The following is a 101,096-nucleotide window of genomic DNA, read 5'->3' as shown; positions in this document are numbered from 1 at the left end:
TTTGTATAGACTTTCTTATGACTTTCTAAATAAAAATTTAAAAAGGTTTAAGTAAACAACAGTGAGCATCAGTCTACTATAATTACTGTGAGTCACACACGTCCATGTTCTGTCACCTTATATGTGTTGTTTGCTGGAGCTGCGAATCTACACCAAGCATGGCTTTTACCGAGGGAGTTCACCGCACAAACTGCAGATGCACCTGTGCCCTTTACCTGCAGATACATGTAGCCACTTGCAGAGCACCTTGCAGAGCACCTTGCTAAATATCCACCTCTCATTTTCTGGGAGCGGGAACAAGTCAGACCAGTTTTCATAATGGTGACTACTGTCGGTTGTTGTTTCTTCACACTGAGAGTCCTAACCAGAGAAAAGCCAACTCTCTCTGACCAGTTATGTCTACATTTAATTCAACCTTTCTTTCTTTTCTTTTTTAGATTTTGTCATGAATGAAGGAAGTCCAGTGATGAATAACAGCACAATTTAGGAAGTAAGGCATTACATGAAAAGGAAGCTAAAGTGGCTCACACATTTTGTTGAGGATAAGACAAAAAAAGAAACAAATGAGGCTGAAATTGCCCACAAAAAAAAAAAAAAAATAACCAAACAAACCTCAGTCATTCTCTATTTTGCAACAAAAATGGCTGATGTCCTGTGGCTCAAGTTAGCCCATAGAATAATCTGAGTGATCGAGTTCTGTGAAAACAAAAAAACATATTGATCAACAAATTAGAAAATATTGTTTGAGATGTGGCTATATTTTCTGTTATATTTCTCCACAAGATCTCTAAAATCCTTTTTCATTACTTTTGCAGACACTGGTTCAAGTTGTTATGTCATGTGACAATGTGCCATGCCCAAACGTGACTCACTGAGGATCCAGTAGATACTCCCTGTGCCTAAATTTCCCACTGAAACTGTGACTGTGCCGGTACAATGACCGCGGGGCTCACAGTGATGACATCACACACATGCACATACTTCCTTGATACATGAAACTGCTGTTTGTTTTTCTGACCTTCTGGAAAAAAACAAACAACGAAACAAAGGACAATTTTCATCACATGATGACTATTATCACTGTGATGTGGAGGCGCATCATTTCCCTCCTTGACCATTCCAAAGAATGTATGCATCTGCATGAATGTACAGTAGACAAAAACATATTTCATTTATATATTGATTAACTTCATATTAAGCTTTTATTTGATAGGACAGTGAAGAGAGACTGGGTAGCAGGGAGAACTGACATGCAGCAAAGATCATCTCAGTTGCACCCCAACTTCATTACATTCAACCCCAAGGAACTTCATATATTTTTAATCCAAAAACATGGTTAATGTGCCGGAGACACCAGATCTCTTTGATTGCCCAGCAGGTTTATTATGTCATATTAATACAACCCCAACTAATTTTCTTTTTACTTGGATAGACATAGTGATCCAGCTTGTTGTACAGCAGGGTTGGACACCTGAGAGAAAGACAGCCGTTACTGTGGAGTCGAGGCTTGCCTCAGACCTGCTGACACTTGTCACCTCTCCTCCCTCTGGCGTTTTCTCACGGCAGTTGGAGTCAAGATGTTTTCCTGTTGCTGTGAAATTTCTACTGTTACCTTTTTTTTTAAAGTTGCACTGGTGCAGTGATGAATGCATGCAGAATCAAGTGAACGCTTAGACACTACAATTGACTTTTAAACCAATAAACATCCTCATTTTCAGTGAGCGTGACTATATTCCTTAAGAGAGAAGATTATTTAGTGTCTGATATATTGCAGGGTAAGACTACAGGAGAGGCTGTATGTGCATAAGCTATAAGCAGCTTTGTGTTTTTGTATGTGTTTTTTCAAAGCATGTGTCTGTCTGAGGCTGACCAGGACCTTCACATCAGGACTAATCTCCACCTGAAACCATCTCTCCTCAGAGTCTTAATTGTGAAAATTCCTCCCTGCTTCCTTGTGTGTGGAACCCAATCTCCATAGCCAGGCTGAAGTAGCTTTAATGATCTTACCTAGGATAAAATAGAGGCATTATAGTCCTAACAGCAGTTTTGGCCCTTAAACACTGCCTCCATTCATTTCTGAAACAATCTGATTCTCTCTCTACCTCTCTTTGCCCCCTCTCACTGTTCCCTCTTTTTTTTTGCAACTGTTTGTCAAATGGAATCACTTGGCATGGTGCTTGCCTTTTCTCCTACATCTCCCTGCTCATGTCTTCTCTGTGCTGTGGAAAACTACTCATAATTCAAGTGGGACCTGGCTGCAGAGCGCACATTGAAGCCTGCAAAAGCTTCAGACGTAAAGGACTGACATCACTATAAGGTCAGTTTAGTTTTCTCTTTTTTTTTTACTCTGCATCTGTTTACGTTGACCTCTTTTAATTAATATCGGCAGATAAACACAGGGTTTATAATGTTGTTTTCCTTTCTAATAGTGTCATTGTTAAGGAATCTTGCAATAATTGTTGTCTACTTACGTAATAAAAACATTTTCATGGGCACGTCCTTTGGCAGTGTCACTGTTATTCTGTCATGATAGGCCTGTTCAAATCAATACAATCAGAGCAGGATTTAAAGAGTCCTTCATTATAAATCCCTGAAGCTTTGGGCACTTACTACCAGAATGATTTGAGCAGATACCCAGCATGCTGCACTTTTTAAAGTTACTTAACTATTAAGGACACGCAAAAAATTAAATGACATGCTTTGTGCAGGCTGACATGATTGTGATTACAGTATTTAAAGTGATTGTAGTTGAAGCCGAGAATTGAGGTTTACCTACTCTCTTAGCAGTGAGTCTGATAAAATTCATTGTAGAAAGCAATTAATTCTAAAACCAAGAGACCAATAGGGTGAGACTGGTATCGTTATGCACATAGATGCACATTTGAAAGAACACTCTACATTTTTCACTCATGCACATATTTTCACTTGCACAATATTCATTGTGTAAACTGGGTGAAGTGTGTGTTCTGTTTCAACATAAAAGTATCTCAGCAGTAAAGATCAGAGACCAAGGGTCAAATGTCAAAGTCAAATGTTCATCAGGAAAACTGTCAGATAACTTATTTGTCTCTTATCAAGTCTAAACTTGAAACTTCTGTGTGTTTTATGAACAGCTTTTTTATGACAGGATTAGAAATAAGAGATAGTGTAAAACAACTTGACCTTGTTGGTCACTCATTTTAGTTGGAAGTAAAATCTGTACATTGAGGGAAACATTTTGAAGGAACTAAAACATGCATGAGTAGTTATCTCAAACCAAAATGTTCTACATGGTTCCCCAAAAGCTAACGTTCAACACACGCACGATTTTCTGCTGACATTGCCAACAATGTCATGTTTTCAGTCACTGTGCTGCAAGCAAACATGTAGGAAATCAGACACAATAAGCTCCAATGGCCGCTAACATCATTTTCGAGGTGTGGCTGATGGTATTTTTGAAAATCTACCTGTTAGTCACAGTGTGACTGATCCACCTGCAGCAATTACCTGCCTGAGACAAAAACCGGCACAATGACATGATGAAACATGCTCAGACCCGAGAGTGGGGGTGGTGAGGGTAGTCATCATGTCAAAGCTGTGTGTGACATAGTGTGTGTGCGTCCCAAGCCCCTCCCGAGTTAAGTGTATAAAAGACCTGCTCCAACCTTGCCTAAACATTTACTCCTGAGGATCAATCAAGACAGATTTGACTGACATCCAGACAGAGACACAACTTTTGGACATTTTTTTGGACATCTGAGCAAGAAGCTTTCTGAGGAGACATGGTGTCGGCCGCGTGTCAGATGCTGGGCAGTGCCCTGGCCATTATTGGCTGGATTGGAGTAATTGTTACCTGCGCTCTGCCCCAGTGGAAAGTGACAGCCTTCATCGGCCAAAGTATTGTCACCGCTCAAACCACTTGGGAAGGCATCTGGATGAACTGTGTGAGTCAGAGCACAGGCCAGATGCAATGCAAGATTTATGACTCCATGCTGGCCCTTTCCCGAGACCTCCAGGCTGCTCGTGCCCTCGTCGTCATTGCTGCCCTGATTGGCCTCATCGGCATCCTCCTCTCCTTGGCAGGGGGCAAGTGCACCAACTGTGTGGAGGATGAGAGCACCAAAACCAAAATTGGCATAGCCGCCGGTGTGGCCTTTATTGTTGCTGGTCTTCTGTGCCTCATCCCAGTGTGCTGGACAGCACACGCCATCATACAAGACTTCAAAAACCCACTGGTGCCCCAGTCTCAGAAGAGGGAGCTGGGACCTGCACTGTTCATCGGCTGGGGAGCCTCTGCCCTCCTGATCCTGGGTGGTGCATTCCTCTGTGCCAACTGCCCTCCCAAGGATAACTACTCTGCCAAGTATTCAGCTGCCCGTTCTACTGGACCCAAGGACTACGTCTGAGGAGAGAGAAGCCAGAGAGACTAAAAAACGGACTTGAGTTAAAGGCGTTGTGGGCCATGATATTGATCCATATTGCCACATCTAGTATGATTTGAATTTCACGCTTATGTTTAAGCACTCACAGTTTGAGTGTCATGTTGAGTAACAGCACTTCTGGATTTGTTTCATCAGTGCCAAGAAAAAGAGATGTGTGCCACACCCAGACAAGTGCTCTTGTGGACTGAGTTAGGAGAGAACAACATCATAATTACTTTGACAAATTGTATTTTCCTTTGTTGTAAGCCTTTGTGGCATCATTTCATTTTAAAATGTGTTTTATACTTGATTGTCTGAAACTGTAAATAAAGTTGTTTTTTTAATCAACAGCGAATCATCATGTTTGTGTGATTTGTTCATCTTAATCTTGAGTTCTCTGTTATGGTATGCACAACCCATAAAATATATATTTGTGAGTGAGTGTGTGTGTGTGTGTGTGTGTGTGTGTGTGTGTGTGTGTGTGTGTGTGTGTGTGTGTGTGTGTGTGTGTGTGTGTGTGTGTGTGTGTGTGTGTGTGTGTGTGTGTGACTGAGTTTGGAAAGACCATCATTTAACACCATAATCATACACGGTTGCCCATAAAGTTGGAACAATTTTGTTTTCAGACACATTCCTCTTTTTATTCCTATTATAAAGGTTAATTTTGGTTTAATCTCACAGTGATATGTTATATGAAAGAGATTGATCAATTAAGTCTTGAAAATATTTACACTCTATCAAGAATAAATCACATTGTCACACTCATTTCATGAGATGAGGTAAAACAAATATTTTACTCCAACTTCATGGGCAACCGAGTATATCAAATATCTTATTAGATCTTATTCACTCCAGAATGGCAACTTCAGTGGTCTGAGCAATTTTGTATTGTAAAGTACTGCCTGTCTTAGAAATGTCCTGCCCAACACTGCCACCTGATGGTAAAAAGAAATGCACACACACACACACACACACACACACACACACACACACACACACACACACACACACACACACACACACACACACACACACACACACACACACACACACACACACACACACACACACACACACACTATACTTAGTGCTCTTCTGCGCTATGTACTCAACAGTAATTGTTTGATTAAGTTTCTGATAATAAAGGTTATTCAAATATGGTACTCTTAATACTATGCTCTCATTAATACTATTGTGAATCCAGTAGTTATTTTATTCTTTGATAAATATTCACCACATTTATTGTTCAGGACCAAGCTATTACAGTAAAAGTTGTTTGTCTGTTTCTTGGTACTCCCCTTTTTCTGTTTAGTAAACTATTGTTTGTTTATTTGCTTTGGAAAAAGTGGGTCAGTTCAGTCCGATGGAACCACTGTTTGTGTTGAATCTGACCTTGAAACTTCTGATTTCTGGATGGTCAGCACAAATAAAGGTCACTGTGTCTCTGTTTGTGTGTAAACTCCTTGCAGCCAACTGGAGCTGAGGGCTGTGTTATCACATACCCTCAAGTCTCTGTCCCTTCTTCTCACACAACAGCCTATAAATACGAGCTCACACCGCTCTGTCTCTTCTTCTCTTCTCTCTCGATTCAAGCGTGTGAGGACAAAACCGCTGAGATGGTTTCTCAGGGGATTCAGATGGTTGGCATAGCCATGGCTGTGATTGGTTGGTTCATGGTCGTTGTGGTGTGTGCCATGCCCACGTGGAGGGTCACTGCTTTTGTTGGTGCCAACATCATCACAGCTCAGACCATCTGGCAGGGCATGTGGATGAACTGTGTGGTGCAGAGCACAGGCCAGATGCAGTGCAAGGTGTATGACTCTATGCTGGCTCTGTCTCAGGACCTGCAGGCCGCTCGTGCCATGATCATCATCTCTATCCTGACTGGAATCTTTGGAGTGGTCCTGTCAATCGCCGGTGGGAAATGTACTAACTGCATCGAGGATGAGCGATCCAAGTCGAAGGCTTGCATCCTGGCGGGAATTTTGTTTATCGTCTCTGGGTTGCTCTGTCTCATTCCAGTCTCCTGGACAGCCAACAGCATCATCACCAATTTCTACAACCCAACGCTGATCGCAGCCCAGAGGTATGAGTTAGGATCGGCGCTGTATATCGGCTGGGCGGCTGCTGCACTGCTGCTGATGGGAGGGGGGCTGCTGTGTTGGAACTGCCCACCCAAACACGATCATCCCCGCTATGTACCCACATTCGCACCTGTGAAGACGGTCTCCACGTCAAGAGAATACGTATAAGATGGTTTGCCCTTCAAATGGACTATGGAGGTCACAGGAATAACAAACATATTCACAAGTGATGTAAATATGAGATGATTGCTAAACACATGAGGTTCTTTTGCAGTTCATGTAGCCTGTTTATTTTTCACATTTTGTGTTTTTAATCAACATTAACTAAGAGCACGGACAACGTGCCCAGAGCGCCACTGGACTGTGAGCACCCTAACCTTTAATGGAACAACATCATCATTGATATTTATGCTTTCTACTTCAACACCAAAACAGGAACGTGACTCATGATTGTGTTTTATTTAAATATTTGAAATGAAAATGAATTAACCTTTTGAAACTTTGCAATAATGTTGTATTTGTGGCAGCCTGGATATGTACGTACTTTGGTTACTTAATTTGCACCCGTAGGTAAATTGGGTTTGCAGTAACAGAATCATCAGTCTTACACATTTAACACACAGCACAGACAACGCCACGTGTGCAGGGTGTAAAAAGATGAATGCATGAATCAATGTCATTATAGTAAATCTATCTTGATTTTCACTTCACATCTTCACAAATTGTGTCAGAGTATAGCGTTGCAAATTCAATATTTAGGTCTATGAACCTCTGAATCCTTGATATTTCTGTTTGTGATGGTTGTTATTTTCTATCACTGTAAATAAAGCATATTTGTAATGGATGGTTATTGTTTGCTTCATATCATTCTATTCACCTCCGCACAAGTTAGCAGTAGTTTTAAAAGCCGTCATTTCACAGGGCTTCAAATGTAATGTAACTGCTGTTCACTGCTCATGGGCAGTTCTGAGTTTTAAAAGGAAAAACATTAAAATTAATGAATTAAATTTAACTTTAAACTTTAAATCTGCTCCCTGTCATTCGCAAAAAAACTTACTGGACCTGTTTGTGGAAATGATTGTTGGTACAGTATCAGGTTACTTTTACTTACTGACTAAGGCATGTGAAAGTGTCAACAGGTTGTTTCCACAACAGAGGTGGTTATCATAGGAGGCAGGGAGTGTTTATGGATGAACAGCGACAACAAATCACTGACTGACTGACTGACGGACGGACATACTGTCAACATCGGTCAGTGCTAGGCCACTGTGTACCAAGCTGCACTGGTTTCCTGGCTGCGTGGGAACTAAAGACAAGAGAAGGAGTTTTTCCAGTACTCTAAGCAAATAATCAACTTTAATTACATCTGTCATTAAAAGGACACAGAGGGGTAATTACAAATGAGCCAGTGATTTTCTGTGCAGCGCTGACCACCCTCTGGAGAGGCTGAGCAGTTTCCATACTAGGCTGTGATGCAGTAGGTCAAGATGCTCTCCACCGAACAGTGGTAGAAAGACTCCAGGAGTTTTGCAGAGAGATTGGTCCTCCTCGGCGTTCTGAGGAAATACAAACTTTGCTTGGTCTTTTTCATTTGAGCGTTGGAGTTTACAGTCCACTTGAGGTCCTCACTAATGTGGATTCCCAAGAATTTGAAACTGGAGACTTTCTCCACCTCCTCCTCACCTATCTTGAATGCCATCTGAAGTCAATGAGGAGCTCCTTTGTCTTTTGGATGTTTAACGACAGGTTGTGAGCAGTCAATACATCAACCAGAGGAAAACCCACCTCTAATAAGCCAAGATACTTTTTCTTAAGGAGACTCCTTTGGGGTTCACCTGGTATATGCCAGTTGATCTATTCATCCTTGACCCACAGACCCAGTGGTAGAGGTCTGCTTGTGGTCACATATGCTACAGTACATAAAAATCCTCCTTGTCTTCCCGCCCTGCACTTTTCTTTTCTCTCACTAGCTGTCTCTCTGTGTGTGTCTGTGTGCTAATCGCATAGCTCTTGAACAGTTCACCAGGTGTCTTGCTAATGGCACGACTGAGTGCAGTACTGATTTTGGTGTTGTTTGGATAAGAAATGCAAGAGATATTATCCTCAAAAGAAGCTAACTTTGGCTTTTACCATTGTAGCTACTCCCCCTCTCACAGCACTGATCATCATCACAGCATCTACAGTATCAAACAGTATCTAGCAGGGGGTGTTAAAGGGATAGTTCAGCTTTTTTGAAGTGGATTTTAATGAGGTACAAATGGCCATTCAGTATAATATCTGCAGTAGAAAGGTGGAGGCGGAGTGATCATAGACTGTAAAAAGAATGGACGTAGCGTCCGTGATGTCACCCATTGGTTTTGGGGAGTCGTTTTTGTGACTCAAATATGGCGGCCTGAACAGCGCCATGTTGGATTGGCCGGCCGAGAACCCGCCCACTGGCCTCGAAGCAGCTGTCCACGGAGCTGCTCGGACCTGTCACTCAACATTTCTGCGCCCTAATTGGCCAGAGTTTTAACCTAATAACAGTAAAACGGTAGAGTTTAAAAAAAATTCACCCCCCTCAGAGTATGTGTGGGGGTAGAAACTATCGATTGAGACGAAAAAACGTTCTGACACCAGGCTTTTAACATGTTTATTGAGGATGTAAAGTCTGCGATTTTAACATGGGGGTCTATGGAGAATGCTCCCTTCTGACACCAGCCCCCAGAGGAATCCGAGGGGATTGCAGTTTTTTGAACGCGGAAGTGGGCTTCACTTCTCAGACCGACAACTGCCCCCTTGGGAGTGATACAGCATACCGCCTCTTCCACACACCGCTGATTCCAACAGCTGATTGATAGCTGCTGAGTGATACGGCATGTCGCGGAGCCTGCCTATGTGGAGGAATACTAGTTGGTTAGTTTCAGATAGAAACTTTAGAGTGAGTAAGCACATTATGGAAACAGTTTATAAGAACCTGATAGAGGGCATTCTAACTTTCAACATGGCAATGTGGTACGGTAATCTAAATATTAAAGGAAGAAGCAAGCTGCAGAGAATAGTAAACCTTGCCTCAAAAATCATAGGGACAAGACAGAAACAATTAAGTTGTATGTACGAGGAAGTGCTTAGGAGAAAAGCTGTCAAAATAGCAAATGATCCCTCTCATCCACTCAATAGGGAGTTTGAACTTCTTCCCTCTGGTAGACGTTATAAAGTACCAAGGGCAAATCGTAATATTTTTAAAAATTCCTTTATTCCTAATGCAATTGGGGCACTGAACACCATGCCTCGTTGATGCGTTGATGCGATGATGTGTTGTAATGTAACTGCCACTGCTGTCCTGCTTTTTGCCATGAAGATGTCTGTGTGTGTTGTTGTTGTTTTTGTTGTTGTCCTGCTTGTTGTTGTTGTTATTGTCCTGCCTGTTGTTTTTTATGAGACCAAAAACAAATTTCCACATCGTGGACAAATAAAACTAACTAACTAACTAACTAACTAACTAACTAACTAACTAACTAACTAACTAAACAAACTTTCTTCCGACCATCTGATGCATTTAAAATTTTTACTTTACATCGTATACTCTTGAACTGGTGTATTATTTTGAGACAGGACTTCTTGTAGGTGGGGAAAATACGCTGATGAAATTGTCCCTCATTCACAACAGTGTACTGCCTGTGTCTCTGTGGCCATTTGTACCTCATACAACCCCACTTCAAAAAAGCTGAACTGTCACTTTAAGGCTTGCAGTGTTGCCAACTCAGCATATCGTCCATAGATTTAAAGGCTTCTTTTTTTTATTCTTAAAATTTCCAAGTGCAAAAAAAGAAGGAACAACTTGTCATCTCTCTCCCGTCCTTAAAGGTCAGAGAGAGGAGTTGAGTTTCATAACATGTTTTCATCCATGTTTTTACATTTTAATCGTCAAATAATCTATCACGTTCTGAAATGTAGTGTCTGATTGACAAGGAAAAGTGGTGGAACAAATTTACATGGACCTAGTGTTTCAAAAGCCTCTGATCTGATTGTGTTATAGATGCTGTGATTCACAATAATAGTTCAACTGAATAATCAGAAGCACATGAACTAAAGAGAAGTAAAGAAAAGGGAAGTTTACAATTTCCTGTCCTGTCACTTTCAGATTAATAGCATGAACTTCACTGTTAAATAATCTCATTATCCTCTTGTGGTTATCAGTTGTGTGCTGTGTTGAGTTTCACTGTAATCTTGAAGTGTTCCACCAATACTCCCATTTCAAAGAAGCACAGCAACGAGTGTAATTTGATCATTTTGACCACTCTCGGGTTGTTTCAGCGGCTTTGATGTCACTGATTTGTCGTTGTTGCATCCAATCACATCATCTTCCTTGGTGCATACGACCAGAGGGAAGACTTTGTGTTTAAATGCATGCCACTCCTCCAGCTCCACGGGAATCTTGTTTGACCAGAAGAACTCACCTGACGATGTGCCAGCCCACGTCCTGTATGTTCTTTGACAAACAACTCTGAGAGCTGTGTCACTCTGAACGGAAAAACAGACCTCTGCGTTGAAATCCTCTCTTCTGCCGAAGACATGGGGAGGATTGGCAAGGAAATAGCGGGTCAGGTCATCAGTTTCATAGGCCTGGTTGGGGTGTCAGTGACCTGTGGGATCCCAATGTGGAGAGTGACCTCTTTCATTGGAGCCAACATCGTAACTGGCCAGATAGTTTGGGATGGCCTGTGGATGAACTGTGTGATGCAGAGTACTGGACAGATGCAATGTAGGCTGAACGAGTCTGTGATGAGGCTGTCTCGGGATCTACAAGCCGCCCGAGCTCTGGTCATCATCTCCCTCGTCTTTGGTTTAATCGGCTTCCTCATCACCTTCATCGGAGCCAAATGCACCAGCTGCCTGAACAAGGACTCATCAAAGGCAAATGTGGTGATCATAGGTGGCTGTCTCATCATTTTTGGCGCTGTCCTGGTCTTGATCCCCGTTTCCTGGTCAGCAGCCATCACCATCACAGACTTCCAGAACCCCCTGACTGTCGAGACGCAGAGGAGGGAAATCGGAGCATCCATCTACATTGGCTGGGCCTCTGCTCTAATTCTTCTGATCGGTGGGATCATCTTAACCACGTCATGCCCTCCTCAAAAACCCATGTATGGATACCCAGGCTACCCTCCACCGCCAATGTACCCGGGGGCAAACCCAGCAACATATGCCCCTGTGTATGCTCCCCCATCCAGCCAACCATACACAGGGACAGGGACATATATCCCCAACAAGCCATATGCAGCACCGGTTGCATATTCCCCTGCACAGTACCTATAGAGACTGAAGGTACACACAGGGGATAAAGACTGAGATTTCCACCATGATGTCTTCGGGACCTTGTTATGTCAGTAGAAAACAAAATTGCACCAAAATACACATTATATCCATAGAGGATGGTATGTATTCCAAAAAAAATACTACAATGTAAAATTAATTCACTCAAACAATCACTGTGGTCATTGATTATTGTGAGTCTTTCTTAAAATGTTTCCTCTTATGGTTGTTTTATTGATTTGAGTCTTGAGGAATATTGTGTCATCATCACTGCGCAGTGAAGGTTGCATTACTTCTCATGAGGAAGTCTCTGTGAATATATTTATTTCCTTGTCACACAGAGCACGTTTTGTAAATAGTGATGATTTCTGATGTGTCTGTTTTCTGTAAATGCACCTTTATTTTTTAAATCATTCAAAATACTTTCAATAAAATGTTTATAGTGTATTTGCTTGTCTGTCTGTGGTATATCTCTACACAACACACATTATGCAATATTGTGAAATATAACCTGTGAAGATGAGCACAGGCAAGGCAGAGCCCATTTGTATGCCAGTGTGTGAGAAGGAGAGAAACGGCAATACAATGTTTATTTAATAAATTCATAACTGTAATGCAGGATTATCTAAAATAATCTCACATTCAATCTTAAGTATGGTTACAATGTAACATTTGTAACAATAAACAGTGAGGAGGTTGCTAAAATCACTCTATAATGATCCAATCACCTGCAAAATAATCACTATGACCACTTTCTGACTGAAAAAAGGGTTTTCCTGGAATAGCTTTGTCGAACAGTATATGGTGATGATCAAACAGAAGTGATTAGAAAAGCTGTGATGGCCTTCTCTGCCAACACTTCCGGTTATACTCCACTGCCCATATTGGTGTTGTTTTTTCTTAAATCTGAAACCAGTGACCGGACTTGATCTTCCAGTAGCCCGCTCAATGGAGGGCCAGCCGTTGGTAATGCATTGTTTGAATGAGGAATGTGCAGCCTCATTTAGAGTCATTCAAGACTGATGTTCATCTCATCGATACTAGTTCCTGTCACACACAGATACAGTGAAGAATCTGGTTGGACGAGAAAGTCGTTAAATGCAATGGTTTCAGGTCAGAGGGAAGGAACTTTTGGCTCCACCTTCCAGTACGACGTCCTTATAACTGAAGAAAGTGTGCCATGGTCTTTATTCAACTTTACGACTTGAGCTAAACTGACCTTCTTCTGAAACCTCAAGTGACTGGAACAAGATCTCATCATGGTGTCACTGGGACGACAGATGCTGGGCTTTGCCCTGGCCATTATCGGCTTCTTGGGAACCATCATTGTGTGTGCCCTGCCTATGTGGAAGGTCACAGCCTTTATTGGAGCCAACATCGTGACAGCGCAGGTCATCTGGGAAGGCTTATGGATGAACTGTGTAATGCAGAGCACGGGCCAGATGCAGTGCAAGATCTATGATTCCCTCCTGGCTCTCAATCAGGACCTTCAAGCTGCCAGGGCTCTCACTGTCATCGCCATCATCCTTGCAGCCTTTGGGGTCCTCCTGGGCATCGCTGGAGGAAAGTGCACCAACTTTGTGGAGGACAAAAGCTCCAAAGCCAAGGTGGCAATTGCTGCTGGAATTGTCTTCATCTGTGCCGGCGTCCTCGTCCTCATCCCCGTCTGCTGGTCTGCCAACACCATCGTCAGGGATTTCTACAACCCTGTAATCATCAACGCCCAGAGGAGAGAGCTAGGAGCTGCACTCTACATCGGCTGGGGCACAGCTGCGATTCTAATCCTGGGTGGTGCCCTTCTCTGCAGCTCATGTCCACCCAAGGAAAGCCCAGAGTATCCAGTCAAATACGGCCCTGCCAGGTCCGTGGCCACCAGCCGAGCCTACGTCTGAAAGCTTCACTCTTCTTGAGAAAAACTGCAAACTATTTTACTTTCTATAGTAATCCTCCATTGTTGTGAGTTTGTGAAAGCACCAAAAGTTATGTCCCAATTTCTGAGAAAGTCGAAATTCTCAAGTGAAGGCGACCGTTTCTCAATGAGAAACCCTTCACAAAGAGGGGAGAAGGTGAAACGACTGTACTGGCGAGAAATTCTCCCAGCAGCACTATAACTGGACTGAATGAGAGCTATTTTGTATTAAGCTTGTAACAAACCTGATTTTCTTTTGAATGTGTGGCAAATCTCAGCTGTCCTAGAAGGTTAATGGTGAGCAAGAGCTGAGAGAATATGTACAGCACCACTAATATATTGTGAATTTGTTGTATAAGATGTATCATATTACAAATACCTTTGTTTGATTGCAATATCAACTGAATACTTTTGTTCATTGAAATCATAGATTTTTAATAAAAAAAGAAAAAATAATTGATATCGATGTGTCTTTTTGGTTCATCCAGTTATGTTCAAAAGGGTGTTGGTCTGTTCTTTTCTGCTGTTTATATTCACAAGATCAACTTCAAATGAATGCAGCAGTATAAAGAGTAGATATAAAGTAATTCATTGAAATGCATAAGAGAAACGAAAAACTGACTGTTTGCGCTCATTTCAGACCTTTTTATCATTTGATTACAGTGTAACAACACAGTGCTTTTAAAATAAAGGCCATGTGAACTTATTATGCAGTCGTTAAACTGGTTTGACCAGTTGAACAGTGCGGCCAGCCTGTCCAAACTCTTCCTCGTTACTGGCAATAGTTTGTTTAGTTTCAATGAACCTGGGAGGAGCTACACGCACCACCAGCATTTGAACTGAAAACAGCATTTGCTTGGATTTGCACTGAGAAAAGAAAAGATCAGCAGACAGTCGTTGTAGTTGCTGACCAGTGGTAACAAATTAATCTAATACACTATTTACCTCTCCCATAGAGATTCAGTCTCCCAATGTCTCTCAGTATCAGTAATGTGATTCTGATCAACAAGGCTCCAAACAGCAAAATATTTTGTACCAAATTTAATTACTGACTGAATTATGCTCACAGGAAACATATTTGTATTATTGCCAGGAGGCAGCAACAGACACACTGCACAGCTTCATTATGCAGTCAAAGTAAAGATACTCCCTCCTTGTCAAATATTACTCAGAAATTTTATTTGAGTTGAAGTCCCACAGTACGTCCTTTCCAGATAATACATTGCTGCATCATTGCTGCATATAGTGTGTGAATAGAGCTGACACCACTGGCTGAGAAAACTTGTAGAATATTATTAAATAGAACAATGTTTTCACATTTCAAAGTTTGGTCCATGAGTGGTGTGATTGTAAAGCAGGCCTGGGTTCTATATTAATATTGTCAAAGTGTCATAGCCCAAGGCCACGGAGAAATTCACACAGCTTGTAACCAGAAATAGAGCCTTAAAACAAGCCGTAAGCGCTTTTGTAACTTAATGAGGTCACTGCGAAGCAGCCCCGCCCACCCAGACCTACAATGCAGCTTTGCACTATTTGGTCTTTGAGTGTTTACCCAGAATCTGCTATGTTTTTTTTCTGCCTTTATGCAGAACCATGAAAATGTTAAATAATGCTGTGATTGGCTGTAGTCATTTTCAAATTTACTCAAACATAAATAAAGTTCTTTGGATTATTTTCAGTTTTCTTCAGTTATTCTTTTGTTGGTTGCTGGTCAGTGTATGTGGGATTATTTTAAAAATAATAGATAGTATAGTATATAATATATAGATATAGTATATATAGTATATAATAGATAGATAGTAAAGGAAGATGTCACCCATGGCACTCCTCGCTGTTTCATGCCAATCCAATCCACTGTGCCAAAAAAACAAGTTAGACAGAAAATGGTGGATGACAGAATGACATATTTATAAATTCAACCAACACCTTGAAGGAACTAGGAAATTGTCTTAATCCACATGGCCATTATTATTCTCATCGTGAGTAAGGTCCTCTAAACTTAACCAACCAGAGTATTTTAACATGATTAAATCAAACAGTGAGTGAGGGGCTTCAGAGAAAATCTTCTGTTGTTTGAACTTCAAGCAGAGGCAGTGTGAAACCTGATGCATGTCTGTGTTTGTATCTCCTGCTTTGGAGAAGCTGTTTACCAACACTTCACATCTGGGAAATGACCTATACATTTTCCCCATGGTGTGAATCACACCATGATGTCAGCACAGTATCACAGGTTGTTTATCTTGTTGAACACACCCTGATGTGTTTCTACTTTTGACCTGGTATCACATTCCTGAGCTGCCAGTGCAGTTACACAGAGAATTTACTCACTGTTGTCAGACTCTGCAGTGGAAAAACTCCACACCACCAAGCCAAGCAAAGATGGAAAAACTGGTTTCAGTGAATCATATCAAACTATTTTCTGCTTTCAGTGTTTATAAAATCATTTTCTGTTGGATCAGTAAATTTTTGTTTATTTATTTAAGGGATTTTACACACATGTATCCAAAATTATATTTACTTACAAGAAAACCTATAAAATATGAATGTAGCAGTAGCTCCCAGTGGCTCTGTTGATGTTTGTGTGCATGTGCAAGATTTTATTTTATAAACCATTATATTATAAACCATTGGATGTATGATGAGTTGTGCCAAATCACAATATGTAAACACGGAAAAACATCTCGCAGCAATCTCGCGCAGCCACTGGGAGCTACTGCTTCAACAAGGCTAAAAACAGAGTTCAAATTTTTTTTTTACGAACAACTTTTTCATGTGGCGGCTTCAGGACACTTGGGTCAGTACGGACGAGCAGTATGGAGGTATTTGAATGTTTCGTAGTGTGTGTTTTGGACGATTCAAAAGTGAGCACAGTCACCCGCCATTACATGAAAATCCGTTGCCAGCCAGACCCCCCCTGGAACTCCGAAAGCGTTTTGATAACTCAAAAAGTTCTACCAGCCCTTCCTTGGCATGGAAGTGAGTAGAAAATTGTTTATTATTGAATTATTGATTTTGGGTGAAGTATCCTTTTAAAATGCACTTTGACATGATTCATGTAAATATACATACTGTATATGCATGTACTGTAAAGCTTCAACATGCTCTGCGTTTGTGTCCTTGGCAATACAGTAAGTTTGTAGCTAGTAGATTTTTCTTGGAATATCAACAATATGATTCACAACCAGCACTGATTGATCCCCAGTTTGAGGACTTGTTGCTGTGTCTCTTGTGTAATCACTCCCTAAGCTCCCCCTCATTCATGCTGCTTTCTTTTGCAATTTTGTGTCTTTTCAGTCACATACATAATTTTCTTCATTGAGAGTACCAGTAAAACCCTGAAATCCAATCTTCATATCCACGCAGAAAAATAATTGAAACCCCAACCTTCCATTGTCCAAACACACAAAGAATCCTGTGTGGCTGGTCTTCTTTGGCAGGGCCTTTTAATAGTTTGGTTTTCACGCCTCATGTTCTTCATTCTTATTCTGATTCAGCTGCACATTAACACCTGATCAGCTCTTAAACTTCTTTTGGAGACGCTCAGAGAGAGAGACAACGATGGCTTCCATGGGGATGCAGATGGCGGGCTGCGTTATGGCCCTGTTAGGCTGGATTGGAGTGATCATTGTCTGTGCCTCACCCATGTGGCGGGTCTCTGCCTTCATCGGAAGCAACATAGTGACATCGCAGATCATATGGGAAGGCATCTGGATGAACTGTGTTTCCCAGAGCACAGGCCAGCTCCAATGTAAGGTGTATGACTCCTTACTGGCTCTGGCCACAGACCTCCAGGCGGCCCGTGCGCTGACAGTGACTTCCATCATCACAGGCATCGTGGGACTCCTCGTAGCTTTCGCTGGGGGAAAGTGCACCAACTTCATATCAGGGGACAGGGCCAAGGCGAGGGCCTCAGTGGCTGCAGGCGTGATGCTGATCATCTGTGGGTTCCTCTGCCTCATCCCAGTTTCCTGGACGGCCAGCATCATTGTAAGGAACTTCTACAACCCTGTTCTTGTGGACGCCCAGAAAAGAGAGCTTGGGACCTCTCTTTATATCGGCTGGGGGGCCAGTGCACTGTTGATCGTGGGAGGAGCGCTACTCTGTGCCAACTGTCCCCACAAGGAAGACAGAAGCCCCCCTGTAGATTATCTGGAACACCACCCTGGACACAGCAGAGACAACTCATTCTGGGCTTCAACACCAACAAAGACATATATTTGAGTCCTGTGAGGAAGTGAATGTGAGTCTGGTTAATGACTGTCTGATTTGCCTTTATAAAGTAAGTGGGGGGAAACACACTGACAACTCACAATGAAGGAAATGGTACTCATGAAGGAATCAAACTTTGGATGTATTAAAATATTGTTTTAAATGTAAGCCTCAGTTGTGGACAATCAGGATGGTTTTAACAATAGAAACTTTGAGGGAAATAATGTATCAGCTAAAGAAAATGATATTTGCGTTTACATTTTTTTTTTTTTTACGATAAATGCCCTAACCCTTTCCCCTCTCTTCTGCTTCTTGTTCATGTACATTTAAAAAATGCAGCAGTGGTTATTCACCCCAGACAGTGACAGAACTCGTTTGGCAGGTCCTCAGCACAGATTCAGGTAGCAAACACGGTGACTCAGGGACTTAGACTGCTGCTGGCTGGGATGTTTATTCAAGCATGACATCCTCTTTTGTTCATGAGACTGCTGCACAAATATTCTGCTATAGAGGAAGGAAATAGATTAATTAGAAAGGGGGGTTCCCATAGAGGGTGTGAAAGTTTAAAATAATCTCAAATGAAAGAGTTGGCTTTCCTTTTTACATTTGTTTTTGAGAGATATGAACAAGACCTACTTCATGATTGGAGTGTCATTTTCTCATCTTATCAGGCTGTGGATCAGAGCTGAGGATGGGTTGAGGGCGGTGTGCGTGCGGCTCAGATGTCACGGGAATAGTCTTTACAGGAAGAGCTTTAAACATTCCTGCTTGTTTGTTCATTTTCTCCAGTTACTTTCAGTATCACAAGCACAACAATGGAATAACAACACATTTTGATAAGGATAATCAAACTCTACTTTGATTCCTTCAACCAGTAACCCCCTGTCACAAGACCTCCAGGTTTAATAATGTCACATTATTTGCAGAATGTAACCTCTGTCTGACTTGGATATCATCAGTCTCACCTTTTCATGGTGGTCTTTTAAATTTTCCATTCAAATTCCCTGTGTAGCCTGGAAAACACCTTTAAAAGGATGATGATGTATCATTTGAAAATAAACAGTATAAACATTCAGATATTTTTGGACACCAATTAAACACTGACAACTCAAACACGAAATCATTATTGTGGATGTAGGTCTTAACTTAAATGGTTCCAGATGATGGATTTTGTTCATCTCCTATTACCAGATTCTTCACCTTAACATCAGCCATTTATGACTTGGACTTTTTTATGCACTGTAATTGTGGTGAATTACGCCTTGTCATTGTTTTGATCTTTGGTGTTACAGTGCTACCTAGTGGCCCATGGCTTTGCCTTCATAGAAAACCCTTTGATTTGTATCCTTATCAACTTTTCTTTGTTTTCCTCTCATAATCCTTTGCTTTAGATAAAATGAAAAGACAAATATTAACATTATGTTGATGTAATGCAGAGGAACAGATTTCAATTTTGTACAGTCAACAAAAATGAAAATGCAACACTTTTGTTTTTAGTTGAAATGAACAATCTAATATACTAATCAGTGTTAGAGAGCAATTTTCTTTTGTCGAGAGAATCTGTCCACCTGACAGACACATCAGGCATGAATATCACCCAGGTGTGCTTGGGCTGGTCTTTAGAAAAGCTGCTTTTAATGGGCTGTGTTACTCCTGAAAGTAGATTCACTGCTTTGTGGTTGTTTGCCGTCAACTGGCCAAGTTACAGGAACCATGATCACAGTCTGGCCTTTTCTGCTGACACAGAACTGAATAAAAATGTTTTTGTAGAAAATTGTGATATCACAAAGAATTTGACCTCTGACACTTTGGATAAAAAATGTCAAAACTTCATTGTTACCTTAGCGATAATGTCTTCATTTATGCCATAATTAATGTATGAATCCATTATTGGCAGCCAGAAAAAAGTGTTTTGTGAGGTCAAAGTGACCTTTGACCTGTGAAAGTGAATATTTGTATCAGATGTGATGAAATTCATTTGGTATTGGGTTGTGGGACCTGGGCAATGTTCCACCAGCACCGTCTTTGGTGGTGGTGGTGGGGCTATGGATCAGAGATCAGCAGTCAGTCAGTAGCTGACAGTAGCAGTCATCTGGCTGACTGCTGAAGTGCATGATGAGCTCTTTCCTCATGCAGTGCAACACGTGGTTGTTGATTATAGGCTGTGATATTCAAACCTTTCCCCTTCAATGTCTCTGTGAAGTTGTTTGATATTTGCAGAGAGTGGATCACACAGAAAAGTATCAGGATGTGATAAAAGGTGAGATCACATTCAGATCATATCCCTTCTGAATAAAAAGTCAGTCTGTTTTTGTTCCAGGTTGTGCAAGACTCTCCCCACTCTCCCATGGCTCTGCAGGAGCTGGGCATCAGCGTCTCCATGATAGGTGTTGCTGGGACCATCCTGATCTGTGCCCTGCCCATGTGGAAGGTGACAGCTTTCATTGGCACTCACCTGGTGGTCATGCAGGTGTTCTGGGAAGGCCTGTGGATGACCTGTGTCAGTGAATACACAGGTCAGCTGCAGTGTAAGCTTTACGACGCCCTGCTGGACCTGTCACCAGACCTCCAGGCATCCAGAGGCCTCATCTGCATCAGTCTGGTTCTGGGATGTTTGGGATTCCTCATCTTCCTCCTGGGAGCTCGCTGCACCAACTGCCTGAGCCACCCCGGTATAAAGGCTCGGGTGGTAATGAGCTCTGGGGCCATCTTCTGCCTAGCGTCCCTCACAACCGTAGTTGCTGTTTCCTGGACAGCCAACGCCATCATCAGTGACTTCCACAACCCACGTGTCCCTGAGGTTCTGAAGAGGGAGCTAGGAGCAGCTATATATATAGGCTTTGTGACTTCTGGACTGCTGTTCTGTGGGGGAGCTATTCTGTGCACAAGCTGCCCCCCGCAGAGGGCCAGGTACCCCTCCAGTGGGTACACAGGGGCCAGGATCCCCACACACAGCAGCTACGCCATCAAGAACTATGTGTGAAGTATGGACTGAAGGGGAAACGTACACACCGTAAACTATGTGATGTAATGCAAATGGTTATAAAGACATACTGGAGTGCATAAAGTGACATATTAGAGGTCCCACTTTGTACAAAGGTTCAGGTTTTTAAATCATAAAGAAGCTCTCGGTTCTTTATTAACACTATGGAAGTATCAAAGCCTCAGTCGACAGAGAAATGCACACAGCCTGATGTCACAACAAAGCAGCTGCCCTCTGGCCTCCTACCAATCATTATATGTTTTTTAAAGGGATAGTTCAACATTTTGACAAATTGGCCCATTGCCATAATAGATTTAGGAGTAGGTTTGTTACCTTTAATTGTCGGTGCAATCTCGAGCTGCTCAGAGCTACGCTACGAAGGCTCATGGGATTTCTTGGTTTCCCTCATCAAACTCATCAAATACACAATCCAACAACTCCAAAACACTCTTGTGGACAAGTTGTGACCTGCACGTTCACCACCCTATGAGATAATAATGGAACATTACGAGACAGAGTTGTTTTAGAGGTACATTCATGCAAAACCGTGGGTGGCAGTTTTTTGGCAAGCAGTCTCTGCATTTGCCTCGAAAACAACTCTGTCTCGTAACGTTCTGTTATTATCTCCAAGCGCGGTGAATATGCAGGCTCTGCTCCGCCATTCTAAAAACAGCTTGCACCGACAATTAAAGGTAACAAACCTACTCCTAAAACTATAGGGATTATGGCAATGGGCAAATGTGCCAAAATATTGAACTATCCCTTTAACGCCATGACTTTGAAATTATAGGTGATTACCCCTAACCCAACAACAATGGAGAGTGTGATTATGGAGTTCTAGATGAAGTTAAACAATAGGGAGGTATACATGGTATTTGTGTATGACATTAGACTTTTTGTCCCTTTATGGAAATTCTTTTTCACAGTAGGCTACTCTTCATTTCAAAGTTCATAACGAGGACAGAGCAAGAAGATGACATTGGGGGCAACACACATTACACAACATATAGAAAGAAGTGTACACAGTTGAAAAACAGAAAAGTCCACAATGATGGCCCTGTTGTTTAGAAATGTTAGGTTCGGTGTGGGGAGACCAGTTATTTTGGAAGTTGCATGGAAAATAGAGCAACGATGAGAGAGAGAGAAAGTGAGAAAGACAGCATATGAGATAATCCTCAGTTAAAATTTTTATTGAACATGTGTGTACAAGTCCAGCAGCCGTATGACACAATATTTAATGACAATGGGTGATCTTGTTCTGATTGACTCACTGATCTGTTGTTGTTTTAAAATGTTTTTTGTTTCTTAGGTTCTTATTATGAACACTTTATGGGACCTTTAATATATATTTCCACATAAAAAAGGCTGTAAATTTCACAAAACATTCCAATATGTTTTCATTTTCCTTCAGGGTGGGGCATGTGGTTTCAAAGACTATTATCAGTACAGTTACTTGTAGTTGTACTTACTGTCCATACCAGCCATGTGAATGTGTTTGTCATGCCAAACATGTACAGTTGTACATGAGATCTCCACATGTAGGGCAAATATGTTTCCCTACAGCTATAAAACTGGCAGCTTCTGAAATAGCTTCAGCCTGTCCAGTGACTCATCGGGTCAATCTTCCATGGTCTCATTAAGTATGCATTTTTTCCTTTCACAAAGAAAACTACTGAGCGTTGTAAATCTGTGGATGAATATGCCTGTATTTCAGTTCAGTTAATCATGTCTTAGTCATCTCTTATGTGAAATCATTAACAGTCAACAATTTGCCAGTGTAAAAGCTAGCGTGCTTGTGATTTGCATCCTAGGTTTCAAAATAAATACTGTGTAGAGGAAATGATGTGTTTTAAAAAATATTACACCACACTCCTGTGAGAACATACGTCTTCATAACAGTGAGATCCCTGGGATCTTTAAATCAAATTTTCTTAAAGAAGCACAACCCAGTGGCTGCAAAAATGCAGCACAGTGGAATCTTTGTTTTTCTCTGGGAGAAAGGGATTGTTTTGAAACCATGGCAAACAGAGGGACTTCCCTTCTCCGCCCACCTACAGCCATGCCGTGCCTTCTTTTCAAGAATTCCAAAGAACTGGTTTGTCCGACTGGACAGTCATGCAAAATAGACAGGCACAGGCACAGGCACACACACCCACATAGGCAAATTGTCTGAGCCTCAGCGATGCACACACACGTTAAAATAACACCCCACCCCAGTGCGCTCTGCTGCCAGCTGTTTCTGGTTAGGCAGTCGGGCCTGCAGTGAGGAGGAGTCATGGAGCGGCAGCTGGAGCTCGCTGCCCTCGGTCTGGCCTTCACAGGGTGGCTTTGTGCCATTCTAACACGCTGCCTGGCCCTGTGGAAGGTGAGCGGCACCTTGGACAACGCCACGGCCACTCTGCCTGCCTACTGGGACGGGGTGTGGCTGGAATGGGATCACTGGGACCTGGCCCAAGATGGCAGCCTGCACTGCTCCTTTTACCAGTCTCTCATGACTCTGTCAGGAAGCTTTCGGACGTGGAGAGCCCTCATCATGGCCGCTATTGGAGCTGGGGCTTTTGCTGTGGTCATTGCGTCGGTGGGGGCACTGTGGTTCCCTCTGCGTGGCCAGATCAAAGTGTTTTCTGGTGCTCTCTTTGTTTTGTCTGGGATCCTGCTGCTGGTTCCCACAGCCTGGACATGCCATCACACCAGTCAGCCACTGGAGGGTGCTGTGCTGCTTAGAAGAGACTGGGGACCTGCTCTGTACCTCGGATGGATCTCCTTTGCTTTGATGCTGGTCGGAGGGGTGTATCTCACCACCAGGTGCCCCACCAGCGAAAGGCAGGCACAGCAGCCTGAGGGGAGCACGCACCCAGAGGAGGAAGCCAACCACCCACTGAGCAGGATCAACAGGACTACGTTCACACACAGCCAGTATGAACGCAGGTCACAGCCCATTTGAGGGGACCGAGTGTTGAGAATCCTGACTGGACATATAGAGTGACGATGCACTGGTTTAAGCTGGACAAATATAACGTTAGAAAACACAGAAACGTGTCATTTAACTGGTTGTACTGACAGAGGTGTGGGGGTCGGACTAGCAACAATCTGAGGTGTGCTTTTGTTGAAACTAACAGGCTGTTTACACTGCATAACATTGTTTTACATTCAGCTCTCATTTTGTCAGGTCTATATGTAACATGACTCTTCTCGATGCAATAATTGATACTGGTCTGGTTCCCATAATACTATCTGAGACTTAAGAGCTTACTGCCCCTGATTCTTCTACTTCTTCTTATGTCTTTAGTTTAATGTGAAAGAGCCCTGATCCTACAACTAAATACTGTACCCATGTTGCACTTTATCAGAGTGATGCAGTTTCACATTTGTTTGATTTGTTACTGTAAGCAGCAGAAATGTTTACATCTGAGATGAGGCTGAGTCTGTGGAATAAAGCTTTGAGAATGATTCAGGAATATTTAGGAATTTAGTCATTCATTGTGGTGTTTTAACCAAATAGCCACGGAGCACTTGCCAGGGTAATAAAGTATATCATGGCCCTGAGAGTTCAGTGCATGACCCGGAGTCCAACCTGCGGCTCTTCTCACCATGACTTTCCTCTGTGTCTCTCTTTTGAAAAAAGCGATGAACCTGTTAGAACACACTTGCTATTCAATGTTTTTTAACTTTATAAGTCAAAATTGGGCTTTAAACAACAAGTCCTAGGTGGGTAAATCACTTTATAGTGTAATTTCCCTTTGTCCTGCCCAGTTTTACATTTTAAGTCAAAGTTAAAATTTGAGTGGAAAACATCAGTTTTCCTGTCCACCTTTTGGCAATTAAATGACTTGGAGATGCTTCATATGTCCCTGGTTTGACCATTATGCTTTTCTGTTTTTAAAGCAACTGTGTGCATGTGGAAGAAAATCACTGAGCACGTACAAAAATCACATGTTAAATTAATATATAATATGCATATATATTGTTTGATATTTATTTGCAACAGAACAAACTCATTAATGATGAGAAAATATGAATTATTAAATTGAAAAAAATATCATAAAGTTGTGATAAAGAGCATGGCTGCATGGCACACAAAATCTGATGGCAGAAACAAGAATGGTCTGGGAGTACTAGCATAAAAACCTTAAATAAATAAATCAGTGCAGGCCTTCAGATCTATTTACTGACCTACAAGTTTAAGTGTAAATGTTTGAAGATATTTTTAAAACACATTCCCCCCAGATAGAACAAATGTTCTGATAGTCAAATAAATCCTTTAAACTGGTAATAAGGAACACTTGAAATTAGGAAGAATCTAATTCTAAAATAACATCCCTTGAATTAATTTTGTGCCACAGGAAAAGCATATTAGTGTGGATAAGGTGCAGTGTCCTCACTGGTTGGACTGGGGTTACTATAGTTTCTCGTCTCCCTCCTCCACATCTTTCAGACTGAGCACCTCCAGACATCCTCGGCCTTTAGTCTCACAGCGGATCAGCTCATCGATCTCTCTGAAGCAGCCGGGATCCACAAGACACACCTGAGAGTGAGGTGAAGGAAGGAGGTGGAGAAGAGATACAAAGGCCTCAATTAACAAAGTGAAAGTCTTACAAAACAAAAAGCAGGGAAAGTAAAGGTGTACGCACAAGACTTTACAATGAAACAAAACACAAATTTAAAATCCTGACTGGACACAAAAATCATCATAAATGTAGGAGTATTTCATTGATGTCTAATTGCGAGTCCCTAAGCAAATATCTGAGAGCCAATTCATAAATTTGAAATATATTTGTATTATGCAGTGCAAATAAAGATTACACAAACACAAATGCCGCCTTGTTTCTCACCATTTCAAGATTCTCATCAAAGTCCTCACTCTCCACAACCTGCAGGAGTGGCTTCAGCTTCTCCTTCAGCCTCTTGGCCTCTTTGGCTGGCAGCACCAAGCGCAGCCTCATGTGGGCTCTCTGGATCTCCATGGACTCCTTCAGCTGCCGGATCACTTCCAGAGCCTGGGAGCAGGACAAAAGGATAAATCATCATAAGAAGGACTAATCAAAGTGAAGGAAGAAACACAAACCCTCACATTTTGAACTGTGCCACAGAGCCAAAACCTGACTATATGTCAACAATAATAAAACCACTGTAATTAAGTATCATTGCCAACTGTAATAATAACAGGAGACACCTTATCATTTCTTTTTTCCAGGTTCAGACACCAGCATGTACCCAATCACATTTAATGAAGTAAACTAGCATATTTGGGAAATAATGATTTTTAATTTGAAGTAAATGCATTTTTTCTTTGCTCAAAGACTCTTGAATCAAACAACACTCTGCTGGGATGAGCCAAAAAGTCTCTCTTCAAAGCAGGAAACAAAAAATCACACTCAGGACTCCGTGTATCTATTTTGTTTTTGTGCTATCTCCAGCTCTTGTTAACCAAGTCCATGTTTTCCCATATTCCATGCTGTAAACTGTTTTCTTGTCTTGTATACAACATCTATTGCACGTCTCTCCGTCCTGGGTGAGGGATCCCTCCTCTGTTGCTCACCCTGAGGTTTCTACACTTTTTTTCCTGGGAGTTTTTCTTCAGTGGATGTGAGGGTCTAAGGGCAGAGGATTTATGATGCCATGTAAAGCCCTTTGAGACAAACTGTTTGTAAAAATGGGCTATACAAATACAATCCCCTTGCCCTGACAGATTGAAAATGTGTCTGAGGTGGTCAGATCAGTGGAAAATATTATTACATTCATAAGCAACACCATTGCCTGCTGACCTGCTGTTTCGTGTTCTTGTTGGTCTTGACAGAGTAGTGGATGTCCTTCATCGCCCGCTCAATGAGACTGACTGTGTACGGCCTCTTGGTCTCAGGGTTGACACACTTCTCCGCCACAGTAGTCGCAATGTCCCTGAACATGGTCTCTATCTGACTCTGCCTCTCCTTGTCGGACACTTGGAGCTCTCCTTTGGCCAGGATCTGTCCAGATAAAAGGTCAGGTAGTGTCAGTGGTTATCATACATAACTTTGATGGCAATACAACGTCACCAGGGAAACATTTAGGTACGGTCATGACCTGTTTACAGATTTCTGTCAGATCGTCTGTCTCAAAAGCCTTGGTCAAATCGTCCGTCTTTGCCACCTGACCCTTGGACACATTGACGAAAACAGAGTGTGTCTGCAAAACCTCATCCAGGTCTTTCTCTCTGGAGGAGAAAAAACAAAACAAAAAACCACGTTTGGCCAGTCAGACATTTCCGCTTATTTAACTTAACGGAACATCGATAAGCATTAAATGACAGATGATTTTGGTTATTTATCAAACAAAGGGTTTAATCCAATAAATAACAGCGTGCTTTTTGGTAACTGTACGGCAAAATCATTGCGGTTGGTGACATTTAACGTTAATGATACTCACGCTCCCGATCTCCAGTTCATAACCTTATTCTTGTAGCAGGCGATTTCAAACCGCTTCCCTCCTTTCTTCATCCTCACCACGGCCACATTTGTGAGCCGTATTTGATTTGTTGGCGTGAATATAGACATACTTCTGAGTTTTAAGACAGGTAACTCTGTCCGAGCTGCTCCTGTCGAGAAATATCCGAGTGTGCTCCCAATGAGTGTTCCCCGCGAAACAACAACGTCAAACGACGGTTCCGGTTCCGCATGTAACAGGTGGTCATTGGAAAATGCAAAACGTTATTGTTTGAAAAAAAAAAAAAATGTCGTTCACACAAAAGGAAACATGTGTCAATTTTTCAGAAGCAGGAAAAAACATTTATTCTTCTTCTTTCTTTCTTAAACTGTATTTGTTGCACATCATTTACACAAATAGCATAAGCGCTGAGATTACATTATTAATGTGCTGGGATAAGAATATAAAGGGAAATAACACACAATATAAATAGATAAATAATAATAATAATAATAATAATAATAATAATAATATAAAAATAAATAATAATAATAATAATAATAATAATAATAATAATAATAATAATAATAATAATAATAATAATAATAATAATAATAATAATAAAAAGGCAACTATACAACGCCAGGGATTATTGTAGACCCTTACCAAAATGAAATGAGAAAGGTGCAAAACAAATTTAAAGTATTTTATTACCATATATCTATGGTTTGTCACCGGTGTGTTTTGATGTGGCGTAGTCTGCTTTTAGTACAGTACAGAGGACTACACTTCCCAGCATGCTCAGTGGCCAAACAATATGGTTGCGCACAACACCAACTGCAGAGGACTGTGTATATAATTTTGCAGCGATGCTAAATTTCCTCCCACTTGTTCTGCTTTTCGTAAGACATGTATCTACCTCAGATACTAAAGGTGAGTCCGGGTGTTTTTAACGGAAGTTCACGTTTACATTACGTTTAAAAATAATGTTATTACCACTGCTAGCTAGCTTGTATTGCTAGTCAGTCACCCGCCTCTCGCCTGCTGCAGGTGACCTAAGTTTGGGGTCAACCCCTCTTGTCTTGTCGCTTGATGCTGCTTCAGGATCAGCCGCTGTCCGGCACAGCTGTGGCTGCATTGCATTTGTACTCGAAGCGACGTTAACCCGTCTTACTTACAGATGAAGAGGTTGTCTTTCCTCCCAGTTTGATGACTTCCCTTTCTCTCCCTCCAGTCTCTCAGAATGAAAACAGTCCTACTGAGAGCTATTTCATGTCGATATGGCACAACAGGCTGTACCTGTATTCAGCTGCTGCTCTGGTCTTCGGGGTCTGGTTCTCCCTGAAGATGGCACTGAAGAAGGTGAACTGTCTCCTGCTGATATCCAACCTTCAGTCATGTGTGCTGTCTTACATCTATTGTCTTGTTGGTCTTTTTAAAATCGTAGATTTTTGCACAGTACCAGAGCTCCTGGTGTTCAGTTTGAAGTGTATAGACACTGTGCTCATGTTTCCAAAATATAAGGTGCATGTTCTCCTCTGTATTCTTACAGAAAAGCTTCTCCAAGGATATCGGCCCTTGGGTCTACAAAGCTGTGAAGAACAATGACCGCTCTGACAGAGATGCTGTGGTTCATGTGTCAGGAGTTAAAATCTTCTACGGCTCACAAACTGGAACAGCAAAGGTGTGAATTACTGAATACTGGCTCATGATATAAAGTTATAGTTATAGTTTTTCAATTTCAGGTATAATGACTGTGTTCATGATATTCTACACATGTTGGTAGACAAGTGAAAAGAAAAGAAATAAAGTATTATAGTTTAGTGTAACACCACCAATACATGTGCTATATACGTATAATCATCATAAGTTGCACAAAGGTGTGGTGTAATTCAAATCTGTGCAGGTGAAACTAGTAAACCTTTGTAACCCAAAAATAAAAATCCCTGTCATGATCGATCAGTTCAAAACTACCATCTCATACATTGTTGTTGTTTTGGTAAGCATTAACTGAGACTCCCCACTTACCCAGGGCTTTGCAATGGAGCTGTCAGAGGAAGTGAATAATTTGGGGGTAGCAGCTGAAGTGACTGACATGACAGACTATGATCCAGATGATCAACTTGCTGATGAGGTAAGCCATGTCTAAAGAGAAGATGGTTTTGTGTGTAGTGTTTCTCGATTTGAGAATGTCAGACTAAAATAATACATTCTTGAGCAGGACCCTAAGACATTGCAAAATGTACAGCTGCTTCTGAAGCCGGTATTGGCATTGGATAAATTATGTGACTAATTTATGCAGCTGTTATTTCTTGCAGCAAGTTTACTGTATACATACTCAGAGGTTTCTTAATGTACCTTTAAGCCCATATGACTTGCACAACGCATGCAAGACAAGGCCTCAAAGTATAATACAACACAACTGTTATTTATTGAAAGCTTGACAACAAACAGTACAGTAATCCTGCAGTCCTGTTGCAGCTCAGCCTTTCATTTTGATTTGATTCTTCAGACGGCTGGCACAGACGACAAATATGTCATACTAATCCTGCTCAGCTGTAGAAAGATGGATTATTTTCATTAGTGTTCCGTATTTATTTTGTGGGCATGGGCTCTGTGTAGTGCATTGAGATATGAAGAGGGGAATGGTTGGCTGGCACATGACAGAAGAGAAAATAGCTGTTTGCACTACAGGACAGTGATGGAAAATCTCCACAAGAGAAGTGACCAGGGCACCAGTTGCTCCCGACATACAGCTGTTCCTCAGTGCACTAACTCTGAGTGACTAGTAGCCATCAGTCAATAAAGGGGCGACAGTGGCTCAGGAGGTGGAGTGGGTCGTCTGATAACACTCCTTTGATAACACAGTGTCTGTAGGTCTGCCCCAAGGCAGCTGTGGCTACAGACATAGTTTTCTGTAAAAGTGCTTTGGTTGCCATGAAAAGCACTATATAAATTCAAGCTGTTGTTGTTGTTGTTGTTGTTGTTGTTGTTGTTGTTGTTGTTGTTGTTGTTGTTGTAGTTATTATTATTATTATTGAGAAGACACTATTTGTTTTGCATCTTACACTTGGTTAGACAGGAGACAAGGCAGGAGACAACTGTCTCACTCTGAATATTTCTGTTAATTTCTCACGGGCCCATAATACGGTAATAATACAGTGTATACCTACTTTCAATTTCAGCAAGAGTTTTTACTTTACTTTGCATTAAATGTTAGTTTTGGGAACCAGTCGGCAGATGTTTTATTTTTTTTTTCATTTTGTTATTATTAGTGCTCTTGTGCATTGCAAGATTTTTCCTTGGCTAAACATTGGCATGGACATTTACCCAGGTTTTTTTTTTTGGTGTTTCTGTTCTTTCGGTCTGGTTCTGTCAGATATTTAGTCAAATAACAAATTGACACATATCACACAAATTAATATTGGGCTTTTATCTTTTCCAAGATAAAAAGTCTGATATCAAGGAACTCTACATTTACAAATGTGTGCTTCACTGAGATGCTCTCACTTCACAGTTTGACCATTTTCCATTGTTTTCTCTCTTTTTTTCACTCAGTGCACCAGTAAATCAGTCTGTGTATTCCTCATGGCCACATACACTGATGGACAACCCACGGAGAACGCAGAGTGGTTCTGTAAGTGGCTGGAGGAGGCATCCACTGACTTCAGATATGGGAAGACCTACCTCAAAGGCCTCAGATATGCAGTGTTTGGTCTCGGAAACTCTGTCTATGTTGGCCACTATAACACGGTGAGAAATTGTTTCCATACCAAGTCCTGTCAGAATAATAATACTGCTTTGTTATGTTCTTCAGTTGAATAATGTGCCCAGCCACAACTTTGACAGCTGGAGCTTGGCAGTGTGAAACATGATCTGTATTGAAACTTGATTTCGGATGCAGCTCACGCAGCATTCAGTAACCCTTACTAAGCCCAAGCATGACCATACTTCATTTATTTTAAACCCATTTTTCTTTTTTCCTCTGCAGGTGGGTAAAAATGTGGACAAGTGGCTTTGGATGCTGAGTGGCACGCGAGTCATGACCAGGGGAGAGGGCGACTGTAATGTGGTGAAGAGCCGTAATGGCAGCATTCAGGCAGATTTCCAGGCCTGGAAGGTCAAGTTCCTGAAGCGCCTTCAGGCCCTGGCCAAGGGTGAGAAGAAGCGCTGCAGTGGGAACTGTAAAAACGGAGGCTCCTGTAAGAATAAGAGGAAAGACGTACGTGTGGAGGCGGAGGAGGAGGAGAAGGGAGCTACGCAGGATGCCAACTCGGAGGTAAACACAGAGAAAAAAAAATTCAGATCACTATTCTGTTTGCATAGTGCACTGTAGACGTTTTCTAGGGGGCAGTGGGTATATTCAGCCACCTTTGTTGGCAAGTAGATGTCCTGCTGAAGTGTCCCTGAACAAAAAGAGCTGATGTGTCATTGAATGATAGGAAAAAGGATGATAGAGGTTCAGAAGTCAGCAAAGGTCTGTCCACTGGTGGTTCTACATGTACACAGCACAGCATCTTTTGTTTCTGTTTCCTAACTCGTCTCACAAACAGACAGAAAACCTGTGTGACTGATCTCTGCCCTAAGTTGTTAAGATTTAAAGTACACACTAATTCTTAAAAACAGTGCCTTCAGCATGTACAAGACACACTGAAAGCGCTGTAGCATTAAATTCTAATATCTTGTATACTAAATACATTAAAATCAGTTTTAATAGAAGGGATATATTAGCCTCTCAGCAGCAATAAGCTACAATGAAACAAAAGCATGTTCATCAGGATTTGAACAAAATAAATGGTTTAATTCTTTCCCCACTCACTATAACAAAAATCCATTGCCTTGTTCTTGAAGGATATAACACAGCACAGCCTCACAGTGCACTGCTAGTTACAGACTCCAGACTCGTCTCCCTTGTGAATACAAGAAGAAGAAGAAGAAGAAGAAAGTCTGAGAAGTGTGTAGCTGATATCTAATTAGGAGAGTGTCCTCTGGCTTATGATGATGCCTCTTAAAATCAGAGGGGCACTTCAGATATCCAAGCAGCTCTTATCATAGAACATGCACTGGGTGAGCTAATGGCCTTGTGTTACACCCTCAGCAATGTGATTAAAATCAGATAAGGACTCTTGATGCTGCAGGCATTATGCTGAGCAGTTTGAAAGTCTCAGGAAAATGTTCGACACGGCTTACATGTAATTTGTCATCTGTCAACGCTGTCAGTCACGTCAAAATATGAAAATAGACTTGTTATTCTTAACTCATCCCTGAAATTAGAGATTTCACAAGAAGGCAAGTACAAACACAGATGTATAATATATACACTCTCGCACAGTAACAGCTTTCGTACGCATCACAGCACACACAGATGACCAGTTGTCATGGCAGCGGGCACCTCAGAGCCAACTCTAGCCGAGACTCCGTCCCCTCTTGTCTGCAGCACTCGGTTCACTCAGCAGAGGTGACATTCAACCGGAACCGAGAGCAGCTGAGGACTGTGGCGAGGGGACCATCATCGGTGATTTATCTACCCAGAGAACAGCTTGTGCATTTTTATCCTGCTGCCGCACACGTGGGCAGAAGCACCGGCACCGCGCACGCAATTGTGATAAATCCTCTGAAACACCATAAACGTGCATATGGCTTTCTTATTCAATCAGGCGCCCCAAAAGGCGATAATGATGTGCAATAATGATGTGAAATAAACGCTGTCCATATGCGCTCCACTGCTCAAACACGGACAACTTTGTAATTGGTTATTGACTGGAACATATGTGGATCTCTGTACTTGAGGGAATCATTTTCGTTTTCCACTCAACTGTCTCACTATATACTTGATCTCTTTTTTTTCTAACCATGTTGTTTGTTGTCTTTTTTTTCTTGTATCAGGATGCCCTGATAGAATCCAGCAGTGATGAGGATGAGTCCGGTCTGCAAGACGAAAATAAACCAGGTTTAGTGGTGGACATGGAGGATCTGGGCAACATCATGAACAGCGTCAAGAAAGCCAAGGTCAGACTTCATCCACACTGCTACTAATGCATTTGCTTATTTCTCATACACAATACCCAAGTCACCTTGTTACTTTACAGGCTTAGCTATTAATCTTCCAAATGGGACTTACAGACTTCTTGCCACCTCTCCTTAGCCTCAGAAAATCACTACTCCAAAAGGGGTGACAGAAACCTTTATGCACCTGACCATTCAAAGGCATACTGTGTCTTTCTGCTTGTAATCATGAAGTGGATGTACAGTACTTACCTGCCCACTTCAACGTTACAGTTCTGGGGTTCCAGTGTTGTCGTTCAGCAGGTTTATTTTCAGTGTTTCTGCTTCAAGGTCTGCAAACAGGCGCCATGGCAGGCATTTAGCTTCTTCCACCGTCGACCAGTCTGAGTGTGTTGAGTAAAGAGAAAAAAGGTGTGTCACTGAAAGAGAAATGGCAGATGGGTTGGTAGACACCAGACCCTGGCAGGCGAGAAGCGGAGGCTTGCGAAATAGCGAGGACGCCCACATCACAGACTTGTGAGGAATGAGTGACTCAAGAAAAAGCATAAAAAAAGAAAAGAAAGAGACATTGAGAGATTGAGACTGTTGTAGAAGGACCCGGGTAGAGAAGTGAGCACTGAGATCAAGGGAAATGGAAGATGATGTGTATCCAACCTTGTCTAGTACCTGTTGTTGTTGTTGTTGTTGTGAGTAGAAGATCACTGGGAAAAGTCTCTTTATATTTTTATTCAGAGTGAAATTAAAATCACTGGTTTCATGTTGCATCAAACAAATAGCACTCAAACAGGAACAAATCAAAGGAAACATCCACAGGTGAGAGAAGGACTGACGTCTTAAGATAAGTTAATTTATTAATCCCTTATAGGGAAATTAGAGTTTTCCAAAAGCTTGCATTTAAGATAAAATATATAAAAAATAATAATATAGATACATTGTGAAAGTATTTACAAGCAGAAGGTGCATACTTTGGTGTATATATTGGCCTGCTTGATTGTGTCATAAAAGCAAAGCCTCACCTACCCACACCTCTGCGTCCCTGATGGATGCAAAGAGTGTCACATTACTTTACACCATTCGCCACATTAAATAATCCCTGTCTTCATCATGTCCAGGTCCAAACTCTCCTTTCTGCTGTAAATATTAGACCTAGTAAGATAGAAAGAAAGTCCAACTTACTAACTAATAAAGATCACATCACTAACTCAGGTTTTTATTGTGGCTCCAACAAAGAACAGGAGAAGCTTTTGTCCAATCAAATCAAATTTTGAGCAGGTGTTGCTCCAGAGAAACAAATGAGGGGATATTCTCTCTCCTGTTTTTGTTTGACTGGTAAAAAAGTATTATGATCTGTTATTCAGCAAGTGAAGGGAACACCAAAGACAAAACCTTTTATTTGACTGTAGCTCAGTGGCACACATCTTGTTCCTTAATTTTATTTTAAGTTATTGTTGTGCCAACAGTGCTGGAGAGCAGTAGGAGTGTGCAGGTCCCAAGCAACAGACTCTCCCAGGCTTGTCCCTTCTTTTGTCACATTAATGTTAGTGTACAGAGTGTAAGCTGTGAGAGGTCTGGACAGACCCCACCATGAATGTGTTTCTACACGATGGCTGGTGACAGTTCAAGAGACATCATTCAGTGACTGGAAGCTCAGCATTTTTCATGACTGTCATGTCCGGGAACAGTCAGTGTCTCTTTAAGTTTTCATGAGGAAGCCATCAGTTCTTGTTGTCATTCCCATTGGCCCACTCACTGCATATATTTTTTTTTAATATTGTTTAGTCGACCTTATCTTGTAACATTCTGTAATTATAATTATTTGCCGCTGTGACTTGGATCATCACACTTAGATCACTTGCTGTGTGTCTGTGGTGTCAAATTAGTGTTGTGTTTGCATAATGTGGTCACACAGAGCAAGCAGTGTGAGATGTAATTAGTATTTTTACATTTGCTATTACCATGAGAGTATTTAGCCGAGTTACAAATTAAGTGTGAACAAGGAGACTACATTGCACGTCTGTCCGTCCTGGGTGTGGGATCCCTCCTCTGTTGCTCACCCTGAGGTTTCTCCAATTTTTCCCTGTTAAAAGGGTTTTCCTGGGAGTTTTTCCTCAGTCGATAGTGAGGGTCTAAGGCAGAGGATGTTGTTATGATGCAATGTAAAGCCCTTTGAGACAAACTGTTGATGGGCTATACAAATAAAATTGCCTTGCCTTACCCCCCCACACACCTCAATATGCTACACTGCTGTTTACATTTCCTTCTAAATTTAGGTCTGAGGTTATAAAAGCTGAATTAAAATGTATTCAGTGTTGCCGTGTTTACCATTTGACTAACCTGCAGATGGAAGCTCAGTGGTTTGACCACTAGGTGATGACAGAGACTCTCCTTTTGCAGTCAGCTCAAGCTTAATGCCTGAGTGAACCACTGGCGTTTGGCAGAGCTGCAACGCCTGATATTTAACACCATACTGTTAATTCAAATCAGCTTTATTTATATGGCACTTTTCATACATTGCAGTAACACAAATAGCCTCACAGAGGATACAAACTAAACAAAACAATACAAAACACCATGAAAACCCCAAACCTCCCACCCCCACAAATATACACACAGATACACAATTACATACACACTCACGCACATACAGTACATAGACATACGGACAGACATACTAGCTGTCGCTGAGGAGACATGGCTGGGCACCGAGATCTGAGGTGAGGAAGAAGCTACCTTTGGGGGCCGTGCACACCGAGAGGAATCATGGTCCATGACTGCAGGGGGCGCCGCCAGAGGGACTGCCCCAGCCCAGGTAGACAGGAGGCTCCACACCAAGGTGTAGAGCTCTCTAGCCACCCGGGCCAGGGCCGTCCACGGGACAGCACCCCCATCGGTGGACCAGAAACAACTCCCGGTGTGGTAGGCCCCCAGGAGGAAACACTGGAAAACCGAGGGGCTAAAACAGTAAAATAAGATAAAAGGTAAAGAAGCTACAACTGAGGGAATAAAACAGTAAAATGTATAAAATAGACCATAAATAACGTGAAATAGAATAATTTTGTGCATCGACTAAAACATTGAAAAAAAAAAAAAAAATAAAATAAAATTAATATAACATAGAATAATGATAAAAATGTAAGAACAGGGGTGAGCATAAAAATAATTAGAAAGAGTTAAACGAGTCAGTTAAAAGCCTGATTAAAAAGATGGGTCTTGAGCCTCTTTTTAAAAACATCAACATTCTCTGCTCTGAATTCACTTCTAAAGCCAATTGTGTGGATTCTTATGGCTCATCAGCAAGGCAGACCCTTACCAGATTTTTTTCATTCTTACTCTTTTTGCAAATAAACCACTTTTATTATCTGAGGCTGAACTTAAGCTCTTTGAGTGATCAACTCGCATCGGTCAAAAAGTTGTCCCCATGGTATAGACTGATAGACTGGTTTTTATTTCACTGTTGGTGAGTATTAAGTATTTTGTTCTTTATGCTGTGGCTGCCTTCAAGGCAAAATGGTCGTTTTCACACTCTCTATTTTACAGTAGCTACCAGATTGTCTTATTGATCATGGCAATGTTTAACTATGCAAGCCCCAAGGAATGCACAAGACATGACCCTGAAGTAAACTTAATCACATTTTCCTTCCACCACTGATGTCGTCATGAATATATTTTTCATTGGAGCCAGACTGATAAATCGACCAGGTCAGTATATCAGCTGTTCTTGGCTCATTGCAGATATAATGGTGTTGCTGTTTGTCAACCAGTGTCGCCCATTAAATGACAAGAAATTGAACTACAGAAATGCCCACAGTGTCGCCATTGGATGGTTTGTCCACCAGTGGAGACAGCTGCCCACCCTGAGTTTGCTTCTGTTGGAAGTTTCCTCCTTTTTCTCTCCACACTTTCACCGAGTGCTGCCCTTTACCTGGGAACTGTTTGGTTTCTCTCTGTAATGCTGTATGGTTTGACCTTACAGATAAAATATCACTTATGTTTTATATTTCAAGTGTAACATTTCCTGCTCAGTACATTTCTTGGCTGCATCTCTCGAAAACAAACCTAAAGGAACCCTGTCAGAAATGTATATTCTAGATTTGTGACAGAAATATCAGCCAATACAGTATGTCATCATTTTAAACTCAAACTTTGAGATTGGCCATATGAAAACTGCACCATTCTGGCTTTGTTCAATAACTCTAAATGGCCGATCTCAATCCTCTCTTTATGGATTGTGTCTGAGCTTGATTCTCTTTGAAGACCAGTCCATCATATTGCATGATGGCAGAAAGAAATGTCATTAAATTATTTGACAGAGGAATGATTTGGAGCTTCTTATATCCCAGACTCACAGTTTTCCTTTACTGAAGAAGAAATCTTCAACACAGCATTGAACTGTCTATATGCGAGTGCTGTTTTCTCACACTACTGAGATGCAGTGGTTATGGCATTACACGCTCTCACGCCCATCACACCCAAATAAATGTCTTCGATTACGTTTACTGAGTTAAACCATCTGTGTTCTTCACGAATCATCTCTCAGTTGAATAAGCAAGTTACCAAAACCATGCCATGTACAGCCGAATGCTGTCGAGCTAAATATGGCACAGATGGGTTTGTCTGTGTCGATGTCAGTGGTGCTTGTGGCTGGGCAGGGTTAAGGATGATTGGATCACTGCTGAACTTGATGATAAGTATGTTTCCCACAATAGTTTTTCTTCATATGTGCTGCTTGATGATGGACTGGCAGGCAGGCAGGATGTGATTGGCTGCCAGATTGCAGAGCTCATATTGCCCAATTTTATTCCATATCAGTCTTTGGCTGTAGTTCTGTTACGTTTCCACTGTTACCCTGATTGATTTTGCACCTTCTCAACTTTGTCCTAAGAGGCTTCTGTTTCCGCCACAGCAGCCGATTTCATACTGTGGGACTGTTGCCAGTGTGGAATAGATCATTAACCTGAGTGGCTGCATGGCTTTCTGGGCTGAGTCTCCAGATGAAAGACGCAGAGGAGAAGATGCTCAAATGATGAAGTATGAACTTACAAACTTAGTGTTGGTGCCGTTTAAAATATCAGGAGTGATCAACCTATCTTTTACACAACAATGTAATACAACCACTCCTCTGCAAATGTAGTCAAACGTTAAATGTTCCTCTTGAGACATTACTTCAGCTGAGTCAGTTTTATGGCGATTTTTGAGACTATTTCATAGTAATGTGTTAGATTGTTTTATCAACTAATTTGTTATCATTTGTGTACAGTAAAACATAATAAACGTGCGGAATTAGTCTTTTGCGTTACCTTATAATGATAACAATGATTATTATGCTGTACTGGAGCATGAATAACATAGTTCCACTTTACGCTATTAGACTAATTCATGTTTATCATCTTGAATGTTGATATTTACTTATTTAGTTCCCAAGTCTTCTCCCTCTTTTTCCACTCAGCCCCTCTCTTTTCTTTGTGCCTCTGCTCACTCATGTACCTTTTTGTTTTCCTGCTTGCTCTGCGTGTTATTGCTGCACTGTCCGTCGGCATCAGTCCCATGTTGTTTCATGGTTCCAGAGCACAACACGATGCTGTGAGATGTCCCAGTTCTGTTAGTCCAGACAGGCTCGGGCATGACTGGATGTCTGTGAGCTCTCGAGCTGGGGTGAAAGCCAAGCAGTGGGAACCAGAGATCGGGGCCAGATGAATCACTAGGGCTGCACGCAAACACCACAGGGACAGATTGTAGCGCTGTCGGTTACATGTTGCGTGTGCCTTCAGAATTTTGCATGTCAAGGATGCCGTATGTGAAGGTGGACGTTTGTGCTGCCTGAGTGTGGTGAACCAGTCTTCTCCCATTATTGGGTTTAAAGTGCAGGTTACATAATTTTCTTCTGGTTGAGAGATCTGGTGAACCTTAACAGCTGAGAGGGAGGCTGAGGCCGTCCATGACTGACTGTTTGTGTGGGTTAGTTGTACTTGCTTGCACTGGTAACTGGAATAAAGCATCACCTATTGTATCATTTACACCACTCAAAGGACAGCAGAACACAATTTAAAAAGAGATAAATAAAATGTCATATCAAGCACAATACCTCCAGCATGGTGGCCTGCTCAGCTCATTCACACACGTTGACCAAGGATCTAAGGGTGTGGTGTGGTCTCTACCAGGCCTCAGCTGCAGATAGAGCAAATGGTTAGCGACACGGATTAGGTTATTTTCCAGGTGAAACCGTGGAAGATGAAGGTACAATATACAGGCTCTAAACAGCTGAGGTCATGCACAGAAAGCCTGGTCAGTTAGAGGGGATGTTCAGTCTTTTTTATTACAATTTAGCAGATAAAATGTCCGTGAAGTCATCCAGGTCATTGTAGTCATTAAGTGCTGAAGTTGAAAGCAACTGGACTTCTTTTGATATAAATCTTTGTATGTATCATGTTAGATATTTTGATAAGATTAGGGCTTCAAGTAATACATAGGTCATTATCAATTTCTCTGACAGTCTCAATCAATCACTTTAACATTTTACCCATGAATTATAAGAAAATAATGTGAATCACCCACTGGGACAGTCAGAAGTTTTCATAATAATTTCCATGTTAAGCTCCCCAAGAAACGTCATTAGTCGTATAAAACAGTGCAAATCCTCCCACTTGACTGTGACTTCAATTTGACTATGACTTCAGAACACTAATAGCCTATAATGAACTGAAAATTCTTGGTATGCTTTAATTATTGCGAGAGCAGTGTCTTGCATGACAATGGGAAAACCACGTGGATGCTGCAACTCTACTTTTTTTTTTAGTTCATTCTTACTGCTTTCAGTAAATCAGACTGGTGTTTTCAGCAAAACCTACCTGCTCAGCACCAAACAGCAAACATTGTTGGTGATTCAAGAGATGCTCAGAACTTGTATGAAAACAAAGGTGAATTATCCAACATATGACCATAAACAAGACTCACACATAAATGTTTGAGGTAACCATTAACAAGGTCCCTGTTTATTTATTTTTTAAAGTAACTTTCATAATACCAGCAGCTCAGTATGCTCCGGAGACAACTGACTGTAAACACACCAATCGATAGGGAGCTGTTTGGAAATTATGAAAGTTATGACTACAAGACAGAGCAGTTGAGTAAATATGTTTGCACTATTTTAAATCGAACAGAGATCAGACCAGCTTACATAGTGTCCATAGAGCTTATTTGCCCACTGCTCTCGGAGGCATTACTAAGACTCAGTGGCATATTTAACATTTAGAGCCTTGCGATCAATGAACAAGATGTTAGTTCCCCACAGTGGTCTGCACAGCAGGAACCAGTGAAATGCCCCGTTTTTTTCACGAATCCACACATATTAACATTTGTCAGTGTCACTGACGGTGTATTGGCCTCTTGTGAGTGCCGCTCCAATGAGAAGGCAACATATAGATCCCTGTAGACAATCTAAAAGTGGCAGCAGCACAGTAATTGGGTGGAGCTGGTACTTAACTTGGTTAATTTCAAAGGCAGCTCGTCCATCACGCCTTTCTGAAAAGTAATACCAGTTCTCTCGTGCCCTGGGCAACTTTCCTAGCAGGACTTAATCAATCTCTGATGTAAACAACATATCTCTGTGATATTTAAATTTACATACAAATGCTGTACACTGTGATAATGTAATCCTAGCCTGAGGGAAGTCTTTCATCTTTAAGACAAATAGACAGCTGCTCTAGCATCAAAAACGCTGGTGTGCTAATAAATCCAGCAATTGTCTTTTTAAGCTGTATACCTGTTTCTGTTGTATTTCACTGACACCTAAGGGGCCTCAAACCTGAACTTACTTACAAAGCAACAGTGAATGCAGAATCACAAGCCTTGATCTTTAGTCCTGCCAAACATCAAACATTTTCGAGGAGTTTGTTGGAATTTCTTGCTTTTGACTTAAAGTTGTTCCCCATCAAATCTTATGGCACCCAGCTACCACGGATTTGAGATGGTTTTATAAGCTCTGGCTCGGAGTCAGAGTCTGGTAAAAAAAAAAAGAAAAAAAAGAAACCTAAAATAAAACCACCGTTGTACAGTGCAGTTTCTGTTGGACTCTTTGTACAATTGACCTTTTCTGTCGGTGCTGCTCTAACATTTCAGCACCTGGATCCTGGATACTGCAGTTGTTATATCTGCATCAGAAACACAGGTCTCCATGTTTATTGCAGTGAATCAGTGATGTGTGATTAATGAGTATGTTGCAGAGCAATGTCCTAACACATCCCATCATTTGTCAGTGTTCTTCTGCAGGGAACCTGAAATCCCTTGAGTCAGTGACTCATTACTATAAACATGGTTCTGAACCATGATAGCACAGGAACAGTGAATTGCTCTGCCAGCAGGTCTGCCCTTATCTAACTGTATGGGCTGGATACAGAGTGGAGATAGACAATGACAGTGGTTTACTCTGTAATAACTAAACGCTGTGGGAAGTTGTTCGAGCACATTGGTGAACAATTGGATCTAAACTGTATATTTGGCACCAAGGTTGGAGAGGACCGTCAGGTAAATCAATGAATTGGTCTAATCTATCTCACACACTGAAAGCAGGTTTCAAATAATATGCCTACAAGTATTGCCCCCAAGTGTCCCTTTTGAAGTCATGTGAGTTTAATTTCAAATGAATGGCTTCAGGTGGACCTATTTTGACCGATTTTGTGTTTATTGTTGTCTTGAAGATTTGGGAGTGTTAGTGTTTATTCTTTCCACCAGGATTTTTTCCCCTCATGAAACATGAAATTCTCAACATTATATTCTGCTGATTTGTGACAAATGTCAGTCACAGTCCAGCAGCACAGCCCACTGGTTAAAGATACTGCACATCGTGGTTATAAACAACAACTGACTCTGAGTGTCTGCTGCAGAGCAAAGAGGAGGGTCGAGGAGACGGCCAGATGGTGAAGGTGTCCAAGATGAATGGTGTGAAGAAAATAGAGGATGATGAGGAAAGACGGGAAATGATCACACCTGCCCTCAGAGAAGCACTGACAAAGCAAGGTAAGGAACAAGAGGATTCGGACAAGTTACACATTCGAGAACATCGGTTTGGTTTCAAAACGGACACTGCTTCAGATACTATTAGAGTGTTATGAATCTCTGACTTGTCTGTGTAAAATACAGAGCTAGTTCCTAAAGAACATCTGCCGTGTGTCACTGGTGATGGTGGGTAATATATTCATATTATCTAGCTGCATTACTTGGCAATAAAAAAAACACTTTACAGAACTAGCACACCAGCTGCTTGTCAGTGTATCCTTAACCTTGCTGATTCCACAAGGGCAGCAAAGTTGTAATTAAATACCTCAGAACATAAATTATGACACACGTCACTCTTTCATTTAGGCAGCAAATCTAACAAATGCACAAATTGCCGGCAGAGAAGTCAAGACAAGTTTTAGGTTTTTTTTTCGCCTGTCTCGCTTAATGTGTCTGCTCGTGATCAAAGTCACTGACGGAGGTGTTGGTGTTCTCAAAGTCACCTGGCTCCTGGTGATGTTTCCTGTGAGTCTTTAAACATCCACTGGGCTCAAATGCTAATTACTTTGGCGCACCATGCTGAACGAAGTAACATGTTGGAAGCTCAGTTTGGATTATGTTAAAGTTAATTAGCTGTTGAAATTGGATCCTGATCCAGTCTTTTTTTTTTAAACATCCTGATGGCGAAATTGGTAAGTTAAAGCTGGTCATAGGTGTAACATGAGGAGATGCATAGAGCTGAAGAGTGTGTGTCTTTTAATGGCAGTTGAATGATGCAGTGCAGTCTAATTAACCTCTCTGCCTCCTCCTGTCCTCACTGTGTCCAAAGTCCTCTCTTCTTAAAGTTCTGAACTCAGTGTCCAGACCATGTTGTTCAACTTACATACTGTCTTACACGATGTGTTTTCTGCTAATTTTACGTGGAAAAACTGTTCTTGTCTCAAATTGACATCTCTAATTAAACATTCAATTGTCCAATTGTTTGAAACTGGGTGTAGTTCAAAATGTATATTCTGATAATTGCACCCGTTGCTGGCGTTGAATAAAGCCACCGAGTCTCTTCGTTGTTGTCTCATTAGCCTGAAACATTTTACTATTCTGCTCTTCTACTATTTAGTTCATTCACTAGTGTAGCACAGGCCAGTAATTTTGAGGCAATGACCCCCCACCGTTAGCTTACACAACACTCTATAAATAGGACCCCGTGAGCAAGACTTCACTTAATTTGACCAAATGTTGACCTATTTCGTGGTGTTGATGTTGGCAACAGTCGGTCCTGGTGGACAGTTTGTTTCATTTGAAATAAAAGGATGAAGGATGAAAGTTTTGGCTTTGTTTGTAATGATGCTGAGTCTTGGTTGGCTGTGTTTCCTGTATAGCCTTTTCCTGGCATGACATGGATGCAAAAGTCATACTCTATTGAAAGTCCACGAAAGTTTTAACACACAGCTCCATATTTGAGCAAATCATTTCCCATGAACAAGGCTCGATCTCATCAACTGTAATCAGTAGTAAGAACTGTATGATAGACTGTTGCAGAGATTGAAGTGAAGTGAAATGCTCTTTCACAAGAGAGCATGGAGCTAAACTCTGGAAAAAATATTTCACACTAGAATATTCATGAGTGCAGCTGCAATATTAAAAGGCACTTTTCGATTTCATTACTACATGAAAGACTAGTACCTGCAAGATCCTGAAAAAGAAGCTGCATCCCCCTTCAAACACATTTGATGGATTTTTTTTTCAAACTCTTTGATTAAATTAGTCTCCTCCCTTATCGTTTTATGTCCTTCAGAGTGGAGTATCACAGAACAAACTATACATTGTTTGCAGAGTTGCCAGTAGCAAAGTAACCGCTTTCATTTAAAGTTACCTAAACCTTCAGTTTCTCACTAGAGAGACCATCACTGATTTTTGTGCACTAAAAGCCTTATGGGTAAGGGCTATTTACAGCAGCAGACTTTCTGAAAGCCTTCAGTTCATTAGCTGTGGTGCCAAATTTAAGACCTCTTTGAAGAGCTGATTAAGAAGCAGGTGGTCAATAACGTGATCATTCAAACAGATGTTTGAGTAACAGGCTTCAATCTGTTTAGTTTAGTTTTAATTTAGTTTTAATTTTGAAATTTCCATCCAGAATGACGCTGTCTCATCATGTTATTTATTTCCCTCTCAGGCACTGCACAGCATCACACACATTTATTATGATTTACTATTGCTGTTAAAATGCCTCCTGGTGAATCTTTGAGTCATTTTCCACTTTGTCTCGACTACTTTCACCTTAGACATCCAAGTATTGTTCATAGCACATACTTCAGCAGATTTTGTTCTCAGAGACAGGACAAAGAGTAAACTTTTGTTCTCTCCATCTCCTCTTCCTTCACTTTGACTAAGGCTTCTTCAGCATGTTTTTAAACACTGATGTTTGAGCAAAAAAACAAAACAAAAAGACTGAATTATGTATGTTTTCCGACGTGTTTCTGCATTCATAAGTGGCACGCTGTTTCATTTAGGTGGTAAATCAATTGAGTCTTAGGCAGGGAGTATTAGGCACAAATAGGCTTGATGAATAACATTAGTATGTTATTGATCTAGCATCAAACCTGAGATCTCTGAGCTCATATCCACTCACACAAAGTTCCTGCTGTGTTTTAATTAGATCTTTCATGTTTAAAGGTTTCATAGGAGCTAAAACACATACAATATTTCAAAAATAAAGAGTTCCCACCACATTGAGCTCTACAGCTGCTCTATGGCTTCTGTAAGAAAGCATCTTTAAACACTTGAGACTTTAAGAGTGAGCCATTCTTACCTCCCCTAAAGCAACCCAAATAACATCTTCTTGAGCAGATCGAGTCATACAGATAAAATTATTCTCTTTGACCGACGCCACAGAGAAAGATGTGCAAAGTCTGCAAGGACTGAACCAGTTTGTATCTAGTGGTACGGCCGCCACAGAGACGCAAAGGAAAAGTGAATTTGAAACACTTTATGCTCTTTTGTTCAGAAAAAGAATTAGAAATGCTCCCCTCTCCATCCTGCCGTTGAAGTGTCCTGAAGCAGGCAGCAATCGTCCATATGAGACATTCAGCAGGCCTTATCAGAGGCCTGTGAGTGAATATAGCATTGTGAATGCTGGGAGCATGGGCTCACTGAAGGAAAAAGGAAAAGAAATCTCTATGTTCCTCTGTATGAAGTATTTGCCTGTGTGGTTGTGAGTGGAAGAGATGTTTACCGCGAGAGAGCCTTATTCTTCTCACAGGTTCTTTATCTTTCTGTGCAGGGTACAAACTCATCGGAAGTCATTCAGGAGTGAAGCTTTGTCGATGGACCAAGGTAATCGAATTTACTCTTCTAGAGCATTAGATTGTTTGACAAAGTGAATGCATGAAACGCATTAAAGGTGTTGTTTCTGTCGGTTAGTCTATGTTGCGGGGGAGAGGAGGCTGTTACAAACACACCTTCTATGGCATTGAGTCCCACCGGTGCATGGAAACTACACCCAGCCTTGCCTGTGCTAACAAGTGTGTCTTCTGTTGGAGGTATGTACCTGACAAATAAAGCCACTGCATTGTTCAATCAATCAAATAAACTTTATTTGTCCCACCAGGGGGAATTTGTCTTGGGCAAGGGAGTTGTGACAGCTGCCATGTACATGTAAAACATCCATACACAATACATAATATACAATAAAACAGTAACAAAGGCAAACATATCCAAGAGAAGGGAAAGAAAGAAAGTGTGGGGTGCAATAAATACAGTAAAATACTTATGATACAATTCAAATAAAAACATACTAAAAACTAAAAGAAAGAGCAAGGGATGTTGGTATTAGAGCACTGGAAAAGAGAGTAGCGACACCACCATTGACTCCCGTGGTAAGGGTTTTGCGCCCCGAGTGGCAGGATATGGGTATTGCAAAAGCGCCCAGAAAACTCATTCACTCCAATGTATGTGTGTTAGCCACTTGCTTGTAAATTGATGAAAATGACCGTGTTTTTGTTTTTAGGTGTCTTGGTCATATTAAATTATACTTATAATTTGTTTATTACAAAATGTAGATTGAAACATTCATGTAGACAACTATTTTTTTTTTGTTTTTTTTTTACTCGCCTATGTGTTAATGTTTATCTGTAAAGGGTCCTCAATGATGCTATTAACGTGGGTGATCTATAAATGTCCTTAAATTATTGAAAATACCACACTTGCTCATTCACCAACAATGCAGAGTTGTCAGTTCTTGGGCGCTTTTGCAATACCCATATTCCGCCATCAGGAGGCGCTTCCATTGAACCAATGCGTGTCGTTACTCTCTTTTCCAGTGCTCTAGTTGGTATAAGCCAGCAGGTGGACAGGCAAACCGGTTGGGGTCCAATAGATGGCCAGCGCTGCCACTACATTTCACACTAGTCTCTCAGAGCAAAACAAACGCTTCATAAGCCACACCTTCCCTCAAACATTCACAGTCATACATGCATGCAGGCCAGGCACACGCCCACACTCAGTGCCACTTCACAAATACATTAGAAAACTTAATTTAATGGGTTCTGGTGCATTTTGATGATATCAGTAACAGCAGGTTAGCTAATGTTACCACAGCTTCTGTCGCATCACATTTAGCTCTCCATCACAGTAAAGGATTAATTAGACCAGTGCTGATTCCATGTTTGGACATGGGTCAAAAATCCAGCCCTGGGCTCACTGGCTGCAGCTGGCAGCATGAATGACTGTGATGGAGTAAATAGAAACTCTTAAAAACTGTGCACTGTCATGGACCAGTGGCCGACCAGGGTTTCGGCCAGTCGTCACCACTTCTGTCTTCGTTTATGTCTGTCGTTGTCTGAGATGAAATCAACCTCCACTGTTTTCTTTAGTGGAGGTCGCTTTCACCCGAACAGTGTATACTGCACCGTTTCGTCTCACATGTGAAGGGTGACTCTGTGTGGAGGAGAGTTTATATGGAGGGACTCATGAGCACCAGCTTGCCCACAAACATGCAGTAACATGAGAGAATGGAGAAACTCAGATTAGAGCATGTACAGAGGTGTGATTTTGTTCCCCTGCAGGATGCTGTTACTTAATACATCTTTATAGAAAATACAATAGCAGTACAGCTGCTGTATTATTGTTTAAACTTAGATTTAAAAATGATTTGCAGAACCTTTAACCAGCCTTTTAGAGAACACTTGTGTCTCCCACAGCTATACTGTAAAGATAATCTGTTTTTATAGTATTTTGGGGATTACTTCCTCCTTTAGTTTCTTTCAAAACCAACTTGTTTACCTCATTAGTCAAGACCACTCCTTGTCACTGAGCAATTATCTTACTGTGGCAAACAAGTTAATGATTTATGGGCAGAAGAAGACTAATGGCAAGCATAACTGTGAAGCCTAAAGGTAGACACTGATTCAAGATGACATTGGCGAGAGACCAGGCCTTCTGCTCCCCTCAAGTTCCTTTTTGAAAAGGCAACTGTGTTGAGCAGTGAAAGGTCGCTGTCAGAATGTGCTGCTGTGGTGAACTGCTCTCCTGTCACCGCATATATGCCAGTCTCTTCTTAAGGCAGCTATGTGGGATGACAGCAAGTAAGCAATTTCCGGGCACAGCTGTATTGTTGCAGCTACCCTCGCCGTCCACCTCTGTGTCATAACAGGTGGGATTAGGTTTGATGGGCAAGGCCGGTATGTGTGTTGAGAGTGCGTGTATATGCATATGCATGTAACAGACTGTCTGATGCAACAGACTGCGATGTCTCAGGATTTATTGTTGCACCTATACATCACACTTGGTGAGAAGGTGTCATTAACGCCTGCAGGAGGTACAGTTTTTTTTTTTTTTTTTTTTTACAGTAGGACGCATTCTTTCATGTAATATGTTTTAATATGATCAACATAATTCACCTTCAGTTTGAGATTAAATTTATATCAATGACCTAAATCTGTCCAGGAGCTGTACTGGATGTCAGTTGACACTTAATACTTCAGTGGCGAAGAAGTGGAATAGTAGCATTTCTGACTGAGTGGTTACAGTATGTCTGCTGGTCTTCCTTATCTGCTGCTGTCTATCTACCCCACTAACAGACATCACACCAACCCTGTGGGCACAGAGTGGCGCTGGAAGATGGACCCTGCAGAGAAAATCCTCCAGGACGCTCTAGAGAAGCACCAGAACATGATTCGACAGTTCAGAGGTTGGTGCTTCACCAGGTGACACGTGCAAACGCGCCCGTCCGCTCATGTTCTGCGTCTTTGTGTAACTCAGTTTCTCCAGCACTGAGTCTGGCTATTTGTTTATCTATCCATCAGTTACCCTCCTGAGTGCAACAACACAGACGCAGCAGCTCACACAACACAACATCTTTGTCATGCAGACTGTCTGCTTCAGCTAACTGATAACGAACTCTTGTAACCCTTTGTGTAATGAAGCAGAGTGAAGATCAAAATGCTGATGGTTTGTCTGCTAATTCATCACACTCTTACTGTAGTATCTCATCAATCACTTCTCAACACATACACACACACAAGTTAATTTCCCCATCTGGCACATCCAGGGCGTCTTGTTTGTCACAACTTCACTCTCCTTATTTGCCCAAAACTTTTCAACATTTGTGCTGTAACCTCACTGAGGATTTAGTACATTTCCAGATAGACTGGGGTGATACTATGTAATGGTTGTAATAGAGAATGAACCCTGTCTGTGCCTTTTGGGCTCCATTTCTACTACTTGTACCAACAGCACTGGCTCGTGGGATTTATATTTCTGGCTGCTTGCAGCATTGGCTGAGGACGACTATTTGGAAGCTCAGTCGAAACAGAATTTAGTGATCATCCTGTTTATATCTGCTGAGCAGATTTTCTTTGAGAAATATTGTCAAAACAAATATTTATTAAAGCAAACCATGACTGGAAAATTGCTTGTCATCCACATGGAGTCAAAGATCTAAAACAAGATTTTCACCTGATCAGAGTTTGTACTTAAACAGCAGCATTAACTACATTATTCTTTTAAATTAATCATATTTTTTTAATTAAATTAATCCAATCATAATGTTTTTAATTAAGCAATGAATTGATCTATAACATGACATCATATTAATACGACAGAGTTTCAATTGTTTGATCTATAACATGACACCATATAAAGACAGCAGAGTTTCTCAGAAACACATTGTGTGTTTTGTCTGACCAACAGTTTGAAAAGCCAAAGATGTAAATATCTGATGTAAAACGGAAAGCCAAGACGCAATTTCATTGTTTGATCCTTCGACCTAACAGTGAGATGGCTGCGTCCCTAACCTCAAAGCCACTGCTGATCCCATTATAAAACAGTAAAGCCATTGTACTCTGCAAACGATACAGACGTCAGTGTCAAATACTAAAAACTTCTGAGACGTGCCCTTTTCAAAGGACCACTTTATAGGTAATATCATTCTCAGAGCAGCCATTCATAATGTACTACAATGCAGGTCGTTATTGAAAATGTAATTTCCTGATGTGATTATACTGGAACAATGGTGCACATAAGGTTATGTTGACAGATAACTGGTTTTCAATTTCGATTAGAATGAAAAAAGCACATTTGTCACTAAAAGGATATCAGTTGTGATGTTATGCACAGAAATTAAAAAGTACATTTTCAAATGCGTTTACAAAGCAAATCTTTGCAATTCTAATTATAAGCATATTAGAGCAAAATGCAATCCTATATGGCCATTATCATCTCTAATTTTCTTTCCAGTTGCACTATAAAATTAAATTAGGCAGCCCTCAACTCCATTTACCATTGACTGATACATTTTACAAGGTCTTGCCCAATGAACTATCCAGACAATGCTGCTGAAAACTCCCTGTGTGATTAAACAGATTGATTTCTGCTCTGACCACCTGATAATCTGTGTCTGAAAGATCTCTTCAAATAGCAGTTTAAATGGCATGTGTCTGTTTATAATTAAAACTTTTAGCCACTCTTTAAATGTAAAAGAAAAAAAGTGAAGTTTATTGCCCTACCAGCTGTCACACATGTTTTGTATGTCAGGCTCTTCTCTCTGTAAATGTTGTGTGATGTGATTTTTTGATGACTAAAACTAGGAACAAATACGTGCATCTCACGACTGACTGTAGGAATCCAGCCCAGTCCAACCCACTGACTATCTCGGGTCAGTCAGTGGATCTTCTTGTACAGATTTATACCCAAACAGTATCCTCCTTTGAATGATAAGCTTAGATGTCCATGTGTAGTGTGGTAAAAGATCGGATCTAGGTTCTATATTAGCACTGTGAAAGTATCAAATCCTCAGTCCACAGAGGAACGCACATGGCCTGTATTCAGAAACTCAGCCCTAAAATGACCCGGTAGGACTTCTGTAACTTTGTGATGTCACAACAAATCAGTCACCGTCCAAGCTTGCAGGATTTAGTTTCTCTGTATGTTTTACCTGAAATCTGCTATGTTTTTATTACATGACTTCAAACGCACTTATAATAAAACTCTGGTCACTTATAGTTAACAGTCTTAGGGAACATTTCAAACAGTCAACAAACAGTTTCAAACTCCTTCAGTGGGATGCTGAGTGTGGTTTTAGAATCTAAAACCACACTCAGCATTAGATATTTGGATACCCTTTATAGAAGCCCTGTTGTGGCTTGTTGAGCTTTTGACTGTACTTTATTTTTTCATTTTATGCATACATGCATTTAGCATTCATCTATTAGCTGAAATGTTCCTGCTCTAGGCCTTTTGATAAATTTTGTGTGAACCCCCTTTATGCCACTGTGCAGAACATTTGCATATCAGGATGAGGCTTGGTGATGTTTTAAGTTTCTCAGCAAAGTCAAAGCATGAATTAAATATTTTGTCACATCATTTTCTGTTCTACAACAACGCAGCACTTTTGCAGTGCATGACTCACTCCTGACTGTTACTCTGTGCTGCTTTCGTCCAAGCACCCATCTACTTGTTTAATTTTACCAACTGAATTTATTGAGCTGTTCCACTGGGAAGAGTTGAGTGTGTTTATTAAATCACACACACACACACACAAGAAGCTATTACAAGGGAGAAGTAATCTGCAAATCAGAGGAGGATATTTGTTGACCTTCCTCTATGAGGATGTTGGTGTCAGACCAAAGAGAGGCAGGTCAATGTAATGAAAGCTATGGCCTCTGTTTCAGTAACCATTATTACATATTCTGTAATAAGGTCCTCTGTCCCTGCTGATAGACTTAATATTTATCTGAGTGATCAACTTGATCCTACTTCATCCCCAAGAGAGTGAACTATGTTAGGATTTAATGGAATTTCACATTACTAAACTGTACGATACATAACATTTTATGAGATTTCAGACACTTAAGTCACACACACGCACACGCTTCATCATCCTCGGCTTGCGTTTATGAACAGAGTGGGATCTCTCCTGGGAGATAGCTTGATTTTTGATGCCTTCGCTTCTGTTGTGAGATGTAATTTGTCCTTGAAGGCAGTGCAGTCACAGTTGCTTTTTTGTGGTTCAACCTTAGAGAATGTTGCACTTATCAATAATTCATAGACGGTTTATAAAGCATATAAAGGCAACAGTCCAAAGTTTGATTTAATTAAGATTCACTGCATGTACTCTAAATTAAATGGCATCTGCTGTATCTCCAGCAATGTAACATTAAATCCCCATCTATTAACCTCTTATGAATAATAAGTTGTTGTCTTTTTTTTTTTACATGATAATCTTAAATGTTAATAATGCCTATTAAACTTTATAGCAATCATCCCTCATACCTTTGTCCTTGTACTTACCCTTACCATTTGAACCAATGCTGAGCACACTTTTACAGCTTCCTGTGGTTTGTGAATACGAGAGGTCAAGTCCACCTAGTGAAAAGAGGGAGAGGGAGTGGAAGAGAGATGAACCAGGCTCTGGGCAGAACTCCCAAAGCTCATTCTTTATATACTGTCTCCTCTCCTCCTTCCCCTCTTTATTTTTCATGAGCAGCAAACATGTCTCATCTTTTCTGTTTGGTTGTGTGTAATGACTCAGTTTGACCTCAGTTTTAACTTCCCTGGGGTTGTTCTCTGATTTATGCCTCTGCACTTTTAATTGTTGGGAGACAAAGATTAAGTTAAAGGTGAAATTGAATTCAAAACTATCATCTACTCGACCACTGACCTCTCTCCCCCCAGGTGTTCCTGGAGTGAAGCCAGAGCGGTACGAGGAGGGCTTGGCAGTCAAACACTGTGCCCTCTCCCTGGTGGGTGAACCGATCATGTACCCCGAAATCAACACCTTCCTCCGCCTCCTCCACTCCCACCAGATCTCCAGTTTCCTGGTCACCAATGCACAGTTCCCACAGGAAATCAGGTAAGAAAAAAAATGCAAACCATGTTTCTGGGTGGTTCATGTTTCTCTCTCAGTCTCAAAATAAGCATTCATAGCAATTTAATTTGGACAATTTTTTTTTGTAGTATATTTTTATCCCCTGTCTTCACAAGCCTTTCTCTTTGAAGTTTCGGGGGATGAATTTGAAAGTGAAGAGCACGAGTGTGTCTTTGCAGTCACATTGTTGCCTGGCAGGAAGGATCAAAGGCTCTGTCGCTGCAACTGTAAGTGCTTGTAGGAGAGGACCCAGTTTGTGTGCTTTGAGCAACACAAACAAAATTCCATTAACGTCAGTATAGTTGGGTGACGTCAGAGTAGCAAAAAACTTGGCACATCAAATCAAACTGTTTACATTAGATGACACTAAGGACATATGAGATGTCTTTTCTGTAATTTGGATGAACTGGTACTTTAAACCATTGCATCTCAAAACTTTTTAAGACCAAGGTCCACATAAAGGTCCACATAACCACTAAAAGAAAACTTAACTCCACAAAACCAATAGGGCACTCTATTTTATTGGTATGAAATTGTGGTGAGCTTGCGCAGAAAGCTGTCACTAGGGCAGGAATTTAATTTAATGACCCCTCCACCTTAAACACTGTACAGTGACAGGTGGTGCTATTTAGTGCCAAAATTATTATACACATATGAGCAATGGCCATCAACCACAACTGTTATGTCACACTTTTCATTTTATTTTATTATAACTGAATAGTTATAATGAATTTATATAGTATTTAATTTGACTATAAGCTTCATCTGTGTTTCTGTGTCACACTGATTATTTCTGATGTAAATTGTCGGAGACAAAACAACCTATTCAAATAATTATGTTTGAATTTACATATGGTTCACATAATTTACATATACACTACACACTACTTGGCTACTTCTTTAGCAGATGACTCTCGTACCATGAGGGCTCACATTCTTTAAAAAATGCTTCTTCACATACAGTATGTTGCTGAATGTTGAAGCCTGTGTTAGACAGCAAAAACATTATTTCACTGTAATCACCACTTACTGCTCGCTCCTCCTCAGACACTCTGACTCTCTCTCAGCTTCTTTCAAAAGAAAAAAATGCTTTTTTCACATGATGTTCAGGTCTCAACGGGAAGCTTTTTTCCCGCTGCCTGTGAGTTTAATGGTGCCCAGTCTCACTTGTCTGAAATGCTGCATTGCAATTCGTAACACATGAAGAGGTCAGATCCATCTATGTTTCTTTTGTAGAGACAGGCAGACACAGTTCCTTGAGGAATGTGTCCTGTGCGAGTGTGCGCCTACAGTAAACTGTCTGATACTTCATGAAGGAAGATACAACCTCAGATTTATATATGCCACACGTACATAACTCACACATGCTTTGTACCTTAATGACAGGAGATTTAAGCAACAAACTAAGGTTTTGTGTGTCATTATTCCCAACACTTCAGCTTCTGCTCAACACAGAGTCAACGCAGCACTGTAGCTCTACATCTCTCTCTGACATCCCCTTGTTTAGAAAACAAAGCAATTTTTACATCCAGTGTACGATAATGATGTTTAGGATAATGCCCGTTGCTCTGTTTACTACAAAAATATCAACATTTACTACACTGACATTTTAGGATGTTTCGTTTCATTGAACCAGATGTTCAATAAAATTGGGACAATTGTTGACACAAAATTGAACCCAGGAAATTGTCCTATCTCTACATTGACAGGACCATTATGACCTTTGCTTTTTCTGAACTGATTTGTCTTTCTCTCTGGCGTAATGGTTTGGAAATCTCTCCTTAAAGAGCAGGGATTCTCTAACTCAAATTGTTAAATGGTCCAGTGTAAAACTAACAGTTACAGGATAGCTTCTCCTTCTGGGGTGAGGGTTCATAGTCCCAAAGTGCTGCTGAATAAAACAGTATTGAGAGAGCAGCACTCATATAAATAAGATAAGATAAACTTTATTTGTCCCCGGAGGGAGCAGGTAGCGCAACATAACCGCAGGGCAGAATCACAATAACACAAGCAGACAACCATCCAACGCACCGCACATCACCACCAGCATAACAGTGACATAGATAAGCAGCCTCAACAGGGCAACAGACTGTGTCGATAGGACAGCTAGTTGGTGAAAAGTGACAAAGTACATGTGTTTGTACAAACTGTAAGTAGCACTGGATAGGAGAAATGTTTAATTCATGTCATTTTTACCTACTCTATGCATTTGATGTTGCCTGCACTGTGTATAAATGCATGTACGGTGTGTGTGTGTGTGTGTGTGTGTGTAAGAGTGATGACAATTTTTTTTCAAACCAAATTTACACAATGTACAATGTAATATACCTGACCTGACCTGCTCTGACCTCAAGATAGACCTGGAAATGATCATTGACTCTTGATGTTTGGGCAGACATGACGTTTCCAGAAGTTTGTCCTGGTTTCTGCCGGTGCCCTTTCCCCCTTATGTCTTGAGATACCACTCTGTCTTGAGGCCTTGTCATGTAGACAAACAGTGACATATCATGATATATCGTCTAACTAGCCTGTCAGAGGCTGACTTATCTTACACTCGTCGAGCAGGTTGAAGGCAAGGACAGCGGGCATCAGTCTTGTCTGTTTTTTTTTGTCCCGTCTGCAGGAGCCACCTGGCTGGCGATGAGCTGCTTCAGTTGACTGAGTCTCTATATCAGCACTGCCTTGAAAACGGAAACTTCTTGAACTCAATTTCCTGACTTTCTGTCTCATTACTCATTTAGCTAATTGGTTATTTTTGCGTCTTTACATAAGTGCTTTCCTTGTACAGCAGATACTTTATCTCCATCTAAAGTGCTCTTCTCGTTTCAGTCGTGTGAATCTTTTACAGTTTTCTGGTTCCTGTTTACTACTCGGCTGCATTCTCCTCCCTCACAGATTGTGCTAGAGTGCAGCTACACACAAATAGATTAATGCTTTTACTTATTTATTGTCATGAAAGACAGATGCGCACATTAGTTTTTCGCAACTTCCTGGTGCCTTCCTTCCATCTGTCTCTATAGTGAGTCTAAACTGTGTAGCACAACGAGTGTTTGGCTTGTTGTTATTGAGTAATATGATTGAAGCTGATCCATGCTTCTGACAGAAATGCTCATGCTTTGTGATAACTATATAAATGTTTGGTAACACTTGATGAGACTTAAGAGAAATTATGAGGACAATGTAATCCTTTTTTTGTTTGTACTACATGTCTCATCAGACTCTTTCTCCCTCAAACTAGAACGTTCTTCTCCTCATCTCTTGCCCTCCATATTTTCTGTAATTTTCAGGAGCCTGGTGCCAGTCACCCAGTTGTATGTGAGTGTGGACGCGAGTACCAAAGACAGTCTGAAAAAGATTGACCGGCCACTTTTCAAGGACTTCTGGCCACGCTTCCTGGACAGCCTCAAGGCCCTGGGAGAGAAGGTAAGCTGTCCACCGAGACTCAGGAGGTTAGCAAAGTGAGCTTGTGAACCAGAGATTGAACTGTACTCTACTTTAAGGTAAGGTGCAATTCACAAAGTGAAGAGAGTGAAAAAAAGTATGCCTGCAGCACAGTAGGGTTAAAACTACATCGCTAATCTATAGATGCAAACTTCGGAGTTTGATCCTGACAGCGCCTGACTCCACTAAACTCCTTACTCATTCAAACCTTTTTGTTCATTTTTGGATTTGTGTTTAGCTGAGACATTGGTGCATGTCACTTTGTGGCAAGTATACACACAACCACCTTTCACTCCCTTAATTATGCAGAGATTTGAGAATAATATGTCAAAGCTGAGAGTTTGAAAGATCTTAGATCCTTTTTGTCAGATTAGATATCTCAATGTTAAACATTGTGATGATAATAGCCACTTTAGCTCCATATCAAAATTAACGATAATGAAGGGTGTCCCAGATTTCCAGTCTATGCAATTTAAAGTAACTTGAGCATCAATGAAAGTAAGACTATGTTGTTAACGGCCAATAAAACTCTCACTACTGTGCTCTCCCAGATTAGAATAGCTGTTGTTACTCCAAGCTTAATTAAGTCAATTTAATTGTCTCTTCTTATTAAGTCTGCGTCACAAATACACAAATTGCACTGAACTGGAATATTTCCTGAATGTGTAATTAAAAGTCGAGCTGATTCTCCCTTGGAAATGTTGGCCTGCTTCATTACTTGTATTAATTTCCTAACTGTATTTTCCCATTATCATCATCTCACTGTAAGTACTGAATTATCTTCCAAATAGGCGTACTGGAGAGAGGAAAGCTTTCTACTGTAATATGTTGTTACAGGGAATATGTCTGATTCCTTGATTGCTATCAGTGAAATATCAATTTGCGATTGATATTTTGCTGTAAGTATAAATGGGAAGCATTATCTTGTTGTTTTCTGCACTAAATGGCCTGTTTGTCTCAGTTTCATGCTCTCTCTCTGTAAAAGCTCAGGCCTTTGCCTGGGACAGGCTTGACTTGAGGTTGTTGATAAGCAGATGAGGGATGATCCTGACCACCACAGTAATTTATGAAAGAGATTGTATGAAGTGTCCTTGGTTCTGATGAAAGTACAACAAAAAATAGGCAATCACAGTTTCATTTTTTTCTCTGCATCTCTGGATTTGGGGGAATGTTACTGATAGGCTAATATTACACCTATGAATAGAAACAGAAATTTATGTTCCTACCCACTTGGCCTGTCTCACCTCGAAAGCAATCTCTTATCTCCAGCTCTGTGACAGATTGTTGGATGTGCCCAGTTCTTACCCACTGTGCAGACTCATCTTTTTTTAGTGAGTGAATCAGAGCAGCTCATGAAAGCTGCAACCCTGATTGAGTCTTCACAGATTGAGTTGCGGTGTGTGTTTACCAAACTCAATTGAGATTCCAGCAAGATACCAATAAATGAGAAAGACCACTTCACCACTTTACTCGAGCGGATTCTTGAAACTTGTAAGTTCTTGGTTTCATCGGCATTGATAATACCACTGCTTCCACTACAAGAATGAAACTGTCCAAGGGTGTACACGACTATTAGGTGTGGGATCTGTGTCCACAGATAGCACCGCACCAGTTTAAAAAAAAAGTGCATTCAATAACCCTGCAGTCCTTCTCATCATTTGTAAGTAGAGGGAAAGTCCATTATCGCAGCCTGTATCCAGCCACTACTCCACTTGTGTAAATCGATTCTTTCTGTTCCTGTGTTTCCTAATAAGCTAAAGTGAGGGAAAGAACAGTGCTTAGGTAACCCACCAGACGACCTTGAGAAGGATGTGAAGTATGAAGCCTCTGAGGGAGCATCGCTTACACCTATCTGTAATGGGACCACTTCCTCTTGTTTAATGCTTTAGCAAACAATGGACAAATTCATTACCACTCAGCTTGAGAGGTTGGTGACTGCACAGCTCGGGGCAAATCACCGGTGACGGATCATTGCTCTCTAATTGTGTCCAGATCACCATTTTCACCACACGCCAACAAGAAAATAGCAGTGTGAGGTAACTGCAGGGGTGGTGGGCAGTGGGCACAGTACCAAAATAACTTAGAGCTAAATGAATCGTACAGCTTTGCAATAAGCAGCCACTGTGAAGTGAAGCTGTTCGATTTCTGTCAAGTTATTTTTATACTCATTAAAATAAAGCAGCCTGCACTAGTGGTCAGCAGGTGACCCCTTGTGGTCTGTGAGTAATTAGTGTGAATGCTTTTCACACTATTGTTCTTCTGTTCGGCCATTTTCTTCCGCCTTTTTACGGCCTTCTTCTAGTCCTTCATACTTTGTGCTATTTCAACAATTCATATATCAAAACGTGCAGCTTTTTCTGGACTTTATCGGATGTATTCAAATTTTTCATACTTTTTATACTTTTTCAAATATTTAACTTTTTCTGATTTTTTTTCCCCCATAGAGAATGCATTGGAACAGTCTTCAAACTCTTCAAATCTTCTTACTTCTTTCAGCCACTAAAGCTTCACCATACGTTCGATTCCTACCTTGGTCAACCATTTGTATGGTGATCACTGCTTGCACTATTTTCACAAAAAAGTCCTCTACTTACTTGTTGTGGCTCATTTCTACTCTTTTCTTTTTTTTAAAGCATCATTGAAAAATCTCACATTCATCAAAGTCTCAACCTCCACTTCTCCAGAAGAGTTGGAATAGCCCAGTGGATAAGGTTCCTGCCATCCAACCACAAGGTCACTGGTTCAAATCCCACCTGAGCAGTCTTGTTAGTGTGTCAGCCACTTTGAACTTTAACCAATACCACTTTGTCTGGTCACATGATCAAACTTGATAATGCATATGCACCCCCACCTATTCTCTTTACCTCTTTCAATCTTGGTTTGTGTTAACATGTTTATTGTTTATACCACTGCACTAAGATTTATTTGCACTGGAACTTTGAAAACCAAGAATGCAGCAGAGAAAAGCAAAGCTCTTGAATGATTTGTATCCATCATTTCTGGTCCTGCGCTGCCCACTATGGGACTTCACTGGCAGAATTCACCTCCCCTCCCCCCACCTTCAATTGGTTACAGGTGTTTGTTATCTCCTTGATTACTCGTACCAGTTTGCAGCACATCATCACATTACAATGAATGAGGCAGGAATTGAACCCAGCAAGCTAACCTCTCAACCACAGAAAACCTGAAACACAATGAGTTCTATACCATGATAAATCAAATACTGTCCAGTGATAGCTGAATAGTTGAAACTGTTGTGAAATTGTTTACAAGTTGAATCTAATGTGGTGCTTAACTGAGAAAGAGAGAGATTGTAGGAAGCATGTCCTATCAAGGTTCCCCAGGCAGGATTTGAACCAGTGGCCTTGGGTTTGGCAATTTCCATTTTCTGTCTTTATGGTTAGCACCAACAACACATCCTTTTCTCTTACTTTGCCTTTTCTTCCCACTTTCCCCATTTAATTCTCTGACATCGTCTCCACCTGTGGTTGTCAGTCAGTCAGTCAGTCAGTCAGTCAGTCAGTCAGTCAGTCACTCACTCACTCACTCACTCACTCACTCACTCACTCACTCACTCACTCACTCACTCACTCACTCACTCACTCACTCACTCACTCACTCACTCACTCACTCACTCACTCACTTCAATTCAATTCAATTGGCTTTATTGGCATGACATACATTGTATATATTGCCAAAGCAAGCTCACTCACTCACTCACTCAAGCTGTATTGACCAGCTGAGGAGCATCATGTGATCAGTGCTGTAAAATAAAAATATCATGATTTGATTAGCCTATACTAAAAAAATGTTAAGGTTACACATCTGCCTCCAGATGTTGTCATTATTTTAACACAGGTAAACTGAATAGGGGAGCACTGGCTTTGTTTTGTGTATATTTTATGAATATTTTGAATGTTTCTGTCTTAAAGCAACATTTGCATAACAAAGTTTTATGACACAATCTTTTGTGCATCCAAGCGTACATGGTTATAAAACATTAACTCATACTTGCACCAGAGGGACTACATGTACTTGTGTGTGTGCATGTGTCCACTTTACTGTGACAATATGGCTTGTCTGTGTGCAACTTCCCAGTTTCCAAAAATAAACTCTCTGTTCGCATCGCCTCCCGCCTGCCTTTCACAACTCCATATTCCCAAGTCTCAATTTCATGGTGGGCTCTATATCACCATCCGTCCTAAGCGCTTATCCCTTTTTGTTCTGCTTTTGACAGCTTCCCTCCACCTGGCCTCTGTGCCAGTGCACTGTGGGACTGATAGAGTTGTGCTTCACCATCGGATTTGGAATAGATGCAGCTTGAAATACCTCACCTCCCTGCTTCCAGGCCAATTATCTCCTACCCTACTGGGCTGAAAGGACCTAGTGTTATAGATAACCTTCCAAAGAGAGAGGGAGAGAGGACAAATAAGGGAAAGAGGATGCTCCCCTCTTCCATTGTCATTTACTGCTTTCTTTGTATTACTCATTTCTCATGTCCTCTGTCCTCACCATTCCCCTTCTTTCGTCTCTTCCACTTGTCTTTTCTTGCCCGTCTTCCTCTCCATCACATCCTCAATAATCCTCTTTCTCCTTCTGTACAGCAACAACAATAGCCTGAATCTACACCACTGAACTGTGAGCACGGCTTTTTTCAGCCCTTTTATTTACCCCAGGAAAAGTTAGCTGAGCACAATTTAAAGAGATGGCAAGACTTGGCCTTGATCCCGATCCAAATCTGTACATATTAATATAGGGAAAATAAAGTCTATGGTCCCACAATATTTGATGCTGTGGCTCTATTGTGGCAGTAAGAATAGGATTATTTGGAAAAAAAAACTTAACTTAAAATGCAGTTTTCAACTCTAAAAGCAGAACTTTAGAAGGGGGTGCACCTTTTTTTCCAATCAAGGTCTGCAAACCCCTCCCAGGTGGTTTGCTTATGCATTGTTACTTGAATAATGGCTGACAGTTGGTCTACATATATTTTTGCAGTCATCAGTTCCCTCCATATTCACTCACTTGCAATACTGAGTGCTGAGTTCCCGTATTCTGTATTTTGAAACATCATTAACAGCTTGTGTAACTGGAGTAAACTAAGTATTGGAAGTGGAAATTGGTGTTGAATGGTACAGTAGATGCTACTTGATCGGCTTAGGAACACTGAATATGCTATATGCAGTTTTTTGCTGTCAGATCATTAGTAAACACATAAACCTTCCCCAAACTGCTCTCATATTATTAACAAAGAAAGTAGGTGGTTGACAGGACAACTGTGCACCACTGTGTTGCTACTGGTGGAGGACAGATGTTTGTTACAACAAACTGCCATGATATATAAAAACAGCAAGAGTATAAGCAGATAAATTTGAGGTTGGACTTTAAATAATTAAAGAACGTTACCAAAGTGAGCAAAATTCTCCCTAGGCAACAGCAAGTGATTTTATACTAATGTGTGCCAGAGGAAGGTGACATGTTTGTCTTCACTGTTGAGTTGAAATCAGTAATGTTCATCTCACAGAGGTCAAACACATTTTTACTTTCTTATAAAACTACAGTTTGAGTTTTAATCAGTTGAGTTATGTGAGTTTTGTTTACAGTTGAGATGATTATTGGAGCATCTCATTTATGCCAGCATACAGTGTTATAACACCTAATCTAATTCTGGTTTATGCCAGTAGCCAAGAAATTGTGTGAATTCAATTACAAAATGAAGAAGTTTACATTTCTCTTAATGTCTGCACAGAATGTGTTGCTGTGTGAGAATCTTTTCTTTTAGCAGTATCAAACAAAAAGTAGACCTGTAACACATTAAATATGTAACATATTGCTACGACGGCAGTACCATGGTCATGCCCTCACTGACCTCTTCCATCCCTCAACCCCTGTGTGTCCATCCAGAGACAGAGGACGGTGTACAGACTGACGCTGGTGAAGTCCTGGAACGTGGAGGAAATGCAGGCCTACTCAGAGCTCATTGCCCTGGGACAGCCGGACTTCATAGAGGTTAAGGTAGGGTTCATGTGCATTTTATCAGCTTGTTATTCCTCCTTCACTTCTCAGTTCTTTTTCAGTTTGTTGTCACAATGTAATAATCCTCACCGTCTTTGCGTCTGGTTTCTTTTTTTGTATATCCCTGTCTGACTCTCTGTTTTATTTTTCTGCACTGTGCTTTGATGTGTGTCTGGAGTAAACCCTCCTAAAATCAAAGCCTGTCACATTTGCTCCTTTTTAATGAGTTTTCTAAAATAAATTGAGCCTGTAACCGTGGCTACCAGGCTGGTTGCTACTGTAGTGATTCCTGTAAAAGATATGACCTACCACATTCACATCATGTGACCTTTCAGTAAACAAGAGCAGTAGTATCTCAAACTGTCTTGTGGCAGCTGAAAGTAAACAAGTAGCATTAAAAGTCCTTTTCTTGATGTTGTTAAACAGTTCAACAGAATTAGTATAAATATATCCAAAGAAAGGAAACCATCATCTTCTTGGTTTTAATATTGTGACCGATCCGTGTGTTTTTCTGTCTGGCTGAAGCCATGTAGCCCTAGAAAAATAATTGAAACTAAAAGTGAAGTCACAAATCAAATCACTAATGATCATTATGAACTCATAAAAGTGGGCTACAGATACTGTGTCCAAATCTCAGCCACAGCAGTAAAACCAGGCACTTGTTTTAATGTTATGGTTTCAGTTCAGTTTCAGTTTATGCATTACGTGAACATGGTGAACAAACTATGATATTTATACTCAAAACTTAATTTTGTTCAAGTACAGAATGTCATTTTTGTTTTTATTTAGAAATATAAAACCACAACAAACTGCACCACACATACTGTGACTCCTCTGACCCAGAGCCAACACTTCTTTCACAGCTTTTACGATCTAAGAGCTTCAGGGTTTTTTGTGAGTCTGGGGGTCTTTATTGGTGAGGGACTGAGTTTGTCTTTGAGCTTGTTAATTGTTAAGTGATTTTTGTGTACCCCTACTCAAGGACAACCTACCTACACCTACACGAAAGGTACCCACACTGCTGTTATTCTAACACCCTGTGGATTTTGATGTAACCTGAACCTGTGACCATATATAAGTCACTAGATAAGTGGGGTAATTCCCTGGAATTGTGGGTTGCATACCACCAACCATATCGCTGACCTCATCCGGTCATTTGGCGGAGAAGATATTAATAGTATGGGGAGGGAGCTACTGGTGGCATCAGCAGCATAAGTAGTTGCAGTTGTAACATTTGTTAACAGGTTTTCCTGCCTGATTGTAATAATACCAGATTCACTGAGATGTTCAACAAGCAATCCTTTTATTTATGTCTGTGTCACAGTCTAATCGAATTCCAGGGTTCAAAATCTGCCATTTTCTCTTAAAGAGGCAAAAAGGTTTTCAGGGATTTAGAGAACTGGTAGAACAAATGAAAACAGGGGATCAGAAGGGAATCAAGTGCAAAACAGAACTATGTAACAAAAGGCTCGGTCTACATTCATTTCTACTTGCCCCTTACCAGTTTGTGTGTTGCATGAAATAGATTCCCTTAAAACACAAAAAATGCGATTTAAGCACCTGCACTGTGCAGTGGCTTCATATTGAAAATAATGGACAATGTTTGCCTCTCTGCCTGGTGTGATTGCTGCATTGTACGGTTTCACTGTTTCAATCTGTTCTATGTCACAGATCTCATCATGCTGTAGTAAGATTATTAATTTGTTTGTGACGGGGCTAACATGGTTTTTCAATTACAGTGAGCTTGTCTATGTGATGTGAGCATTAAGGGACTCAGCGGTGCGTTTCCTATACAGCTGCTGAGCCTGATATATGGACTAAAGCACTTTGCTGCCTTTGCTCAGGATATTGTTCTGTATTATTGTATATAATGCACTTTTAAAATCCTCCTCACTCTGCCTCTGTCCCCCTCCGTTTGTAACAATCTTAACGAATCTCCTCACATTTTGTACAGCTGGACACAAAGGGATGAACTGATTGGATTTTGGGGGTTAAAGGTCACTGTGACCTCAGCTAACATACATCATCGATGAAGCGATGGCATTTTGTATCCAAACAGTCAAAGTTCAACTTCACTGTGGCATTATAATGTTCTGTGTACAATAGTAATTCTAGTTAGTTTATGTTTCATGCCTTTCAGCATAAAAACACTGTATCCACAGGGAAGTAGACTACACCACAGTTCTTTGTTTTGATTATGTATTCTGCCTCCTTAGAGTAAACTGTAGAGGAATCTGCTGTGTGATGCAGTTTCTCCTCTCTTCATTTTAAGCAGTGCCTAGACGCTGTTAAAATTAGGCCAGCGCCATTAATCGTCTCTACCTGAGATGGCAGAGATGAGAGAGAGGCCCGACCTTGGAAGTCAACCAGCGTGGAGGTTCAGTTGTATTCTATTTTCATTGCACTGCAGGGGTGCAAACTAATTGGTTTGAAAAGGTGGTCTGCTCAATTCTCAGGCCTCATCCCAACGCCCCTCTTTCACATGAATACCTCATCCATCCCCCTGTGCGTGCCATGACATGTGCTCCCCGTCCTAAACAGACCAGTTAACTAGTGAAAGGTTTCCCACATACAAAGTACACATATATGACATACTTCTCTTCACATGTAAGTTCCACATGGGAATCCCTCCGCACACACTCCCATTCATAATCCAGAGCACATCTCATTCCTGTACTACCTGGCGATAGCTTGTGCCACCGATGGCCGATTACCACCGGGATCCCACCACTCCCACTGCAGCTATACTCTCTTTAACCTTCATTTATCCAGGCTATGTTTACTGAGCTGTGTGGTCTTTTTCAGCGGCAGCTTGTTCCGTTACACAGAATCACACCTGGGAAATGCTCACAATTGTACCTGTTGGCAAGCGGCAGATGGGGGAACAGGGAGGTCAAGTGCCTGACTCAAGGACACTGCCACACTGGGTAATGAGGGAGAGCAGCAGTAAATGATACATGTGTGAGGTTCATACAGTATTATCAGTCAGCGTTGGCTTACTTCAGAAACACATCTGTGACAAATCTAACAAAACATATCAAGATGGACAATCGTGTTCATTAGTTGTTAACGGTGGTGATAGTTGTGGTGGGAAACACTTTCTGATATCAATCCAAAACTTCCAGTTTCATTGAAATGTGATTGTGGGGATGGTGTTTAGCTCAGTTGGTGGAGCGCCCACCCCATGTGTTGAGGCTATAGTCTTCACTGCAGGCGGCCCTGGTTCAAATCCCGCGTTGAGCGGCCCTATCCTGCGTGTCACCCCCATTTCCTGTCTCTCTCTCAACTCTCCTGTCCATCAAAGGCGAAAAAGCCCCAAAAAATATACTTAAAAAAAAAAAAAAAAATGTGATTGTGAACGCTGTTGTGCACTCACAATTTTTAAAGGGACAACGAGGGGTTTTGGAAAGCAAAGTGTTCTCATACTACATTTACCATGAGCCTCCGCGCGCACGGTGAAATTCTTGGACCGGCGCAAGACGGAAGTCTTGCCAAGAATGTTTTCATTCATCAAGAATTAAAGTCAGAGGTTCGAAGACGATCGGATATCGGCGTAGTTCGACCATAAACGGCGATTCGGCGGCGTTATTCCCATGACCCGCTGGGCAGCGTCTGCGAAACTGAAAGTAAGGAAACGCTGGTCAGCTCGCCCAGCATTTCCAACATTAATTAAAATAACAAAATAACGATAGAGACAAAACGATATATTTATCGAAAATGGAGCCATTAACAAGTGCGGGTAGCGTAGATTCATCCACATTAATGTGAGACTTTTTTATAACCAAATAGAAACTCCTCGTTGTCCCTTTAATATTTGTCAAGTTTCTTCCATCTTTGGCACCTTCAGGTCTTTCCTGATCAACCATCTGTATAGTGCTATAAGATTTTATTTTGGTTCATACCAGAAACCTCTGTAGAGAAATGCTTTAACCCAACCATAAGGAGAACCTAATCAAAAATATACATTCATATTAATATGTTTATGCTTTTAAATATTTAAATGGGATATTTTTAACTTTAAAATGCTGATGTCTGCACCTGAGAGATAGGATAGCCTCAGAGTATGCCTTGTTCAACCCTCTGCCTTCCTGGCAAGGTACATTCTGTGCAGATATCCTGTAGCTCCAGATAACTTAACTAAGCAGAACTTGGGCAGGACTGTCGATAGTCGTTGAAAGCAAGTAATACATGTCTGTTGTGTTGTCTCAGCGTGTAATGTTGACATCTGCATTGGACAATGTGTCATCATCTCTAAGAAAAGAAAGAAGGAGAATTAGTTGTGTTTGTTTCCTCTGGTGCTGCTTCCTGTTGCTGATGCTACAGGAATAAGAGCACACCACCCACTGGTTGTGACCCAGCTTGCCGTGTGCATGAAAATGTGCAGGTGCATGAGAGTCTAGCAGTTACTGGAAGTGATAATAATGTTGTAGTGCCGAGCAGCCCGTTGATTTAGCTGTGCACGTTAGGCACTGTAGAACTTTCTGCAGGTTATCAGTTATCCAACACTGCAGCACTGTAAACAGGAAGGCAGACCAGTGAAGATGAAACACACTCACCTCAAGCTAGTGATGCCCACAGTTCGAACTGATACAAGACCAAGACCTAGTATGTGGCTCTGCAAAGTATTGCCAGTCTGAGGGTTTAACTGCTGTGGAGTCACTGTAAACAACTCTTTTATTAGGAACTGACTAAAGCCTGTTGAAAACACTAGATTACATAACATGCTAATTATCATATTCATAATGTCATCACATCACAGTCTTTTAATTCAGGTGAATTAACATTGAAGCTGCTCTAATTTAGGTGATTTTCCGTAGTGACTTGAACACAAGACTGCATTACATTAACCAGCAGTCACCACCAAGCTATTTCTAAACTGCTGTTCTGCTGCTGCTAAAATCCAGATTTTATAATCAGAGGCTCACCGAGCACACTTTCAGCTGCATTTACATGCAAAATGATCATTCAAACAGAAAGTAAGAAACTCATTCACATCTATGTCAACTACCATGTGGTCAGGTGAGTGAGAGGCTGAAAGAGGGTCTGAAAAGTCTGTGCATCTACAGCAGCAGAGATACTAAGCTGACAATACTGCCTCAGATGGAGTCAAAACTGTTCACACCAACTGTGACAACCAAGTGCACTTTGCAATCAAATTGTAGGATACTTTTGCGGTAACAGGCATTAAAGGTGTAGTTCAGCCAAAATATTTATAAAAGCACTGGACTGCTGAACATTGAAAAATTGATTGTTGCGTTTGTTTCTTTGTACTTGCATGATGACATCACCACATGCAGATGATACATTTTGAAATATTTCCCCCTAATATAATAAAAAAAAAAAAAAAAAACCAAAGGGGGGATTTAGGATTGTGCATACTGTGTTTCTGCTGAAAAAGGAAATGCAACCTTCACTTGGCTATTCACATAACAAAAGTTTGGCCAAAAGGCACACAAACCAAGCAAAATAAGCAGTTCAGCGTAGTGCAGGCAGACGACTAGCCTGGCTCTCGCCAGACCCTTGTAGTTCCGCAAAGCTCCACCAGAGGCGCTACGCTCAGCTTCACACAAGGGTCTGGACTCGAGGCCAATGCAAACTTCTTCCCCGGAGCAAAAAATAATGAACCAATCAGGATCGCCGGGCGGGACTTTCTGAGGTGTGACGTAGCGCTGAAGTAGCACGTCATTCAAGATAACGGACAAGTGGTTTATCCAATCACATACAGATGTTACTGGTTCAAAATTGCGGGGTTTTTCCTGCACTGCAGGATCGCGTGATCGCGTGACTTTTCACCACAACTGTTTTCCTCTAGGTGGCAGCACCGTACTAAATACTGCTCAGACGTTTTGGGGCCAATGCTGACAGCCTGATAGCCGCGATTAGGAGTGGCGCTGTTCATGATACAGAATACAAGAGGATGAAAGGAGAACTAGCTGCAGACAGTAAATAATATAGTAGCCTCGTTTTTCAATGACAAAATGTAACGACGGCAGCTACAGTAGACTATAGCCCACGTCTCACTCTCTTTTTTCGGTCATCTGTCTCGTCATCTCCAAAATGTGTTTTTAAAATGAGCCAACTACAGTAGCCTACTGTGCAGTAGTGCCGCAGATTTCTCACTCCGCACCTTGTTTGAGAGTGCAGCTGGATGATTTCTTGTGAATGAACGGGTCTGTGTCACTTTGGGACTGGGCGATAAAACATAGGATAAATAACTTTCCCTCGATAGAAGACGCGGCCGATACAAAGTCTATAGGTTTAATTCATCCATTTTTTGACAGACAACACAAACAGCCAGTGATAATGAGAGTGGTGACACCGTCAGCCATGCAGCCGGCCTGGACTTTTTATTTTTAATTATGAAGGATCATCTGCGCAAGGCAAAGATGATAGCATCAACAAAACACGGCGTAACACACGCGGCTGTATGGGACAGGCTTTTATTTAATTCAGAACAAACCGCTTAGCAAAAATGGAAAATATAGTCTATAATAATTAATTGATCTGTTGTTTGGCCACTGTTTGAAAATAACCCGAATTATGAGCAAATAATCTGATCCAGAGCAGCAGTCATAATCAGACTTCTTCTAAATAAACCGCTCTAAATAACTTACTCTTCTTCTAAATAACCCTAAACCGCTCTGAGGCGAAACCAACTAACAGGGAGGAGTTGGAAGCAGCAATCCAGACATTTTGGATGGAGAAGCTGACCATCAGCGTCTGTAATAAGTACATCGATCATCTGGACAGTGTCATTGAGAAAGTTACAGAACTGAAGGGAGGAGCGACTGGCATGTGACCGTAATCGATATCCTGTCCTGGGGATGCTGTTTGTGTGCCTGCTGGTGACTGTAGCCTAATATAAAGCTGCTGTATATTTTAAATAAAGCTAGAGAAAAAAAATCTGGCATGAGTCAGTTCTTTGTTCTAAAGTTGTGGGAAATATACTAGAGACAAAAGAAGGGACACGCACATTAGGGCTGGTGACGTTATGTAAACAAACATTTTTATCATGTGATCAACAACTCACATGTCTATTCTCTTAGTTACATAGGCTATAATTTAACACATATGTTGGATGATCGCGCTGTTTTATAACTTTAAACGTATGTTGTTATTTGTCTCAAACGTCCCACCTATGCGGGTCGTTTGAGACACAGAGGAGGGGCGGTTGAAACAGCATGTTTTAAACAGAAACTACTGACATTAGGCTACTCCCGTTATGAAGCTTATCTGTGAAACGTGCGCTGCTCAGAGACTGGGCAGAACGGTCCCACTTGCTTTCTCCCCGGCTACGTTGGTGGAGATCTCCCACACAGTAAAAGATTTAGGCAACACATTCTTCCAGCTGGCTGTTTTTCTTCCAGTTACAGAAAGTAGCCTATGTGCAAAGTACCACATTAACATCTCTATTCATATAACGCCCATCGAAACAGCTGATTTACATGTCGGCCGTTAACACATGGCGATTGGCCATTCACGCGGCTTTGTTCTTGGTTTCGGCCAATCAGCTTATAAGCACATGGCTAATTATCAGCTTTCAACCAATCGCACTGTTTTAATGTGTGTGTGAAAGTTATTTTCTTTAGTTCATTTTCGTTTCTTTTGGATTTTTTTTTTTACAACAATGTATCAATATAATATTGTTTTCGTTTCATTTCGTTATAAAAATCAATCCCTTTTCTTTGAAACAATGAGATTGAGCAGCTAAAAACCAGACCAGTTCAACTGTAGCGATTTTCATAACACTATCGCTCCGGATCAGAGGTACTAAGATGCTGATTATTAACTCAATAAACTCAACCATGGCTTGTCTTATTGTTAATCTGAACGCACATGTAGGCTATAGAGGGCAGAGTCAAGGCAGCAGATAAATCACAAAACATCAACGCGTCCGTGAGCGCAGCGCACCTCATTTTCTCCTGTGAAGAAGAAGAGAAAAAATAATCCCATGGTCCGACCTGACCCAGTTATTGAATGTTTAGGTTTATTTAGAAGAAGTCTGATTATGACTGCTGCTCTGGATCAGATTATTTGCTCATAATTCGGGTTATTTTCAAACAGTGGCCAAACAACAGATCAATTAATTATTATAGACTATATTTTCCATTTTTGCTAAGCGGTTTGTTCTGAATTAAATAAAAGCCTGTCCCATACAGCCGCGTGTGTTACGCCGTGGTTTGTTGATGCTATCATCTTTGCCTTGCGCAGATGATCCTTCATAATTTGTGATACATAATCATCAAGTCATAAAGCAAGACAGGCTTTATCATATTACAATAGTTTCTGTGATTTAGGCAGGGTATACAGTAGTTAGTTCTAGTTTAATAGCCTAGAGTTTAAGCTGTGGATTACTGCACAGATCACTGAGTCATCCGCCTGTCGTCCTCCGTTCTCACAGATGCCACCTGGTGGTTGTTTTGGCACATTGAGGCTTTTCATTAAAACCCCTTGTCTCGCCAAAGAAAAAAAATGCCTGACTCTTGTGCCGTCTCGCGTGAACCACGCGTGAAGTCCGCAAATTTGAACCAGTAACATTTGTACAAGATTTTTTTTACAAGGCCCCGCCTTCTGAAATGAATCGCCTATGGAGCAGTCCCAGACCCTTGTGTGGAGCTCAGCGTAGCTTTGCGGAACTACAAGGGTCTGGCGAGAGTCAGGCAGACGACCACATTCATACTAAAAAAAGTTGCAAAATAATTAGATGAGGGAGCGGGTACTGTAATGAGGGATCTCTGCAGTCCAAGGGTGGAAACAAAACTTTCTGAAGGGCCAAGAGGCAGAAGGAGAGTGTGTTTGTGTGTGTTTGTGGGTTTGTTTGGTTGGGTGTGTGTGAAGGTGTTTTTCATTTTCTCCCTAATGAAGTGTTTTTGGCAGTCTTGCGGGCTTGGCAGTATGTTTCCATTTTAAAACTAACTAAACTAACAAGCTCACACTCTTATTAATCATCCCCACTCCCCCTTGTGTTTCTTATGTGTACAGAGATGCACTGTGTTTGTCTTGTACCTTTGTTTTCATTGTCTGTCCACTGAAACATCTTTGCATCCATTCATGTCTCACCTGTCCCACAAAACATGGCAGTTATGCTTCAGGGGAAATTGATATAAATGCCTTTGCAAACCTATGCAGATGCAGTTTTACCCACCAGCACCCTGGACACGCATAAATCCTGCTGAGGTGATGGCGGTTGGCCAGGAGGGCAGACTGAAATGATCAAATGTCAGATTCTGGCACAGACACTGGTGACTGAACATCTGCTCCCTGTTTTGTGATATTGAGGTTGTGGTGGGATGAAAAAGCAGGAGTGTGTTAGGAACTGGTTGGCTGTCACAGGTTGGGTAAGTTGAGAGTTAAAGAATAACCAAAACGGGAAGGACTGTTGAACTTGAATTGTAAAGTAATGCTACAGTAGAAGCCGTATAGTGAGTGAATAGTTGGCATATGAGCACACAGACTGTGGATATCATTCAGTTATGGCAGATACTGTATAGCAGCTGCCGTATGTCTTTATATATGGGACCTGGTCCTTGTCTCTTGTGACTCCACTGTACACTGTAATGAAGCATCCAAATTGAACTCATCTCCTTTGACTTCTGTCTTTCAGATTCAGTCCTTTGTGTTCAAATCTGATCTTTCGCTGTGCACTGTAAATGTCAAAGTAATTTTTTGCCATCTGTGCAAAGATGAATTGGACCAGCTGTGTGCCAGTTTAACGATCTTCTCACTTTGCTCTACATTAAGATGATGTTACCTACTTGCATGTTATGTTTTATTGCTACAAAAGTAATCAACAGCTCGCTTCAAGCAGGTCTAGTTTTTAATGGGTGCAAAAGCCACACCTCTGGATCCAAGTTGTCCCCTGAGACTTGGCGAGCTTTTCTATTAAGCATTTCATGTAGGAGTGTGTATTGATCCACCGCTACATGACATTTCATTATACTGGAGAGAGTGCAGCACTAACAAGACAGCAGGGAGCACTGGAGTGGACATGTGTTCAGAGATCCCCATCAAATGTGACACAGGAACTGAGATGTTAATATAATTAAGCCACACACACATTTTCCTCTTTGTTCAAGCATAACTGATTGTTGATGTTTTTATCGCACACCGAGAGAAGCAAGGGACAAACCAAAACATCATTTTTTATATATATATATAACTCAGTTTTCTGTTAAAAGGGATGAAGTTTGATATTAGTAAGTACACACACACACACACTCACACAATAGATTCATCCGCAGATTCCACCATTATTCATATTCAATCAGTTATTAGTAACAATCATAGTCTGATTTACTGCTTCACTGTTTCTACATCAGCGTGAAGAGTATGAGTATCTTGTGGATTTGGATTGTAAAGGACGACACTTAGTATTATTTGCCATTTCATTATCTGAGCTAAAGAGTGATCAAAAACAATTTATTACATTAGCCTCTGTCTTTGTTACCCATCCCTGGCCTGGCATTTGTACACTATCCTGATCTACAGTGGGTGATGATTCATGTCCTCCTCTTTTAGTATTTCCCTTTCTCAAAGTTTGATGCTCAGGACAGTAGAGATCACAGTAAAACAGTCTAAAATATTTAATGGGCTCTGCCTGTCACAGGTAAAGGGTCACTGTCAGGGTGAACCCACTAAAACCTCTCTCTACACTATAAATGACCTCCTCTGTCTCTCGTCTCTCTGCCTCCCACTTCCATTCCTCCTGCCCGTGAGCAGTATGTTGTCCTTTACTGAGCAGATGAACCACACTGGCTGCTGAGCTTTGGGGAAGCTATCGACTTCAGCATCATGAGCCCAGTAATGGACCCAGGATGGACTGATGACAGTATGACCGAGCGAGTTGCTTTTTCATTACACCAGCTCTCAAATTAGCCCTCACTGCTGACTGATGGGGGCCTGAGCCATTAGCACCGGGTCTATGAAATGGCCTTCACAGTAGTTTAACTTGTATTTTTACCAGCCAGAACTGCAGTTTTGCTGCTGTTGTTTTCTCGCAAGTGTCATCATGGTAATATATGACACTGACTCAGGGGTGGACTGGGACAAAAATTTGGCCCTGGACTTTTTGGTTCAGACCGGCCCACTATCTGCACGCGGATATTTTGCCAACTAGCACCGTTGATGTACATACAAACACACAAGCTCTTAATAACACCACTACTAAACGATATACAATATACAACAAAGTAGAGGAATAGTGTGAAATAAGTTAAGTTTGGACAAGATTACATGCACATAATGAGTCTGCATGCAATCAGAACTTTGGCTAGTTGGCTAAAGTATGGAAAACAATAGTACAATGATCTGAAAAATGGACAAACTAATTTTATCTTAGAAAGACGGTACAGATCAACATAATGTATAGACAATGAAGCATGACAAGAAATACTTGTAATTTGTGTACTGCATCATGAGTAATATGTATGCAGAATGATGTTTTACTGTAACAGTAGTTAATCTGTGTTTTATTAATTTTAACTGTATAATGTTAAACTGTTGAAAGGACAATAAACCAATAAACAGACAGAGACAAGAGACAAAGACAATTGATACCCATGCAGCACTCCATGCATGTTTTTTTTGATTAAACCATAAACACTGACTGAAAAAAATATGGAAAGCATATATATTTGTTAAGTTGTTAGCTCAATGTCCTTCATGGCCAAATTTGAGTGAGGGCACTTTAATAAAAGCAACTAATCAATTAACCAGGATAGTAGGCTATATGAATATAGTTATTGTTTTCCAATACTTTAGATAACTAGATTTAGCTGTAACACACCACACCATCAGAGTTATTAGCTATAGGCTATAGCTAATAACTCTGATGGTGTGGTGTGTTACAGCTAAATCTAGTAGCTATTTATTATGTCAAGTAAAGTTCATAGCAACCGTTCTGGACCATTTACAGTATTTTAATGAATGTTTATCCACACCATTCTGGAAAGCAAATACCTGCGGTTATCACTACCTCCTTCACATGGTGGAGAGTCTTCCTCAACACTTATTTTTTCAGCTTCCTCCTGCACCATAAGGTATTGGGAGCCTCACTCACTGTCAGACTCACGTGAAGGACCTGCTGCTGAAGCTGCAGCATCGGTGCTTCTAGCCCTGGCCAGGCAGGGCCGCAAACATCTGCGTAATTGTTGTATTTTGTACTAATTTGGTCATCTCAAGTAGCCTACTGGTTTAAGATTGGATGATTGCAGATAATCTCTGGTTTCAAATTCAACTGTAGGTCCTAGGGCGAGATTATAGGTGGGAGATTGGGGACAATAATTTATGAAGAAGTAGGAAAAATATATTTTTTAAGATAGATGACGAATATAAAGAAGCTAACAACTTGGTAAGATGTTGAGGCCACCATGCGCTACCAGAGAAAGAGCTTCAGTGCTCTGGGCTCTACTCGAGGGATAAACACCATTCTGCCAAAAGATATTCCCTCATTTACTGTTTTGATTATGGTGATGAGAGAGAGCTCTTTTCTTTCCAACACTCCCACAGGTGTTTAATTGGCTTGAGCTCAAGTGACTGTGAAGGTTACGGCACGATTCACATTATTTTCACACTCATTAAACTGTTCAGGGAGGCCCCCTGCCCTCCGGAGAGTCGTACTCAGACCTTTTCACAGAGTTGAACTGTTTCCTGGGAGCATAGAGATAATCACTCAGAATAACTGATCATTGATTCGCAGGGACCCTTCTCTCTGTGGGGACATGCGGACCACATCAACAAAACACTTCTCAGTTCTACAGGAGCATCTTTAATTTATGTCTTTCCCTCATTTATTCAGACCCATGTTTTCATTTTTCACCCGTATGTGTGCATGGGTGCATTTGATCAAGATGAAGTGCAGATGTATAAAAATGATATATTGCGGGGTATTCGCGTGTCCACCGTCGCCAACAGCAAGACCCTTGTTATTGACCCATTAATTATTAGTCCATCATCTTATGTGGCACAGCACATTCTGCCTGCACTATTTACCATCCGCTGTCCAATTGTTGTCCAGTGTGTTATTTATCATTTTGGTGTGGCATCAATACCACTTACCTGCTACTGGCCCCTCACTCACCCAGGAAGGAAATGGCTTACTAAAGGAGACTGAGTGGGGGAATCGGGCATCGGACCAGCACACAGCTGTATGTTGTAGTTGGTGAGGAGGGGGGCTTCTGGATCAGCACATTTTAAAATTCTATTAAAGGCAAAAGACATAGATTATGTGTGAGCAGGTGAGGGCTTCTTCCTCATTACCTCCATCCCTCCCACACTCTCATCACCTCCTTGTGATACAGTACATTCATTCCCTCTGTATATCTCAGAGATCTTTTCCCCATCTCCTCCTCTTGCCCCCCCTCCCCCCGCTTTGCTCATTCCTGATGATTTATACTGAGTCCTGGATAGTTGATCTTTATTCAGTGGGCCTCCAGGCAAGGCTGATAACACCAAGGCCCCTCATAAATTCTGTCCAGCATCTCTACCATGTCTTTGCCCCAGCCGCACCCTCTTTCTCTCTCTCCACACACAAACCCAAAGAGTAAAAAGTTGCATTGGATTTCTTTTGTGAGGTGAAAGTAGCCCTTCAAGGCGTATGTGGTTAAATTACCGAAGAAATGGCTGCAGTTCACAACTAGAGCCAGAGATCCCCTACGGCTGCGGAGTGGACAGGCTTGAATGGATATGAATGGCAGCCTTGAAATAGCCAAGTCATTGCGAGACAGATTAGTTGTAAGGATGTCTTGTGTAGTCTGCCACAGAGGAAAGTGAGTAAATACTCCAGAAGGAGGAGGGAGTTTTCTCTTTCCTTGGAAGAAATATCATTTTCATTGGCATAAGTTCTACTTATTGGATTTAGGGAATGGCTCCTGTGAAATAATGAAACATCTGTTTTTTGTCATCGTCCCTGGGCGTGTCATTTTTTATCAGTTGTCACCAGAGTTCAGAGTCAGAGGGATTATCTGCTGTAGCCACTAGGGGCTTTTTCATCACTTCAGCCTAAAGAATAAAAAGAGGCAAATAAATAATGAAGTGGAATTTAGCCTACTTTTAAAGGTATCATATTGTAAAAGTAGATGTCCTTGTCTTCGTTGATTATAGATTAGGTCTAGGTTCTGTATTAATACTATGGAAAACATCAAAGCTTTAGCCTGCAGAGAAAAGCACATAGCCTGTATTGAGAACCTGACTCCTAAAGAGGCTACAGGATTTGTAGCTTAACTATTACCCCTTTCCCACTGGCCAAAAAACCTGTTTAAACCCGCTAACAATCTGCTTTTTGTGGTAGTGGGAAAGGCGCACCGAGTCCGACCCGCGTCAAACGACTCGGCAAGCGACGCGGGTTAAAATCGGCTTCAATCGGCTCGGCTCTGATTGGCTTGCAGTGAGAACGCCAGGCCTGGGTCAATCCGCTAATTTACGTGATGACGTTGAGCGTTACATGACGCCACGTCATAACATCACGCCAGTCGTGTCCCATATCACAAAGCTCTGCTCGCATTCAAGACTGAGATTTGATCAACATGTTGCAGCACTGGCAAGACAGGGAAATTCATGAGTTTCTCATTATCTGTGGGGAAGAGGAGGATCAGCGCCAGGTATCAGAGACCGTGTGAGACACCGCAATTTATAAAAATATAACAGGCTGAATTCTGTCGCTCATATGATATCATCAACACGATCCCAGTGTGATGACGTCACCAGACGCGCAGCGGTGGAAGCGGAGGCCAGTGGGGGGTCAGACCTGGCTTGTTTTGGTCAATGGGAAAGGAGCCAAATGCCGATTGTTAGCGGGCCGACCCGTGTTTAAAAAACCTGCGTTGACCCACTAATTTTAGTGGGAAAGCGGCTTATGCTAAATGTTTACCTTAATGGGACTCTGTTTATTTACATCAGTGTGTTTTCCTGTTGTTATTGCACAAGATTTGTGTTTTTCTTTCTTTTTTTGTAGTTGATAATTGTATTTCTGTCATTAAAATTTAGTGTTTTTATTAATTAAACAGTTTTGGAGTAACTGTGATGGTTTAAACAAGCTGTCAAGACTTTTGAAACTTTCTGATGTCACAACAATGCCGCTACATACCATGCCCCACCCACTTGGACCCACCATCCAAGCTTGCACAATTTTGGATATCTATATATTGAGAGTAGCTGGTCATTACAGGAGCAGTCTGACATACAAAGGGGTACAGTTAAGTAGGAGGTGATCATGGATGTCTAGCTGGCTGTAACAATGGCCTTATTCAAATATCTACAGTACAGCATTAAACTGGATGTTCACTGCTGTCTGGGGGTGTACGTATACTGTTACCACAGGGACAGAAGGGGAATGGATAGATGCTTGACTTCATTTTCACATGCTTTCCAATTCCTGTGTTTCCCCTGAGATACCTGGGTGAGGATCAGACAGTGTTTCTGGCCAACAGTATTAAGGTAGCACAGCTGCTGCCTTGGCTCTGTTACAGCATGCTGCCACACAGGTGGCCTCTGTGTTTGTGTGTGTGTTTGTGTATATATATACAGATTAAAACTTTGGAAGAAATACTGAAGTGAGGGAACCAACTTTGATTAAATACAGCATGTTTACACCAAGAGGGCATAGTAGCACACTGTCACTATAACAAGCATGCACAAACGAGCAATCCTGCCTCCAATAAGCACACACGTTACTGTTATGGTGGGCAACTTTGTGCACCTAAGTGGTGCACATTGCAAAAAGCAGTAAGCAATTTACATGGGACAGCTGTGGCTCAGGAGCCAGAGCAAATCTTCCGCTTATCAGAGTGGTTCAATCCCCAGTGGCTTCAAGGAGTGTCTTTAGGCAATACACTGAAGCCCAAATGGCCCCTAGTAATTCTTCAATCAACATATGGATGTGATGTCTGTGAATGGGTGAATTCTCTAAAGAGCTTTGAGTGCTCTAGGAAAGTGCTATCCAAGGGCAGTCCATTCCCCATTACTTTTTTTTCACAAACTCAAACACCTAAAGACATGAGTAATTCTTAAGAATGAGAAAGAGTTTTAGTTTAATGCTACTACATGACATGAAACTACTCTGGTTAGCTCAATCAGTTGTAACTAAGATATCTGCTGGAAAAAAAAAAAATCACGGACCATTTATTGAGTCACTGAGTTATTAAAGTTAAACAGGTAAAGGTTAGCCCTGCCAATTTACAATAACCATGACTAATTACAAAAACGTGCACACAGAAATAGTAATGTTTGTCCAATCATTGGTTTTATAGACTTTACATTTTTTGCCTCCTCCCATTTATTTGAATGGACATTTTTTTTCACAGTTTCTCATGACTTATGCATCAACACTGTAAGAGGAGTAACAAATCGAAATTTGGTACCGAAGAGGAATACTGTAATAAGAAAAAGAAAAAGGAAAGAAAAACGTGCAGGAAAACAATAGTGGCTTGGAGCATTAGACCCGTGGCAGTGATAACAACTGTGTAAGAGACAGATACCTGAAAGTCCAAAGTGCTGGTGAATCTACATTAAAAGCTAATCATTAAAGATAACTGAGATTGCTGATGCAGGTCTTGTAATGAAGTTGGTTTGAAGCCTGCAGCAAATTCCCTCGGTTCATAGAAAATGTAGATCAAAGACACACTCCTTCCATGGCTCCCTCACACCTTCCTGCTCCCAGCCAAACTCATCAATAGTTGGTCTCTGCCAAAGGGAGCTGTAGCACTCTCTGTGCTCCTCCCTCCTCATCGCTTGTAACCACAGCACAGATTTGCCACTATTGATCAGAGCACACAATCAGTGTTTACTTTTCTATTTCCATTGATTTCTTTGGCCAGGTCCAGATGGTTTTTCACTTCCTACCCCATTTCTCTCAACACTCGAATGGGAAGTTATGCGTCAGCTGCCAAGTTTGCTGCTAACAATCGGCAGTTGTTGTTGTATGAAGCTTTTTTCATTTGTACCCTGTAGAATAAAAACAACAGGGTCCTTTTTTTTTTTTACGCATGTAGATTATTTTTGTCACATTAGATCAGTTGATCTGATCAAATGATTGTGATGAACATATCTCTGTTTTATCTGTTGACTTTATATCAAATTGCAATGGAAGATGCCTGAGCTGTTGTCCACCAGTAAGGAAAAAAGGCTTCAGCAGCAGTGATGTGATTTTTCAATGAGTCATTCTTTGGTTTGTTACTTTGTGATTAGTTGGTTTGCACAGAGCCTCAAGTACAATGTGTGTTTTTTTCGTTAAAGGGCAATTCCGGGCAAATTAAACCTGGGGCTCTAGTTTCCTATAATTTATAATATGCATAACCGGAACAATTACAAAGAAAATCTTCAGATTCATTCTTTAGACCTAAAATATTAGGAAACTATAGCCCCAGGTTGAATTCCCCAGAATTGTCCTTTAAGCATGTTAATATTAGTCATTCAAGAAACTTAAAAGTTTTGAATTTTTTGTTGTTGTTTGGCACCATCAAGCAATCAAGACTCAGTGCTACAGATATCACAATTTAAAACACAAAGGAGTCATGACGCTTTGAAATTCAAACTCAAATGATATTTTAGTGCCATTATCCATTAAACTAGTGAGCTGTAAAGCTTCATAAAGCAAAATGGCATTGAAGAATTGTTGGTAATTTTACGGATGCTGTTGAAAGAAGGTCACACAAGGGGCGACTGTCTCGTTTTCATTCCTGTACCTTTAGTGTGACATCAATCAACAACCTATTTGTCATGAGCCACTTGTCGGACTACTAGGCCCCGCTTTGCCTTTATGTACGAACTCCAGCTGTGGAAACAACTGAAGACTTTCCTTTTTCAAAGAACTTTGAAAACGGCACAATTTATTCCTTTGAATCAGAGATTTTTAACTGATTGTGACTCAGGGACCACCGTTGTGACCAAGAAGGAGCCTCCTGACCTCTGTTGTTAGGTTTGAGGAAAGGGTCTGAGATGAGTTTTCTCTTCTCATCTGTTAGACTCTGGTTGAAAAAAAAGACTTTCAATTGACTGAATTAAGTAGTAACTCTTGTTTAAATGATGGTCAGTAAAAGACTGCATCAGGGAACATTTGTTATTTATCATGATCTGTTAATTATTTTGAGTTTTACTCTCTGTGTGTCTGTGTTACCATAACCAATCTCTTAACCAATTGCTCATTTACACTATGTGTGTTGTACATGTTCCATGGTTTTAATGTTGTGATGTGTTATGTAGATTGTATTAACAATTGTATGAACAATAAAATCAATCAGATCAAATCAAAGTCTAACATACCAAGGATGGATTGGATGGGCACCTTGGTTCTTCTGATTTATATCCTTGCTTTCAGTCCAGCTTTGAGTCCAAAAATTGTGTATGATGCTGGCTGAGAATTACCATTCTTAAGAACTTTTAAATGCTGACAGTTTTGGCTATTTCTGGATTTTAACAAAAATATTGCACTGGTATTGGTTGGCAGATACAAGAAACATTCTCCTCACAAACATTTTTGTTGTTTGAATGACTCTTATTTTGAAATCCTTGGTATGTTAGACTTTGATTTGATCTGATTGATTTTATTGTTCATACAATTGTTAATACAATCTACATAACACATCACAACATTAAAACTTAATGCATTTATGATTCAGTACATGTTTATGTTATGTTGCATATATTATATTGCTGGGAGAGTACATTGTAAATCTGTGTCTTTTGTGTACTTTGGTTCTGAATGTGTGTTCATGTGTGTGCAGGGTGTGACATACTGTGGGGAAAGCTCCGCCAGCAGCCTGACCATGGCTAACGTCCCCTGGCACCAGGAAGTCGTCGCCTTCGTCCAGCAGCTGGCTGCCATGTTGCCTCAGTATGAGATCGCCTGTGAACATGAGCACTCCAACTGTTTGCTCATCGCACACACAAAGGTTAGAGCTCGGCCTCAGAGAGGGTCATGCATTACCTCATCACACCCCACGTCTGCAGTATGTAGCGTTAAATATGACTTTAGTACTTGCACCTGCTGAAACTGAAACGGTTCAAACACATAACTTTCTTCTTTTGTGTGTGTAAACCCCTCATAAAGTATTCATCAACATGCAGCATCTGTTTGTTAAGTTACAAGAAGCAAGAATATTCTAGCCAAGAAAATGCAGGAAACTCAGCGGATGAAGAATCAGTGCCCAGGTTTTTCCAAGTAACAAATTCATTGGTTCAGGCTTCTCAAATCATAGTCATAGAAAATAGTGATGACATTTTCCCCTGTATTTTCACATTTAATAGACATAGGATTTATGATAAGAAACAGGTTTTCAGGAAACAAGTTCTAAAAGGATTAATCCATACTTTCCGAGTTATTACTACAGTATATGCATTAGTTGTGTGACTCCCCATATATGCCTAGTTTTAGTGTAGAAGAAGTCCCAGTGTATAACTTATACTCATTAGGTTTCATAGTCTGCTGAATGTTTATCAGGTGGAGTTGACTGCTGTTTTGCATATTAGCCTTTCTAAGTTATCAGCGTTATCAGTGGACCTAGACAGTGGATACTGCATCAGCATCCCTTCACACATAATAATGAATAAACTGGGGATTTTCTTTGCATCAGTTGAGATTCTGTAGCAGTTCTTTCCAGAGACAAACACACGCGTCCTTTATCTCCATTTTCTTTCATAGTTGGTTTCCAGACAGCTCATAAACTCACCACACGTTCCTAGTTTTCAAATGGGTGTTTTGATTTTTGTCTTGTTGTATTATTTATATAATTTATTCTCCTGTCTGCCCTCCTTTGGAAATATGCAACCATCACGGTGGTTTACTCTGGCAGAGGTCGCACCGGCCCAAAAAGCATCAGTCAGTGGTGGGTCCTGCCAAGGCAACTGTCCATCAATAATTAATGAATGATGATTAATTGCTGTCTTTGCTCTCTCTGACCAAGTAGAATTTTGAAGCCAGTCAGCCAGGCACACATACCCACACACACAAACACAGAACACACAGAAATGTGTGCTCAGTTAATTATCACAGTTTATTTAAGGACTCAGACTCCTTTGTTTTTATTTACTGCATCTTGTTTTCATGGGACCACTCTCAGATTTGCCTCTGCGGTCTCCTCAGGCTCTCCATGGGCTCCCCAGCGCCTGAAGGGATAACAGGGCAGAGACATGATTGTTTATCATGTATTAGACAAGTTTCCTGCTGCACAGTGCAATGTTTATTCCAGGTCTTCATGTAAATGCTGCACAATATTTTTTCTGATAAATCGCTGGTTTGAAAGTCACAATCCAGTAGCTTCTTGTATCCTGTAAGTTCAAACAGAGATACTATATATTTGGTGTTCAGTGTTTATTTAATAGCTATGTGTTTCCAGTGGGAAAATTAGCTGCAGCTGCACTTTGTGTTTTTTGCTAATTAACAGATATTAGCACGAGTAATATGCAAGTCTTAGATGGTGAACGTGGTACACATGATAGGTCCTAAACATGAGCTAAAGCTGCGCACTCTTATCTTGTTAAAAAAAATTGATGCACACACACTCAGCAGTTCTGGTTTATTCAGATAAAGTGACATGCAGACCTATGTATAACCTCAAAGATCATACCTTCCTGTTGATGACACACACACACACACACACGCTCAGACAGAAAGGCGTTAAAAAGCCATTTGTGCCGTATACATTATAGACACCTTAATTTATTTGCACCTTCTCACCTACAACCATCAGTATTTCTTAATATACTCACTCTCACACACATTATCTCCATCTTTTTCCACTCTCTGCATCAGCCCGCCCCTACAGATACAGCAGTACTGGTGCTTGATGCTCTGAAGCAGGATCGGTCTGTGTGTTAACTAATAGCTGAGGCTGAGCTACCGTGAGAAGAATGAACAGCGTTTTGCACTCTGTGCCTAGTGAGGCTTTTTAAGCATCTGTAAAGGTTTTTTAGAGAAGAAGCAGAGGAGAGAAGCATCAGTAGAAACACACTCCCTGGACAATTATGTTTATTTTCCTACATTGTGAATCTGTTACTCTATATCAATATTGAATTCATCACTGTAATGTATACTGAGAAAGTATCACATTGATCATAATTCATCGAATAAATAAGAATTATAACATGGAAGAGCATAAACTTAAACTGTCTTCATAACAAAAAGACACACCAAGAAACATCCAAATACCTCCATGCTGCTCGTATGTAATGTCCATCTTGTATTGAAGCCCCAAAATGCGAAATTGTCCCGAAAAAAATTTGGACGAACTGGTGAGAGGACGGACCCTGGTTCATCCAAATTTGACGAACCAGGAAGAGGAGCTTCCGCTACAAACAAGCTTGAAATATAGACTTATTTAATTTTTTTCGGGACAATTTCGCATTTCAGGGCTTCAATACAAGACGGACATTACATACGAGCAGCATGGAGGTATTTGGATGTTTTTTGGTGTGTCTTTTTGTTACGAAGACAGTTGGTATCCATTTGCAAGCATTATATGGACATGCACTGCTACGTCGAGACCCCCTGTAACTCAGAGAAGCCACGGATAACTCTGAAACTTCTCCCAGCCCTTAGTCGACATGAGGGTGAGTAGATAATGAGTGAAATTTCAATTTTGGGTGAACTATCCCTTTAATCAAAAACTGTGACCCTCAACACGAGCAACTCCCTGTGTCAATGTTTACAGATGCCAGCAGCACGCTGTCGTCTTTGTTCAGTCATCTATAATACAGCAGAGTTTTGGAACTGGAGGCATTTCTGGTTTCTCTTGTGAAGAGAAAGTCTGATGTTATGCTGTTAAGTGAATGTCTTTGTGTGGCGCAGTCTCAGCAGGAAAAAAGTCCAGAATATTAGGTCCTCCAGGTTTTAATGTTAACTTGCATAACAGCTGAGTTTGAAACACATCACAGGGAAGCACATCAGTCGTGTGTTCATGCTTGCTTACTGCACTCCTTAGATCTTAGAGTTCCATTTGGATGATATCACTGTTTGATGTAGTCCTTTAAAAGACATCAGAGCCGTGTGTGTGTGTGTGTGTGTGTGTGTAGTGATAGATCCTTCTGCACTGACGGATCATCATCATTAGTTCCTTTTCAGTCCCTGGGATCCTCCCATTGATAGGAGATTCTCTCTTTCCTTCTCTCAGTTGTTTCTCTCTTTCATCTCCCTTTTCTTCCCTTCTCCTTTCCCTTCCTTCGTCTTTTTCCTCTTCTTTTTCATTCTCTTCTATCAATTATATGTCATCCTTTCTCTCAAAGGACAGTTTTAGGAGAAAACACATATGACACCTGGGTGGACCTGCAAATTTTTATGGCATTTCCTGTGCTGTAACGTCTTTCAGAGCAACAACACTGTACACACACCTGTCACCTGCCCAGCACGCTGCTGTTAACCCAGAAATAGGAGTAGACAAGGTATGGAGGCTGGTGCACACCTACTGTAACAAATCTTAAGTACACATGTATCAAGTCAAAAAGGGTCTCCCGCACAGTGTCCAATCACTTACAGAAAAACTTTATTGTAGAGGAAGCAATGTTTCGGCCCTCAGGACCTTTTTCAAGCAGAGATTTTTTCTAATTTTGGAGTAAAAAATGTGATTCCAGATAACATCTATCAATACATCTGTGTGTTTCAAAGTTGCATGTGAAGCCATCTGTTTTTGCAGTCATCATGTCAAATGGATTCATCTTTGTTACTGTTGAGAACAACAATGTCTCCTTCAGCCAAGTGCTGGGCTGGTGTGTGTGTGTGTTAGCCTGGCTGCTAAGCTGGCACACATGCACCTTTTGTAGTTGGTAACTGTAGTTGACAAGCCGAGGGCAGCTGGTGTTACCACACCGTTCAGCCTCTTAACTGACCGACCTGTAACCTTTCCTGTATTCACGTCAGCAGTATGGGGGTAAGACTGGGTAAACAACACGTTATTATAAAATAGAAACCCACACATACACTTACAGTACAGCCTTTATTTAAAGAACAGCCTTTCAGCAGTGCAGATGTATAACCTACTGAAATTGACAGACTGAGATTTACTCTTCTAAACAGTCAGAGAAGTCAGGGGTGAGAGCTTGTGGCTGTTGATCAGTATGATAATTTGCTTCTGGTCTGCTACTCCTCATGAAGGCTCCAAGGGAGCATTAGCTGCTGAAAAAACATTGTTGTGGTGGACAACCAACTCCTGATGACATCAACATGAGACATTGGATGTTGATGAATGGCTGGGCAAGGAGAGAGAGGGGTGGGATGGGCAGAGGTGTTCAAGCCTTATGCTAGCATTAGTGGTATTCTCAGAACCAACACATGGCGCATGAAACCAACCAGTTTGAGTCTATGAATCTGTAACTGCTGCCTGACTCCAGCAGATATGGATGCATTCAGCCTCCAGAATCATCTGTACAACATGATGCTTCATTAACACACAACATACAGTAGGGCCAGAGGTCTGGGACCACTTCCTAATGAATGGGAAATAAATCTGGAGGCCAAGACTTTTGGCTGTTGGCAAAAGAAAAACCACGGACAACAGTAATGGTAATTTACTTTATTTGCCTATATAGACAGAAAGGATGTGCATCATTAGACCCAAACAAAGAACATATTCTCCCATTCAGGCGCTACTTACTTCTCTCTAAAGAGTGCACAAGACATTGGAGTGAAAGTACTGCACAGCTCGTTGGCGTGTGCTCATTCATGAAGGCGCCTCCTGTGGTGCTCAGTGAAGTAGCTGTCCTCAGCATCCTCAGTGATCCTCGGTAAAGTTGCCGTCTTCGCTCTCTTTTCTCGTACAGCACCAGCTTTGCTTTGTTGCACAGAGACTGTAATTGTTTTGCAGAGATGCCGGCTGAATAAATATCATCCCTTCTCATTACCAGAAACATTAACAATAGACGCTGCTTTAATCCCCTCCTCTCTCAGGCCTCATTAGCGATGCAGCGGGCAGCGTGTCTCTAATGGCTGAAGCAGGCGCAAGGCATCTAAAGGCTAACGCTCAAACGCTTAATGCCATTCCTCTCTCGGTGGGCCATCGTCTCCAGCAGCAAAGTCTTTAAAACAGCCAAATAAATGTTATTGCTTCATGAGGACATTTTGTCATATCGAGTTGGTGTCTTTTGTAAGACCGTCAGTGATGTAACACTAGCTGTTTCCCTCCTGTTGTGTGAATTATGGTAGTAGAGGCTGTTTGGTACAAGACTGAAAAGCAAGACCCAGTGCTCATAAGGGGGGTCCTGCTAAAGCAAGCCATGAACCTGAAAGAGCGTTTTAAATGGTAAATGCTGAGAGCTTAAAAGCACAACAGCCATCCCCAGTGACAGCTTTGTGTCATATTGCATCCAGTCAAAGCTTATCAAAAACCTCCAAACAATACCCACGAGCGACTTCAAGTCAACAAGGGCTGTTTTACAGACTTTACTACGCGCTGCCACAAACTGCACTAATCTTCAGAAGAGAGGTTGTGTTGTATGTTTTGTTTGGCTGCCTAGGGTTTCCCACCTCTGTGAAACCTCAAGGGGAACGTGGTGGTGGATCAGCTGGAGAGCACTGTTGTGAGCCGGGAAAGCAGAGGTCATGCTCTTCACCTCTCTGCACCGGTTTGGGAAAATAAGCAGGATTAAAGAGGCAGAATGATGTCAGAGGTTTTTCCCCTCACTGCCGAGCACATAAGCTCTTCTTTCTCTCTCTGATAGTCAGCAGTGTGCCTCTTACAAATAAACACACACACACACATCTCTTCAGCCCCTTGCTCTCCTTCTGTCCATTTATCTCCTCGTTTGTATCTCTTCACCAAAATGGATGGCGACTTGGGCAAATGACTAAGAAGCAGTGATTGATAAAAGAAGAGATGTGAGGAGAAAGGTGGAGGTGGGGTTGGTGAAACCACATGCACACAAAAAAAAAGAAAAACAGCAAGAGGCAGAAGTGGAGCAAGACTCACCATAATCAGTGTGGGTCCTTTTGATTACATACAGTATGTGTGTTGCTCTCTGTATTGTTGCTTGTTACATAATTTTCCAAGAAATTAACAACATAAATAAAGTTAAGAACCTATTTCTAATCTATATTTTGTTATCGTCTTCTTTCTTATTAAACAGTTTAGTCTGAGTCATACATGATGTATGACTGGATTCAGACTGGGCTTTGTTAGGTTTATGCACTGTTTCTTTTTCTTTCTTCCTGTCTGTCTGTCTTTCTTTTCTTTTTTTTTGATTCCACAGTAGTAAAAATACTTCTCAGTCGTACCTTGTATCAGCAGCACCAAATACCAACTAGCAGTGATAGCTTCTGTTTTCTGTTTCATTACTACCATCAGTGATTTCTTCTTTGTTACTGAAAATAAATTTTTCCATTACTTCTGTACTTTATTTATGATACAGAGTCCAGTTGCACAAAACACCTTAGGTTTTCTACTAAAGGTTTTTTTCTCCCTGGGTGAGGGAGTTTCCTACAGTAATAGTATCACACAGAATCTCTGAAAAGGTTTTCTCGGGTAAGGATTAAAGTTGAGGTATGTGCACCAGTGAAAACAATTTTATGGAAAAAAAACTTTAAATATCTCCACTGTATGTGACCCCAGAGATCACATGAGCAGAGTCATAAGGTGTAAGACAAAGATGAGAAGAAAACCTTAAATACTTGAAAAATATTTAAAGGAAACCTGTAAGGGAAGACATACAGGAGTTTCATACAACTCAAAATTCCAGGAAAATCTTAAGGTGTTTGGTGCAACCAGTTCTTTGAATTCCAGGTATCACTATGAATGCCTTAAAAGGTTTTCAAAAACAAGCGGATTACGATAAACAGCCTTTCTCACTCTGCCTTTTCCTTGTGCTTTCAGTTCAAGGTGGATGGGGAGTGGTGGACATGGATCGACTACGAGCGCTTCCAGGAGTTGGTCCAGGTTCACGAGGAGAGCGGGGTGCAGCAGAGCTTCTCAGCCTTGGACTACATGGCCAAGACCCCCAGCTGGGCTCTGTTCGGAGCCTGTGAACAAGGTTTTGACCCCGCTGACACGCGCTTCCTACGACGCAACAAAGCCAAAGATATCTCAGGATGCTGATAGATGACAGAGAGAGAGGTAGTGTGGACAGAGCGTGTACTGATACCTTTATCAAAAAATACGTTTCTATCCCCAGTCACTTCAAATGGGTTGTTAGACAGCATTTCTCATCTTCTTCTTCATTTCTCTGTCTTTTCATTTTTCTTCAATTTGGATCTTTAATTTTACTGGTGTGTCCCCCGAGATCAGCCAGAACCTGCCAGAATCATTTCTTTCACACTTATTTTCTAGACATTCCCCTTCACAACCACTGTAAGTGCTTCTTTTTGCTTTGTATATAGATGTTTTATATTTCCTCCTTTTTTTTGTCTATGAGAGGGTCATTATTATGAATGTCTTTGGCTTTGATCTTTATAATCATCTGGCAGCACTCGGGAAGATTTTACACTGTAAGAGTTGAACCTGGCAGTGGTTTCATCGTCAGCCTCATTTCTCACATATTTTATAACCCGTGTTCTAGTGAGGCAGCACAGGACATGATTAGCATGTAAGGAACAGCTCCTTTACTTCTCCTCACATCCTCCGTGGGAGTTACGCATCTTTCCCAGACACCTTTTGCTCTTCCGCCCACTCATTAGGACAGTGGCTGTGTTTACTTGGCAGTGAGAGAAGAGCATCGAGGCTGCATCTCCACTGGGAGAGTCTCTTCACAGCACATGCTTCTTATTGCTCTCTGTGTCTTCTCTTCTTTTTTTTCTTTTTTTTCTTCAGCACTGATGTTGCTCTGTTGCACATTGACACACTGTCAGCTTTGCCTGGAGATTAGAACATGTTGCAGCTTTCCACCACTGATTAGTTTGACAAAGAAACAGGGAGTATTTAAAAAAGAATTAGACATCATAATTAATTTATTTCGCTTAGGAAAACATGACAACATTTTTTAGCTTCACTAGGGACAGATGCAGTCTCAGTAGGTCTGATACAATGAAATAGATAGAAGCATTAAAACTCAGAGAATTGTATGACACACATCGCATGTTATATGTATATCTCTCAGCTCTTAGTTAAATAGACACAACACTGGGCACAGATACACACGCTGTTCATGTAGAAACCATTAAAGATGTTAATATTGATCCTGTCTGATCTACATTCAGACATTATCCAGGATAAGAAGTGAGCATCACGACTGATCTACCTTAGCAACACATTGGTCTAAAAACTTGCATGAAATTTTTCCTCAAGTCCAGCGTGTCAGAAAGAAAAGCCTTTTTTAGTTTTAGTAAGTCCAGGTGTACAAAATGAAGTCCATTTTAATTTGTTGTGATTGAATGTAAATCCAGATGTGAACATTTTGTTTTGGTTTGTTAGATTTGTTTTTGTCAGGTTTGTAATGTGGCACTGCCTCTCTGCTGGAAAACAGTAGGTGTGTGGATACGTCACTGTAATAAATGTGTTTGGAATAATCCTCTGGGTCGTTTGTGATTTTCACATGACACACACACAGAAACACGTAGGCCCATTAAGGCACATGTGTCATACTGTATTTCTGGCTGACATGGTATTGTTTTTTTTCTTTTTTTACTGGTTACAAAGTGGGAAGTTGACATTTTAAAACATACTAAGTGTGGTGAAAGCTTTCTGTGCTGCACTCTGAGGCCAACAGGAGAGCTCTGATTGAACAGGGATACAGCAGAGGTGAAGTTCAGGAGTGATACAACAGAACAGCAGCTCCTCTTATTCCTTTTTACGTTTACTCAGATGTTTGTTGCTGCTGTTCTACTCTTTTTTTTTATCCAGTACTGTTAGTGACTAAGGCAAATTTGTTTTCTTTCTTTGTTGTTGCAGAAGTACAAATCTGTCAAGAACACGTGCATACTTTCTAATAAAATACAATTCAACAGTAACATCATAACAGTCTAAGGCTGCTAAAATATTATGTTATTATTTCCAAAATCATGTCTTTCTCTTTTTAACCGCTCCTGGAAACCTGACAAAGGTTTCACTTGTTCCTCTGCATCACAAATTCAGACAGCACACTCATCCAGGCAGGTGCACAGCTGTGGAGACACAAACCAACATGCCATCCATAAAAACACTGAGATTTGTTCCAGTTTAAATACAATTGGGTGATTATATTAATTACTTCATGTGACTCAACCCTGTCAAATTCAATAACCGAAATTCTGCCAAGTCCTCAGTAAAAAATGTCCAGACCCAGAATATCCAGCATCTATTACAGACTGATGATATAAGGATTCTGTTTTTATTTAGTTTTGGGGCTTTAATTGGTTTGGGGGGAAGTAAAACACTGTTGATGAGTGACTTGATGTTCACCTCTGTAGATAAACAAAAACAAGCTGCACAAACAGGAATAATTCTCACAGTTTGCAGCTAATGAAATGTTCCTATTCTACAGTAGCTCCATAATACCAAACACTTACTTCTTCTCTAATAGCTTTAAACCCTCAGTGAATCTTATTCTTGTTGCTGCTTTAAAAAAAATGTACTGTAAGGACATGGAGACAAAACGTACCACTCCTCTATGCACCAGTGTCTTAAAAATAAAACTAATTTAACAACTTAACAACCTAAGTATAGATACAGTTACAAAGTGTCCCTCCTATTATCAGACTTAGAGATACACAGGAGACAGCAGACTCCTTAGGGGGTTAACTGTCCACGATAAGCTGCTGGGTGTGAAGTTGTGTGACTATAAATATGCAGCATCATGGCAGCTGCTGTTGTAAGTCGATGAGTAAAACAGTCTCGTCCTGTAACTGCTTGGAAAATAAACAACAAAAACAAAACAAGCGAGCAAACGAGCCCTTCTTGAATAAATACAGGTTGAATAGGGCTCTCTCTGAATTGACGCTGCTACAGTTTGTTCATGTGAACAGTGTTTCCTGCTCCATTTGACTCAGCACACACGTACCAGCTTGCGTCGTGAGATAAGCGACAGGAGCAGATTGCCGTCCCAGGACACAAAACCTGCCTGGAAATGATGACAGGACCCAAGGGGATGATGGGTAATGGCTCTGGTGCCCCTTGGGAAAGTAGTTGCAGAGCTGTGTGAGTATCCTTCGCATCCCTAGATATTGAAGAATCACAAGTCTGTATACAGTGTGAAACAGTTTAATACTGAAGTTTATCAAAAACATCACTCGGTTCACATATCCCATATGATTTTCTTCATGCACGGTTTGGAAATCAACATGTTACTTTTAACTTCTGGTACTCGAGTGGAGTTTTAGGTGGTAGTACTGTAAATCAGGGCTACTTTGATCTTGACTCTTGACACCTTTGATCCGAGTCCCTACCCACTCGAGCTGTGAGAATATTCTCATCGGTGCAACCTGACCTTCCACGCAGGGTCTGAGGTCTGTTGTTCTGCTGCTCACAGACATCATCTGCACAACACTGTGGAGAGATACCATTCACTTCCATAGAGCAGCGGAGAACTGGAAATGTTTCAGAAAAAGTTTACAGATTTTTTTTCTCATGCTGAGTTTTTACTGTTTTCTAATTTAAAAGCTTCCTTATTTTGAATGACATTTGGTCCACAGTGGATGAGCAAAATCAGTTAAGGATCCAAATTGTCTTGTGACTGACGTCTGCATTGTTCTCAGTTTGCTGTGCTGTTAAAACAGGCGTCAGCCACGGTTAAAATGACTGTTACGGTCCATTAATTTAAGCTAAAGGAAGAATGGATAATGAACAATGTTGTAAATGCACTGTAAATGGCCATTTATAGTAAATGATGAATGGATTCCCTACAGTTTCAATCATCCACCCATGGAAGTTAGAAGAATATCTCCATGTTTATCTGATATTATTACTGCGGCATTATTACTGAAGGCAGATGGCTGCCCAGTTCAGCTTGACGTTTCTTTTCCTCTTGCAAGGAAGTTTCTGCTTGCTGCTGTTGCCAAGCGCAGTTCAAGGTGGGAATTGTTGGGTCTCTGTAAATAAAATTATAGACAGTCTAGACCTGCTCTGTTTGAAAAGTGCCTTGAGATTATTTCTGTTGTTATTTGGCACTATATGAATAAAATCAACCTGACTTTTACAAGCTTCCCACACTGTTACTGAATACAGCTTTATCATCCAAATATTTTCTGGGTGCAGACCACGATCCCCAGAAGTATTAGTGTCTTTTTTTTTCTTCTTTTTTTTTTATAAAGGGAGTACATGCAGTGATAATTTTTGGATTTGGTTTTATCATCCTCCAGCAGTCCTCTCGTAACACCAGAGAGACATAATTAATAATTGAGACCACCAAAAACAGAAAACATTACAGTGATTGTTTCTCACACAGAGGGGGGAGTCTGCTTTGTAGGAGGACGAGAAGAAGGAAGATGCCGGTGTTGTCCATATATTTGTGATTTCTCTCAAACAACTATGAATCACACACATTTTTTTTTTTATTTCTTTTTCTTCTTCCAACTTTTCCAATCCCACACCAGAACTGGATCCCAGACCCCAAACCCTCTAAATAAGCATTTAGCTGAAACATATGTGAAGCTTAAAACACAAACACACACTCTTGGCTGTGCCCAGGCAATGACAGATGGAGAGTTAAATGCCTTTATTTCATCCAATATGCTTTGTGCTGCAGGTCCTTCGCTGTGTTTCTGTGCTCTGTCAGGTGTTATTTGAAAGCAAGGTCCCAGAGCATGGATTTTTTTTTTCTAGCATTTATAAAATGGAATCTGTTTATTTTGAGGTGTCTGATTCTCCGGAGGTCTAGACATGATAGCCATTAAAGGTTGAACATGTTCCCACAAAGTGAGCCACATATTCTCACAGGTTCATTATGCTCTGTGAGCTTGTCAACTTGCTTGGTTGTCATTATTTCAGCAGGACGTCCACTCAGCCCCAAAACCCTCACTGCCCCTGCAGAAACAGTTGAACAATAGCTTTAGGTGGTGATATTTTCCCTCTGCTTTTGTCCCGGAGGCTTTCTCATCCATTTTTAAGTGGCTCAGAGGCAGCGTGTTGGGGAGGCTGTAAACAGTCCCTGTGTCGTCATGCCTGTCAGATTCCACTCAAACTTGCTGATAATCTGTATATTGCTGTAGGATGTTATCTGTGTGGGTTTGTGTGTGTCGGATAAAGAAGTGGTGTGAAGAAAGGCCCCATCCATTACTCATGTCCCTTTATCTCCTCAGCTTATGTTGGTGTTCATGTGCATCTGTGTTATTTGTGTATTCTGGGTGGGCCAGATGTCCAGACAACCTGGGCTCAAAACGATCTATCATTCGTCAGCTCACCCTGCCTGCGTCCGTCTGTTACCCAGCATCCCTCCTGGCTGATGTGGGTAGTTTCCATAACCTTCTCCAGGACAGGATCATTTGTGGCCCTGTGTTGTAGGCAAATGTCCGAGTGCTGATTCAGCATTATTGTTCACTGACTATGCAACGTGTATGGTACTGGGACAATACAACAATACTGTGTTGTCATTTTACAAAATTCAGAAATTCTTGCGCTTAGTTGCTTAGTTATTTCAATTTTGGCTTGTATCAATTTTGATTGGTCTTCTCTTCTCATTGGCTGATTGTTTTGGGAAAAAAGATGTATTGGTTGGATGGTTGTGATTGCTTTGTTGTGACATCACAAAGTTTCAGAAGTATTGACAGCTCTTTTTAAGGCTCAGTTTCTTAATACAGGCCATGCACTTTTTTTTTGGCTGAGACTTTGATACTTTCAAGGTGCTGACAGGAACATAGACCTGCTTTATCAAAAAACATCTACCATGCAGGACCTTTAATATTATGATTTAATACAAAGGAAAATCTTGTCATTATTGTGATTCGATCATTTCTACTGAATGGGAACATTAGTTCACTCAAACCTTGCAATGTAAGCGCGTTTCTCTCTCTCTCTGTGTGTGTGTGTGTGTGTGTGTGTGTGTGTGTGTGTGTGTGTGTGTGTGTGTGTGTGTGTGTGTGTGTGTGTGTGTGTGTGTGTGTGTGTGTGTGTGTGTGTGTGTGTGTGTGTGTGTGTGTGTGTGTGTCCATACATGAATTCATTCAGACGTGGGAATGAGATTGTCGGCTCTCTGTCAAAGCAACAGATTTGAGGGCAGCTGGGGCCAAATGTGCAGCTGCCCTCTGCCAAAGAGGAAGTTACTGAAAATTACATAAATAGCCCAAAACAAATTAGAGCAATGGTCACAATGGTCATTGTTTATTATTATAACTGACTTGCTTTCACAAAACTTTCCAAAAACTAAAGGAAAAAAAATCACAGTTACTACAAAAGAAAACACTGAACTTAATAAAAGTCAAACTTAAAGAAAGAAAATAAACAAACAAACCTCATTGACACCAAAGTCATTATATTATATTACTGTATTATTGTGTCATATTATGTTGTATTGTTTACAATTTATCATTTTAGTTATAAGGTAATTGTTGAGCAGTGTAATGAGATCACATCTGACTGTTACAGCAGGAAAACCTAGGTCTGTGGGAGAATGTGTTGGTGATCTGAATATTTTTGCTCCAGCTGTATTGATGCCTCTTTCTCTTTTTGAACCAAAATCAAATTTTCACCTCACTTGAAGCAAAGAGCTCAGCTGTGATCACAAGCCAGCAGCATGAATGTCCTGTCAACTGACAAACACACCTGCCCTCTTTTGTTGTGGGAGCTCACTCAGTGAATTTCGGTCATTCATCGTCTGTTTTTGTGTGTCACTCAAAAAAGCATCAGAGCTGACCTTTGACCCCAGAAGTGAGAATCTGCTGCATTGTTTCCTGCCTCTGTGTGTGAGCCATGGATCTATTATAATACATCCATGGTGTGAGCCAGATGTTATAGGCAGTGACCGTGATTAGCTCATATTTCAATCCCCTCTTTAAATAAAGTGAATCAATTAACCAAATGACCGTCTAATGAAGGCATCGTCTTGCATATTGATGCTCTATTTTCGAAGGGGGATTTGCATTCGAATGGTATAATGAATTCTTGCCTGACAACTGACTGGTGGTAAATCACAGCAGTGTGATGAATCATACAAAATCTGTCTCAATAACGAGTTCTGAAATGCATGTGGGGTGTGGAGTGATTAGGAGAGATATGTGCTAATTGCCTGCTGTGTGTCCTGGTCTTGGATCAGTCCTTCTTTCCTCAGGCTCAGCTGTCATATGGTCTGTTTCACAGCACATCGAATAAAGAGAGCAGTCCATGTAAAAGTTGTGCGCCATTGAAAGCAATGAAAGCAGCACTTTAAAGGTGAAAGCCTTCTCTATCTTCTGTATCATCTCTCAAATAATCAATTTTAGTGCCGACCGATTTTAAACGTAGCCTACAGATTTAAAAATTAGCTTGGGCAGAAAAACAAGTTGGTAAAGGAGTGCTATAAGCAAAGTTTCATATATCAAGTTTATATATAGAATTAAAAAGGAAAAAAAATATAGACCTAATCTATTTCTAACCCAAAGCATGCTAATATATGTTGGGAGTGGGAAGATAAAAAAAATGAATGAGAAATTAATTCATATATGCACATACTGTATATTATGAATGAATATCTTGTCCTTAATAAACTTGCACTTATACATTAAATGTATATGGTCACATATTGTGTGCTCACAAAATATACCATATATTTTTTTTAATTCATGTGTTGAACATATGCATTTCACATACTCTTAACTTTATACTGTATATCCAGAGGATGTATATATCTGTAAGTCACGTGTATGACAACATCATCGATATAGCAAGATACTGTGTTGTCATCTGTTCCATTTTTGTAGAGGCTGTCAGGTTGTGCGTCACCATCACACGTAGCAGGCTTGATGTAAAATTGACTGACAGAGCTCTGTCCTGATTCTATTTGCTTACAGCCAGTTTGTCTTTGAGGATTTGCTGTGTTTCTACAGTAAATTTTGCATTAAAGTATTAATGAGATTGTCCACTGGCAGCAAACATGAAAGTGGCAATTAACATTTCTGTTTATGTGCTGAAAAAAGGAGACATGTGTTTCACTTTTGCCTCATTTGCATAGAGATAGAATTTACAAAGGCCGAAACAAAGCAAACAAATAATGAGCCATTCAAACATAATCTACCCATCACTTCATTGTGTTTGAAGGGAGTGACATATTTCAGGAGCACTGATAATCAGTCTGCATTAAAAACCCATAGTCAACCATTATTTCGACCCACACATGTCCCATTAGGCAGATTTGCACAGGAAATGAAATTGACTGGTTGTTGTTTCCTGTTATGAATAAGGTCAAGTACCTGAAAACTGTGCATTAAATACTGTACAGAGAAAATCTTGTTAATTAATTTCCATCATCGCTAATATAATTACTTACGGCAATCTACAGCACAAATACTAATATCAAGGCAGTTCAATTAGACAACAAGGTAAAACTGGATACCAGAGTGGAAAGAAAAACCACCACAGCCACACACACATACACAGAATAATTAAGTAAACAAATAACTCTTTTTGCATCAAAATGTATCTCTATGACTAATCCTCAATTGTGTCACTGTTGAGCAGTGTTTGACCAAATGACAAGCTGACACTAGAGATGAAAGGGTGCGCTATCACATAGCTAAACTGTAATTTAAGGCTTAAATTATAAACTTCATCCATAGATATTTTATGCAATCTTCTTCAAAAACTCAAAGTAAAGTTTAGAAGCTGGGTAGCTGCTAACGTTATATCACCTGCATATTATCCCATGTAACTATGATACATGATACATATGATACAGCAGAGACTTGGGGACACGAGCCACTGACGGAGTGAGGCAGGCAGATGAGACGTTCAGCTGACCTGTTAGAAATGGTGCACTCACTTTATATTAGGGGAGTATGAAATTATATTACAAAATTCTTCCAGGAATGAATATGGAGAGTATAGTGTAATATACAATTACAGGTATGAAGGATACAGTATATACCCAAATCATAACCTGGAAGGCCATACCCTGCAATTTGAACCATAACATAACGTTTCCAATAGCCCCGGAGCTGTAAGTGATGTGCATCTAATTTTGTTTCTTTTTCAGATTATAAAAACTAAATGTAGATGTAGTAAGCACCAGCATGAGAAGTATTATGATATAAGACATTTAGACAGAGGGAGAAAAAATGAATATAAACCTTCTGGATGACACAAAGAAAAACAAGAAGTGAATGAAATTCAGACAGGTGATGAATGAAACTCTCCTGTCCCCTTCACAGTACAGCTGAGGATGAACCTGTCCCACAGAGAGAGAGGGCATGTGTGCACATGTGTGACAGTGATCATCGGTGGGTATCAGGTGAAACATATTTTCTTGTAACCTTTATGTCCTGTGGTCTGTGGTGCGCTGTGGAGCCCAGAGAGTCTGATTGATGAATGAACCACAGGCGGGTTGGCAGGCGAAAAGTCAGCTCGGCCTGTGAGCTGAATCACACCAAGCTGATTATTATCCATCACACACAAGGACTGAAATAAAGACCTGTGACACTTGAATCAGCTCTAACTGAGAGATTTTTTTTATTGACCCTGAAACTGAAGGCTACTGATGTCACTTATGTATAACATAGGTTATGTAATACACAAGTGTGTTATTTTTTTTGCTGCATTTAACCTCTTTACAACTGTAACACTTTGTTCCACAGTCAGTCTGCATGTGTGACCCCGACATGCCGCTGATGGAGGGCTTACTGCGACGGGAACTGTGTGTTCTGCACATTTTTAGCCACACACCAGTGATCAAAGCAGCTTCCTGGTGTTGATCAGTCACAGGGAAATAAAATGACAGATACATAAACGTCACATTGTAGCCTCTCATCATCCAACATGGTTCCAGTGTTACAAGTTGAGAAAAGTAAAATTTGATCAGTTTAAAGGAGGTCAAAGTTCATCATCACTTGTGGCCACATTTGGCTCTATGTTTATTTGTTTTGTTTTTATTATACAGCACTGGTTGAGTCCCATGGTTTTCATCAGAGCAGTGGGAACTGTCTTCAAGGTTTTTTTTTTTTTTTTTTTTTTTTTTTTACCAAACTGTTCATGGATTAAAACAAGCGGCTATAGCTGGTGAAAACATTCAGCTGCTGAACCCAGACATTTTCCTCAGGTGTTGATAAAGGCCAAACTGGAACTAAAGGACATAACATCCATCTGATGGACACAAGTGTAACCTTGAATGAATGTTAACGTTCCTCTGTGCCTGCTGGAGGTGTAAACAGGTATATAAATTGATGTTTTCTGACTTATTCCTGCTTCTGAGGAGCCAAAAATGGTTAATTTAAGGGAAATAGTTACACCAGCAGTGCAGCATTTACACACCACACAACTGCACCGGCAGCCCCGATTCATCTTCCTGCTACTTGTTGTCAATTAGAGCACAGTGATGTACACAGCTGTATAACAGCTATTTCACATTTTAAATTTCCACTTAGGGATAAATTGATACTCTTTTTAATCTAAAGTAATCTGTAACCTCAACCTCGGCCCACACGAGCATGCAGCAAGCATCCATCCAGGTACTGTATCAGTGACAGCAGATTAGTCCTGTCTTTGTCCTCTCTTCCGCCTCCTCCGGAGCCATGATGGGATATGTTGGTTCTGTGTATGCCCCGGGGTCTCCTCCCAGTTGAACATGCCCAAAATCACCCCAAAATTCGAGCTGTATAAAGAATGGAACACTTTGGCTGAATCCTATTCATCCCTGACATTTATCTTCCACAGCTGCCTGTTGTTTGGCACACAGCCTGTGTTATGTGGTTGAGTATATGGATTTAAGGCAGGTGGCCAAGCAAAAAGTCAGGTCTGAGAGCTGAATCACTCTCTGCTGATCAATTCATAAAATAACACAAGACAGATTCCCTGTCACAAGTGACTTGGCAACACTTGGGGGACAGGAATGCCACCTTTTCATACTGAAATTTGATGCAAATGTTAAAGCCAGAAAGGTGGAAACTGTGTTACAGTAGCAGCGTGATGCTCGAAGGTCATGCCTTATTGCATTAGAAATATAACTGTTTATGCAATATAACTGTCACTGCAACATAAATGTTTGAGCACATTATGCTTTGGATGATGAGAGAAAGCTGCACGTGATGATTACCTGTGCTCTGGCTAACCTTTCTCTGAACTCATCTAAAAGATGCTGAGGTCTGTATTTGCTTTGTTGTATAGATTGTCTTCATCCCAGAGGGTTTTATTCAGACTGAAAGAAAAAAAAATCACTCAGGGCTTTAACTGGTTTATATGTGAGGACAAAACATGGACCACTACCTGACAGATGCTTCCTGTGGTTCAGACCCAGGCCTGGTGAGATACAGTATGTGCATCTTAGGTAAAGAATCATTCAACAGCCAGTGATGAATATTCATATTATATGTTCCACTACCATGCACGTCTGTAAACAGACAGTTATTGTGCAAACAGTCATTAGTCTGCATGAGAACATTTATTTCAATCTAGCAGGAGCAGCGTGTTAATATAATGAAGCTGACAAGTCTTTAATCTTCAGTGAGCTGTGCTGCTAATTCACCTGCATCCTCAGCTCTGCTCCTGCTGTGATGAAGTTTCCTCTGGGATCAGTGAGATGAATGTCATCGTTTTGTTTCCTAAATGAGTGGCTCTGACACTGCCACAATAGGTTTAGTAGTTTATCATCAGCTAGGCCAACAACACGTCATATAGCATGCTGTGATTTATTATTGAGCTAAAGGACGGCAGGAGTGATTCTGTTAAAGAAAGGATTGCCAGAGTGGTCATGAGAGCTTCTCTCTGTGTGTGTTTGCGTGTGTGTAGAGCTTGTGTCCCTAACACTGTGGCTCTTGTCTCTGCACATGGACACAGTGTCACGCACATTAGCAGTCACACAACACAAATGCCTTACGTTCAGTTGTTGTCTGGAGAAACTGTTTGTAATGCATGCACCAAGTCTGTGAGCGGCAGCGAGCTTGGCAGAAATGTGATGAGCCAAAAATAGGAGCGGGAAGGACTGTGTGTGTGATTATGAGCACAGTTCAGCAGGTGTGAGGAAATGTCAGCATAGTCGAGGCTCCTGATGGCTGCCCGATGACGAAGATTCAATCCTACCTTCTCCTGAACTACCTCGGCTTGAATCGTGATTGTTGTAACATACGGACAAAGTCGCTGACATTTTCTGCCAAAGTCACACTGAGCCCCTGCAACATGTTGAAAGGCGGAAGCCAATCTAGATAAATACCACTCCTGCAGGCAGCACAGGTCAACATGAGATGAAGGTTATCATGCTGAATGAAATACAAAACCTTTGTGAGAAGTGACTGAGCACATTGCAGGAGGAAGCTCCGTGTTCTATTCTTTCTCTGCTGAAAGCATTTCATTCTCTAAATCAGTCAGTCAGGACAGTATAAACAATACAAGTTAAAGCTCAACACAGTTTTAACACAGGTATGAGTCCTATTGAGATTGAACAAAAATGTAGTATGTGTAGTAGTAAATGTATAAAATACACTCAGTAAAGGCAAAGTTCTTTATTTCTCTTAAATTACTATGTGTTGAAATTGATATTCTATTTCTATTTTATCATCTGTCCCCAACAAGTTTCAAATCCTGCAAACCAGAAGATCTGTGTCACCTTGTGTCATTTTGTTGACAACACGTGTCCCTCTCTGGCTGCACAGCTGAGCTCCAGGGTTTTTCAATCTTTGGCACATCACAAAAAGAATACTGTTGTGCATGAAAAGGCTTTTGGTTACATTTCTGCACCAAATTCTTGTTCTTTGTCTGTGGGTAGGTGACAGGTGAAACAATAACATAAGATTACATGAGGGGGGAAAAAAACAACAACAAAAAAACAAACACCTTGGGCTAAAGTAAAGGAGAGGTTTTCTTTATGTCACTGAGCCAGTGGGAGCAGCTATGGGTCCTTGACTGCCTGAGGAAGTCTTTTCTTTTCTGCAGCACTGGCAGATCTTTTACTCTGGCTTTTGGATTTACTTTGAATGACAAAGCAGCTGCAAAACAGTGTGCAAAGATTGTGTCTCTCATTGTGAATCTCATTTCATTCAATCTGGAGGGTTGCAATGGGAACACAG

At 41.0% G+C, this 101,096-nt stretch overlaps 8 protein-coding genes across 9 annotated transcripts; 7 read left to right on the top strand and 1 right to left on the bottom strand.

The window, feature by feature from the left end:
• Positions 1–2,253: 2,253 nt before the first annotated feature.
• Positions 2,254–20,880, top strand: LOC310996001 (claudin-4-like; the record flags this gene model as incomplete). 2 transcript variants are annotated; one of them, XM_083985248.1, is made up of 2 exons in its annotated part: positions 2,254–2,317; positions 20,218–20,880. In XM_083985248.1, the coding sequence occupies one exon, from the start codon at positions 20,245–20,247 to the stop codon at positions 20,878–20,880; it is 636 nt and encodes a 211-aa protein (XP_083841374.1). The 2 variants fall into 2 exon arrangements, with proteins under 2 accessions (XP_083841374.1, XP_083841373.1); XM_083985247.1 differs by lacking the exon at positions 2,254–2,317 and adding an exon at positions 17,247–17,339 and having other exon boundaries at positions 20,239–20,880.
• cldna (claudin a) lies at positions 3,682–4,385 on the top strand (the record flags this gene model as incomplete). Its single annotated transcript, XM_083985256.1, has 1 exon — positions 3,682–4,385. Exon 1 carries the CDS (start codon positions 3,762–3,764, stop codon positions 4,383–4,385), a length of 624 nt encoding a protein of 207 aa, XP_083841382.1. The 5' UTR covers positions 3,682–3,761.
• LOC310996005 (claudin-4-like) lies at positions 6,017–7,322 on the top strand (the record flags this gene model as incomplete). The annotated part of the gene is made up of 1 exon (XM_083985252.1): positions 6,017–7,322. One exon carries the CDS (start codon positions 6,017–6,019, stop codon positions 6,650–6,652), a length of 636 nt encoding a protein of 211 aa, XP_083841378.1. The 3' UTR covers positions 6,653–7,322.
• Positions 11,039–11,782, top strand: cldnf (claudin f; the record flags this gene model as incomplete). The annotated part of the gene is made up of 1 exon (XM_083985246.1): positions 11,039–11,782. One exon carries the CDS (start codon positions 11,039–11,041, stop codon positions 11,780–11,782), a length of 744 nt encoding a protein of 247 aa, XP_083841372.1.
• LOC310996006 (claudin-4-like) lies at positions 13,039–13,671 on the top strand (the record flags this gene model as incomplete). Its single annotated transcript, XM_083985253.1, has 1 exon — positions 13,039–13,671. The coding sequence occupies one exon, from the start codon at positions 13,039–13,041 to the stop codon at positions 13,669–13,671; it is 633 nt and encodes a 210-aa protein (XP_083841379.1).
• Positions 20,881–22,087: 1,207 nt separating the features above from the next.
• Positions 22,088–24,718, top strand: LOC310995619 (claudin-3-like). The gene has a single exon (XM_083984718.1). The coding sequence runs from the start codon at positions 23,156–23,158 to the stop codon at positions 23,822–23,824; it is 669 nt and encodes a 222-aa protein (XP_083840844.1). The 5' UTR covers positions 22,088–23,155; the 3' UTR covers positions 23,825–24,718.
• Positions 24,719–24,811: 93 nt separating this feature from the next.
• sbds (SBDS ribosome maturation factor) lies at positions 24,812–27,511 on the bottom strand. Its single transcript, XM_083984717.1, has 5 exons — positions 27,286–27,511; positions 26,944–27,073; positions 26,646–26,846; positions 25,713–25,877; positions 24,812–25,405 (listed from the first exon to the last, which is right to left on the bottom strand). The coding sequence occupies exons 1-5, from the start codon at positions 27,411–27,413 to the stop codon at positions 25,280–25,282; spliced, it is 750 nt and encodes a 249-aa protein (XP_083840843.1). The 5' UTR covers positions 27,414–27,511; the 3' UTR covers positions 24,812–25,279.
• A 583-nt stretch (positions 27,512–28,094) lies between these two features.
• tyw1 (tRNA-yW synthesizing protein 1 homolog) lies at positions 28,095–89,997 on the top strand. Its single transcript, XM_083984399.1, has 16 exons — positions 28,095–28,215; positions 28,517–28,644; positions 28,835–28,966; positions 29,315–29,416; positions 30,841–31,035; positions 31,274–31,561; positions 33,169–33,291; positions 42,168–42,300; positions 45,560–45,612; positions 45,700–45,818; positions 48,357–48,466; positions 52,450–52,627; positions 55,930–56,065; positions 61,985–62,095; positions 80,812–80,979; positions 87,883–89,997. Exons 1-16 carry the CDS (start codon positions 28,152–28,154, stop codon positions 88,102–88,104), a joined length of 2,262 nt encoding a protein of 753 aa, XP_083840525.1. The 5' UTR covers positions 28,095–28,151; the 3' UTR covers positions 88,105–89,997.
• The last annotated feature ends 11,099 nt before the right edge of the window (positions 89,998–101,096 follow it).

Source organism: Trachurus trachurus, assembly GCF_905171665.1.
Source record: "Trachurus trachurus genome assembly, chromosome: 13".
NCBI lineage: Eukaryota > Metazoa > Chordata > Actinopteri > Carangiformes > Carangidae > Trachurus > Trachurus trachurus.
Note: the sequence above shows the minus strand (reverse complement) of the source record. Positions and strands in the feature narration are given on the sequence as shown.

What these genes read in the sequence shown, in the direction of transcription:
- tyw1 (XM_083984399.1), top strand. Translation starts at nt 28,152, where the DNA reads ATGCTAAATTTCCTCCCACTTGTTCTGCTTTTCGTAAGACATGTATCT. An exon ending in CACAAACTGGAACAGCAAAG is followed by an intron (nt 28,967 to 29,314) that starts GTGTGAATTACT and finishes CCACTTACCCAG; the next exon opens with GGCTTTGCAATGGAGCTGTC. An exon ending in TCAAGGCCCTGGGAGAGAAG is followed by an intron (nt 56,066 to 61,984) that starts GTAAGCTGTCCA and finishes GTGTCCATCCAG; the next exon opens with AGACAGAGGACGGTGTACAG.
- sbds (XM_083984717.1), bottom strand. Translation starts at nt 27,413, where the DNA reads ATGTCTATATTCACGCCAACAAATCAAATACGGCTCACAAATGTGGCC. An exon ending in TGACAGAAATCTGTAAACAG is followed by an intron (nt 26,847 to 26,943) that starts GTCATGACCGTA and finishes TTATCTGGACAG; the next exon opens with ATCCTGGCCAAAGGAGAGCT. An exon ending in TTGATGAGAATCTTGAAATG is followed by an intron (nt 25,406 to 25,712) that starts GTGAGAAACAAG and finishes CCTCACTCTCAG; the next exon opens with GTGTGTCTTGTGGATCCCGG.
- LOC310995619 (XM_083984718.1), top strand. Translation starts at nt 23,156, where the DNA reads ATGGAGCGGCAGCTGGAGCTCGCTGCCCTCGGTCTGGCCTTCACAGGG.